The 128,359-nt window shown below is 44.2% G+C and overlaps 8 protein-coding genes across 13 annotated transcripts; 2 read left to right on the forward strand and 6 right to left on the reverse strand.

The window, feature by feature from the left end:
• Positions 1-6,311: 6,311 nt before the first annotated feature.
• LOC137665161 (placenta-specific gene 8 protein-like) lies at positions 6,312-7,237 on the reverse strand. Its single transcript, XM_068403994.1, has 3 exons — positions 7,132-7,237; positions 6,763-6,887; positions 6,312-6,419 (listed from the first exon to the last, which is right to left on the reverse strand). Exons 1-3 carry the CDS (start codon positions 7,235-7,237, stop codon positions 6,312-6,314), a joined length of 339 nt encoding a protein of 112 aa, XP_068260095.1.
• Positions 7,238-13,166: 5,929 nt separating this feature from the next.
• On the reverse strand, positions 13,167-17,108 carry LOC137665128 (placenta-specific gene 8 protein-like). Of its 2 annotated transcripts, XM_068403943.1 has the most exons (5): positions 17,028-17,108; positions 15,085-15,213; positions 14,745-14,869; positions 13,562-13,665; positions 13,167-13,299 (listed from the first exon to the last, which is right to left on the reverse strand). In XM_068403943.1, coding segments are annotated over exons 2-5 (345 nt in total). In that variant the 5' UTR covers positions 15,200-15,213; positions 17,028-17,108; the 3' UTR covers positions 13,167-13,298. The 2 variants fall into 2 exon arrangements, with proteins under 2 accessions (XP_068260044.1, XP_068260043.1); XM_068403942.1 differs by lacking the exon at positions 13,167-13,299 and having other exon boundaries at positions 13,558-13,665.
• Positions 17,109-25,109: 8,001 nt separating this feature from the next.
• Positions 25,110-36,461, reverse strand: COQ2 (coenzyme Q2, polyprenyltransferase). Its single transcript, XM_068403361.1, has 7 exons — positions 36,248-36,461; positions 35,752-35,918; positions 31,878-31,999; positions 31,562-31,647; positions 30,520-30,653; positions 29,882-30,070; positions 25,110-27,164 (listed from the first exon to the last, which is right to left on the reverse strand). Exons 1-7 carry the CDS (start codon positions 36,459-36,461, stop codon positions 27,051-27,053), a joined length of 1,026 nt encoding a protein of 341 aa, XP_068259462.1. The 3' UTR covers positions 25,110-27,050.
• A 3,731-nt stretch (positions 36,462-40,192) lies between these two features.
• On the reverse strand, positions 40,193-54,525 carry HPSE (heparanase). Its single transcript, XM_068403753.1, has 12 exons — positions 54,356-54,525; positions 52,480-52,625; positions 50,965-51,090; positions 50,027-50,200; positions 49,394-49,565; positions 48,720-48,767; positions 46,554-46,647; positions 45,802-45,908; positions 45,111-45,225; positions 43,125-43,243; positions 42,824-42,970; positions 40,193-42,123 (listed from the first exon to the last, which is right to left on the reverse strand). The coding sequence occupies exons 1-12, from the start codon at positions 54,523-54,525 to the stop codon at positions 41,964-41,966; spliced, it is 1,578 nt and encodes a 525-aa protein (XP_068259854.1). The 3' UTR covers positions 40,193-41,963.
• A 6,929-nt stretch (positions 54,526-61,454) lies between these two features.
• Positions 61,455-81,780, reverse strand: HELQ (helicase, POLQ like). Of its 4 annotated transcripts, none has more exons than XM_068403393.1 (18): positions 81,488-81,780; positions 80,876-81,080; positions 79,823-80,001; positions 79,123-79,323; positions 78,018-78,090; positions 77,437-77,534; positions 76,734-76,832; positions 75,881-76,026; positions 74,757-74,996; positions 73,805-73,946; positions 73,403-73,507; positions 72,662-72,878; positions 71,692-71,849; positions 69,710-69,808; positions 69,251-69,424; positions 68,513-68,626; positions 66,409-66,543; positions 61,455-61,631 (listed from the first exon to the last, which is right to left on the reverse strand). In XM_068403393.1, the coding sequence occupies exons 1-18, from the start codon at positions 81,638-81,640 to the stop codon at positions 61,545-61,547; spliced, it is 2,625 nt and encodes an 874-aa protein (XP_068259494.1). In that variant the 5' UTR covers positions 81,641-81,780; the 3' UTR covers positions 61,455-61,544. The 4 variants fall into 4 exon arrangements, with proteins under 4 accessions (XP_068259494.1, XP_068259490.1, XP_068259491.1 ...); XM_068403389.1 differs by having other exon boundaries at positions 80,342-81,080; XM_068403390.1 differs by lacking the exon at positions 68,513-68,626 and having other exon boundaries at positions 80,342-81,080.
• Positions 81,781-81,935: 155 nt separating this feature from the next.
• Positions 81,936-84,316, forward strand: MRPS18C (mitochondrial ribosomal protein S18C). The gene is made up of 6 exons (XM_068403767.1): positions 81,936-82,003; positions 82,146-82,207; positions 83,163-83,246; positions 83,682-83,739; positions 84,062-84,121; positions 84,197-84,316. Exons 1-6 carry the CDS (start codon positions 81,967-81,969, stop codon positions 84,271-84,273), a joined length of 378 nt encoding a protein of 125 aa, XP_068259868.1. The 5' UTR covers positions 81,936-81,966; the 3' UTR covers positions 84,274-84,316.
• On the reverse strand, positions 84,101-91,978 carry ABRAXAS1 (abraxas 1, BRCA1 A complex subunit). The gene is made up of 9 exons (XM_068403765.1): positions 91,892-91,978; positions 91,086-91,176; positions 89,714-89,750; positions 88,160-88,226; positions 87,372-87,565; positions 86,600-86,719; positions 86,195-86,279; positions 85,587-85,695; positions 84,101-85,426 (listed from the first exon to the last, which is right to left on the reverse strand). Exons 1-9 carry the CDS (start codon positions 91,976-91,978, stop codon positions 85,002-85,004), a joined length of 1,215 nt encoding a protein of 404 aa, XP_068259866.1. The 3' UTR covers positions 84,101-85,001.
• A 10,693-nt stretch (positions 91,979-102,671) lies between these two features.
• Positions 102,672-120,458, forward strand: LOC137664654 (glycerol-3-phosphate acyltransferase 3-like). Of its 2 annotated transcripts, none has more exons than XM_068402939.1 (12): positions 102,672-102,827; positions 109,829-109,901; positions 111,495-111,783; positions 112,936-113,010; positions 113,677-113,766; positions 114,687-114,780; positions 115,052-115,167; positions 116,608-116,663; positions 117,013-117,098; positions 117,881-118,009; positions 119,144-119,223; positions 119,692-120,458. In XM_068402939.1, exons 1-12 carry the CDS (start codon positions 102,672-102,674, stop codon positions 119,804-119,806), a joined length of 1,359 nt encoding a protein of 452 aa, XP_068259040.1. In that variant the 3' UTR covers positions 119,807-120,458. The 2 variants fall into 2 exon arrangements, with proteins under 2 accessions (XP_068259040.1, XP_068259042.1); XM_068402941.1 differs by having other exon boundaries at positions 111,513-111,783.
• The last annotated feature ends 7,901 nt before the right edge of the window (positions 120,459-128,359 follow it).

The raw sequence follows: 128,359 nt of genomic DNA on the forward strand, positions 1-128,359 counted from the left end.
GTGAAAGTGCTCAAAACTTTCCTCACCCCTGGCATGGCAAGAGGAGTAACAGTACCTCCACTTGCCGAGGCAATGTGTTTGCTGGATGTTTGGTCTATACCAAGGGGTGGAGCGTGACTCTTCACTCAGCTCCTGCTCAGATTTTGGCTAACCCAGCTCATGCCAAGGCCTGATGTGTGCTGGGAGCTGTATCACTAGATCAACACAAGAGCACCACATAGGCAGGACAGGTGGCAAGAAAAAGCTGAAGGGCCGTTATGCAGCCATTATCACCTGCAAATTGCTGTCTCTGGCAGCCAGTATCTTTTGTCTGGCAGTTTCCCCAGAATCCACTAACTTACAGAAATGGTACAGACCAAACCTCCAAGCTGGAGGGTATAAAACATGAGTTTATCCCAAAAAGCTTTTGAAGTGGATCCAACAGCAGCTGGATGCAGGGGATGCCCGCACCATGATGGATGAGCACTCTCGCTATTATCTAGGTAGCTAATTTCTTTCTTTTGCTCATAGGTGCACAATATTAAGAGTTATGGGTTGTAAGTTATGAAACCTTATGACTTGAATGGTGAATAAGTAAGTCATGTGACAGACTATTCTGGTGAAAAGGGGATTGAGTCCCTGTTTGTCGTATTTCTCAATGAGCTCATGAAATAAAGTTTAAATCAGAGAGTACATTGTCCTGTAAATTTGAGAGATCAACATGGAGCGTGACAGGGGGGTGGGGAGTGGGAGAGAGAGGCCAAAGAAAGGAAAGGAAGATGCCAGGGTGGAAAATTGCCTTTGATACGGGCTGCAGGCAGGTCGCAGTATTTTGGTGGTGCTGCGGTGTATTTCTGGAGGTATAAGAAGTGGAGCTGGGTGGTATTGCAGTGTCCCTGTGGTTCTTTTACAGTCCGAATTTGGTGGTATTGCCGTGCCCGAGAGGAGTTTTACAGGCAGGGTACGGTGGTACCGCAGCGTCGCTGTGAAGGATTTACGGTAGGTGGTGTCCGGTGGTATGCCAGCGTCCCTGGGGAGGGTTTGCAGTCAGGGTTTGGTGGTACTGCGGTGTCTCTGGGGATGTGGTACGGTCAGGCCTTGGTGGTGCTGCAGCGTCGCAGTGGAGGTTTCACGCCCAAGGCCGGGGATGTTTCAGTGCCGCCGGAGGTGCCACCGCCGGCGGCAGCTGCACACGTACCAGCGACACGCAACGGAACTCAGTGCTGCCCCTCCAATCCGCTTCCGGTGGAAACCCCGCCCCCTCGCAGCAGCCGCAGCGGCCATTGGCTATGAAGTCAGTCCGTTTTTCCTATGCTCTGCTCTCATTGGCTGGCAGCACCGGCCGTGCCTTCCAGTTTACCCACAAGTGACCTGGGAGGCCCAACCCCCTTCCGGGGTGTCGCCATTTTGTTTTGGCTGCCCGTTGATGCCTGGGCGCCGCCATTTTGTGCCGGGCGGCTGACTTTCTGATACGGCCGCACCGCGACGCCATCTTTGGACAGCGTGATCCCCATCAGCTCTGTGATTGGCTGCGTGCCCCCCTTTGACCCGGAAGTGCTCAGCTATAGGGCTGTGCGCATCTGTTTACCGCAAGTACTGCGTGTGCGTATTGTATGAGTAGAAACACGGAAATATAGATATAGCTTGGGGATAAAAATATAGATTAGGTAAATATGTAATATACGGATATATAACAACTGTAGCTGCATGCAGTATGTGGCAGCAGGATACCCCGAGAGCGGGCCCTGCTGCAGCACAGGGGCAGCGGCACGGCACAGCAGGGGCGCTGCCGTTCCCGCCGCTCGGGGCGCGGGCCCGCTCCCACCGGCTGTGTGTCGGCGTCCCCGGCTGTGTGTCAGCGTCCCCGGCAGCCGCCGGTGCCAGACGGCGGGTGTGCAGAGGTGCCCCGCGTCCCCCGCGGCAGAGGCTGTTCCTGGCTGGGACAGGTGGTGTCCCCGCCCCGTCGCCTTCGCTGCCACCCGGCCTGCTGCCGCCTCGCTGAGGCCGGGGACAGCTGTCAAACTGCTGTCACAGCCACCATGGTGGAGGGTCTGGAGAACAAGTCTGATGACGAGCGGCTGAGGGAACTGGGGTTGTTTAGCCTGGAGAAAAGGAGGCTGAGGGCAGACCTTATCACTGTCTACAAGTACCTGAAAGGAGGTTGTAGTGAGGTGGGTGTTGGTCTCTTCTCCCAGGTAACAAGTGATAGGATGAGAGGAAATGGCCTCAAGCTGCACCAGGGGAGGTTTAGACTAGATATCAGGAAAAATTTCTTCACTGAAAGGGTTGTCAAGCAGTGGAACAGGCTGCCAGGGAAGTGGTTGAGTCACCATCCCTGGAGGGCTTTAAAAGATGAGTAGACATGGTGCTCAGGGACATGGTTTAGTGGTGGACTTCATAGTGTTAGGGTAACAGTTGGACTTGATGATCTTAAAGGTCCTTTCCAACCAAAGCGATTCTATGAGTCTATGGGACGGGCTGGCCCAGGGTGGCGGAGGGTGAGGCCACCTGCCACGGGGCACTGTGGTGCTCTACCCATGGCTGGCTTCCCCACTCCTGCCCCCACTGACAGCACCTCACACACACAGTTGGAAAACAAAAGTGCAGTGCAGGGTTTTCAGCCCCCATAACAGAGACTAAAAGTGCTGCATTTCTGGGGCTCAAAACCAGAGCAGGAGTCCTGCATTTCTGAAGCTCAAAAAATCAGCTAAGTCCTGTGTTTGCAGAGCATGAAAAGAGAGATGTAGTCCTGTGGTTTTGGGGCTCAGAAAAAAAACTTAAGTGCTGTGTTTTAGGGAATGAAAATGCAAACCAAAAGTCCCGCATTTTCACTGCTTGAAAACAAGAGACTATGCTGTGGTTTTGGACCTAGAAAATAATTTCAGGGGGGCTAGTTTGGGGTCTCAAAAGCAGAGGCAGAGCCCTGTGTTTCTGAAGCTCAGAACTAAGTCCTGTGTTTTCAGAGATTGGCCTTTGTTTTTCAGGCTGGAAAACAGAGACTAAAAGTCCTGTGTTTTTGGGGGCTGAAACAGAGGACACGTGCCGCATTTCTGAAGCTCAGAAAAAGACTAAGTAGTGTGTTTGGGGGGCTTGGACGTTTAGTTGGCAGTTTTCAGCCCCCCAAAATGGAGGCTTGGGGGGGACTTTGGGCAGGTGGGGGTATATAGGATGGCACTGGGGACAAGGCAGGCAGACAGGGGGGTGGGCAGGGTGCATGGACCCTCACCAGAGGTGGGGGTCTAGTTGTGTTGTTCTCCGAAGTTAGGGAGGCTGGCATGCACCAAGCTGAACTCAAAAGGTGCTTTTTTAATCCAACTCTTTATTCAAGGTTTGTACAACCACTGGTATAGTTATTAAGAATATTTAGACAAGGTACAATTATAGCAGTTAGTATTCAATTTATGACAATGATGGATTCACGACCTTGCGAAAAGCCCAGACTGCTTTAATTAGCTTTTAACGAGAAGAAGCAGTTGTTAAGCCAGAGTTGTAATGAGGCAGAGCTTCAGTTAGCCCGTAACAAGAAGGAGCTTCTACAATCCAGAGCTGGAAGCAGCAGGAACATCTCTTCTCCAGCATGGGCAGTAGCTGGAGCTAAAATAACTCAGGGCTTCAAATAACCTGAGCTGGAACATCCACTGTCTGAAGCTGAAATTATGTGAATTTCCCCAGCAGGGCCAGCCCTGCACCCAGAAACTGCCCCCAGAGAAGGGGGAAACCTGCCCGGGGCAGCTCCCTGTGGCACTTGGCACCAGGCAACCCAGGGGGAGGCACCCGTGGACCCTCACAGTGACACCCCATGCGGTGCCGCAGATCTCTGGCCATCCCACACAGCCCCCAGCACAGCCCAGGGACGGGCACCACAGCCTCCAGCAACGCTTGGAGTGCTCTCAGGCCACAGCAGCAACGACCAACACTGCCACCCACAGTGGGGTTTTTCATGAGCAACAGCCACACACAGCCCCAGTGCGCTCTACCCTGCTGGGCTCTGCCACGGGCACAGCACCACCCACCACCTGCCCCTGTGGCACAGCACCTCTCCTGCAGCATGACCCTGAGACCCCTGTTCCCCGGCCAGCAGCCAGAGCCCACCAGTCCACAGCTCAGCCGTGATGGCGTGGGTGGGTGCAGGGCTGTTTGGCTGCTGCTTTGGGCACTCACTGCACATCAGCTGCAGCTCCTGTGTCCCCTGACGCTCCTCAGACAAGTTGGGCACTGATGCCCCTCACCCAGGCTCGGGGCTGGCTGCTCCTGGCTCCTTGCGGCACCACCGCGGCATTGCCTGCTCAGACAAGAGCCCCCTGAGGGCTCTGGTCCCTGCAAGGGTCAGAAATCTGGTCCCTGGTCCGAATGGCTTGGCCTTTGTGGGTGTCAGGGGAGAAACGGCCCTGGAGAAGAGACCCCATGAGCAGGGGTGGGCAAAGCGACAGGATCCCGGCAGCCCCTGCCAGGATGGGCCAAGGGGGAGAAAGGCCACAAGCAGGAATGACTGTCAGGGGATCCCATAACAACTGTCGTGGTGGGAGGGGAGAGGGGGGTAGGGAGGCTGCAGGAGCCCCATGCTGGGGACACAGGGTTCACCTGTCACTGGAAAGCAGGAACCCCAGCACTCATGGCTGGGTGGCTTTGAAGACCTTGACCCTGGGCACTCAGCTCATCCATGAGCTCCTGGAGCAGCAGGGTTGTTGCTGAACCCACCACACCAAACCATGCAGCCGCCTGTGCCACGGAGGAAGGCTCAGTGCCTGGTAGGCTGCTCTGTGCTCTGGTGGGCTGTGGGGTGATGGGGATTTGGGACCAGCAGCTGGAGCAAGCAGAGGTGACCCAGCACACCTGTGGGCCATGCACAGACCAGCACAGTGACATCTGTCCCCGCAGCAGATACACACACACACTTGTCAGCTCCCAGCTGAGGCTGTCACTGTGCCACAACCCCCTTCTCCTGCTTCTCTGTGCACATGCATTTCGAGTGTGCAAATGCACGTGTACGCGCTGTCAGCAGGAGCACACCCTCACCCCCTCACATCAGGGATGCGACGGTGCTGTGGCCACCATGGAAAATGCAAGGGAGTTGCAGCAGGGAAAATGATGGGGAGGGAGAAGGTGTTTTTGAATAAAACCCACTCCTGTTCTGAAGGTGCCAGGACAGAAGCACAGACATGCCAGAGACTGAGGGCCCCGTGCAGCCCCAACCCACTGCCCACTCTGGGCAAAAAGCACTTTTTCCTGTTCAAAGCAACAAAACTTAGACCCCTCTGAGCCGGTGCTCGGCAGCTGCAGAGCAACCCCAGCCCCAGAGTTACCTTGTCCCTATTCTTCACCATGGCAGGTAATGGATAAACCCCTGCACTCCCAAGCCCCAGCAAGGTGCAGATTGTCCTGGCTCTTCCACCACAGCATATAACACCCAACACCCACAGCTGTTGGGATCTCACCCCACAGAGAAGCAACTCCTACGCAATGGGCTCCTAATAAGGTTTGTGCAGAGGAAGCCGAGTGGGACTGTGATCCCCACACTGTCACCATCACTCCTCCACCGCCGCCTTCTGTGTCTCGGTGCTGGGGACGGTCCAGGCAGAAACAGGGATGGGTTCAGTGCTCTCGGGCCTCTCCAAGCACAGGGTGATGCTGTCACCAGATGTGCATGCTGTGGTGTCCACAGAGGAGACGCTGAGCTGTCCGCAGCAGGCTTGGCTTTTGTTTTATTTTATTTTATCTTCTCACTGAACTTTGTGGTCTGGCCTGATGCCAGCGTGGGTCTGCAAGAGAAAGTCTCCTTTATCTGAAAACCTCAGCTGTGCTCTGACCGCACGGCATACGAAAGTACAACACTGTCCGCTGATGCTGCAGGAGGACACAGAAATAAATAACACCACACAGGCAGGAAGGCAAAGTGCTGTTTATTGCTGGTGTTACCCAGCAAAGGGGGAATCAACCACAACCAAGGCAAATCCCCCGCAGTGTGTTTCCCAAGGGCCAGGGCAGCGGCGACTCCTGCCCGCAGCAGCTCCACAGGGTGCAGCGAGGACGGCAGCATCTGCAACAAGATGGGAGAGGAGGGTCAGGAGCAGGGCTGTGCCTTGCCACACCATGTGGGTGTGTATGTGCCCCAGTCCTGCCTCACTGGACTCTGGTGATGGGCCCTGAGCAGATCCCTTGTCCTGCAAGAGGCTCCCAGCAACATTTTGCTGTGGGACAGGTCACCCTTGTCACCCGACCATTGCTGTTTTGGCACCACAGCAACCCTGTGTCTTAAGTGGAAAGGGAGACTTTGGGAACCTGCTAGGCTCTGTGCAGCAGTGACTTTATAAATGAGCTCCAGCATGCCCATCTTACCAGAATATGCCCTGCTCCTTCCGCCGGTTGATGTCTCTCTTCAGTTGGCAGAGCGAGCACACAGGGCAGCACATGGTGGTGAAGTAGTCACCCACAAGGGAGCCCTGCGGAGCAAGGGACATTGTATGAACAACCCCTTCCCACGTCAGCTTTTAAGTCTTCCTATTTTTCATCAGCAGCATGCCTGCAGTTCACCCCTGGCCCCGCAGCATGCTGCCGCTCGTGCCCAGTGAGGATTGGGATGAGGCGGTGTGCAATGGGATTACCCTTGGCTCACGGCAGGGATGCACAGGTGTCCCTGGCTCCCTGCCTGTGGGGCTACCCATGCAACTCCCCACTGCTGCCCTTCCCCTTGGGCACCCCTTTCTCCTTCCCTGAGCCTGCATCCCAGCACCCAGCTTGTGGCTGCTGCTGCCAGTGGGGCAGGATTTGCTGTCAGTCACTGACCGGGATATTGTATTTGGTGCGGTAGAGCGTCCTCATGGCCATGCTGGTGCCGCACATGCAGCACTCATTCATGTCCGCAGCCACTTGGCACCCCAGGCAGGTGGTGCAGAAGGTTCCGCAAAGACCTGCAGGACAGCGAGAAACAGGCTTGGCCGAGACATGCAAAAAAAGAGGAAAGGCGGGGGGGGAGAAGTGGCCAGGGATGTGGCCGTGGGAGCCATGGCTCTTGATCTCAGGTGAGAGCTGCTCTGCTGCTGGTACCCCCAAAAGTGGGGTTTGCAGCAGGGGCAAAGCCGTGGAAGGAGCAGGGAAAACACCGGAAACACATCGTGAGCCAACACCAGGAATGAGGGGTACGTATGTACTCACACACGCCGAAGTCAGAGCAGCAGTCCAGCAGCCCCGTCTGCCACTCGCCTGGTCGTGGGGCAGTCGAAAACTGGGGCTGGACCGTGATCACTTGGTGAGTAGCCATTGCCAGCGCGGGGTCAGGTCCCTCCAGGCAGTTTGTGGTCTGGAAGGAAAAAGCCATCAGAGAAAGATGCCGCAGGTGTTTCTGAAGTGGGTGTCTTGCACAGGCTGCTGACTTCAAAGACGGAGAGGGCAGCACAGGTCCCTGATGGGTCCCCACTGCCAGGGCACCACCACCCCCACCACAAAGTGGGGGGCACAGCTCTGCCAGGAGCTGCCGCTGTCCTTTGCGGGAAAGCCCTCCCCAAAACCAGCCCCCCACCAAAGGCAGCAACACCTCATCCCCCGGCCTGTGCAAGTAAAATGCCTCTGTAAAAACAGAGGTCCTTCTGCTTCAGAGCCTCCGTGCTTCAACATGTCAATCCTGCCTTCTCATGCCCAGTTCATTTTTCATCATTATCTGCTTAAAATTGTATTGTTTTTTTATGTTTGCAGTGTCCCAAAGCTACTACAGGTCGGTCCTAGCTTTCCCAAGCTCTCAGCGGTCACCTTAATCTTTGTTTTGTTCCCTGAGCATCTCAGCCTGTTTGCCTCCCCCTCCCCCTCTCCCTCTCTCTTCCTTCTTCACCTGCTTTCTTAGCAGGTTTCAAGGCAGTGGATTTTCCTTGTCCTTCTCCATCACCCTAAGCCCAGTCACCAGTTCCCATCCCTCCTCCACTTGCCTGTCTGTCCTCCTCTTCCTTAGTTCCTTGGGGCCACCATGATCCGTGGAGCCCCACTCCTGTGCATCCTTCCCCAGCAAGGGGCTATATCCTCTGAGAGCAGCAGAGCTCCTGCTTTTCAGCACCACACCAAACACACCTGAACCATGTTATGACTCCACCTGCACCTCCATCTCCACCTCTGCATGTGGCCCCTTCCCTCCCCGATGCCCTTTGCAAGGCACAGCACCATCCTCTGCCCTTCTCACTTCAGCTTTGGAGCTTTAATTTAAAAAAAAAAAAAAGAAAAATAGAGGATGGTCCCATAGGAAGTCCCATACAGACACACTCCCTGCCCTGTGCCCAAGCTCTGCACTGCTCTGCCAAGCAGCATGGGGATGAGATGCAAAGGCTCCTGTGCTCCTACAAGGGCTCTCTCCTGCTCCCAATGTGCAAACCACACATCCTCAGCAGAGAAATCAGCAGCAGGAAAACAGCTTAAGCTTTGGACCCTGTAATCGCCAGCTGCTGCTCCTTTGCCTGGGAGTGGTCCCATGGCAGCTCCCTGGGGAGGTCCTCTCCAGCCACCACATCCCTGCACAGCCCACAGGCATTTCTGCAGTGGGCATTACAGGTGTTCAACAGAGCACCTTCGGACACTTCGTGTCCTGCCTGCCCCTGCCCAGCTTTGACACGTTTGTCCTGCCTGCGCAGGCAGCACCGCTGCCTGTCGGGGTGACGGCTGGGGGTGACGGCCGAGTAGCCCTCCCCTCCCTGCCCTTGTATGACAAGGGAGCACCTGAGTTTCGGGATGCTGGGAGGAGCAGAAAGAAAAATGGGGGAAGCATTTACATTTTGAAGTAAGGGATGATGGCATTAATCCCTGTAAGTTCTGTTAAAACACTATAAAGGGAGTGGGATTATTTTCACAGTAGAACTACACATCTAGACAGATTTTAAGTATTAAATGCAAGTCTCCGGGAATAAATACATTACTATGCCCAGCACACAGCTGATGCCATCGAGTTCACTCTCTGCTGCTGACCCGGGAGACGTACAGGCTGTGGCAACTGCATTCGTATTGACTATTGCCAACAGGCAGCAAAGGGGTTCTGCCGTTCTGCCGGCAGCTCCTTCCTGCAGCACCCCATCATTTACCGGCTGGCCTGGACACGCCTCTGCTGTCAGACACAGCCTGTTGCCATATGGCCGACCCTTGTCCCCTGGTAGTACACGGAGAGGAAAAGGGATGTTGAATTACGCCATGAGAGGGAGGAAAGCTTGTAAAAAGTCTCCAAGTGATTCGCTCATGACTTTTTGCAGCTTTCCACAGGCAGCAGAAGCGTGGCTGGGCTGACCCTATCTGAGACACAGGTATCTGCTCCCATTAGGTGACGAGTGGCCTTTAAGGGTGAACCGCCAGCCTGCGGGATCGCCTCAGTCACTGGCCCCCATCGAGGGTTAAAAGACAAGGGCGTTTTCCTGCTGCTGCTGAACAGGGCTGTTGCTGCTGTGCCCTCTCAGGGGCAAGTCACCCGGCTGTCCGCAGGGACCTCTGGAGCGAGCGCAGGCAGCCCCACCACCCACGGGTGCAGCAAGGGCCACGGCACCCATCGGCCCTCACCAGGCACCTCCTGCCCTGGCCAGCTGTCCCTGCTTGCTCATGCACGAGGCCCCAGCTCATTCCCACCACGTCTGCGGCCGATGTAACACCTCATGGCACGACAAAATGGCAGCCTCCGTGAGGAGCCTGGGCAGGGGATGATTTAAGAAGCAGCAGGAGCCAGGAGGGGCAGGGGAGTGGACAGACCACAGATGGGCTGTGCAGTGGGGACACCAGGCAGGGACAGCACGGGGGTCCCAGGCAGGGACAGGGGTGCCCAGCAGCAGGCAGGGACCGCAGGGAGAAACGCGCGCGGGAGCAGCAGCAGGAGAAGGTTTAGGGGCAGGACCACACCAGCCTCCGGTGCCGAAGGGGGTGCTCCCCCGCTGCCAGATAATGAGACTAACAGCAGCGCGTGGCGAAAAGGCAGCCGTGCGGTGCTCACTGCCACATACACACCGTGCCCTTCGCGGACAGGGCTGACCACCGACTTTCCCTTCCTCTCCCCAAGTACAAACCCACCACGTCCCTGCGTGGACGGAGGCTGCGGTGCAGAGTGGGCAGCGGCCTGGAGACACCTCGGCTGCGTGCCCCTCTCGGGAGAGGTGGCCCAGGCCCAGCACACCCAGCACATCACCCCAGGCGCCCCCAAATCTACAGCTCCATGGCACCTCCAGCGGCACTGGCATGGCCGGCAGGAACAGAACGGATCCTGAGGTGCACACAGCCACATTTCACTGATGACCAAGGTCATAAAGCAGCATTTTGTCATATATACACACATGTATATGTGCACAAAGAAACAATAAAGTGCAAAAGCTGCTGTCCTTTACCTCTGCTGCCCATTTCTGCCCAGATGCCCATCAGCACCACCCGGCACACGCTGCTTTAGCTCTGAAGCAGTTTTCCAGGTAGAAAACCTCACCTCTTTTTCCACCCCTTCCCCAGCAACACTGCTTCAGCCACGAGTGTTTTCAATAGTTTTGTAGCGCAGTTTTGTATCGCTGAAGCTAAGCCAAGCCATAAAGCCATACGTACCTGCTGCGCCGCCCTTGTTCCTGTAGATGTGTGTCCTTTTCCTGGTTCCCATCCTTTATATGCTCTGGGTGCTCCCTGGAGAACGACCTCTGCTCCCTCTGACTAACAGACCAGGCAACAGTTGTGGAGTAACTACCGGGGGGCAACTTACTGAAACTAATTATTGGAGGCACACTTATTGAGAGTAAAGTTATACCCACATCTTATAGAACTAAGAAAGCATCTAGGGTGGGATGTGGTTGGCATGTACCGTGATGGCTCCCCAGGCAACCTGGCCTGCATTCTTAGATGTTCACACACCAAGGGAGCCTGGAGTGCTAACTCTGAGAGAACAGAGGGTGGAATGCTGTGGAGATAACTGTGCCCAGGCTCTGTGTAAATGAGGCAGGTACGGGAACTCCATGGTACCTTGTAGCTGATAAATCACATCGCTATTGTCAAACAAGAAATTATACCCCGTTCCACCCAGAACACTGGTTGCTGAGCCAGCAATTGTGGCAAAATCATGTCCTATGGATGAACTTTTCTCATTATAATCTTGTTGTAATACCAAAACACACCTCCATCCCAAAAGCTACCTGCCTCCCTCTACCCCTGAGCATAGTCTCTTAATTTTTCATAGTCTATACCTTTAAAATCAAAGCGAGAAAATTTTGCACCGGTCAATAATAAAGGTATGTGTGACTAGAGTCACTCAAGCTTCACCTACACCTAGAAAATAGTATAAAATGCCTTTAAGAAAGAGGCAAGGGGGGGAAGATACCATCGCTAAAAAGTCAGGGAGACATCACTACGGACTTCTGGGAGCAGTTGACAGGCTGAACCTCTCTTCCCCACCCATAGGGATGCCTTTGGGTAAGATTTGTACACTTGGTTATACCAGGTGCTTCCCCAGGAAACCTAGAAATCAAGCTTGTATTTGTAATCGTATTAGTAGCGCTATATCCTGCAACATATATGTGTTCATAGGTACCTAAGTGTGCTTTGCAGACAGCGCATTCATCACCAGCAATCTAAAAGAATCTGTAGCTGTTGCTTAAATAAATCACCTTAATTGGGGAACTGGTTGGAAGGATTTTATTTCGGTGGACACGCCCAGATTGATGGCATAATCTGGAACCATGTTAGTTCATCAACCGCGACTGGGCCCCGCTCTGTGAGTGCATCCGGACCTGTGTTAGTTCAACATATCAGCTGTTGAACGCGGCCAGACTGATAGTGCCGATTTTGGCCTATTTCAGCCAGAATTTAAGGTGTCAAATCAGGCATCACTCAGAGGCTAAGCTCAGCCCCCAGCCCCTCTAGTACCTGAGGACAAGCTGGAACGCAATGGGGTTTAGCTTCTGCCAAATTAGCCCTCTTAAACGCGACACCAGCTCAGGTGCTGCTGTGCAGCTTCCCCGCTGAAGGCAGCCGGCTGCGAGCTCGGTGCTGCTTCTGCCAGGCTCCTGCTGCCCCCCCTTGCCTTTCCCCACACCAGGACCCCGCAGGATCACAGCTCCCATGGGAACACCACTGTCGGTAAGGGATTTCAGAGAAGGCCAGTTTGCATTCAGGCTCCTGCGCTTCTTTAACCCATCTGGTGCTGGGGGTGCAGTGCCTTTCCTTCACTGAGCCTGAGCGTCAGCAAGAACTGACTGTAACTCCACTGGGTGACACAGGCACTGCCTGGTGGTACAGCTATGAAATCATACCATACTGTGCTGGGATGAGGTGGCAGCGTAGTATTTCTTCTCTCCCTCTCTCCAAATTCCTGGCCTTTACCTCTCTCAGGCTAAAAATGCAGTTTTCTCTGTTTCCAGGGATCATCCACAGGACTGTCTGGGCCATCTGGGGTTTAGGCAGGTGGGAGTGCTGCAACACAGACCCAACCCACAGCACTGACAGAGCCTCTACCTGCCCTTTATGAAGGTGAAGGCAGAAGGGAAAAAAGATATCATATCTTCCTTAGAGAGTGAAGCTGAGGGAGATTTTGTAGGGATCAAAAGTCCTTTAGCATGACTCCAAGAGTGGTGGAGAGAGGGTGGATGTAACCTCTGCCCTTTGGACAGATAACGTATGACTAACAGCCCAGCGCAGGCAGGCGTCCTCTGCCTGGCCATGGCTGAGAGGCGGCAGGGCTTGCCCATGGAGAGGACTTGGCCAACCCATGACCCAACCAAGTTTTTAATCGCAGGCGGGTGGGAATTCATGCTCAGGGTCTGTAGGGGAGCATGTCTCTGCATCGCAGGAGGTGGGCTGGTGCCAGGCAGCCAAAAATCCCCATGGCTTTACGTTCAGAAAGGTGGGACTGGCCAGCAGCCCCAGATGGCCAACCAGGCCACCACAGCAGGGACAACTCAGCACTCGGTGGCCTTCAGCCATCACCTGCCTGCCAGAAGCCCCAGCTCTGCCCTGGGGCAGAAGTCACTTTTCCAAATTTTACAGCTTGGATGAGCAACGACAATTCCTCCCGATGCATTAAACAACCTTTCTAAAAGCTGAGTGAATAACAAAATACTAGTGAAAATCTTTCTCTGCAATGGGCACGGGGAAGTCTCAGCCGCACCAGGGACTGCTGAGACGGATGGACGGAGCGGGAGAAGGATGGGTGCTCTCGGGCAGTGCAAGAGTGACACATGTACAGGCAGGAAGGCAAACTCTGCTGTTTATTCATGGTGTTACTCAGGGAAGGGGGAATCAACCGTAATCAAGGCAAACCCCCATGGTGCATTTCCCAAGGGCCAGGGCAGCGGCGACTCCTGCCCGCAGCAGCTCCACAGGGTGCAGCGAGGACAGCAGCATCTGCAATGGGACAGGAGAGGAGGGTCAGGGAGTGAGGCTGTGCCTCACCACAATGTGTTTTCCCCAGTCCTTCCCCCCCGGTCCTGCATGACATTCCCAGCAACATTTTGCTGCAGGACAGGTCATTCTTGTCACCTGTCCGTGGCCATTTCCCCACTGCAGCAACCCTGTGTCTTATGTCAGGCATTGGCAGGAGAGACTCCAGGAAGCAACTTGGCTGTATGCAGCGGCTTTAAAACCAGCACCAGCACACCCATCTTACCAGAATATGCCCAGCTCCCTCCTCCGGTTGATGTCTCTCTTAATTTGGCAAACAGAGCACATGAGGCAGCACGTGGTGACACAGAAGTCAGAGCAAATGGACCCCTGTTAGGAAGAAATTGGTTAGGGACATAGGCTTCCCAAAAGCCACGTTTTGGCCAAGAAAAACTTAATCACATTCCACTTTGTGTGCCCTTTTTTTCCTGTCTGGCTGGAGCACCCTGAGTAGCAGACACTAAAAACTGGGGCTGGCGAATCCCCAACACTATGGAAAGGAATCACAGAATCAACTAAGTTGGAAGAGACCTCTGGGATCTTCGAGTCCACCTTTGACCTAACACCACTGTGTCAACTAGACCATGGCACTAAGTCCACATCCAGTCTTCTCTTAAACACCTCCAGGGATGGTGACCCCACCACGTCCCTGGGTAGCCCATTCCAATGCCTAATAACCCCTTCTGTGAATAAATTTTTCCTAATGTTTAACCTGAACCTCCTCTGGCAGAGCTTGAGGCTGTGTCCTCTAGTCCTGTCACTAGTTGCCTGGTAGAAGGAGGGAGCCTTCTCTGCAAGCTGCAGATAGCTACTTATGTTTTGGCTTCTGAGGTTAAGACTGAGGGGGGAAATGCACACAGAAAGAGAGAATTTGTGCAAACTGGACTTGGGCCCCCACGGTTGGCACTGGGGATGACACTAACCCGTGGTGGGAAGAAACCATTTCACATATGTACTGTATGCAAATGCCCACCTTTCTCCCTCATCTGGTTAGGGATGTTTATCTGTGTAACCAACTTAATCTATTCTTTAGTCTGCCCACAACTATCTCAAACCTTTCCTGCCTTTCAAAGATTGGGGATGGCATGGGGAAGCACCAGCCGAGGCTTTGCGAGCTACTGTGGTTGGCAGCAGCTGAAGACACAACACGTGCCCCCGGTGAAGGGTGCTGGGAAGGAGCTATGTCTGATTAACGTGCGTAGTTGGACACCAGCCCAGGGATCAGCTTGGCCGAGGGCATCCCAACTCCTGTGCTGTGCTCCCAGAATTGTGCAGGATACAAAAGTGAAAAAAAGGGCAAGAGGGGAGTGCTGCCACCCCTTGCTCATCCCTGATGTGCAGAGAGAGGCCTTGGGGGCACCTCATCTTTCAGCCTCGCAGCACGGTGAGGGGGCGGGTTAACTACTGACCGAGATGTTGTATCTGGTGCGGTAGAGGGTCCTCATGGCCACGCTGGTCCCACACAGGCAGCACTCGTTCATGTCCCCGGCCACTTGGCAGGCAAGGCAGGGGAAGCAGAACATCCCGCAGCAGCCTGGCAAGGGGGAGAAAGGCAGCGGTGGGTGAGGCTCTGCCCGCCCAGCACCACCGGCATTGGAGGAGGAACTGGGAGGACCAGGCTACATGTCTGTAGCTATCGCACCACCGACCCGAGTGGCCGGGGCAAGAAACATGTCCTGAGAGGGCGTGGGACCGACCGCAGCACGTCACTGCTGACGGCTGAGAGACGGGACCACCCGAGGCACTTACAGACGCTGCAGTCGGTGCAGCAGTCCATCAGCCCTGTCTGCCACATGCTCCTCGCAGCACTGGGCATGATCATGCTGTACTGCGGCTGCACCGTCACGACGGATGGGGTGGCCATTCTGAGTTGCTCTTCTGAAAGAGACAGGAGGGGAACAGGACAGTTAGTGAAAAAACTGTGGTCGGTCTGATCCCCCAACCGAGCTGGTCACCATCGCTCTTCAGCAGGTGGCCTTTCGCCCAGCTCCCTTGCTGCTGCTGGAGGTGATGAAGTGTAACCATATCTTATCTGCATTTGTGTCTTTTCAACATTATTGCATATTCTGCCATTTTATCCAGCCTTCAAAATAGCACCAGGCCATTGACGTTCCCCACTGCACACCAGAAAGGCTTCACTAGTGCCTAGATGCAGTTCACCGATTTCCCTTGTGCCAAGCAGGGCTGGGCAGTGATCCCAGGCTAAAGCCAGTGACTCGGGCATTTTGGTTCTTGAACTCGGCATATTTTACACAAGATTGTTTTGGCAAGGGTACAAAGCATGCGGGAGGCAGCTGGGGTCTTGCATTTCCTCCTAATGAAGCTGGGCTCCGTGCAAGAGAGATACTGTAGAAAACGAGTATCTCCATTTTTTTGTTGTAGAGAGCCAGAAAGGCAGAAACTCAATGCTATGTCCCAAGTCTGAACCCCCAGTCCTTGCCTTCCTGCAGTTAAGCAAGTAAACCTTGAAAATCAGGAAACCTCAGGTCTAAAAAAAAAAACCACAAAAATTCTCTGTGCTCCTATTCTCCCAGCCAAGAAAAAGACAGCACAAAACATTCTCAGATAACCATTAAAAGCAAGTTTTGCCCTGAGGTCAAGTTCTTCCAGTTATGCACAAATAGAGGAAAGTGGAAGAAAAAAAAAAACAAACCACAGATAAACTGCCTGCTTGCATCTGTTGAGCCTTTTTGTTACAAATTGGTGTTGTGGGGTTGGTTTTTGTTTTTTTTTTCCTTCTTGGAAATAGCAGCTTGGCAAAGGCAGAACCGTGCTGCTGGGTGGTTGGTCAGATGCCTCCCCACGTAGCTCCTGAGCTCAGCAGCTAGAATAGAAACTGAAACGAAGCGGGTGATGCTGAGCGGGCGGAGGGGGGGGCACCCTCCCTTTCCACCCTCTGGGGCAACACATGCTCCTCCAGAAAGCCCACTCCTGGCTTCACCCGGCAGCACGCTCCAGCCTTCGAGCCCAGTGTGAATGCAGCCAGAGGCACTATCAGGTACATGTCCAGAGGGAAACCGTGAGGGTGCGTTGCCTCCGGCGCTTCCCTCTGCCGACCCACAGTGATACTACCAACACGTGGTAAATCTCTACTTTCTACACCTTTACAAATGCACAGTATTCTGTACACAGGCATCATGCACATACTTTCTTCTCTCTTAGCTGCAAACATTAATGAAGAGATCGCAACATTCAGATGCTCTCATCACCAATAGCACACCCCATGGAAAAGGACAGCAAACAGGGAGACCAGGCAGCAACATATAAAAGCAACTGACATCCCAGCTTCTGGCAAGGCAGCAGCTACATCCAGCACATCCTCAGAGCCTACCAGAAAACACATACAGCTAAGCAGCCTTGCTAAGAGAAATTCAGGCTTGAGCATCCATGCAGACAAGAGAGAGCCCAGTTTAAACTGAGAGAGAAAATTACCAGCCAGATTCCTTTAACACAGTTATACAAGTATGGTAGCAGGAGAAAGTAGCAAAAAGTAACCTCTCTGTAATTCAGCTTTTGTGCATAGATTTTTAAAAACCACCCCCCTTCCCAGAGTAGGATTTGCCATATATTTTGCTTTAAATTATGTGCTGAGCAGGAAAAACAAACAAACAAAAATCTCTACTTTTGCACTATTATCCCACTCTTCCCAAGCTAATAAGTTTTTACTATTTCCATGCTTTAAGAGAACCAACCTTCTGGCGAGCAGCCTCTGTCAGTGCAGGCTTCCTTGCTGGCCGGGGTCCTGTGCAGAGAAGCTCTGGGGAAGATGAAACTAGGCTTTCTCACTCCTGGAGGCTCTTATTGGCGGCCAGCAGTGAGCAAACATAATGGTGGGAGGTAACTAGGGGGGAGGTCAGGAGCTGTGCCCTGTTGGTACAACTACAGCCTCACCACATGTGCAAATAAGCACAACTTTTTTTTTTTCCCTTTTCCCAGAATTAAATCACAGACTGCTGTTCATCTTTTTAAAAAATGGTAGCATGCATATTGCCTTATTCCCTTAAGTCTGTGTACGTGTGGTTGTTGTTTGGGGGAGAACAGCTCTGAATGATGTGTATTTGTTGGGATAGACATTTTTCCAACATTTTTCCCCAAAGAAAAAGCATACTTCTCAGATCTCAGACCAGACGAAATGAGGAGCACCTCAGGGTGCTTCACTCTGAGCTTTTCCCTTTCCTCAAGGAAAAGGCTTCGGACAAAGGGGTTGTGCAGATCTGCTTGCTTTCACAGCCAGGGTTGGGCGACAGCGAGTGGGCAGCGTGGCGGTGAAAGGGGCCGTGGCAGAGGCTCCTGGGTGGCCAAAACATCCCTGCGGCACCCAGAACAGCCCCCGCCCCAGCCCACTGACGCAGGGACAAAACAGGACGCTCTCAGTCAAAGCCAGAGACAGCTAAACCGCTGTGTGTGTGTGGGGGGGGTGCTCCCTGCGGGTCATCACCCTGTGCCATGAGGCTGTGATGGGGGGAAGCCCCAGCCCCGACTGTCCTTCTCCACTTCCATTCAGCCCCAGATGAGGAGGCAGCAAGACGCAATGCTACCTTTGCTTTTAATCCTCTCCTCTATCTGCAGCAAGTGTGTTCCCTGCTCCTTCTTAGGGATGCGTTTGGGTTTTCATTTCTGAATTAGTAAATACACCCCACGTGGAGGCTTTCTGTAAAAATTAGGCTGATTCCCCAAGTGCTTGTCACAAGCCACATAGCCTGGCTATTGTAAAATTAACTGAGTTCTCACCTCACCATCCATTTCCCTCTATGAGATACTAATATTTACTATTTCTTCACTAACAAGCCCCAAATATATGAGCACTTCTATTTAATATTTAACCGCTCACGCCCTGTGCAAGTCACTGACAGTTTTGGATGCACTTCCACATTTCGTAGAGAAGCTGTGACACCAGGACAGTGGTTGTTGTTTCCCAGCGTGATGCACAGAGTGTGCAGAGAGCACAGAGCGGGTCTGAGCAGCTGCTTGCCCAGGAGCAACACAAGTTCAAAGCATTCCATGTGAAGTGCTGATGGCACATTCCCCTTCTCTCTCGCCATTGACAAGAAGGAGGGAAAGAGAAATTTGGGTTAAACTGCAATTTACCGTCTTTGTCAACAGGCTGGGATTTACGGTGCATTAAGTGGAGCCTTTTACCACTAGTGTTGCTGAGGTAACAGGGAGCCATGACCTGAAATGCTCCCCTTGGCTTCCAACAGCTCCAAAGTTCAACTGCGGCTGACCCTGTGTTGTGATGGGGCTGCCTGGCAGACCCCTGGCTGGATCATACATATGTTTGTTTTTTTTTTTTCAAAAACATTGCAAGAGGCCGCAGGAATTGAGGTTTGCAAAAAGTTGTAGTTCAGCAGAGGCTTTCTAGAAGGGGGGATACCTGACATCCCACCAGCTGGCTAGACTAGGCTCATGCAAAGTGCCAGCTAGCCTAGGAGTCTGCCAGTGGCGGGGAAAGAGGAAGCTGAAATGCATGGTTGGTATGGGAGATAACATTAAAAAATAAAGCTCATCAGCAACTTTTTAAGGATTTTAACAGTGTGTCCTTTATTCAGAGCTGGGGTGACACTGACTGAGCAACCAGGCCCTCCAAGTGCTTTTCTTGCAGAAAAGCAGCCCACTTCTGCCTGCAATCCTCGTGCATTGAAGTGTAACTGCCCTTTGTCACCCTGAGAAAACATCACCATAAACACCTGTCCTGGTTTCATTGGAATTTGGTTTCAGTTTGTGACCAGCCATGGTAATCAAGACCCTTAGCAGTTAAATCCAGGGCAGCTGACCTAGGCTGGCCCACAGGTGTATTCTATGTCATTGACATCAAGCTCACTATAAAAGAGATTGTGGTTTTTCCTGCTCCCTTTGCCCTCTCTTCCTGCTCCCTCTTTATTGTTGTGATTCCTGGAGCAACTTGCCAGTGATCTGTGGATAAGTATATTTTGTCTGTTTTGTGTTGTCATTTATATTGATTTTCTTAATTTCATTAAATCTGATTAACTTCATCCTACAAGTCTCCCTCCTTTTCGCAATTCCCTTCCTCATTTGGGGAAGGGACATTGGGTGAGAGGAAAAACTGCTATTGTTTAGCCCTGGGTGTGGGCTAAACAAAGACAACACCTGCCTCAGCTCATTCCCTTCACCCAGCATTTAAGTCAGACAAAAAAAAAAAATGTATCCTGGGCTGCATCAAAAGCAGCGTGGCCAGCAGGTTGAGGGAGGTGATTCAGGTCCTCTACTCTGCTCTTGTGAGATCCCACCTGGAGTACTGCATCCAACTCTGGAGTTTTCAATACAGAAAAGACGTGGATCTGTTGGAGCAAGTCCAGAGGAGAGACACAAAAATGATCATAGGTGTTTCATCCATGGAACTAGACGATCTTTAAGGTCCCTTCCAACCCAAAACTATTCTATAATGCTATGAAGAGGCAGAGTAACCTCACTGTTTCAACAGCGTTTTGTTTCAGACATGAAGAAGGGCTTCTGCATCTGAAACTTTGTTTTTTTTTTTTCCAGATGTCTCAGCTGGTTCAATGGAAGACCACCTCTCCCCCAAACCTTGCCTCCTTCCCACAGCTTGGAAGGACTCAGGTGAAAGGAAAATCCCCACAACTATAAAAGCTGGAGGAGAAAGGAGCTGAGCAAGTGTTAGGGAAACTTTCACAGCCCTTAGAAATATGGCTAAGGGTCAGGTTCACATCTCACCAAAACTGCAGTTGGTACAAGGAGAGAGCTGGTCCCTGCCCACGCCTGCATGCCCCTCATCCCTCCCATGCCAGGGACACTGCACATGGTGGAGTGGTTCCACTCAGCTGGCTGATCAGACAGAAAATGGGGCTGGGGCTATGGCTGGGGGGTGCACTGCCACCTGGGCAAGCTGCCCAAGCCCCTCGTGCTGCAGACACCCAAACACAAGGTCAAGTGCACAGTGGGTTGCTCACGGCAGCTGTAGCATGTTAGACCCAAAGGAAAGTAGTAGGAGAGTGGTTTCACATCCACCTGTGGTTGCATGCTGGCTCGGGTGAAGGTTTGTCACAAGATGCTTCACGCAGCCTGGCTGAACTTCTGCTTCCTGCGCTTGTCATCTGTTATGGCTCACCATCCTTTCAGCGGTGCCACTCTTCCTCTGGGTCACTCAGATTTGCAGGACAATGCCCCCTGGGAATCAAATTGCATCTCAGGAGCTCACAGGTAAAAAAAAATGAGGTAAAAATCAACAATGAAATCAATCCCCTTGTAACAGACTAGTCCAACTCGTTAATTTTGTAATCTGCTACCTCATGAATTCCCTGACACACAAATTCACTGACTCGCACCCGTGCACAAGCAGAAGAGCTATCAGAGAGTGTGAGTGCAGGTCCTCCTGTCCCCATCCCTGTCCCCACGCAGCAGTGGGAAGCAGGAAAACATCAGCAGTCCGGCTGCTCTTGGGCCGGCTCTGAAGGCTTTTTCGGGTAAGCTGGCTGGTGTCTACCTTCCAGCTTGGATGTGTGCTCTGTGCCATTTCTATGGCCTCCCAAGGGTTTTATCCCAAGCCACCAGCTGCTGCCACCATGCTGCAGGGGATGATGGTCCTTACCTTCTCCCATCCCTTGTGTCCGGCATACATGATGCCCTCACTTTAACCTGTCAGCACTGCTCCCAGCGTACATGAGGAGCGGTGCGTTATCCCAACACCTGAGCAGGAGCTGAGTGAGCGGCCACACGTGATGCATCACGAAGTTAATCCAACGTTAACCAAGGTATTGACAGAATGACATCCAACACACTTTGCAACTGAATTTGATGTGTGACAAGTACTTTTTGAATGTATTGATGTTACTTGGTAGAATAAGGTGTACTGCTGATTAAAAAGGGCCTTTACTACTTAATAACAAAGATGCTTTTTAAGACAGATGGGAGAAGGCAATCTGAGAAAAAGCTGGATTGGAAAAGATGATGTGCAAGAGGGGGAAGCTGTGCAGCTCTGCATCTGCTGCATGCATGTGACCACAAGTCCTCTTCAGAGGAGAGCTTTGCTCACCTTCAGTTTGATAGCAGTGTCATTTCTCCCCTCCGTGTGCATGTGATGCCTCTTGTGTATGACAGGATTTCTTCTGCATGATTTCATCCGCCTGGTACCCAACACGCTCACCTTGATAGCTTCTCATGGTAGCTCCCTATGTGTTTAACCTCCAGTTTTCTGAAGTACCTTCTGGCTTACCTTGGTGTAAATAAATCAGCACTGAGCAGCTTGAACTCTTGAAGGCAACTTTTTGGTCCCCCCCTGCATTGCCACTGATTTCTTGAGCCAGGCCTGAAGACAGCAGATAACAACAGTTGCCACCTTTGCACCCGCTCTATAGCGGATGGCTTCCTTGTATGGTTGTCCCAAGATCTCAGAGGACCCCTGACAGCACAGTAGCTCATGACTGGGTTGAGAGACATGTGAAGGGGTGAAAGGACACTCTGCCCATCCTACCCAGCATATGAGAAAAACCAGGGGACTGAAAGGACACTCTGCCCATCCTACCCAGCATATGAGAAAAACCAGGCGACTGGTCCCCGGGTTGTGCTGGTGGCAGGCCAGCTGTGGAGAGCACCCTTGCCAGATAAGACCCAACAAGGGTGAACCTGCGGGTGCCAGAGCCCTGCTTGGGGTTGAGCAATCAGGGTCTTTATCACCTGTCACCTGGAAGAGGAGGTATGCACTACAACACCAGACCTTCAGCCTGTCATTTAACCTGCTGAGAGCAACCTCAGCCTCAACAGCTTCACGGACAACCTGTGCTTACACAGCCTTGGCTTTCTGCCCTGGATCTTCCCACCAAGCAGGAAGGAGACAGACCTCCCCAGCTCCTCTGACAGGTACGGTCAGCGCGACACCTGTTCCAGTGACCTGTAAAATCTTTCATTTATTGCATTACTGCATCCACTGTGTGATGTCATGCACGTGGAATTTGAGGGCAGGAAAAAAGCATCATGCCAACACTAAGCAAATAAATTCTTTAAGGTCCCTTCCAACCCATGCTTAAATAAAGTGCAACAGTAATGCAGGTATTGCCAAAAAACAGTTTATGGTGTACATAAAGTTCATGCTTTCCTTCATTTTTCTCTCATGTACTTTTATTTCCATTTGTGTTTTTCCTGAAAAAGTGGTTAATAGCATGACAACGTTTGGGGAAAAATAAGCTCTGATGAAGCTGGAAAATCAAACAGATATTTGGCCATGCTATAGCATGACAGCCAACACAAAATGCACACAGGTCTTTCTACTAAGCAGCCACTTAACACTGTTAAAGTTTCTCCTCAAAACAGTCCCCTCATGCTATGCATGTGCTGTTCCCGTAGGGTGAACTTGGAGATAAAATTATTTATTTCCCTTCGATGTACTTTTCATTCAGAGCTGAACAATACTTTGATGCCAGTCCAGGAAAAAAAACAAGGAACTGTGGAATGGGCTGCTTTCCCCCCTCGGCCTCACAGCTTGTTACAGGCTTGGTTCTGTTCTTCATGCAGTTAAAGCAACATATTTTATATTAGATATTTCTCCTTGTTACTCTAGCTGTCATAGCCAAGAAGCTCTGCAGTGTGAAGGAATTGTGTTCTGCTGGTGTAAACATTCAGGAGTGGGTTTTGTTTGTGTTTTTTTTTTTTCATTAGGGCAGGGACTTCCACTCACTCTTCCAGAAATTAAAGCTGTATTTTTAAAAGATTTGAACTTGGCATTTGAACACTGGTTTTTGTTGTTGGTTTCTGTTTTGTTTTTTAAATTGTATTAGACCTCTTCCTGCTTAGATGAGACAAAACATGCGTGTACAGCTGCCTGGCTGGGGGTAGCGGGGTGGTGTTTTTTAACCACCACCATCCAAGAAAAGAATAGTGCTGTAAAACCAACAAGGGTTTTTGCACTTTCCTTTATAACTCTGGCACTGTATCTAGCACACACTGTGTTAAAATTTGCTCTGGCCTTCTGCCTCTGTCACAACCTACAGGGAGGCACTGCAGGAGACTCACCTCTCCAGTATGCCAGGAGCCTTCAGCTAAACATCACGGCTGGTTAACATCCACATTTTTTCTTGTCAGCTTTGCTTTGAAGCTTAAAGGGATCGTCTCTCCTGGTATTTGCACTGTGATGCCTACTAATGGCCCTTTCCTGCTTTTGCCAAAAGGAAAACACAAAGCAGCACCCAGAAAATAGATTCTCCTGCTTCTGTTTACCACACCAGTCCTTCATCACAAAGGTTGTGCTTTCAGTGTCTTCCTTCAATACTGGCTAACCACAATGCCGTGCTCGTACAGGTGATGGGTTACCTTAATTTTCAGCTGGCTTTTCAATGACTTCAGCCCACAGGACGCTCCGATCTCTCCACATGCTGACACACCTTTCTGACTTTGAGTCGAGCCACATTTTCATTCCCACGTTATGCTACCAGTGGCTGGTGCTATGCCTGACCTACTGACCTGGTGACCCCAGCAGCCAGACTGCCTTCCAGCCATACTGGCTGTCCCATGTCCTCTGGCCCATGCTGTTTGCATATCACGGTTCCTGAGCTAGGTGCCTGCAGCATACACTTTCCTGAAATTACAGGGAGGAAAAAATCTGACCCCCGTGCACTAATGATACCATATTTACCAAGAAATACACAAATAGCAAAATCCAGGCACAATTCGCCTTGGATGACCCTATGGCTGGTCCCTCCCCCTGGCCAAAGGTGAGTGTGAAAGCTCCCGTGTGCCACTGTCCCAAGCGGGCTTCTGAGTGAAGGATCCAGCCCCACCACGAAGGGCTGCTGATGCCTTGGCAACCTCTCCCCGTATCCCTACAGGAGCTAGCACCCCTACGTACGTACGGCTACTCCTGGACAAAGAGCTGGTGTTGCTTTGATACACCTTTCTACAAAGTACAATGGGAGCACACAAAGGCAAGCATTTGTGTTGCTTAAAGAGTCTTCTGTTTCGCTGAGCAACTGCCAGCATTTCATGTTTGCTTTTGCAAGGCACATTTGACCTTCCTGCTGTCTCCAAAAGTATTTGATATCTATCTCAACATCCTGTGGAAGAACATTTGGAAAAGGAAGGGGAAGAGAAATGCAACACTTGACACTGGAGGAGACGCTTCCAGAGGACACTGTTTATTTGTGCAAAAGCACACTAGCTAATAATGAAGTTGCTGCTTAGAGATGGGTGTATTTGAGAAATTTTTAACAGACAGTGGAAAGTGTCTTCGTGAAGATTTGGAATAGAATAGCTAGGGAATGGAAGGAGAAGAGAAGATACGCACATATACCTGCCAGCAGACACAAACAGGGTTTTAGCCAGGATGTAGTTCTGCCTTTGTCTCTTTTGCACTTACAAAGTTATTTCTTATTTCTGTGTATTAATCATAAAATGCTCACGCAAATAACACTCTCAGTATTATAGCCTAAAACCTAAACCTTTCTTAATTTTTCAGTCAATGAACCTAAAAGCTATGGCTTATCTTTGTAAAATGCATTTCGAGATTAATTTGGAAAACCCCCACAGAAAACACGCAATGATTTTCAAGTTGAAGACACAAGAACTGTTTTGATACTTGAATTTTTACTCTATTTAGCTACACCTTCTTCTTGCTCTCATTACAAGGCAACACTTGCTTGTGACAAGTTGTCATTGGATAAAGGACACCAGTAGGTTCAAAGGCACTACAAAATGTGAGTTCTTCCCAAATCTAAGCTACTTAAAGACACTTTTAAAAAGGATTAAGAACTTTTGCCACAACCTCTCTAAGGTAATATTACAAGCATTAAGAAACTGATCCATACTAATTACAACAAAAGACTTTTTTATTACTAGTAAATGCCTTATAAACAAAGTTCAACACGAAGTTGGATGCATCCAGTTCTCCCTCTACAAAATGCAACTTTGTCATGTAATTGTTCAGAACTTATTATTAATTTTTAAACTGCTTTTCTTCAACTTCATACTTCCTCCACCCCAAAATTATAACCCCTATTTAAGAATTTCTGTGTAAGGACCAAGGAGGCCCTAAAAGCAGTTATACTTCCTAACATTTTCACATATTTCTATCCTATATGCAGTCAGGCTGAAAAATCTACTCTAATTTGCTCAAAATATATTTGACATTACTTGTTCAAACAGTCAAAGAGAAAACTTTACAAGGTGTACATTAAAAAGAAGAAGCATTCAGAACCCACAGAACTCTGTTCCAGCACCAAAAAGGATCTTCTGTGACCAGAGCCATTGACTCATTTCTCATTTCCATGCAACAGGAACTTCTTTGCCTGTTCACCATCATCGGTAATGCAAACCACAGTTAGCAAACCCTGAACACGTGGCTCTGGACTGCGATGTCTCTCAGATGTATCGGTTTAAACAACCTTAAAATATGATACCCATCTTCAGAGCTAGAGCAGTAGGCAGCCTTATTTTTGGTGCGACTGCACGCACAGTTGTGCCTCACCACTCAAGGAGCAGAGTAGACATCAGGAAAGGTTATTGGAATTCCATAATGAGTTTGGCAACCAAACGCTCTGCATCACCAAACCATGGCTCCGTACGCAGGCATACGCAAAGCCACCGGGGGACAAAAGCGCGCTGGCTTGCCTGCCAGTATGTAAACTGAGGTAAACTCCACCGTATAATTTTCCTAGAACAGCTGTGTCCATTGCTTCTTTCACAGAAGTTAATTCCAGGACACGTTGAACACCATGAGTCAAAGAAAAGGTTAACTACCATGCATATCATGTAACTGAGAGAGCATAAACCAGTTGAAAGCATGAATGGTTTGGAGCAATGCAATTGTTAGCCTGCAGTTGCTGTTTTTATTGTTAACAGGAATCCTCCCATAAACAAGTTCTTCCTGTAAGACTACAAGTAAATCCAGCAGGCATAAGGCAAAACAAATAGAATTAAAAACTAAAAATAAAAAAATGAGCATCACTTTGCATGATGAATTTGTAGCTCAGGGTCAACCACCAGTCATACACACCTGGCAATAGCTCTGGGCTGTTCTGTTTTTTTGTTTTAAGTCAGTAGTCTGTGTTCAAATCACTCTTGATAAACGAGCTCAGCTCACTCTGTGCAGGCAACTTTGCAGGAGCCTGTTCTTTTCATGTGAAAAGCAATTCTTTTCACTGCCAGCAATTACAGCAAGAGCAAAACATAATTTTACATACTTCTCTATTGACTCCTTATTCTGGACCTCACACACTCACAGAATCCTGACTGCTTCTAGACACCTCAGGATAAAAATTCGTATTGCAATTCTTCCACGCAACAAGCTCCAACTCAAACTGAAAATTATTCATGTAATAAATCAGAATACCAAACATGTACAGACAGATTTTATTTACATCCTGAAATCACTTTGCATTTTCCCATGTGCTGTCACTAAGAGACATCTGTTTCATATAAAATCTTGGGCTCACAGTTTTCAGAGCTTGACAGAAGTTCGCTTGTACTACACAGGACCAGCAGAGCAGCTTCACTTCTTGAAGCTTCCATGGAGGTTGAAGTCATTTAAGGATAATCAAAACTTACATTGTAGGGTAATCTCATTTGCATGTTTTTAGAAACAAGAATGTTTTCACCAGCTTTTATAAATAAACAGTATAAAGCAGCTATAGTTATGTTAAAAGTGTCTTCCTTCTTACAGGACTTACATTTTAGCAGGACTAAAACATCAGTATTTACAATAATTTCAACTACCTGTTTTCTATAGGCTCTTCTACATTTTTTGAGTCTTTTCATTTCCACAGATTTCCAAGCACAATCCCTGTGAAGAGCAGAACTCCTACAGTACGATTTGAAGCAAATTTCTTCCAACAGTCTTCAGGTTTATCTATGTCCAAAGTGTAAATCTGCAAAAGCACAGTATAACATTCTAGCATTATTATTCTACAGACTCATAAACATTTGACACATCACAAAAAGACACAAAAAGGTCTGTAACTTCAAAAACTGAACCTCAAATTCTGAAGTCTACCCTTACCTCCACAATAAACAGGAATACTTACAAAGGATTTTTTGCATAACTCGCATCTATGTTTACTTGACAGGTTTATTCAACACACGGCAGAAAAGTCAAAGATTACATATGAACACAATTCCCGGACTCACTCACAACAAAGGACCGTATAAACAGTCTGGATACTGGTGTGTCTGGTTTGATATTTAAAAATGTAAAAATATCTGGGCATGTAAGTCAGTCTTTTTGAGATTTTCCTCAGTAGGTAGCCACCTAATTCTTCCATGGGAACTTTAAATAAAAATAAAAACTCCCAAAACCTGCCTGCACCTTTAAATTTCTGCTGCAAGGTGTTGCTCTGTGTTCCAACAGAGACAAGGCACTGGAGAGCCAGCAGTGAACCAGGCTAACCCTAATGCACAGGAAGGTGCCTGGCCCTGCCTAGTCACACAGGGCTAGTTTAGTCCAGTTGCTCTTAGCCATGTGCATTCAACTCTCTTGCAAAAAAGAACCAGGACACCTGCAACAACAGCCAGAAGCAAGGTTTGCCCAGCTTGGCAGCTGTCTGCTTTGAGTCACAACTAAAGGGGAAAAAAAAACATCAGACTGCAGCAAGAGCAAAGTTACTGAAAAATATTCCCAGAAACAAAACTTGGTGCAGAAGTCTTGAGAAGGATGACAAGAGGAAATGTTAAGCAAAACAAACGAAAAGTTTCATAGGCAAGTACCCCCCAAAACCTCAAACCTTGCAATTCAGCCTCTGAAGAAGTCAAAACAGAAGGTATCCGACTAAAAGAAGTGAAACCTTCCCAGGGAAACTTGTTCCTCTGCCATTTGCAGTTGTACAGAGGTGACAGGGCTGGGCTCTGATTAAATAACCTGAAGCTTCTAAGACGTGATTTTATCCACACCCTTGAAAACCTGTCAGCCCCTCAAACACAGGCAACTGAAAACACTGAACTGAAAAATAAAACCCAACAGCAGCCAAGCCGCGAGATATACCTTCAGAAATGCAAAGCAAATAGATGTTATTTTTCTATCAATCAGTGAAATTCTTGAATGGGATGGAAGTTTGACATCTTCATGACCCAAATTCCTCTGTCTCGGGCACAAATTCAATGAATTAAGGAAAACGTACCCCTCATGCAGCTTACTCGGCTTTCTAAACTCAGTTAGTTAAGCACACGTTCAGAAATCTTGAAGAAGAAGATAAGCATGAGAATGTTGAGGCAGAACTAATATTAAAATAATCACTCAAAAAGAAGCTGCTCTGGTACACAGAACAATGCTGCTCTTGTGACTTTGACAATCTACACAATCGTTGTGCACTCTTCACCACTTACATTCAATAGGTCTGCGTTCTCACTCATAAAACCCTCCCTGCAGGAAAGTAATTTCCATTTGTGCCACAACTACAATGTAAGGCCTCTCTGACAATTCAAACTGTAAATGATTATGCAGAGGAACGAGGTATTCCTTCCCTCATAGATTTCCAAGCACAACTGCTATGAAAAGCAGTAGCTGACAAGTACCAGACTACATCATCACAAGAATTCTCTTACTCAGAGGTATGTTTAATATCCATCACCTGCGTGAATTCCCTCCATTGAAGTGTAACGTAAGTCTAATGTGCTTCAAAAAGTTTCATGTTAACCACAGACTTAACTTCTCAGACTGTCGATGGATTTACTACTTGCAACACACAAACCTCTTTGCTATCACTTACCTATCAGTTAATTTTCATAGACTGACTTGTCACTACAAGACTGGGCAACACAGTTGTTAGGATTGAGAAAGAACAGGGTAACAAGATCCTATCCGCTTCCTTTACTGACAAAGCTGATTTCTTTCTTTCTGTTATTCATTAAAATTTCTGAACTAATACAACTACAAGACTGAACTGGATTGTTCTCTGCTATAAAAAGAACTGTGAATGAGAACTGTCAATTACCATAAAATGGTAATATTAACATCTGCTACAGGTGGTAGTGAAAAAGCCACAGAAAATTTTGTTATACTGTCAGATCGCAGACTGAAGCTCCAGTACAGAATAATTATTTCAATGTAAAATTCACCATCTCTGAGACAGAACATGCAACACTCATTGTCATATAGCTACTGTACAGCATGTTATAAAAAAAAAGCCTGCATGTGTCCTTGATACTGTAGACCATATAATCTTTTAAAGTAAGTGAACAATCATATACATCAACTGCAGTCTCAGATCATATATGCCAGCCGTAGCAGGAGCTGTATCAGAATAGTAAAAACTGCACAGTCTTGCAGGATATTGAGGTGGATCTAGCTGCAGCTGCTACTGGAAGTGAGAAAAAAACTGTTCCCTTGAGATCCCAGCTTAATGCAAGGCAGTTCTTTTGGTTAGGAACACATTGAAAACCAGTGCTCTACAGTCTGTGGACCACTGGACATGTCTTCAAACAAAAGGTCTGCAAAAGGTACTTAAGAGAAGCAAGCTTATTGTCAGAAGACTTCAGTTCTCTTTACAGGAATTGTTTTTTTTTTAGGTAGCTGGTGAATTGATGGGGGCTGAAAAGCACTCTGATTTCTTATCAAGAACTTATGGAAAAAGTACAAATAAATCCATCAAACCTGGTGCACTAGGTGAGCCCCTATGGCAGCCACAGCTGAGTAATATGGGAATGTCTGGTTACAATTCATTCCTGCTATGCACAAACTCAGGAGCATTGCAAGGCTGAAGCCACTGAGCCACTGCTTCGTATCCTCCTTGAACTGTAACGCCGTAGACTTTACACCAATAATGATGTCGTCCCTCTTATCCTAGAATGAAAGGATGAATTAGCAAAAAATCCACAATCCAACTGCCATTTCACAAGGAAAATAAGAAGGGGGGCCTTGCTTAAGTTTCCAACGCTTCTCATTAGGAAGCCCATTTAAGTGCATTTGTAGGTCACTACATTAAAATTTAAATGAGAAGGTTGGTCCTTAGAGCTGCTTTGGCAGCCAAGAGCTAATACCAACATCAAAGTTATTTACACGATGTAAATGCACAAGCACGCAAAGTGCGTTATACTTCCAGCTTTCTACCTGACATGTAAAACATTTGCAAACAGCAATAAGAGGTGAAGGGGCTGGGGTTCGTTTGGTGCTGTTTTAGCTCAGCTGAAGGTGAAGAACTGCAACAGGTTAGTACTGCTGTTTGACAACAAAGTTGTAAATTAAACACACAAACATACACAGATATCTAAAACTTCCCACTGTTACTCCACCTGATGTGCGTAAATAGTATCGTATACCAGCGTCCACATTACTCCAGCAAAGTACAAGGGCAAACACACAGACCACTCACATGACCCTCTGATGGCAGACCAGCCAAGAAGGGCTCCCCAATTAAATGTAAGTCCTAAAAACACAAAGAGAGTAAAAAAAAGAAAAAAATGTTACAAGATTGCCAGGAGCAATCTAAATTACATGTATAGGATTAAACATTATTTGTTCGAACGTATATCATATCAGCAGCTTTTTGTACAATACTGGCATGTCTATTTTTCTACCACTTATTTTCAGGCAGGTCTAAATACAAGTAATTTGACATTAAATAGTCTGGACATCCAAGGAGAAATACGCATAGCCACATATTTTTCCCCGATTTTGACTTCATCAGCAAAGGGAAACGTTTGCACAGAACTATTCTAGCGTACTCAACAATGGGTCTAAAGTTAAAACGCTTAGATGTCATTATAACTGACTGCAAAAGAGTGCACAGCAGCCAACTACGGTACTTCAAGGCTTCAGCCTTGACAGTTTTGTTGAATGACAATTTTGGTTGAAAAAGCTGAAGGCAGCTGGAATGTGAAGGCCAAGATATAAAGATATGTTTTAGTAGCTCAACCTGAAATACAAGAACCATCAGTTTCTGCACAGGAGTTATTTTAGAGGCTGAAGACTGAAATGCAGGAACAAATGCATGTTTAAGAAAGGTTTTGATATAACCTCTAAACTAAAGCTGATTCTCAAATGACAAATTTTATTTTCCCCCCTCTCTTCCCCCCTCCCCTTTCTCCCTCCCCTCACTCTGTCAAAATAAGGAACTGATTTTTAACAAAAAAAACCCAAACCCAAACATCAACTCTTATATGTGTTATAAATTGTTTAAGAAGCTTCTGGCACAACAGAACTTTATCTATAAGGTATTTTTATTTCAGTATAAAGTTATAAAAAAATTGGATTGCTGAAGTTCAATTACTAATTTGTAAAACATCTCAAAAACAACATCTGTATAAAAAAATAGTACAAATATTTCCAGCTCACCCAAAACTAACTGTGGCCAATATGTTATTCTCTTCATCAGAGGGTAGGTGATCACAAGAGACAAAGAGGCTGCTCCCAGAATGATACTGTAAAAGGTACCAAGAGGTTTATTGTTTGCCAGTCTGAAGATCACAAGATACAGTGCAGCATTACAAGAGCTGTACACAGTACTGAACTAATTCTTTTATTTTCAAATACAATTCCATGACCAATAACCTCCTCCCTCTGCCCCAACACCTTTCCTGCTGAAAATCTCTGTGCTTAACTCTGGACCCAGAATCAAATTTTGAAAAACAAAAGATAACTTCTACGTCACCTGTAGTAATTCAGACACAGAAGCACACAAAGCGCCAAGCTAAGCTGTCCCCCAAGAAAAACAAAGGACCGGAAAGTGGGGATATCTCCAGCTGCCAGGGGCCTACTTGCTGTCCTCACAACCTAAAAATGGAAAGAATAATGTTAATACCAAATCCAACATAAGGCATTCCAACGTATCTTAAAACTAAAAGTCACACCATTGGCATATAAGCAGAAAAATAAACAGAAACAGGTTACAGAATGTATGAGATGGGGTTCCTTCAACGATACAGACCCAGCATATCAACATGGACATGAGCTGTATTTCTAAGCACCAGTGCTTATAATAGAAGCACACAGGCTTTAAAAACCAGAGCAGAAATAAACTGCCACTTGTGTGCAATGAGGGTGATTAGAAACACTGTAGACATCTTGTATACGAATTTTATTACCTTAGGGAAAAAAAAAATCAGACTTAAAAAGTTGTGAGCTAACTATCCCAATTGTGAGCAGCACTTCTGTGCTTAAACACTTTAAATTACCATGTGAAATATCATAAAGATGCAGGGCTCCTCTAGCACACATAACCTAGATAACCTCCTTAATAACCGCGAAAGGACAATTACTTTAATCCTAGTCAGGATATAATGGAGTTCAGAAACTCTGTCTGGAACAAGAAATCATACAAGGCAAACTGAAGGAAGAAACAAATATCAGAAAAAAGTTAAACTGAAATGTGTGGTGAGTTACTGTCCAAAGGTGACCACTGCCAAAAGAAAAAAAAAAAAGACAAAAGTTTTTGCATGTTGATGAAAATGGTGTAAAGTCTATTCAAAGAGGTTCGAAAGCCAACTTTTTACAGAACACTACGTATGTACAGAGTGTTATGCATATGCTTTATTTATGTGAATTTAAATAAACTCTTTTAGTTTGTTCTCCCCCTCCCAATCAGGTTATGTTAGACACGAAATACTGCTTTTGTAGTTTAAACATGCACTTAATATATTTGTGACCAATTCCATTGCATATCATAAACAAACATGGGATGCTTCATTCAAAGAAAATAAAACATGTACCAAATAATCAGTAACATAAAATCTAAAACCCCAAACCACCATCACCAACACAAGCCAACATCCTGCTATTGACCCAGCCTCTGTCGCACTTGTTTTGAAGGTATCATTTTAAGGTATGTAAGAAAGAGCTGTGATGGGCATTTTTAAAACTTTACATCTAACCACATCACATTAATGCATAAATGAATTAATTCTATTGAAAATTCCATCTTACTAACCACACAGCCCACCCTGACAAATATTTTTAGCATATGTAGTTGTTAATAACCTCCAAACCCTAAAGCACCCAAAGCTGCCACAAAACCTCTACTGGTTCACTGCCTTCCCAACAGCACAAATACAACAGTGCTGTAAGAAGAACTTCACATATCGGATTGGCTTTTGGCAGTGCCGAAACCCAAAATCAGAGGAACAATATAGGAACAGAAAACAGGACAAGCTAACAGTGACGCATCACCAGGATACCCTCCTCCAAGCCTGCACCTGGGCACAGTTCAACATCCGATACTGGGCACTGCCTTTTGCTTATTTCCCTCTTCTGAACAAAAGGGAGATCAAAAATACAACATAATAGAAAAGGATTAGCTCAGGGTTGGGCATGATACTCTTAACAGCCATTCTCATTAAGAAATTAACAATACTCAAGGAAATCCTACTCCTAAAAATTTAAAAAAAAAAAAAAAGTTGTTCTTGGGTAGATCATAACTAGCAAGTGTAGCAAAAAAGTGTTATTTATTTTGTTCTGTCATGCAAAACAAAGTTGAAAAATAAACTTATTCAAGTACTACCTAGAGCTGACAACAACATATATTTTATCCTACTCAGAGGTAAGTAGTCTCGAAGACTTATGACAGTCCTAGACAGAGAAATGTTATACAAAATACAATGATTTCTACTATTTTAGGAGGAAAGGTAAACAAATAATTGCATGCATCTCAGATAGAAACACAGAGGAATTTCTGATCCTGAAGCCCTATGCCTGCACTCAGCAAGGAATCACCGGTGATGTTGGAGATGAGCAGACATGTACTTGGTTAATTAACCAGCAGTTCATAGAATCATAGAATCGTTTTCGTTGGAAAGGACCTTTAAGATCATCGAGTCCAACCATTAACCCAGCACTGCAAAGTCCACCACTAAACAATATCCCTAAGCACCACGTCTACTCATCTTTTAAATACCTCCAGGGATGGTGACTCCACCACTTCCCTGGGCAGCCTGTTCCACTGGCTGGTAACCCTTTCAGTGAAGAAATTTTTCCTGATATCGAATCTAAACATCCCCTGGCGCAACTTGAGGCTGTTTCCTCTCATCCTATCACTTGTAACCTGGGAAAAGAGATCGACACTCACCTCGCTACAACCTCCTTTCAGGTAGTTGTAGAGAGCAATGAGGTCTCCCCTCAGCCTCCTTTTCTCCAGGCTAAACAACCCCAGTTCCCTCAGCCGCTCGTCATCAGACTTGTGCTCTAGACCCTTCACCAGCTTTGCTGCCCTCCTCTGGACTCGCTCCAGCACCTCAATGTCTTTCATGTAGGAAGGGGCTCAAAACTGAACACAGTGTCCGAGATGTGGCCTCACCAGTGCCGAGTACAGGGGGACGATCACTTCCCTAGTCACAGAATCACAGAATCAATCAGGTTGGAAGAGACCTCTGGGATCATCAAGTCCAACCGTTGCCCTGACACCACCCTGTCAACTAGACCATGGCACTAAGTGCCATGTCCAGTCTTTTCTTAAACACATCCAGAGATGGTGACTCCACCACTTCCCTGGGCAGCCTGTTCCAATGTCTAATGACCCTTTCTGAGAAGAAATGCTTCCTAATGTCCAACCTGAACCTCCCCTGGCGCAGCTTGAGGCTGTGTCCTCTTGTGCTATCGCTAGTTGCCTGGAAGAAGAGGCCGACTCCCACTTCACTACAACCTCCCTTCAGGTAGTTGTAGACTGCAATAAGGTCACCTCTGAGCCTCCTCTTCTCCAGGCTAACCCCAGCTCCCTCAGCCGTTCCTCGTAGGTCAGACCCTCCAGACCCTTCACCAGCTTGGTCGCCCTCCTCTGGACTCACTCCAACACCTCAACATCTTTCCTGAAGTGCGGGGCCCAGAACTGGACACATTATTCAAGGTGCGGCCTCACCAGTGCCGAGTACAGAGGGACGATCACTTCCCTAGACCGGCTGACTACACTATTCCTAATAGAGGCCAGGATGCCATTGGCCTTCTTGGCCACCTGGGCACACTGCTGGCTCATGTTTAGCCGGCTGTCGATCAGCACCCCCAGGTCTCTTTCCGCCGGACCGCTTTCTAACCACTCTTCCCCCAGCCTGTAGAGCTGCATGGGGTTGTTGTGGCCAAAGTGTAAGACCCGGCACTTGTTCTTTTTGAACCTCATGCCATTGGTCTCGGCCCATCTATCTAACCTGTCCAGATCCCTCTGTAGGGCCTTCCTACCCTCCAGTAGATCGACACTCCCACCCAGCTTGGTGTCATCTGCAAATTCACTGAGGGTGCACTCAATCCCTACGTCTAGATCATCTATAAAGATATTGAACAGCACTGGCCCCAGAACTGAGCCCTGGGGAACACCATTAGTGACCAGCCGCCAGTTGGACTTTGTCCCATTCACCACCACTCTCTGGGCTCGGCCATCCAGCCAGTTTTTAACCCATCGAAGAGTCCAATGCTGGCCACATTAGTCCTGCTGGCCACACTAGTGCTGATATAAGCCAGGATGCTGTTGGCATTCTTGGCCACCTGGGCACACTGCTGGCTCGTATTCAGCCTAGGTCTTTGCAAGCCCACAGGGACTTTTCTACCTTTCTGTCATAGTCGCGATCCCACATGTCGTTGATGGTGCAGCCGGCTCCGCGCATGAGCACCGCTCCCACGCCGAACAGAGACAGCATGTGCCAGTCCGGGAGGCAGCCCGGCTCGGCCGCCAAGCCGATGCTCCAGGTGCATGGCAGGTACAGCAGCCACGTCCCTGAGGGAAGACAAAACTCGCGGGTGGGGTGAGGGGGAAAACGAGGAGTGGGGGGTCACGGGGAGAGACGGCAGCTCGCTGCCAGCAGACACGCGCTTCTTCGGCAAAACCCCCTGCCCGAAGCCAGGGCGGGGTGCTACGGCCACCGGCGCAGGGCCCCCCGCACCCTCCCCGGCCGCCCGTCGGGCCCCGGCATCAGCTGCGGCCGCCGATCCTCAGCGCCCGCCGCAGCCCCACGCGTCGCCGTGGCCACCGCGCCCCCGAGGCTGCCGCGCCCCCAAAACTGCGGCCCCGCCCCCAAGGCTGCGGCCCCGCCCCGCCCCGCTCACCGGTGGGCTGGTGCAGCCGCATGAGGCGCAGGTAGGGCTGCAGCGGGCCCGGCGCAGCGCGCACCAGCTCGGCCGCCGAAAAGCTGAGCGGCCGCGGGGGTGCCGGCGGGGCGGAGGGGCGGTGCAGCGGCGGGGCGGTGGCGGCGGCGAGGGGCAGGCGGGCGGCGCGGAGGCCGGGGGCGCCCCGGCAGAGCTGCGCTAGGACCGCCGCCATCTTGCCGCCGCGCTTCCGGCGTGGCAGTGCACGCGGCGCCGCGCATGCGCAGCGCCCCCGTCCTCGGCGTCTGAGGTAGCGGGGCCGGGACCGGGCGTCCCCGCCTCCGGGTCCCCGGGGTGGGCATCGCCGCCCCTCGCCCGGGTGGCCTGTGCCGCCTGGTGCCTCGCTCCGGGAATCGAAACTGCGGGCCAGGCCCGGCGGAGCCCGCCCCGGCGGCGCCGAAGCAGCCATTTCCCCGTAGGCCGCGGGGCCCAGCAGGTATCAGCAGGAATCGGTCTGCCGTGGCCCTGGCACGGGTACGGAGGACGGCGGCCAAGTCTCCCGGCACGGGGTGTGAGGGAGGCTGGACCCGGCTTCGAGCAATGAATACTGACTGAGCACCCGAGGGGGATCGGTGGCAAAACAAAAGGATGCGCAGACTCGGTAACTTCTGTAACGTTTAGTTGCTGTACCTCAGCACCTCACGAGAAGCATGTGTGCTGCTTTGACTACTAAATTCCTTCAAAGTCTTCCATGCTATTTGTTGAAATCCCATAGGTGATTGTATATCATCAAGCATATCAAGACGTATGTGTTCATGCGTCAGTATACGTCTCCTCCCAAACTTTTCCAGCCTGCAGTTAGTAAAAATTTCTGATTTCATATATGGCCTTTGGATCTCTGTCATCATTCACTCAGTTCTCCCACCATCTTATATGAGTTATTGCATAACAGGGGAGGGAGGGGAGCTTCGGACAGAGCCATAAAAACTGGTTTGTGTGCGTCTTCATTTAGCTCACACCCAGGGCTAAACAATAACCAGTTGCTCTGTCACCCAGTGACCCCTCCCCAGCCGAGAAAGGGAATTGGGAAAAGGAGGGAGACTCCTGGGTTGAAATTGAAACAGATTTAATAAATTAAGAAAACCAATATCTATACTAATGCTAATACAAAATACACAAAGTTGCCCTTAGCCTATATAGTGGTGGCAAGACCCTCCAGGGGTAGGAACCATTGAAAAGAAAAGAGAAGAGCAAGAGAGGAAAGAGGAAGGCCATCCCTAGCAAACTTCCCCATTTATAGTGAACGTGGCATTTATGGTATGGAATACACCTGTGGGCCAGCCTGGGTCGGCTGCCCTGGCTTTCACTCCTCCTAGCTTTAGCACCCGGCTAACTCAAAACTGCTAACAGCCTTGATCACCACGGAAACCTGCATACCATGGCTGGCCATGAACTAAAACAAAATGTAATAGAAAATTGATTCTATGATTTTATCTCAGTGAAACCAGGACAGCATGGCATGGTTTCACTGATAAAATGTCCCCAGATTTGCTGCTGAAAGATTTCTTGGAGAATTCAGTGTCCCTGTATTGTATAACTTCTGTCTCATTCCACATTTCCTTTGGCTTGAACGACTGACACGCTGACAAAAACCAAGGGAAACCATTTTGAACTTTTAATTTCCCAAAATATTGACTACCAGGAGGAAGTAAAAAAACCCAGTGTGTTGGAGAAGTGACTTTCACGTTTTTCCGTTCACTGTTTTGATAAGCAGTACTCCACAGCAGTAAAACAATTTGCACAGGACCATAAAAGAAACAGTTGCTCAACTCTGATGAAGTTTTCACTAATTTGCTTTTTTTATGACCTTGGCTCTGGTTCATGCTGATGAGGTTAGTCATCATGGGCTTTATTCATGTACAGACCAGTGCCCAAGGCATGTTTGAACAGTGCTTCCTGGAGTCCCAGCAAGGTGTACCCACAGCCTTTCTGCCTGCTGTGTCCATAGCAACTCCAATACTCCAGATTTTCACCTGACAGGTGCTCCTGTGCAGACACCGTGGGCAGGGGTTTATTTTATGTGTGATGTGGTGAGCAAACCCTGGGCCATCTGCAGAAAATTTTTAAGGAGCTCATGAACGTAAAGGAGAAAAGCAAACTTACTGTCACTAGATTTATGTTCATTATAAGGTGGCCTGGCCCCTCTCTGAAGAATAGGGGTGTGCTAGGGAATAGCACATTTCAGACTTTGAAAAATCACCGAAACCTATTAAGGTCCTACTGTCTTGTTTGACTCAAATCTAAATTGATGGTCAAATTGACTATGTGTCATGGTTTAAAGCTGGGCTGGCTGTTAAATGGATGGCAGAGGCTCTGTATTAACCTTTTCCTTTCCAGAAGGGGGAAGTAACAGAGAAAAGGGAGTGAGACTTACAGGTTGGAAAGTTAAAACTGTAACAATAACAAAAAGAGTATTATAATAATAATGGAAATAATTAAATATATACAAATTATACAAAACCAAGATCGTGCTCCCCCAATGGCACCGACACTGCAACGCAGGCTCCGGGAAGTCCTGGACTGGACTCTGTGGCATAGAAGAACTGGATTCAGGAACGCACGGATTAGGATTGAAGGCAGGAGAAAAACAGGCAGAGTCCTCTTTGGACACCAGCCATAGAAGGAGAGAGAGCGACCCTCGTGATCCCTCAGCTTTAAACTGAAAATGATGTGTATGGGACGGAGTACTTTGCTGGTCAATTTTGGGTCACCTGTCCTGTCCTCTCCTCCCTGCAAGTGTGACCATTTTACACCTTTTTACTTGTGGACCATAAGAAATTTAGCAGTGACCTTGGTTTCTATAGGAGTAAGTATAAGCAAGAGCCTTTCTGTATACCATTTCTACCATTACCTAAGTAATAACTATAAACTTAAAGCATTATTAATTCTAGAAGCAGATAATGTCTGAAAAACATGTGGATAACTTCAGAAAGTGCAGTTACTTAGAAGAAACTTAACTGAAAGGAAGAATCACTGAAAGGAAAATTAGTTCTGTCCTAGTCCAAACCAGGACTCTAATCCAAGCTCCTGAGTTAAAAATGCAAAAGTAAATTGGAATGTGTGTGAGATAGAGTCAGTGTTCCTGGTTTCAGATAAGTATGTTTGTGTACATGTATATATATATATATATTGACATACAAGGTTTAGAACATTCACAGAGGAAAAAAAAGTCCTTAAGATAAGGTGTCCACAGGGCAGGCGTTGCTGTTGCAGACAGGTCCTGCGAGGGCAACGTTCACCTCTGGTTCTGACTACCTGTCTTGGTGTGCTGGGATCCAGTGTCTCATTTCCTACACTCCTCTCTCTCCTGCTTTGTTTGTACAGAGCTAACAGTAGCTACCAGCTTAATATACAACACTCTGTAAAGAGAAGTCATCTGAGTGTGTGTAGAGCTTTTTAAGTTGAAAGCAGTTATATGAGCTGCAAATCATACCTCTTGCCACCCCGCCCTATGAAGAACCAGGCCGTGTACTCAGAGGAGAAGACATGGCTGGGAGGTGAAGCCAGAGCAGCTATCATTTGCATGCCTGGACATCCCTGTACTCCTCCTAGTAGTTCCTGTGTGCCCGTCGTCATCCCATGTATTGTGTCTGAGTCAGACAGTGGGGTGGAGGGCTTCTGAACTGGTGGCCAACTACAATTGAAACACACCAACCTGGGTATGCTTTCTTTTGTTTTCATTTACTTGGTTACTCTTGTTGGGAATCATACAAAGCACAGATGATCTATGACCAAAACAAATGTAGGCAGTTTCGTGGTATCAGCATGCCAAAAAGGAGTGTTAAAAAAAAAGGAAGATTGCCAAAAGCTGGTATAAATCACTTTAATTAAAATCTTCAAATATAAAAGTTACAAGCATTGGAATAAACAAATCTATTAGAAAAGTTCTAAAAAGAAGCTACCAGGCAAACTATAACTTTAATGTCTTAGTTTCAACTTATATTATTATTATTATATATTAACTCTATGTTGACTGTATGTAAGACTTTCCACTCCATTTTACGCTCTCTTTACTTCTTTTATTGAACTTGAACAATGTAAACAAACTTAGCCTTCCTTATTCTCATTTCTGATCTGTATTACCCCCTATATATAACCCTTCACAGAATGCATCTGCACTGTGGATGCAAACACTCCTTTGACACACTGAACTTAAATATAACCTTTTTATTGTGCAATTTTTCATCACAGCTTCAAAAGTACATCTGGTTTTAAAGTCCTCTCATTAAAAAAGTTCCCTCCCCCCCAGCTGCGTTGAAACTCCGTGTAGCTGGTAACATCCTTTTAAAGCTTAAAAAGGGAAATTCAGTGGTGTGGTGGTGGTGTTTGCCCCTGCTGTGCTAAAAATGTCGTAAGGCGTTGACAGTAGGATGGGTTATATATCTTCAAGAAAAGGAGATGCAAATAAACACATGTGGGAGACCACTGTATTCTCCGAGGCGTTTCGCTACCCTGCGGACCGTCAGCCTGCGCACCAGAGGAAAGCAGCTGGCAGCACACCGAACCGCAGCAGGCTGTGCATGGTGAAGGCACGGCCGGGGAGAAAAGCCACCGCCAACATAGTTTTCTGGCCAAAATGGCTGTTTCCCCAGCTAGAGGGATGTCGCCCTGGCCGGGCAGGTTTGTCTCCAGGATGCTCTAAGGCCACTGATGTCCCTCTGATGATCGAAGGGTGGGTGGTTTGCTCAGTCTCTTTACTCTCCCATTTCCTTGAGGACAGAAGAGACCTGGGCAAGTTAGAGAGCGCGTAAAGCAGAGCTTCACCTGCAGACAGGTTCAGGGAAGTCCTTTCCAGCTTAACCGCCTGCAGGGTGATGAAGGTTGAGGAGTCGTGAGCCCTTGCTGTGCAGCCCACTGACCATAGAGAGTTTGTCGGGGTGCTGGTGATCTCCTCTCCTTTCTTCCCCGGGGATGAAGTGTGTTAGGGCAGAGGTAGACCATCCTGCAGGAGCAGCCTGCATTTTGTGTTCAAAAACTCACCTTTGGAAAGCACGTGGCCACAGCTCCATCTTGTGACTGAACTCTCCTGGCTTGGGAAAAACATGCGGTGCTGCCCCAGCTCCCGTGGAGGACCTGGTTTCTCAGCAAGGTGTTTTTCCCTGCAGGCACCCTCACCTCGGTCTGCTTTGCGTGTCCCCACTTACCACCCCGAGATGCCCTCAGCAACCACAAACCCTCCTCGGGCTTCCCAACATGGTGCAGGCAAAATCCCAGCTGTACAGCTAGAAGAAAAACCCTGCTCATCCCTTCTGAAGGCAAGCTTTTGAAGGAAATGCTTTAAGAGCTCTGCTTGCAGAAAAGAGAGGGAGAAGGGAGGTTTCAGTTCCTGGCTGGCAGAGCCCCAAGCGCAGCGTGAGAAGCTGATGCAGCTCCACGTGTGTCGTGGAGAAGGGCCCCGTGCTCGAGCGCAGTGACCTGGGCTGGACCAAGAGCAAAACCAGCCCCCGCCTGGGATTGCTCTACCTGGATAATTCTCCTGGGAGCTTAAGGAGCATCTTTCACGTACAAATTACCCAGCAGGATGTCATATCTTTCCCAGCCCACAGATCATACGGGTGCCGCCATATTTGCATCCCTTACTAGAATTAAATCTCATGGTAGAAACATGAATTTCTAGGATCAAACTTCCCTACTAGCCAAGTGCTTTACATTTATCCTGCGCGTGTGTATTAACCCTTTAAATGCAAGCAATAGCTTTGGCGTTTTTGATAACATAAAAGCCATAAGAGAAGGCCGGGAGGCTGAGGACGCTGCCGGGCCCAAGGGGTTTTTCAATAAGCTCTGGCAGGGTTTTGTCATCCACCATCCGTAGCACCCGGCCGTTCAGCTCAATAGACCTGGGGAGAGACAGAGAGACTGTTTGGGCAGCTGTGCTCTGTTTGCCATCGAGCACAAACAGCTCTGGACCTGAGTATAAACATAAACTGAGCACAAAGCCAAACTAAACTTCCCTCGAGGGATTACGTGTTGCACTCCCTCTGCAAGGCCTCCTTTAGAGTTGTAGCACAAGTTGAAAAGTATGTGTTTCTTACTCTCCTAGTGAGGTTTGACAGCAAAACAGGCTTCAAAAAGTACAAATTTTAACTGTTTTTTCTCCTGCAAATATTAATATGTCTTCTATGCCCACAGAGCAGACCCTTCCCATGCTGATGCATTAGCGGTAACAACAAAAGAAACCATACAAAGCCTGAACACGTTGCTGTAAATCAGGAGCCAGAACTTGGGAAAGCCATATACCTGTTCTCATGCAAAAGAAAAAGGACATCAGCAGCTGGTCCAGAGCCCTGAAGCGTGCTAGGAAAAGGCTTCCTGATTAACATCAAAGAAGTGTCTTCGTACCTTAGCAAGCTTTCAGCAGCCTGATTTTAGGAGATCTGATTTAACAGAAGTCAGACCTTACTGAAAAAAAAGAACCAGGTGACAGAATAATAACCTCTTCCCTGCCCCACTTTGCAAATTGAACATGGTGAGGTTTTAGAGGCCATCTGACTCTACTCACAATCCTTTCTACAGAGACAGGAGGAATTGCACGCTTACCTGGAAAGTATATTTTCTTTGCCATGAGGCAGTAAGAGGTACTGATCCACGTGCTTGCTCAATAAGTAATTCGGTAGCTGCAAGTGTTGGGTAATGTTGTAGAGGTTTAAAGCAAACAGTGTCACGTCCCCTTCTCTGTACTTTGGGCTGCAAGGCAAGAAAAAGTGATGGTGTGGATCAGGCGAGAAAGAGGTTTCACAAAAGTAACGTGCATCCTTGTGCTGTCCCAGATTGCTTTTGTTGGCCTGGGGGTGGCCGCGGGCTCAGTTTCTGGGATCTTTTGCCCTTTCTGGAGGCTTACTGGAGGGTGTTCGTGCAGTGGAGGTAGACACGGAGCTTCCTCTCATCGGCTCCTGCCAGGCTGACCTGCAGCACCTTCGTACCCACCAGCTTCTTGTAGAGCAGCGAGAGCCAGTAGTCCTGGGAGGCACAAAAACAAAGGTCACCACTTGTGTACATGCCAGGTACTCCACATGGTGCTCAACGCAACGTTCATTTTGCTGGTAATTTCAGGGTTTTTTTCCCCATAATGTTTTGCTTTACCAAGTTTTTCACTGTATCTATTTAAATTCCCACAAGCAGCGCAGCTGAAGAGGAAACCTTGCCTCCAAGCTGCAGAGCAGCTGTGTTCACAAGGTACCTTAGAGTCATTTTCCCCTTTATATGCAAATCTCGGAGCTCTTTCTGTGGGGGAGAGACTGTTTGCATTTTGGAAATGCCCTTCTGCAGGGTACAGAGCACCTCAGGGCTGAACCCGCGGTGCATGAGCTGCCTTTCCAGCAGAAAAGCTTGTGCCCAATCCACAGACGCAACACTGGGAAGAAGCTCCCAACAACTTTTATACCTTTCACTAACATTGTGATTTTTGAACAGGACTCAGGATTAATTTCTGAATGCCAGTCAAGAGTAAATCCTCTGACACCCCAGGATGGTGCCCGAGAGCAGGGTGACGCCCAGTGCAGACTCATTTTTTCCAGGTCTGCTTTTTCATGCATCTTGACCGCTACTTTCCCCCTATGAAGTCCGTGACCGTACCAAAGAGAGCGCGTGGTCTGCACAGACCTGTTTTGGGACTAGGAGGCCGCAAGGCAGGCTGCATTTGGCAGCATTGCTTCTTGGAACGCAGCCCCAGAGCAGGAAACACTCCAGGTGGCATGTTTCAGAGAGCTTCTCCCAGCTCATCTGTCTGTCTTTGAGGTTTTCCTAGAAGGAAAACTGTCGTGTTTCTCTCCTGACTCACCACAAACCCAGAGAAGTGACTTTTCCTATCAATCAGCCTGCATGCTCAGCCCCTCTGCAAGGAGGTGCAGCCTTCTGACACTGCTGTGCTTCTTCATTTCCATGCTAACTAAAACTGATGGACCTGGGTTTGGATTTCCCTGCCTCTAAAGCATTATTATCTTGATTAGCATCTGTACTGACTGTAGGTGAGGAACAAGGCACATCCTTTCAGTCCAATTTAAATCTGTTTTAAATGAGGGAATAAAAAGCCCAAAGCATCAAGCCTGACAACACAGCCCCTAGCATAGGGACCAGCTGAACAGGCAGGACAGCAAAACCCCATATGCCAGGTTTCCTCTCAGATGGTCTCTCTGAGCCTGTGAAAAGCACAACTTGTAGCAGAAATATGAGAAGAAATCTAAAAAGAAAGATGCTGTCCTCTCACCCCAAGGTAAGTGCTACTAGCACAAAGAAACACGCTGTACGTGCAAGAACAACGTATAGTTCAAATAATGATGTTTCATCACAGCAGAGTATTATTTCCTAATAAATCCAACCATACTAAATGCATGTTTTAATTTAATTATCCTTCAACCACTACTGAAGGCTGAATATGCTCATGACCCAAGAAATGCTTGAGTCTTCATGTTGGTTTGGTTTTCACTTGGGATATAATTTATTATAATAGCTCATATCACTTCTGTTTAAAACATACTTATCACTCAGCTGAGGAGTACTCAAACCAAAACAGTCCATCCACAAAAGCCTTGTGAACTCCAGAAGTGTCTGTATACAAATCAGAGCATCATGTCCCAGAAATCAGTCTCTCCTGTGCTGAAGACTAGCTGCATCCCTGCAGCTGCAGTAAATACCTTGTATCTATATAATACACAAACCCCTAATGAAACATGAGCTAACTTTAGGTGCAAGGATAACTGCAACTATCCTACAAAATCTGTCACTATCTTGCGTTGTTAAAATAGCTGACTTGTCTCTCCACATCCAGTGTGGCCTGTGGAGAAATACACGCAGCAGTCAGATGGTGTTAGCGGGGTTGCATCCATACCGGCAAAGGTTCAAAGTTGGCATCCACCAGGTGATAGGTCCCTGCCCCGAAGAAAACCTGTCTCATCACCACGTCAATCCCATGCCTGGCTGAAAGCCCGAGTTTGTCCAACCACCTGCCAAAAAATTAGGCAAACAACATGCAGATGAAATTGCTGACCTCAACTGTACACCGTTGCCCCTCTCCAACCAGCTCGGGAAGTAGGAGAGCAAGAGTTAGAATCATAGAATCGTTTTGGTTGGAAAGGACCTTTAAGATCATCGATTCCAACCGTTAACCCAGCACTGCCAAATCCACCAACTAAACCATGTCCCTAAGCACCACATCTACTCGTCTTTTAAATACCTCCAGGGATGGTGACTCCAACACTTCCCCGGGCAGCCTGTTCCACTGGCATGATACTGAGTTAAGGCATGATACTGACTTCCTTAAAATCACACAACTAATTTCAATTTCAAGTCTTGCATTGATTACCTTAAAAAATAATTTCAGACCACCTCTGGAGGTCTGAGTTGGTGGGAACACTTGCTCCACTCCTCTGTTTGCAGGCGGTAGAAAACAGGAGCAGCAGCACCCCTTGCCTGTGCTCCTTGGGAAGCCCGAGGGAGATGTTCCTCCCATGGGGCATGTACACAACCCCCCTCAGCTGGTACAATGTGTAATTTCCCCACACCTATGACATGGTACTCACATAAAGCCAGCAACATAAGTGTTCGACAGCCTGGGAGCGCCCCCTCCATAGGCAGAGCTCGTCTCTCCTAGCCAGACCTTCTTGTCAGGCACGGTCCCACCAACAATCTGGCCAGTGTGGCGTAGGGAAGAAGAGAGAGACAACAGTTAAGTTTTTTGGCTACTGAAATAATGGGCAATCAAAACTTTGTGCTTTAGCCAAATGCCTACGTACAATGTTTGCATTTAAGAGATAACACCAACTGAGGCAGGATGTCAGAGAAATTTTGATCAAAAGGACTAGAAGCAGATTTATTCCCGCCTCTCCTTCAAAAAATCATGTCTACACGTGTAGAATGAGGCAAACATCACTAAAACCCAGGTCCTGTAAGTCTTCTCGTGTTGAGCAGTGGTATACTCTAAGTTATACTGTTCTCAGGATCTCAAAATACAAAGAAATCGGGGGGGGGGGGGGGGGGGGGGAGAGGGCAGGGGGGAAGGATATGACCATAAATTACACCCCTGAATAATGACTACACTGATAAATGAGAATGGTGTAGGTTTGTAATGTATCTGGCACCATGCTTGCTGCATGGCAAACTATTGGAGCTCATCTATTATTAGTATTGTTAATTTTTTTTTAATTTACAGTGACAGCAGCACCCAAACTTTGAGGATCCCTGTTTATTGCTAGTGAGAAATTGTACTTTATTGCGAATTCTCTGCTAACCCCCTGGAAACTGAACATGGGAATGATTGAACAGGATAAGGCACCTCCAGGACTTCGTGTACAGCTGTGGCAAAGGTATCCAACACTTTAGGGCTCAAGAAATCCTCCCTTGTTGCACTTCGTCCGTTCACATAGTAACTAGAAATGGGAAAAAAACACACCACAGCCAAAATTAAGGAAAAATACCACCACTGGTACAAAACACTACTGAAAGTACTCAGTTGCATGATACATTTATCCACAGCACTATTTTTCTCTCCAGTTCTTTTTCCTTTTTTGTTTTCCAAATGTATAGGTATGTTTGTATTTAAGGGACTATCAAGTATAATTACCTCGATGGAGGAAGGATATCACAGCAATTTTGATCAACACAAGTAGTAGAGATTTTTTTGCGTCTACTCATTTAGAATGAGGAAAACATTGCTGAATAAGAGCCAGCTTCTGTAAATATTCTGTTGCTGAGGAATCTGACACTCCTATGTGATTACTTGCTTTACTGTATCAAGTTATATATTAAAAAATCAGATCTCAGCCTCTGTCCCTCTGTTGGAGAATTCTGGCCATCTGGAGGGGAACGGGATGGAGGCATCCCTACGGGATGAAGATCACCATCCACCATGAGCAGAAGAGCTTTTAAGTCTGGTTTGTCTGAATAAAGAACAGGAAATTGGGATCCCTGTGGTTTTTGCATTTTATCATGCTGTCACTCAGTCCTACCAGAAGTAGCTGAAGTCTTCCAGACACAAGAGGAAGCTAAAACCTGATAATCCTAAATTAGTAAAGAAAATAATGCATGCCCATTTAAAGCAAAGGCAGCCACAGGGCAAGAACAGTCCAGGAAGGGTGAGGACAAGTTTTATGCCTTGCTAGCAGCTCAAAATACGTAGAGAAGTCATATATGTATGTGTGCATGTGTGTGTGTGTATATATATATATATATATATATATATAAAAATAAAAAAGTATGTGCATCTTTTCCCACTGTTACCTGACTGCTGCATGTCACCATGCCGCATTCAACTCTGGAAAGAAAACCACCTTCACATGGAAATCACTTTCAAACATGGAGTTCATGGCAGGTGCCCTGGGGCCAACTTACCCCGCTGCCCACCTGAGCACTTTAAAACTGCGTCTCTGAGCCATGGCACAAGATCGAAGGGCTGGGACTGTGCCGGTGGGTGCTGTTTGCACTGTGGGTGGGATCTGAGGGCAAGTTACCCACACAGAGCCAGAACTGACTTGGGGAGCAAGTGTAAGGGAGCAGAAGAAGATGCTAGCACTTCTCTATGGGTAAGGGTCAGCCAGACCTGCAGGGTTTTTCCGCTTATATCAAGCAGACACAAATAGAGAAGAAAGCATGTACACACCAGCTAACAAGGCTTCTGGTGCATTTTTTACAAGGAGTTGGGTGCATTTGCCAGCAGGGTCACCAGTGAGTCCCTGAATTTGCTTTTAGGGAGAAAGCTTTCACTCCAGCAGATCCAGCCTTTCTAATGCCAAGGAGAGCACAAATGTCAGGGGTACTGACTCTGTTTCAAAGCCCAGCCACCCACCTTGTGCTAAAAACCTTCTGCTCTTGCAGAAGTTCCACAGAGGCACCTCTGCCAATTAAGTCCGAGCTACCTTCTTTTCCTTTTATACGACACCTCCTTCTTCCCATAGGGAAGTGCATTTTATTTGCAAGGGTTGACAGCTTGGAGCTTTGAGTCAACCAGGACTGCTGCTCAGATCTCATCAGCTTTTGGTACATGTTGAAACACAATGTGTGCAAAAAAGGCTCAACCGCTGCAGAAATTCTCCTCACGCGGGGGAAGAGCTATGACCTACCCCCTCGCACTCTTCTGAGAGATAAAACTGCCATGCCCTCTTTTTCTCCACATCCCGCTTCTGTTTTTCTCAGTGCACATATTCAGCAAGCAAAATGACCATCTTGCACACGTTGCATTCCCTGCTGCTGTGCCAACATTACAAACCCCAGCCACTACTTTTGGGTCTCTGCACCAAGCAGCCTCTTTGGAGACCTTCTACGTTTCTATAACGCGCTCCCTCAATTCATCTCTTATTCTGAGCAGAGAAGTTTGCAGAGAGGCACCCAAGGAACTGCTGAAAGGAGTGTTTCACCCCCTCCTTCCTGCTGAGATGTTCAAATCAACATTTTACAAAGAAAACGATGATAAGTGGAGTGATGATGGTATCCGACTGGTACTTACTGGTGCCACGTGACAGAGTCGATCACCTTCCCTCCTGATTTCAGGAAGCTGCAACCAGAGAGGATGCGGTGGAAAGCAGGGGGTTAGCGGGTACCGGTGACAGGTCATGGCCCCCCACGAGTGAGCTGCCACACACATCCCTCCCCTCTTCCCCCAGCTGGCAGCAGTGATGGTGAACTGCTTTGGCGACACACTTGTGACTGCTTTTAAAGGGGCTTTGGGCAGCCGGGCTGCCTCAGCGGGTTGCTGCGAGGATGAATTAATGCTTGCGTAACACACGGAGATTTCTAGGGTGAAAGCCCTTGTTAACACAGCACTAGAGCCAGTGCTCGGTTGAAAGGTGTGCGGATCACTGAAGTACTGCTAGCATCTTAGTTTCAACTGGCTGAGTATTTAAGCCTTGAGCTCATGCATGCAGGTAAGATTTCAGTCATCCCCAGTCAAGGACAAAATAATTCCATGTTTCTAATTTAAGGAAAAATGCAGGAAATTAGTTCTTAAATAGACTGGATGTATCCATTTGTACATCCTTACTATTGATTTGGAGCAAAAAAAAAAATCCTTAAAACCTTGCCCAGATGCCTCCTCGTGTGGCCTGCATCTGGGCGCAGATGAGCCACTGCTACCCGCACCTGCCCACCCCGGGGGGTGCTGTCGGAGCCCCACACCCCTACCTTCTCAGCAGTTTCTGCGTGTGTTTTCGGGGTTGCCCGACGTCTGGACCATAGAGCTTTGCGTGACGATAGAGGGTATAGTTACTCAGAAGTTGGCGTAAGTGAATAAAATCTTGTCCCAGCTGGAAGCCGTCGATGTAGACACCAGATTTCTTCCTGAAGCTATTGGGCTCTGGAGAAGACATGTACACATCAGCACCGTGCTGTAGTTTCGGGGCACAAAATAGGGTTGCTCGTTCCACGTGGGGAGTACCAACCCCCTATGGTTTCATGTGATCTGGCAAGGTACAGGTGAGATATCTGAAGGCAACGAGTATGAAACCGAAAGCCCAGGTGACGCAGCATGCTGCTCTCCAACACTCTGTCCCAGCCAGTCCCCATAGGTGACATCCTGCACCTTGCAAGGCATCATCTCAGGGACTTGGTAGAAGCAGCAAAATCATCTCAATTTGCTCATTCATTGGGCCTTCTATGAAATCCCTCCTCACAAATTGACCTTAATGTTTCCCAATAAAACATACCCTTGCCTTTATGGGCCATCATCCAAACCATCCAAAATTAACAGCTCATACCCTGCAGTGGTACCTTTCCAGGTGACCGCTGGCCTAGCCCACAAGCAGGCTTCACACTTACCATTCCCAAGCTCCCAGGAGATGTTGTACCTCCGTGAGGCACAGTAGTCCAGCAGCGTCTGGGCATTTGAGCTGTCCCACTGCAAGCCATCTTTCCGCAGCAAGGCGTTGAGCCCAAAGATCAGGTGAAACCCTGAGCAGTTTGCAAAGCCGTAGAGAATATCCAGTGTATTTCCTGCATGGAGGAGAAAGGAGGGATGTTTATCTAAAGGTTATGGCGTGCTAGTTGAGCTCCAGCCAAGCGACAATCTTTACTGCCTGTATTTAATTAGCTGCAGATGTGCCAAGCTCTCCCAGCTGGACAAAAGAGCCCAGACCTTACTACACACCATCCTGCCAAGTGTTGAGACCCTCCCAACTCCTGCAGCAACTGAATGCTATTAAATATGAGGAGGCAGACAGAAGAAAAAGATTAGAAATATTTCACCCACTTAGAAAAATATTCATTTTCAGTGGTTTCAGCTCCTAACAAGAAGCTCCTCCTAAGAAGAGAAGGCTCCGGGGAGACCTTATAGCAGCTTTCCGGTACCTGAAGTGGACCAACAGGAAAGCGGGAGAGGGGCTTTTCACAAGGGCATGTAGTGACAGAGCGAGGGGGAATGGTTTTAAACTGAAAGAGGGTAGATTTAGATTAGATATTAGGAAGAAATTCTTTCTTGTGAGGGTGGTGAGACACTGGAACAGGTTGCCCAGAGAAGTTGTGGATGCCCCCTCCCTGGCAGTGTTTAAGGCCAGGTTGGATGAGGCTTTGAGCAACCTGGTCTAGTGGAAGGTGTCCCTGGCTGTGGCAGGGGAGTTGGAACTCGATGATCTTTAAGGTCCCTTCCAACCCAAACCATTCTATGATTCTATGAACAGCCTACGACCCTTTTATCACAGGGCAGAGATTTGCAGCCCCCTGGTTATAAACCCTAGCAGAAAAATCCATCAATGTCTTACTTGTAATGGTGGTGTTTTTGTGCTTTTTCCGGTTATCCTCTGCAAGAATCAGCTTCTCCTGGCTGGGCCACTGGGCCAGCAGCAGCTTCTCAATGGCAGCGAACACAGGCCTTGAGCCACAAGCCTCTGTAGGGCAGAAGAAGGTTGATAGCAATTAAGTCCACATCTTCATGGCCAGGGTCCAGCACACAAAGGGCTGTGTCCCTCAGAAGGAAGCACAGCTGCTTGGCACCAGGTTGAGAGCCAGCCATGTGCTTCTGTGAAACGCACCCCTACTTTCACAGTGTTAGCTGCATAGAAAAGAGGGCCGGCTTGATGCATAAATGTGTATTTTATATATGATGTATATTTCCCAATTTAAGGTGATGGAGATGTGGGGGTGGGAAAAGACTGAGCTGTGCTTCTGGAGGCTGGTATCGTGGCAGTCACACCCCAATAAACTATTTTAGCTGCAGCACTATCCGGAAACCCTTGTTCCAGCGAGCTGACAAAGCGCGGGCTGCGGTGCCTGAGGAGCAGATAAAGCCACCTCGGCGTGCAGCGGTACGGCAGGGCTCATGGCCAGCCTTGCTGTGGGCAGATATGGGGCAATGCTTCCTGTGCTGCCTGTCTCGTGCAGGGGGAAAGCGCTGACTGCCCTGCACGGCTCCAATGGCAATGTCCACAGGAGTCATAAGACACATTTTCTTCAAAGCTCATGTTTTTTCTCAGCATGCAAAGCAGGAACAAGACATAACCAGAGAGGAAGGCATGAGCTGGAGTCACAGTTACCCAGAGAAGAGGTAGCCACTCAAAGTGGTATGGGGGGGAGAAAAGTACCACTCAAGTTCAAAACAGAGCATCACCGGTTCTACAGTGATGTACAATTGCACTGTTGTGCTACGTACCACAGGAATAGATGGGAATTTTTTCATCTGAAACACCGCTAGAAGGGTTTCTGTGCTTTTGCTAAGTTTAAAGAGGAAATGGACTTTAACGCAGTGGGAAACCTCATGCACCGGGACCGAGCTCGAGCAGTTGGCAGTAGTCTGGTGGGTTTGCACTTGCCCTGTCAAACTGACAGGAGGGCAAGGCTACACCCTCAGCCTAGCTCTGGCTTTGGCCAAGATAGAGAAAATGGACACTCTGTTCTCATCAGATTACTTCTTCCATCTGTTACTTAATTTTCATAATGAAACCATAACTTTTGAGCTGACCTTGACTGCCTCCCAGGCAGCGGGGGAGCTCCTAAGACTGCTGCAGGGAGCACGGGGTGGCAAAGGGAGAGTCCCAGCAGATGTCAGGGTGGACATGAAGTCCCCCGCACCCTTCTCCCCTTTCCCACAGATGGCACAGCTCCTCCTACAGACCGTGCTGAAGGTCCACGGATCTCCTCTCCATGGAGGAGAGCAGCGCTGAACCCATGGAGGACCCCCAGCACTGCCACCATGCCCTTGTGGCATCCTCAGCCTACATCAAAGCCACCCCCTAAACCCAAGATGGTTTCAAGTCTAACACACTGATGCCCATTTTTACCTTGCTGGGCCTGAAGTTCCCAGAGGATTTTTTCTTCCGAAGTTGAATCCTTGTTGGGATCAAAGATGAGAAAATCTGTCTCGGTGCCGCCGAACCTCAGGAAGCCTGGGGACAGGGCTGTCGCCAGGGCACGCAGTTTGGGATTGCTGAGGACAGGACGTCAAGGAACAGAAGAAACACTATATTCATACAGACTATGACTTCGGTGTGGAGGCTAAACATGGCAAGTGCTCAGAGGGACGCGCTACAGTAGTTGACCTCGGGCTACCCAGTAGCCTCAGGGCACTCCTGACCCCTCACTGGACCTGCGGCCCAGCCCTCTGCACTGCGTAACAGAGACGCCTCTGGCCAAGTGGGCCAGGAGAGCGTCAGCAAGGCAGTGAGGGGGACATGCGCCCCAGGGAACACACTCACAGACAGGGAGTCAAATCCTGGGGGCAAAGTAAGGGAATACTTCAAAACAGGTATTTTTTTGTCCTAAGCATCCTTCTGCCCTATATTTTTTTGGTTTTGTTTATACAACAACACAGTCCTGTGAGAAGGTGGGCATAAAACTGACTTTATCCCATCAGTCCCAATTTCCATCAACGCCAGCCAAAGCATACCCTTTTGTACCCAAGTTAGATAAAAAGAGTCCACACTGGGACAAGCATTAGCTTTAGCGAAGCGGGTTTATAAAATAACATAAGCTCTGCCTCCGTGACTTGCACACACCCCACGCAGGATGTGCGGCACCAACACCCGGCCTTCACTGGGGGAAACCGCGAGGCATCGGAGGATGCCGGGAACACAAGTACTATCTCCTCTGTGGTGACACACAGCAGATTAGAGGCCACCAAGTACTTCCTGCTCCTCGGGGCGGCGGGACTGGCCCCAAACTGAACCCGGAGGTGTGTGGTTGGGGCTGGAGGTTGGAGACCTGAGCACTTTCCAATAAAGCTGGTGTCACCTTTCTCCCCACCTTGGTGAGGAGGAAAAGTGGTGGGAGGAGGGAAATCAGGACTGGAGAAATACCGTGGGGCTTAAAAATGGGATCAGACGGATGAAAAGGAAAGAATTGAGATAGCTTCCAAAAAAGGTAGAATCAATTGAGTACAAAAACCAGAGCAAAAGCAGGGAAGAAGGGGTAAGAGAGAAGTCAGAGCCAAAAGGACAGGCAGGGACCACCATCACCCGGCAGTGAAGAGGTGTTCAGCGTTACCCAAGGGCGGGGAAAGGGCTTCATTTTTAGGATCTCTCGATTCAGTTTTGATGGTGACAGACCTTCCTCAGCATTTGACTTTACATTGATAGTGCCCCGGCAAATGTTTGTGAAGCTGCCGGAGGACTCGGATGATTTTTATCTCGCAGAGTGCCAGGGCTGCAGCCCCCGGCCCCACCGCGCCTAACCCCAATGCTCGGCAGTTTCCTTCTCCTTTTTTTTTTTTTGTTTCTGCTCGCAAAGCAGCTCCTCTCCTAAGTTTATCCCGGTGCTGCTTCCAGCGAGTCCAGCGGAGCTGCGCTGCCCTCCATCCTCCCAGCCCCGCCGCCCGTTCCCCGAGCCCGAGCGGAACGGCGCAGCTCGCACCGCCGGCAGGTACCGGCACCGGCACCGTCTTGCTGCCCCGCGAGGGGGGAATTACGGAACCCCGAAGCAGAGGGGATCCAGCAGCCTCCCCCAGCCGCAGCTCCAGGGATGGGGGTCCCCTTGTCCCCCGCCCCCAGCTCGCTCCCCTGCCCCTCCAGAGCTCGCCGGGCAACACGGCCTTTGCCGGCTCTCCGCCGGGGTCCCCTCCCCGTGGCCGCGGCCCTCTCCCCCCGGCTCCGGGAGCCCCTCTCCCGCCCCTCCCCGGGGCCCTTGCATGTGTTGTGTAAAACCATGAGGGATGAGGCTCACCTGAGCAAGGCGACATAGCGCGGGTCCCGGGCCAGGCTGGCGTCCAGGGTGAGGGAGAGGAAGGCTGGGCTCACCTCCCCGCGGGGGCTGCCCCGCAGCCCCACCCGCAGCACCGCCCCCCGCCGCCCCTCCGCCAGCGCCAACAGCAGCGGCAGCAGCAGCGGCAGCATCCTCCGCTCCCGGCCCGCCGCGCCGCCGCCGGCACCACCCCCGCGGAGGGCGGGCACGGCCCAGGTTCGGGGGTGCAGCCCCGCGCTCCCCGCCGGGAAGGACAGGGGGGTCGTGAGCAGCCAGCGCCGAGACCCTCCTTTGCCCTCTGAAAGGGGCTTCGGGCTGCAATAGCATCCCTGGCGTGCAGCCCTGCTCTTGGAGCCTCAGCCGCTCTGTGGGGTCTTGGATCAGCGCTAATCATAGGATGGTTTGGGTTGGAAGGGACCTTAAAGATCATCGAGTTCCAACCCCCCTGCCACGAGCAGGGACACCTTCCACTAGACCAGGCTGCTCAAAGCCCCATCCAACCTGGCCTTGAACACTGCCAGGGAGGGGGCATCCACAACTTCTCTGGGCAACCTGTTCCAGTGTCTCACTACCCTCACAGTAAAGAATTTCTTCCTAATATCTAATCTAAATCTACCCTCTTTCAGTTTAAAACCATTCCCCCTCACCCTGTCACTACATGCCCTTGTGAAAAGCCCCTCTCCAGCTTTTCCTGTAGGCTGCTATAAGGTCTCCCCAGAGCCTTCTCTTCTCCAGGCTGAAGAGTCCCAACTCTCTCAGCCTGTCTTCATAGGAGAGGTGCTCCAGCCCTCTGATCATCTTCGTGGCCCTCCTCTGGACTCGCTCCAACAGCTCCAAGTCCTTATGTTGGGGGCCCCAGAGCTGAATGCAGTTCTCCAGGTGGGGTCTCACGAGAGCGGAGTAGAGGGGCAGAATCACCTCCCTCGACCTGCTGGCCACGCTGCTTTTGATGCAACCCAGGATATGGTTGGCTTTCTGGACTGCAAGTGCCCATTGCCGGCTTGTGTTGAGCTTCTCATCAACCATCACCTCCAAGTCCTTGTCAGGGCTGCTCTCAATCCATTCTCCACCCAGCCTGTATTTATGCTTGGGATTGCTAAAACACCTGGAGCCCAGGATTACCCTCCCAACAGCCTCAACCGTTACAAAATAAACCTGGGTTTCGAGCTGGTTCCTCACCTGCTCAGACCTTTCCAGTATCGAAGCACACTGCAGCCGACCAGCCAACTTCTACAGCTTTCCACCATGCCTGTGTGACCCTGGGCAGCTGCATGCAAAAACAGCCGGCTGGAAAATCGCTGTACACTGAACACTGCTACCACTGCTGCTTGAGAGATGAAATGTCAGCCCGACATCCCAGCCATGGGCCTCCACTACGGGAAACCGAGTCACAGCAGCATGCAGCGAGCCTGCCGCTTCAGGCTGAAACCCACCTTTCCCATGCTGTGACACCATTAAGGTATTTCTTAATTCCAGCCAACATGCAACATGGAATTGCTGTTACAAAAAAGACTCAAGCACACTCCAGTCTGCTCCCCAGGTGCTCCCTGCAGAGTCCAGCCTGTGCTGAAACTCCTTCTTTGGCAACAGCTAGCCCGGCCAGCGAGCCCTGTCAGGAAAAAGCCAGCTGCAGCCACAGGGTAGGTATTGCTTAATAAGCACACTATTGAAACATCTGCAGAGCTTTTAAACTATTACACTTAACATCACCATTACGTTTCCCATCTGCACCAGTTTTCTGAAACATACACGTTTCTTACTAAGTTTGTTTTCAAAATGGTCATCTGCTGGAACACACTGCAAATCAGCCCTTATCTGTGACGTTATTTGGGTGCAGTGCTTCCCACGCTCACCGAAGTTGGGGCACTAATCGGTGCAGCTCAAGCGCTCGCCTGCCTGGCCCTTCCTGTTCCCGCTTGCTCTACATTTTTGTAGTATTAAGTAACTCGACACCAAAACAAGAAGAACTAGACCAAATTAACCCTGTTTTTGATAAACACATTCGTGGCTTTGCCAGAGAGGAAACATCAGTGACACTCCTGACTGTCTCAGTATCTTAGTCAGGGTAAGGCTTCCCGTTTTGGGGATACACCACCAATTATATGCCTACACCCACAGGAAGGGCTGGGGCAACTATCTACCAGAGGAATAATTCATCTATCTATCAGCAGATGATTGGAGCACCACACAAACTACCCAGCCCCACGAGTGAACCAAGGATCTAAGAATGCAGCTCAGCATATGACAAATCATTGCCAGAAAACAGATTAAGGTCATTACTACTGGTACAGGAAATGTTAATTGCTGTTAGGTGAGATGCAGCCTGTGCACAATTTTTTTTCTGTTGGAATTCACTACTTACCCCTTATTTTCCTGAATGTGCTTCTTTCGAGAATGGTACTTTGAGTCACTTGCCACTGCACTGTATTTCTCACAGCAGAGGCACAAGATAAGTATTTCAAATGGTCAATGCTATGTTTTGGATTCAGTCGCTGTGTGCAGATGTGGGTACAAAAGGTCTAGCATGTATTTTTCTTTTAGCAGCCAGCAAAACCTTGTAGCTGGAAAAGAATGCCTTCCAGCATTACTACTTGGAAGAGCCACAGGTATTAAACGAGAACTGGGAGCTTTTGCCTGGGCATTTTTCACATTGTGTTCTACTCATTTTTAAATATTGCAAAGTAAGGGAGATCAATACAGAGGTATTTGAACTCTCATGGAAATTTTGGACAGAATATGAGTGATGCCCTGTGAGCTACAAGAACCAGGACTAGGCTTAAACCCACTTGCGTGTTGTTTGAAGCCAGCTCCGTATCAGCACGCCATCCTGCTTCCTCACCCCACAGAAAGCCTAGCCCCTGCCTGGTGGTATTCAAATGCTTTGGTCACGCGGCTCCTATCAGGCAGTTCTGCTTCTCCCATGCCAGTGATGTTGTTAGCAGACACACTGTGCCGACTAAGTTTTTACAATTAGGAAGAACTAAAAATAAAACTTTCCAAGAATTTCAACTGTCCAACAGTGGAAGGGCCACACTATCACTAACAGTGACCCCAGCGCTGTTCCTGGGCAAGAATCAAGAACTGATGCACAGGTAAAACACTAATATATATATTAAGGGGACTCAGAAGGAAAGAGTTATCCATACAAAAGGCAAGTAATTGTTGTGACACAGCAGTGTTTGGGCAGATGAACAGAACTGACCTTTGTCAGAGTAGCACTTAATCTATGGCTATATAAGGCTATATAAGAAGCCTCAAGAAGGCTATATCTAGGGCTGTGTAAGAAACCTCAAGAAGATGAAACTAAGACAAAGCTGATACCAAGAAAACCTGGAAACTGTAAAAACAGAGATGCCTATCAAGGTGTTTTTGTAAGCTGTCCTTACTCCCTGCCCCCAAATCCCCAGCCAGACCCTGTCCTGACACAGCACACAGCTCTCAGCACTCCCAGCTGGTTTTATTTCTGAACCCAGCTGGATACGAGACTCTCAGATGGCACACACACTGTTTATTCAGAGATGGAAATGACACTTCAGGTCTAGTTTTTAGCAGTCTTATTCAAAGTGCACACAGCTATATAGATATTATTAAAAGGCTTCATTTCCACCAGTCGGCAGCTGACAAATTCAGGTACTGCAGGAGCTGCTGAGCTCCAGCACCCCAAACAGACCACCGCAAAATCCCTCAGCCTCCCTCTTAATCAAAACGTAAAGCTTTTAAGTAGTAATATTTGGCTTTCATTGCAACTGATATTCAGTGCTGGACCACCATACCGAAAGAGCTGAAATGAAGCTCTAAAAGGAAGGACAAAGCGAGAGGTGCCGAGGCAGGACTGGCTCACATGGAAGCAGCTTTCCAGAACACGGGAACACAATAGGTCTCATTCACACAATGAAAATTAACAGCTAAACGTTAACCTAAGCCTGACCCTCTTACCAGTCCTTCCAGAGAGACAGTTTTCAGTAAGTTTTGTACAGGGATTCCTGAAAGCACAGAATTATGGACTTGGGGGAAGGAAGGGAAGGGAATCGCACAAACACAGGAACTGGTCCACCCGGGCAAGTTGGGAAGCGGAGTGAATAGGCATAAAGACGAAGAAATATGCACCGAGTTTTTCGGTCAGAATGCTTATTTTGCACCAGTTGCAACCCGAAGAGACTTACACACACCTAATTTACTGCACATTTTGAAGAAACTGGCAGGAACATCCTATAAAGCATATTTTTACAACCTACCTTCGCTTTGAAGCATCTATCATTATTTCACATAGATAAGCTAATCATTGTTGCATCTTTTCCTTTAACACAGGCTTTATGGTATAAATGTCCCATGGAACCAAGTGAGAAATCTTTGCCTTCTAAAACATCCTGAACCCACCCTTAGCACAAGCTTTCCCATAGCACTCACCAAACCCATGTATATCCATTCTGACACCTGCACATTACACTGCATTTTATGAGCCCCGTACTGTACTTGACATTGAAGCACCTCAGCATCATCCAGCAGCACAAAAATACTGTGACCAGCATCTGTTGGATACTTTTTTTCCCCTCTCCCATCTCCACCCAGTGGAAAAGCCCAGGTAAGCAAGCTTTCTGTGAAGAACATTTAATCATACATTAATATATACTGTAGAAAGAAAAAGCAATGTGAAAGATGGGTATCAAGCCTTGCTTGATAAGTTTGATTTCAGAAAAATAAGTGACATATAGCAAAGCTTTAGTGCAAATCACGGCAGTTTCATTCATTTCTCTTCTGATGTTATCAAAGGTCACAGAAAAAACCTTGGGGGAGTTGCCCTCATCCACCTGGCAAAGCACAGCCTCTATAAACAGAGATGACAAATGTCAACCTCATTTTCTTTCCAGGCCAGCTTCACACAGACCTGAAACCACTCGCTTGTTTCAAACCAGCTTTTGCTACCATTTGCAAAGGGGCTCCAACATTTGTAGGGAATACTTGACTTCATTCCTAAACATGCATCTCATCAAAACCTCACCTTGCAACAGTTTAGCGACCCAACAATGGTCAGCTGCCAGAAATAATCTTTCCTGCTGTTCCTCTCTACAATATAAAAATTAAAATGTACACTTTTTTTTTTGAATTAGCATACAACTACCATGGAAAGTATTGTGACAGAGGTTAATGGCCCATTAACTACTCCTGTAAGCAATTAATGGATTATTTCCACAACATCAGTTACTGCAATAACTCAGTACTCAGAGTTCATAATTTTACAGTAATTTGCTCTGCTTTTTTCCCCAAAAATCCATGTAAGACTGTTTCAAACTTTGGAGGAACATCATCAAGCACCAATAAATCTTTAGAGCAACTGGTTAGGCCTCAAATGCATCACTAAAGTTTTCCTACATGCATGCTACATCAACTGCTTAGAGATGTACTCACGTTTATGCTGAAGTGAGCATCACCTGTCTCTGAAGATAATGCAAATAAACCAACAGAGAATTCCATATTATCTATCATTTGGTCAAAAATATATCTCAATTAAAAGGGCAAGGCATTGAGACAGACTTAGATAACCTCAAGTCATGGCAAAGATTGTTTCTGCACATAAGGGCCAATTATACCTTATTGTTAGAGCCAACTTAACATGTTGGACTTGATGATCTTAAACATCTTTTGCAATTAAGGCAATTCTATGTTCTATGTTCTCATGTTTCCAACATCATTTGCGCCTTAGGCACTTACATATCAGTAACAGGATTCTCCTGCGGGCGCTGCATCTAGCAGTGGAAATGAATCATGCTGCCTCTGAAAAGTGCTGGTTTTAAATTCTTGACCTGGTTTAATACGGAATGCACTCAAATATTTCACTTATCCAAACTTTGTAAGCCACTACAAAGTACCATAATTGTGGTCTTAGAGGCATATTCTGCTAAATGATGGCTTATAAAGAATTTATTCAATTGCTACCTACGATTTCTCTAATGCAACAACAAAACGAGCAGTAAAATACCAGCCTCTTCATCAGTTTTTCACCATAACCCCTTTCAGTCAAGTGTTCAACGTCTTAACAACCCCACCGGATTTAAAAACATTCCTGTTTATCTCTAGAATCCCAGCACAATTAACCTAAGTTGAATAAAAAAAAGACAGTTTAATTAAGGTTAATCTTACTTTTCTATTACTGAGAAGGGACACCTGATTTTGCATAGACATGCCGTATTTAAGTGTGTCAGTATACTGGCTACCATGATTTAACCCAAGCAGTCTGTCACAGCTTTCAAGTATTTTTTAATGTGCAGTGCTCTAACATTGTCACGTACTACACATCAGCTTTGAAAAGGAGTTTACTGTATCACAACTGAAGACGTTTCAGGCATCTTCAAAACAACCTTCACAAAGCCTGACTTTTCGCTGGGGCAAATCTGGTTCAGACACCTTTAAAAATCCTAACTAGGGTGACTGACACATGCCCATGGAGTCTCAGAACTTGGATAGGGCCTTCTCAAAAATCAGTTCTTCAAGCCTTCATCTTTATTAATCTTCATGTTTAAGCAAGAAATTTAAAAACATTCAAAAAAAGTGTAAACTTTCTGTTTGGAAGACTGCTATAGAAACACCCTGAAAGAACTGTCTCTCAGGGGATTGCCAGAGACTGAATACAAATTTGATACTCTCATCTTTTAACAAGGCTTAAACTAGGCATCATTTACAATTTCTTACACAACTCTGGGACAACTTCTTTGTTATGAACTGCAACTCTTCCTCTCCCTTCCATTAGCTACACCTAGAGTACAGAGATTCCTGCAACTAGGAATTTTGGAGTAGCTCACTCAAGCATATGTCCTAAAAGGAATATCCAAAGTAAAGGCATTGTTTAAGTTAGCTATGAACTGAAAGCTCTAGGTAGAAGTACACACTAGCCAGTTAGTCCAGTCCTCAAAGCACTCCTAGGGCTATGTCTAAAACCAGGAATGAATTAAGATCACATCTTTTGATTCTAGTCTATTGCTCAAGAAGTTCATAGTGAAAACCTTCAAATGAAGTCAACTTTCCGAGAAGCATTTTGAACTCAGAACTCACACAAGACTGAGGTATACAAAAGACATTAAATATTTATTATAATTACAGCAACTTTACACAGGAAAGTTACAAATTTTAAAACATCCCAATTTTCGGATTCATGATTTTTCTTCATGACAGTTGGTCAGTAGGTCCCTGGGATATCTGTAGGCACCTTTAAGAGTTCTTCAACTTCTTCTTGCAAAGCCTCAGCTTTTTCACTCAGCAGCATCTATAATGGAAAAAATATTAGGAAATAAATACAAGCATTAGCTATAACTGTTAGACAGGTTAAAACACCAATGTTTTCAAAGTTGCATCTGGTCTGTAAAAAAACTGTTGCTGCTGCTCACAGGACCACAGTACCTTTGCCCCAAAGGACTAACATTTTCACAAATACTACTACCAACATTTTTTTACTGTTTATTGTATACCCATATGAAAAACACTAACACAAAAATTCATACAGTACACAGCTGGTTTTCTCAGTTCTGTCATCACATAATACACAAAATTTAACAGAACAAACAGTTTTGTCTAGAACTGTTAACAAGAATATTTTTGACCTTAAACATTTATTTTCCATGTTGAAATAAACATTTGTAAGTTGTGCCTGACAGGCTGCCAATTTCTTGCCTTACACAAAATTTCTTACTACAGCATTTTACATCAGACATATAGGACCCCCAATATTAGCAACTGTTTCACAGAATCACAGAATGTTAGGGATTGGAAGGGACCTCGAAAGATCATCTAGTCCAATCCCCCTGCCGGAGCAGGATTGCCTAGACCATATCACACAGGAACACGTCCAGGCAGGTTTTGAATGTCTCCAGAGAAGGAGACTCCACAACCTCTCTGGGCAGCCTGTGCCAGTGTTCGGTCACCCTCACCGTAAAGAAGTTTTTCCTCATATTTATGTGGAACCTCCTGTGTTCCAGCTTGCACCCGTTGCCCCTTGTCCTGTCAAGGGATGGCACTGAGAAGAGCCTGGCTCCATCCTCATGGCACTTGCCCTTTACATGTTTATAAACATTAATGAGGTCACCCCTCAGTCTCCTCTTCTCCAAGCTAAAGAGACCCAGCTCCCTCAGCCTCTCCTCATAAGGGAGATGTTCCACTCCCTTAATCATCTTCGTGGCTCTGCGCTGGACTCTCTCTAGCAGTTCCCTGTCCTTCTTGAACTGAGGGGCCCAGAACTGGACACAATATTCCAGATGCGGCCTCACCAGGGCACAGTAGAGGGGGAGGAGAACCTCTCTCGACCTGCTAACCACACCCCTTCTAATACACCCCAGGATGCCATTGGCCTTCTTGGCCACAAGGGCACACTGCTGGCTCATGGTCATCCTGCTGTCCACTAGGACCCCCAGGTCCCTTTCCCCTACGCTGCTCTCCAACAGGTCTGTCCCCAACTTGTACTGGTACATGGGGTTGTTCTTGCCCAGATGCAGGACTCTACACTTGCCCTTGTTATATTTCATTAAATTTCTCCCACCCAACTCTCCAGCCTGTCCAGGTCTCTCTGAATGGCTGCGCAGCCTTCCCGTGTGTCAGCCACTCCTCCCAGTTTTGCGTCATCAGCGAACTTGCTGACAGTGCACTCTATTCCCTCATCCAAGTCATTAATGAATATATTGAATAGTACTGGTCCCAGTACCGACCCTTGCGGGACTCCGCTAGACACAGGCCTCCAACTGGACTCTGTCCCATTGACCACCACTCTCTGGCTTCTTTCCTTCAGCCAGTTCACAATCCACCTCACTACCCAATCATCCAGACCACACTTCCTCAGTTTAGCTGCGAGGATGCTGTGGGAGACCGTGTCAAACGCTTTACTGAAATCGAGATAGACCACATCCACAGCTTTACCATCATCTATCCACCGGGTTACGTCCTCATAAAAGGCTATCAAGTTGGTTGAGCATGACTTCCCCTTGGTGAAGCCATGTTGAGTGCCCCTAATGATCCCCCTATCCTTGATGTGCCTAGAGACAGCACCAAGGACAAGTTGTTCCATCACCTTTCCGGGGATGGAGGTGAGGCTGACCAGTCTGTAGTTACCCGGGTCCTCCTTCTTGCCCTTTTTAAAGACTGGAGTGACATCCGCTTTCCTCCAGTCCTCAGGCACCTCTCCCGTTGCCCACGACTTAGCAAAGATGATGGAGTGGCCTAGCAATGACTTCCGCCAGCAACCTCAGCACCCGCGGGTGCATCCCATCAGGGCCCATGGATTTATGGACGTCCAGATTGCTTAATTGGTCCCTGACCCAGCCCTCATCTACCAAGACAGACTCCTCCTCTATCCTGACTTCTTCTGGGGCCTCAGGGGCCCGGGGCTCCTCAGGACAGCCTCCAGCAGTATAAACAGAGACAAAGAAGGCATTCAGTAACTCCGCCTTCTTTTTATCCTCTGTCTCCAGGGCCCCCACCTCATTCATCAGTGGGCCTACATTGCCTCTAGTGTTGGTTTTACCTGCAATGTATTTGAAGAAGCCCTTTCTGTTGTCCTTGACATCTCTTGCAAGGTTTAATTCCAAGGAGGCCTTAGCTTTCCTAATTGCCTCCCTACACCCTCTGACAACAGACTTATATTCCTCCCAAGTGGCCAGCCCCTCCTTCCATGATCTGTACACCCTCTTCTTCCACTTGAGTTTGCCCAGCAGTTCCCTGTTTAACCATGCAGGTCTCCTGGTACCCTTCCTTGACTTCCTACCTGCTGGGATGCTCTGATCTTGAGCTCGGAAGAAGCAGTCCTTGAATGCTAACCAACTATCTTGAGCCCCCTTACTTTCTAGTACCCTGTCCCATGGGATTTCCCCTAGCAATTGCTTGAAAAGGCCAAAGTTGGCCCTACTGAAGTCCAGGGTTGTGATTTTGCTAGCTATTCTGTTCCTGCCACATGAGATCCTGAACTCTACCATCTCATGGTCACTACAACCAAGGCTGCCCTCAACCTTCACCTCTTCAACCAGACCCTCCTTGTTAGTGAGAACAAGATCCAGCAGCGCTCCTCTCCTAGTTGGCTCATCCACCATTTGCATCAGAAAGTTATCATCAATGCACTGGAGGAACCTCCTGGACTGAGGATGGCTGGCTGAGTAGGCCTCCCAGCAAATATCAGGGTAGTTGAAATCCCCCACAACAACCAGGCCCTGTAATTGCGAGACTGCTCTCAGCTGCCTGTAGAAGGCCTCATCACCCTCCTCATCCTGATCCAGGCCTGTAATAGACACCCACAACAGTATCACCCCTGCCAGCCTGCCCCTTAATTCGCACCCACAAATTCTCAACTCGCTCCTGATCCGCCCCTGGACAGAACTCAATACATTCTAGCTGCTCACTCACATAAAGAGCAACTCCACCACCTCTCCTTAGTGGCCTGTCTTTCCTGAACAGGACATAGCCATCCATGACCACATTCCAGTCATGCGAGGTGTCCCACCAAGTCTCTGTAATTGCCACTAGATCATAGCCCCCCCGACCGAACATGGATTTCCAACTCCTCCTGTTTATTCCCCATGCTGCGTGCATTGGTGTACAGGCATTTCAGGGAGCGAGCTGAGCACACCGATTTCACCCCAGGGGGATGGGAGGCCTCCTGGTCTGCCTCAACACTAGAGTGTTGCCCCAGTGGTGCAAGCCCAGCTACTACCCCATCCCCCTTCGAATCTAGTTTAAAATTCTCCAAATGAGCCCTGCTAATTCCTGTCCCAGAACCCTTTTGCCCCTACGACATAAACCTTTCCCACGTATTACCGTCACACCTGGTGTCTACTACCCTGAGCTGTTTGTTGCTGGCAGTTACCGTGTAACAGTCCTCCAGTAGCATGTGTAGCATAACACATGCAAGCACTCAGAAGAGTGTTTCTCTAACTTCCCAGTTAGAGAAAACTCCATCAGTTTAATATCTCAGCATGAGTAAGCTAGGCTGCTGGATTTGGCACTTATGTGAGATGAGGAATCTGCATATATCCCTTTGTTTTGGCTCATACAGCAGCAAAAAAAGCAGTAAGGAGCCTGCAACAACATTAAATGGCCAAGACCTTTTAAGCACATAAACATCAAAGTTAGTACTTTTACTCCATGGGAATATACAAACCAAGACTTTGTTATTGACTGCATCATTTGTACATTAACTACCTATTTGTTTATTCCCAGCATTCCCTTACTTTACCACAAGCTTGCTATTTTAGCAGAATCAAACATGAAGCTGATGCCATTGCAACAGCAGATGATTAAGGGAGACTGAGGAGAGAAAATACTACCACATGGTAAACAAAATACTTGTGTATTTTTTGTTTAGGCACAACTCAGTGTTTGTTACAGATCCCTTCCCTTGGATTATTTATGTGTGCCTAAGGCACTAAAGCATGCCTTAGAGGCAGATATTAAGTGAAGGCCCTTCTCATGATGCATATTCAAAATGGAAACAATTAGAAAGGAAAGAATAACAAGGCATAACAAAAGCAACCTAAATAGGTGAGGTTAACCCTATACCTTGTTGGTTTCCATTTCTACAGTCCTGAAAATCCTGTTCTTTTATCACAACTACCACTAGAATTTCTGTAAGGTAAGTCCTGAGGTACTGGCAGAATCGAGCATTTTAAGTTATGACTCAGCAAGGAGATCAAGGTGGTCATTTAATTCCCTCATTTCATCAGACAAGCTGTCAAACATTTTTGCCCTTTGCTTCCCCTGTGAAAAAGAGCACCACTTTCCACTATCCTGTATAGAACAAATTGTTTTAAGAAAAGTTTAAGTTTGCCTCATTCAGGAGCATGAAGGTCAGCAACTGCTCAATTAATTACTCTTAACCATCTTAGATAAATGATATTGTCAAGAAAATATTTCAATATATTCTTAATACAGATCAGTATTTGTATCACAAATAGCCACTAATGCCTTTACTAGTAAAGTGAATCCTTCACTTTTAATGTCATTCAAACATCCACTTTTGACATACTGAAGTTCTGAGGCAGGTTTTTATAACTTTGTTTCTAACTTACCTTTGCAGATGAAACTATTTGTTTGGCTTGACGTCGTGACAAGTGCTCAATCATCTTGACCAGAGTTTCTGGATTTGCATTAGCCAAGTGTGCTAAAGTTTTGTACCCTGCATTATAAAGCTGTTTTGCTCGTGCCTGCAAGTCCAAAATTGTGTTAGATTATTAGAACGGGCAGTAAGAATTACCATTAAGTGCCAATCTCTGCACCAACCTCAAACATTTCATCTTTGCATATCAATCCAATTCTCTTTATCTTTCTAAGAACATGAATACTCACTGAGAATCTTTACTCCCCAAAAATACAGCTTTACCCCTAAGATTTACCTCCCCATAACCTTACCCAGCTCTTAGGAACCCATTTGTCATTATTTTCTCTGAGCCTAGATGATACTGACTCTGCCATCCTCTTTTGTTACCATGTTTTCTGCATTCGCTGTCACTGACAGGAATGACTGTCTCACATTCTTTGGAGGTGTCCAAGTGAAAGGGAGGGATGATTTTATCTTTTTTTTTTTTCCACAGAATTTTCACATAAAGCTTTCACAAAATTCCAGAAAAGACTATACTTTCAGGTAAGGTAGCCAAGCAGTATTTGCTTAACAGAGGGTCTCTGGGCAAAGACTTCTTTTGCAAAACAAATACTGCTAGCACGTTACAAAGTTTAAATTAAAATGCATTTCTACACTAGTAGTGGAGGGTAATTTAGTACACCCAATGCTTTAGTATCCTGAGCTATGAAATGATACAAATTTAATGAACAAGTGTTACACCTCCAAACATTTGGTCAATTACCTTTTGTTTTTTTCCCCTTGCCTCTTTTAAAGACAACAAGGAATAGAAAGACATTTATTTGATGACATATGTGGGGTTTTTAGCATCCAACACGTAAGAGCTGACAATATATTCTCTTCCTCCATGGTAACAGGACTATGCATGTTCATCGATGTGAAGCAGGTGTCATTAATTTCACCAAAAATAACCACTAATTGCCAACAGATATTTTCCATGCTCTATTTGGCTGTTATATGCACAGTATGACAGATGACACAGAATCTTTCCCCACTAATGACTTAAATCTCACAGAAAGGTTGTAGATTGCTCTCTGAAAACTGTGCAAGTAAATGTGCAGAAAATAATTTTCCCTTTCACTACAGTAACTTTAAGATTGATTTTATCCTTTCCTCCACAGAAATCTAAGCAAATCACATCTGTTCAAGATGACAGTCTACCCGCTACTATCAGCTCTCCATATAGTTTTAACCCCAGTGCAGAAGTACCTTGGTGACTGCAATACTTTTGAAGAGCCATCTTTAAAATAAAACTTCAGCAGAATCATGCTGTCCAGACTGTTTTTGCCCTTACACAGAAATGCTCCCATAGGAAGTGAGCCATGAAAAAAAAACTATTTACCTTTTGCATCCAATTCAGAAAATTTGATACATACAAAAAAACCCATTAGGCTCTAGGTCTTCATCACTGTTTAGCTTCTCAGAATAAAACCTCACTGCCACTAAATTCAACGGTTTGCTGACAAACTGATTCTACAATAGGCTGGACAGGCAAGTCAGATCATTTTACAAAGATGTCCACTGATTACTTACAACCTTGCACTGAAGCCCAAAAAGATTTTCTACTTTAATAGGAGTCTTTGATTCAGAGGCCGGTTAATTTTATTTAAAATACATGCAACACTGCAAGTGATCATAAAAGCCTAAGTTCCCAATAGGACTTCACATATTTCTGTGAAGATCTTAACTAAATATGTAAAATTCTTATTCCTCTTTACTCCCAGGAACTGAAGAATCCTCACCACAGAAGAAACCTGGACTGTTTTCCAGCTGAGTATACAGCTAAATTATTGTCCAAATACAGCATTTTCCCTGTTGCTGTGGTAGCAGCCAGAAGAAAAACATTATTGGCTCCAGCTCACATTTCTTCAACAGACCACTTTTTCCCCAGCCTCCAGGGCTGTTGTGGGATATCTGCACTATGCCAAATTCTCAATAAAAAACTAGCTTGGTCTTCCAGATATACTTGAAAGGCACAGTAACATTTAGCATATAAGTTTACACTGAAAAAATCTCACAAAGCCAGGTTTACCAACCTCTAGAACCCCTGCTACCTCCATCAGGGGGATGAGTTCTGTCTTAACACAGTATGTCAACTGCTTGGTAAGTTCTGTCAGCAAGGCTTTATAAACCCAGAATTCTTCCAATTCCTGCAGAGACAAAGCTCACTAAAAATGAGATCCTAAATTCTGTATTTGGGGGGTATGACTGATAAGAGCTCTCCTGCAGCAACAAGCATATATTTGGCTTTTAGACAGGGGAAGCACTATTATTTCTAGTTATCCTTTCAGTTAGTTGCAGAGTTGTATTCAGCACTCTTCAGCTGAACGTCCCAAAGTTGGGGCAGTTCTGAAGGATAAGCAATAGAGGAAAGGATTATAGAGGAAGAATAGAGGAAGGATTTCAATAGAGGAAAAAACCAAGAGAACAAGCCAAGCCAGATGTTTTCCTGAGATGACATTCCACAACCAGATTGCCTTATTTCCAAGAGAAAGATAAAATTGGCAATCATTTCACCAACAGCACCGACACTGTACAGTTTGTATATTTTCACATTCTCAGTGCATAAAGCTTACTTTTAGTATAAGAAATATCACTGTACAAGCATGCTTTTCTGAATAGGAGAAATAATTTTTAACAGGAAAGGCAAAAAAATAGTTTTGCACAGGAAAAGTGAAATGCAACACCTATGTTCAGTTCTAATGTAACAGAACAAAACTCCAGATTTTGCAAAACCAGTCCTGAAGAATTTATTGGAATTCATTTAACACTACCTCACAGAAATGTAGAACACAGGAGGCGAATGAGGCAGCAGAATTAAGGAGATTTTGCACATATCCTCGGGACATATTAAATTTCTCTGAAACGCTCCATATATTGGTCTCTTTCAGTAGGGTATAAAGGACAAATGACAGGTAGAGCCTGTTTACCACAGCACTGTCCATGTTCTAGGAATAAAGCAAGTTAGAATTCAGAGCCAATATCACATTCAAGATATTCTGTTAGTGCTACGAGGAAATTCTTTTCATCTCTACTCCTTCACATCTTTAAAACATGTCTACGTTATACCCAAAGACATTAAAAAAATTAAGAAAACCAATCAATGAAGTTAATAGAACCTTAATAAGTAGAACAGTAATAAAGAACACTAGCAGAAAAATAATTTAGAATTTGTAAATTATCAAAAGAAATGACTGAACTGTCATCTTAGGTATGAGAAATCTCCAGCCTACCTTTCTGATGGCTTGACCAGAAGCCTTTTTTGTAATAAAGCTTTCAGGTACTCCCACAATATCCGCTACTTTTTGCTCTGCTGCACTTAGCTGGTTGAACTAAAATAAGATTGACTACAGTCAAGATTATTTATTAACAACTCATTAAAAGTTACAAGTGTTACATATCAGAAGAGCTGCAAACAATGTGAATATGCTCTATTTAGCTGTAAAAAAACTAACTCACATCAAATTTGTACAATACCGATACCACCTGCAGACAGATAAATTGTTTTCCCTTTTCCTCTGTGAATGACAAGCTTTCATTCTTCTTCATCTCGAACTCCACTGGTTTGGAAATACATTTACACATGTGTTAGCCTGGAGAAAAGGAGGCTGAGGGGAGACCTTATTGCTCTCTACAACTACGTGAAAGGAGGTTGTAGCGGGGTGGGGGTCAGCCTCTTCTCCCAGGCAACTAGTGACAGGACTAGAGGGCATAGCCTCAAGCTGCGCCAGGGGAGGTTCAGGTTGGATATCAGGAAGAATTTCTTCACAGAAAGGGTTATTAGGCATTGGAATGGGCTGCCCAGGGAGGTGGTGGAGTCACCATCCCTGGAGGTGTTTAAGAAAAGACTGGATGTGGCACTTAGTGCCATGGCCTAGTTGACACAGTGGTGTCAGGTCAAAGGTTGGACTCTATGATCCCAGGGGTCTCTTCCAACCTAGTTGATTCTGTGTGATTCTGTGTGATTCTGTGTGATTCTGTGTGATTCTGTGTGATTCTGTGTGATTCTGTGTTCTGCTGATAGACTTCTGGTGTCCATACATATGAAGTTTTTATTTTTATAAACGTATAGCCTATTCTAGTATTACAGCATCACTTTTCTCACATCTCTTGGTAAAAACGTCTACTTGTATATTTAAGATTCAAGATGAACAGGTTAAAAATCCTGCAGAACTAACTCATTTCTAAGTGCTTAAATATTTTTTCCAAGAAATGTAATCAAGATTAAAGTATCTCCTGGATTTAATGTCTTCCCCAAATGGTGATCAAAGACTGTTCTCCAAGTTTAACAATTGCTCTGCAGACTCCAGGACAGTTTGATAAAGAATTTTCACATATTTAGTTCTCTTAATATTACAGAAAACAGAAGTCTATTACTCAAAGTGAAACAATGTTTTTCAATATCCCTCTATAGCAGTCACTAGACTAGTACTATAGTCACTAGACAGTCGGATCTGCAGCTTCTTTGCCTACTTGTTTGAATTGTCTGTAACTGTCCATCTCTGAATGCCACATTTTAACAAAATTAAATACATTTTAGTGCTATCCCTAGTATACAACACCTTACAGAAAAGGGAGTGGTTGAATTATGGGTGGATCTTACAGAGTGTGCAAGACTAGGATAAGAGCTGTGCTGCTAAGGCTGACATAAGCATAGTAGTCCATAGGAGGGTATTGGTCACAGCGTAACAGTTGTGATCATGGCTGGAGTTAAGCATTAGACTCAGATATCAAAGATTAATACCTAACATTCTCCACTGGATTTTGCTCCCTAAACTACAGATTAAATGAGCAAACATCAGAAGGTAAATATGGCTCTTGATTAATTTGATAGTGGTTTTCTTGTAAGACTACAATAATGTGGTTACATATAACTAGTTTATAGGAAAGTCTTGTTTAAGATTAACCAGACTCTGGTGATAGCAAGGCTAGCACCAAGTTTAGAGTCAGGATTTGGAGACTGGCAACTCAAGAGACCTGTTTCATGCCGCTGTTTCCCCCATACAGGGTCAAATATACATGCAAAAGAGAACTTTGGTTTTTATGCAATACGGGAAAGCACTTCTGCCCTGTGCCTGAAAATAAAATAGCACATCATAACTTTTCATCAAATCGTTACCCCACTATCTACATTTCCTATGTGTATAAACTTACCTAAAGTTTAATAAGCAGGATTACTATATGCCCCAATGCATGTTTGCTAGTAAATTCTCACCTGTCTCAAGTATATCATCCAATCTGGGCTACAGTTAGAAGTCATATCATATGGAGTTGCCAGATACAGAAGATGAAGATTGCTCTCAAGAATCAGCCCTTCCAAACCTTTCTTCAATTCTCTGTAAAGAAGATTGCAGTATGCCAAGTCTATAGACCCTATAATAAGCACACAATGTATTGCAATTTTAAACAGGCATACAGAGTTAAGTGTAATAGATTTTAACATAAAGTCAATATTCCCTTTGTCTTCCACAAAAGCTTGTAATGCCATCTAAAGTGAACAGAAATAACTGTAACCTGAATAATTGCTCTAACCTAACACGAGCAGTGAAATGGAACTGAGGAAAGGCAGTCACCTATTGCCATGTATGTCCATTCTCTCTGTGGTTTTGGAGTGTTTGTCAAGTGCCCTGGCTTTAATAAAAACCTGGAACAATCTCATAGATTGAAGGAATCTTTCAGAGGTTTGTCGTATTCCAATTGTGTTCTATATCCCATATCTTTACACTATGACAGGAAAACAGAACTTCCTGATACAGTCCCTTCTTTATTACAATCGGTCTATGCATCATATGCTTCCTTTGCCTCTTAAGCTTCCCTCTAGGTCAAGGAATCCCCCTGTTCACAATACCTGTTCATAACTGAATTATAAAATGAGGTTGTGAGCCATTTTGATTACAATCACTAAATCAAATCTTTAAAATAATTTTTTTTAGCATACAGTTCTGGTTTTACTCCCATTGTGACCAATGTTATTACACCCCATTCCCATCATGTTCAGTCATACGCTACTTGTTCATTCCCATTTTCAGTCCAGCACATCATTTAGTAATCAAAACTGTCTCTCTACAACTTATTTTTCATTGCAGTTTCAGACTGAAGATGGGAAAACATATCAAACTGAGATAAGGCTGAGATGAAAGGGTTTGTTGAAATAAAGATTACAACAGGAATAAAAAAAGTCTTACCTTTATATGTAGCTTTACCCAATGGTGTGATTGTTAGTGTACATTTGGAATTGTGGTCCTCAGATATTCTTCGTTTTAGAAGTCCTTTTTCTATTAGATTTTCTAGCCCATCTTTAATTATCTCCGAGAGGCTCTTCTCTTTAAAGAGCAGGTGCTGCTGAACACTCAGCAATGTACTGCACATAAAACTGTTGACTTCCTCATGGGTAACTGCTATCTGCAACAGTTTTGCAAGTGATTAGTGTGTTTAAAGGTGTCATTTCATATAACACATTTCATAATCTGTAAGAAAAAAATGTACTGAATAGACAAGCAGTTTGATATCCTTGTTATTGTGTTTCAACAGAAATACATAACAAATAAAACGATAGACAGTCTACGATGGATCTATAGGACTGCTTTCTACCTGTTCTATTATTCTAGTTACTGCACCATGTTAATTTGTCTCACAGTTTCTATTTGTATTTTGAATCAAGTATCAGAAATGTAAATATTAATAATGTAATGCATCATAATGTAGATATAATTGACTTTTACACATAAGGAAATTGTCATGTTACATTATTACTTGATAACTGAGTTAAATAAAAAGACTAATCTTTGTCCTTATCTGATTAGAAGCTGTTCTGAACTCGTAGCCAATCTGTTTAAAAAGTCTGTTTTTTCTATAGAATCAACAGATAAGATTTTCTTTCCATTCTCAAGCACTTAAGTTACTCACAGAGAAGAGTTAACTGATACCTTCAGTCCAACCAAAGATAACAAGCAGCTCTGCATTCCCTTGGTCAACTCCAGCAGAAGATTGCTGTAACAGTTCTCCAAAGGACTGTTAACTAAATCCTGAACCTAAAAAAAGCAAGAAATGTATTAGTTCAGGGAAAATATTTATGCATTAGTTTTACACTTTTCAAAATACTGATACGCGTGATTCAGCTTATAAAGAAAATAAGTGAGACATCTAATGTTTACAGTTCACAACTGAAAACAAACCACATAAAGGTAAGTTATAAGTATTATTATACAAGTCAAATACTTGCAACATTAAGAAGTGAACAAAAATGAAGCTAGGCAGCTCAGTTCCTCTTGTTTATCCCGCCAGCTTAACCCAACAATTTAAATTACCAACAGCTTTGTAAAAATTACCAAGTGTTTGTCTTTTTCTTGCACTATGAGAATACTTTCTCCAGCACTGTCAATACCAGCTCGACCAGCTCTGCCAATCATTTGTTTATACTGGTTCTTCTTCAGGAAGTCACTAGCAACATAAGGAGCTCTTAGAATAACCCTGTAAATTAATTTATGCTTTATATTAAAATTACTAAAGCAGCAATAAAATTTTTTACAAATGCATTCTTTATATATGCCCCTTGCTCAGTAACTAATAAAAATCAAATGCCCCTGTTTGAACACATGTGTAAATCAACCAGGAAAACATTAACGGTTTAAGGTTTATTGAATGATAAGTCATGTTTATTATGTTTTGCAGAACATTTGCAGAACATAAGCAACACTGACCATACATCAGTTATGCTAGAAAGACAACACTTGGCCGTAGGAAGTTTTCTTCTCCCCTCAGATGCATTACTCCATACTTGCATGCACACAAAACTGAATTCTTAGCAAACAATCTTCAGTCATACAGAGTATGGCAGCCATACAATCAGCACTTGTATAAGAAAAGATAACACATATTTGTGTTAAAACATATTCAAACTGCATCTCCTTTGAAAGGATTTATTTTACAATTTAAACACTGTTCTTAGGACAATATCTAAAGAAACCACCATGAATTCCTTATTCTTCTGGATAACATTACTAAAATACTGAAGCATTTCCTCAATTTATTAAAATTTCCTTAATCCATTTAGATAATTGCTCTTCAGCTATGCATACTGAGGGACTCGCTACTGATTCACGCTTCCTACATTAACACTTTGCAGTCTTGTGTCCCGAGTTGAACACAAAATTCCTTACGCTTCCAATTTGCTAGTAAAAGCAGAAACATACTTTAAATAATACCAATATTTCCAACTTAAAGTAATTTTTTTACAAAGCAAAAATCAATGGCAAAATGAAATGTGTTTCAGTTACTAACCTTCTAGCTGGCAGGTTGACTCCAGCAGCTAAAGTAGCTGTGCAAGCAAGCAGACACAGGACACCTGTGGAATATGCTTCCTCTATACTTCTTCTTTCATCATTTGTAAGGCCACTATGGTGATAGGCAATACCAAAAGGGATTGTTTGCTTCAGAACAGGACAGACACTTCCATTTCCAATATTCTTTAGGTTCTTGATGAGATCTTGTTTCTCTTTCTCCCTGTGAGCTCTAAAGTCTCTTGGAAGAAAAAAAGCATTTCTTTAGACTTTGATCAATCACTAACTACTTAAAAAAAGACATGCTTACTCTCTATTTCTGTTCATTATCCGTTCCTCTAACATCTAGGTTGAAGCAGTTATTTCAAACTTTAAAATAACAATACACAGGAGACTGATTAAGTTGCAATAGAACTCTTTTCTTGTTTGTAAGCACAGGTACAGAAGGGATCAAATAGTGACTGGATGTGGGCATTGAGTGCACTGAAGAAAGGAAATAGGGCCAGTATCGGCTTGTAGTGAAGATTATAGGTACATCAAAAATGGTTTCAATTTTGATAGCAAGGAAGGTTTTTTTTATTTTAAATTTTATGTAGGAAGAAATTATATTAACTTTGCTAGACCGTTATGAGTTGATCAAATCACGTTTAAATGAATCCAAACGTAAGTCTTACTTTCTTTTCTTTATTAACAAAGCCTAGTTTAGATTTCACAACTTACATTCACAAAGTAGCTGTGGAACAGAGATAATCAACTGACTAGTAACATACATGACCAAATACCGGGCTACGGAGACAATGTTTGTTTTCTAAGCTTGCAGAGACCAATGCCAAAGGGACACAAGGTTACTTAGTATGCTTTTCCTTTTTTCTCTGGTTGTTCTCTAATAACCATTTTTTCAACTAGTTTGTTTAAAAATAAGATTTTTTTTTTTTTTGGTAAGACATTTGTTTAATGAGCCTTGAGCAGTTTGCTATCATTTATGCAGTTAGCAACTTTACATGATTCCATATTCAAAGTATTTACTTCCGATCACCAGGGAATGTCACTTCTAAACTAGTGAAGATAAATCCTAAGTTCCGATCAATTATTCCATATATAATTAAAAAATAATTACAAACTTACTTCTTGAGATACTTGCACACCATTGAAGCCACATTTTCACAGTTCTTTTTAGTGGGACAAAAGATTAGGCAGGAATATTTAGGAATAACTTCAGTAACCAGCGCAATGATGTGGTCAGGATCTGCTTTCTCCAGATTACTAGAATACTATCATAAACACAGATTGACAAAGATTTAAATTTAGAAATTAAGTCAAGGTTTGTTCTCAACCTTCACTAGAATATTCCCGTTTGCTTTAACGTGACATAATTACAAAAATATATAGGATAAGCTTTTCTCCCAATCCTTCACTTGAAAGAGTTTATTAACACTTCTAGCTTGAACTGAGGGATACATGGATGTAAATCAAATGCTTTGCTTTTTCCCCCTTAATACTTCAATTTCTTTTAGCGACACCATAGTGATGTTAATTGTGCTACTGGCAGTCTACCATAACACACATGTTTCTTTTTAAAGGTTGAAATGAATCACAACAAGGCAGTAATGAGCCAACAAAAACCAAAAAAGGTGTCTTCTTTTAGTATTGTCTAAGAGTGATCAATTGTTGAGAAAATCTACCCCAAAACATAAAGCACTGGGTATCTGGAATACTCAAACCCATTGTTCTTCACACATCAAAATACTGAAGAAACCTCTGCCTTAAAGACCAGTAAAGGAGTGAAAATCAGGTTAAGCATTCAGTATTTTAAAGGCCTTTTTTCTCCCCAAAGCCTACCATTTTATCTCTCACAGATATTACAAGTGAACTATCAGGTTTAAGTAATTTCTTTGGTAAAAGCTCTGTAAACTAATCAGTGTAAAATAATACATTTCATAACTATAGTTCAAAGAAACTATAAGCACTTCAGTTTTACCTTGAAATTAAGGAGACGTGAAAAAGTAAAGCCATTTTCTGTTTTGCTGTCAACTGCATAAATGGTGTCTCGTATCTTTACGTATTCCTTTAATTCTACCTAGGGAGATATAAGCCATAAACAGAAACTTTCATTAAATTACCAAGTCTTCTCTAAGGATTAAAGCGATTACTGATGCACAGCTGTGTTTTTTCTAAGCATCACATTTCATATACATACTTGCATGCACACGAGCACACATTCCACCCCATCAAGAATTTATTTAAAAGTGAATTGTTTTAATTATTTGCCTTGAGAAAGTGTCTAATTATAATAAATATGACAAATATGGTATCCCATGAACTATCTATAAACCATTGTCATGACAGCATTCAGGTACCAGTAGTCCAGATTCTAGTTATATCAAATTAAGTATAATGAATTACCACAGTAGCTGTAATTTAGAAACTGGTTTAGTTAAAATGACACAAATGGCTCAACGCAACAATATAAAGGTACTGGCATTTGTGCATTTACAAGTGCCTAGTGCTATTTACTGTATTGGTGCAATTGCAAGCAGTAGCAGGCATTATATTACATTACACAGTAAAATCAAGCACAAAAGCTGTGATATGACATTAAATAAATAAGTTGCTAAACAGATATGATATGATTTTAAAGCCAAATATCTTCTTTACTAGTTTATGGTATCTTGTATACAGACCGGTCTAAAATTATTAGTGTAGTACTCCGCTTGCAGGAACTTCTGCAGGTCTCCAACATTATTTAAAGTTGCACTCATTCCAATGATTTGCGTGTTTTCTGTAAAACAGAAGTTGAGATGAATTTATTGCCATGTTCACAATTTTTAAGACTTCTGCTCACTGTTTAATTCATAAGCCTGCTTCTTCATCGTTAGTCTTTTTTAAATGCCAAAGTAACAGGTTTGAAGGGGGATACAGCTAAGAAATATTACCCGAGACATAAACATAAAAAAGGAATCCTTCTCTATAGAAGCTTTTAATTGGAATGGCTAAGGGGCTCCTACGAAGAAATGGAAGACATTTTACAATACTCAGGATTTCTCAGAGAAGAAGTATCAAAAAAGCTTCAAAAACCCTCAGACCATCATTACAGGGTCAATTGACCAACACTTAAATGAGTAAACACTGTTAATGCATGGAGTCATGCCATATTTTTAAAAAGCGGCCAGAACACCACAAATCCTGAAAGCAAAAGTATGACTTCTCTCTAGAGATGCCATCACTACAATATTTTAATAACTTAACTGCAGCCATGACTTACTACTAGTGTAAAGAATTTTCGCAAGAGTAATTTCCAGTGTTGCTCCACGACTTCCCTCACCAAGCATATGCAACTGTGCACAGAAGGGAAAAAGAAAATGCAAGAATATTACTGAGTTAAGAGTATTTCTATAAAACCCCCAATTATGTAGTCCTGAACAAATATTACAGAAATGTCTTTGTTGGACTTCCTCATGATATCCTCTGGCAAATTTTGACTCCTTCCAGAAGTATAGCCCCACTGCAACAACATTTAAGAACCACAGAAAAACAGACCCAAGAGCAAATGTAGACAAGATTTGCCTGCCATTTAACTAGACCATAACTGACACAAACAGTTAACTCCTGACAGCAAAGTCAGTGGGGAGATCTTCTTATTCACCAGCCTAAAGCACTTCTAAACAAACAGTGTTTTACGCAACCCTTACAGTGGAAGTTAATATAAAAAATTTTCTAGCAGCCAGCTACTACCAGAGAAAGTAGAAGTTAAATCTTAAGCTGCCTTCTGTTTAGAAGCTACTGTGTTAAAGTAAGGTCAGTCAGCCTGAAGCACTCCATGAATTAAACATCTCTGTTAGAGATTACACATGTAATTTAACCTCCCAATCGACCCTTAGTAGCACAACTCAGCCACACCACTAAAAAGCAGAATAACAGGCAATTCTCACAGTCAGATGTTACTTAATTTTTTTTTTTATGTTTCATTTAGTCATTATTAATACCAGACACAATCTTATGGTTTGCAGTTCTGGGATTCATAAAATACATTCCATATGATTAAAATGACTTATGTTTTTTCTAATCTATTAGAGGTGTCTAATTGACAAGTAGTTACTAAGTAATTCACCATCAACCATTAACACAGTAGATCTCTCAATACATAATCTATTGTCCTGATACAGCAACAAATGCTTCAGTTAAAGAAAAATAACTTTCAATATTATGGAATTATGTACCAATGCAGAAAAAAGTTAAGCAGCAATAATTTCATGATAAACACTCAAAGCAAAAACAAGTAATGAAAAAAAACTGTTCTTTGCTACTAATTGTGTATTATAAATATAAAAAATTGCATATTATAAATCTGAGTAAATCTTGTAGCATACCTCATCTACTACAACCAGACCGAGGTCATCAATTCTTTCTGTTTCAATTAAGGAATTTACTAGAGCATGTCCTTTTTCTATAGTAGCAATATAAAGAGACTTTTTCTTTCTCCTCTTGATTGGTGGAAATCTTCCTTTACTTCCTGCGTATTCTTCAACCAGGAAACCTAATTCTATCCCAAAACTCGATAAACCCCTAACCTGTTAACAAAAATCAATTAGAACAAACTCATGTTCATTTTGGATTTCAGAGCTGCCTCAAGAACTCAACATACACATAACCAAGCCACACCACAATCAACTGTTTAAATTAGTGAAAACATTAGCTGACTACCCTTTTCCAACTGCAAAGCTGAAGTCTTTACAAATATTATCAAGCTTGGTTTTTATTTCAAGACCATTTGTTTAGCAAGTTAGGCAGTACAGATCTAAGACTACAGAACTATACATAACATTGCAAAAAGCTAGTATTTCAAAATTCAACACACTTTAATTTATAACTCAGCACCTTCCCTTCATAATTTAAGTCTGTTTTATTACGAAATTACTGACCCTCAGAGCAGCATTTAACAGAGAAGTCACTCGCTTCCCACCATATATTTATGAAAATCATGAAGTTTGCTAAAATTAGTGTTAAAACCAGCCAAGTAACAAGGCATATCAGAAAAGATAAGCAGTATCAGAAACACTGTATCCAGACCTTTTCTTGGACAATGGCAACATATGGCAGGATCATCAGAACATCTTTCTGCCTGCAGAGTAATTCTTGGAGAATTATTATTTCAGCTACAAGTGTTTTTCCACCACTGGTTGGCAATGAGTATATTAAATTCTTCCTTTGCTGTAGAGATTCTAACATTAAGCAATCATGCTGCCATTCTGCAAGATTAAAAAGAATTATTAGCAACCCCCAGGGGCACATTAATCAATATCAAAATGCCTGTATTTCATACAAAATACTTTAAGCCTAGTTTTTGAGAGTTTTTCTTCAATAAACCACTAAAAGCTTTTAGTGATCAAGCCTTCAAAAGTACACTATAAGCCATACCAACCTTTCCCATCCATCTAAAAAATGAAAAACACTTAAAACAAAACAACCACTTTCCAATATGGCTTACATTAAATATTACCTTAACTTAAATATTTTTACACTGTAATAGGTTAAACAGGCAACACTTCACTAGCAATTTTTTTTTCAACAAACCATTAGTTATATTACCATAAAGTGTTTCAATCCCTCGAAATTGTCTGAATAGCTCTTTAACTTTGCTAGGTAATCCATAAAAAGGGCCTATATCAACAGAAGATGATTCAATAGTTTTCTTAGCAACACAAATCTCTTCAGATAAAACAGCTTCTTTAAGCTGCTTGGTCTTAGAGACCTGCAGAGTCTGGGCTTTGGCATTTCCAGTCATAGCACTTTTCAGATGATCTTTTAGACTCTCAGTTTTAAGTAAATCACACTTAGAGTCTGAGGAAAAGTCAGCAGGTTTGTTCCTGTGTTCAGCATCAGGACAAAAAGATGATGGACTCCTGATTTTGTCTGAGGAAGAATTCACACATTTATTCCTCCTTTCTGAGACTAGAGATATTCTAGAACCAGAAGAAAGTTCATCCATTTTCTCAAAATACAAAAGTTGTGATGATGGCAAGTCATCTAAAATAGATTCAGTTGATTCTTGATTGCTATCCACCGGCTCATTTTCATTCATTTGGAAAGCATCATCTTTGTCAGTTTTAAGGACAACCATACTTTCTGAAGTAGAAAAATGATCTTGTTTTTTCTGGTGAATTCCTGACTGAGGATTCCAAAGTATGATGTGTTCAGCTGCTTTAATATCCATATTTTTATCCTGCAGGTATTTGTGCTCCATATCATCAACTTGAGCTAGCAAAGAATCATTTCCACAAAAGCTGTCATAGTCGCCAAACATATCTTCTTCACTATCATTACTACACTGTAAAAACATAACAATGAGTATTAATACTCAAAAGTAACAGCAAAGAAGGCAGCATAACTTGTACAGCACGCGCATCAGGTGCAAGTCATTTAAGTCTTCCTCAACAAGAAAGTTAAGTGTTTTTCTGACGTTGTGAGGAAAACCTAGCTTGACTCCTAAAGGAGACGTGTTTTAACTCAGTGAAACTTGACCTACAAGTAGACATGATGCCTACGTAGCCGTGACGGTTTTTGTTAAAGCTAGTTTAAGCCAAAACGCATCCCCTCACACAAAGGCCCTCCCCGACCAGGCTCACTCAGGCTCGGCCTGGGCCAAGCCACCCTCCCAGATGGAGTCACCTCCCACCTCCCTGCCCAGCCAGAGGAGCCTGCCCGCCCGCCCGCCCGCACCCCACCACCCCGTACCGGGGTCTCGGTCGGGGGCCCCTCGCCACCAGAGCTCGGTCTCTTGCGAGCCACCGGCGAGCAGACGGCGCTCGGCTGCGCCGAGGCCCGGCTCCGCTTGCGGACAGAGCTGGGTCGGCTCTTCCTCCGCACCGCGAGGCCGGGCTCAGCCATCACGGCCGTGCCGGGGAGCTGGGAAGGGAGGAATCAGCCTCTGCCCTAAGACCGGGGCAGGGCATGGCGAGGGGCGGCCGAACCGCCATGAGGAGACCGCGGCTCCACCGGCGCCCCGCCTCAGCCGCCACCAGCGTCACTTCCATCCACAAGCTACTGAAATACAGGGACCGCCACTGAGCGGCGGCCAATCGCGTGCCTCAGGTAGGGCAGGCCGCGACCCCATTGGCCAGCGGATCGCATTTGTGCCGGTGAGGGAGCCCGCGCCGCGAAGGAATGGTGTATGGGTGGAAGTGGCGTTGTTTGTGGGCGGTGCGGAGGACAATATGGCGGCGAGGGGGCCGTGGCGGAGGCTGGTGCCCGGTGCGTTTCTGTTGCGTTCCTCTTCTCTCTCTCTCGGGCGAGGCGGCCGCGCCCGGGCGGTGGTGGCCGTAGCGGTGCGGGGGGCGTTCGTTCGTGCGGCCGGGCTCTCCCGCCGTTAACCCTGTCGCTCTTTCCCTTGCAGCGGCGCTGTGGGAGCGGCCGCGCCGCCTGCAGCACGAGCGGCAGCCCGGCCGGGCCGACCAGGTGAGGCCCCTGCACGCTGCCCGCGGTGAGCTGCCTCCTCCCTGCCCGTGCTCGGGCCGCTGCCACCCGCACCGGGAGGGCTCTGGTCAGACAGCGGGGGTGTCTGAAAACGCGTTGGTTTGGTCTGTGGGTAGCTCGGGCTCCTGAAAAACCTGCATTCGACTGGTGGGCGCGTTACAGAGCGGGAACCCAGCGCTGAGGGAAGTCACTTTAAGGTGCCATTGATCTACAGGCCCATGTCTTAACTGTGGTCACCTAAACCGGCTGTCTCGGTAACTCGAATTGCAGCAAAACCTTTGGTGGTGTTAATTTCATGTAGACAGCCGAGAAAGAGACTTAAGAGAATGCACTAGGTGTGGTTGTAATGTCATAAAAATGTGTTGTCCAGTACCAGCAGAAACTTATAAAAATATTCTTTCTCTACCCAAATCTAATGCCTGCAAAAATGGAATTTCTCCTTTCACTTGTATCTTGCAAGGATTTGGTGCTGGGTGTGTTCTGAAGCTTAAGGAACCTTTCAGGATTGGGGAGGTATTTGGCAATCTCTGTGTTTAAAGGGTGTGCGCAGACAGGAGCTCCCTCAGGCCATTTGCTTTGAAATTATTTTCAAAAAATCTTGTGATTTACCAGACAGAACTACCTTACTACCAGCTTCTGTAGATATTGCCTTCTAAGTAAAGGGTGTGAGCACTATCTTATTGCTTGCTTTAATTGACTTGTTACATTGTCATTATTATGAAGATATAAAAGGCTGTGTAGCTGTGAGAAGTCTTTTAGATTGTTAAGTAACAATCAATGTATTAAGAGAAATCAGAGGTAAGTTATTGGAAAACTTCAGTCATGCACTAAATACCTCTTTTTGCTTTCAAGGCATGTTTTGCCCAAAGGATAAAAATAACAAACATTCCTTATTTTCTTGTGCAGCTTACAGATGTTAATAATTCTCTAATTTCAGCCCATACAAATGGAGAACCCCTATAAAGAGCCTCCTAAAAAATGTGTCTTATGTGGAATAAATGTGGACTACAAGAATGTGCAGGTGAGTTGGAAAATTCCTGTCCTTAGATGAAGGTAACTGGTTTACTGTTTTAAAGTATGTGTGTCTGGGAAGGCCCCAAGGATAAAAAATGAAAAATTCATTCATATGTGTAGGGGGCTTAAAACTTAGAGTAAGAATGTGTGCAGATATGGGTCAAATAATGTATTTGTGATACGCTGTTCAATCTACTAATCCTATGTCTAGGTGTTACAGCTTTGTTATTTACCAAATAGAGTCCTCAATTCTAATTCCACTTAAATGTTTTGGCATATAAAATACTGTTTAACTGCAAGCTGTACTTTTTCTTGTCTCCAGGTAGAACTGAGTTTTGTAAAACAGATGAAAAAATGAAAAATACAATGCAAGTAGTAAAATAAACTAAAGCTCTCTAAAAAATGTTCTTAAACTGACTTTGGATTTCTTCATTTTAAGTAGCTTCTTTCCCAGTTTGTGTCTCCGCATACTGGCTGCATTTATGGCAGGCATATAACAGGTATGTAAAGTATTAAATCATTTACTGGTTAATATTAATGTTCTTGGGAGTCTTAAGGAACTGTATATCAACTATCTTTCCAAAAGTAACTACTACCAACTCTATACATTTTGTAGTAGTATTCCTCTGACTTAGTAGCCTTCATCAAGGAATGAAAATTTCCCTTAATTATATGAATTTTGTATTTAAGAGTATAAGCACACGTGTCTTTCTAGGAAGACTTAGACAAAGCTAGAGGGAATTGTCAGTAATATCCCTCTCCACCTTTAAACTAATGGTTTGGTTATTGATTTAAGAGACTGAAAATGATTCATCTCTTTAGGCTTGTGCAACAAGAAGCAGAAGGAAATTACAAAAGCTATTAAAAGAGCACATGTATTTGGTAAGTATGGTTATGCTTTTGAGTTTTGTAAGTCAAGTCTACTTTTCTATTAAGAAAACCTCCATCTTTTTACAGGATTTATGCCAGTTATGTTTAAGAACCCATCATTTCTCACAGACCCCAAGATATGTAATGTCAAGTATCCAGAGTGATATACTGTAAAGAAATAATCAATAAAACTACTTTTCATGTTTATATACTTATTTACTGGAAATGTGGCTGGCTAGCATAATGTGTCACTGACTGAAGGGTGGGTGTCAGTTGCTTTTTTTATGAAGTGTCAAGTCTCTAAAATTTATTGTCTGAAGGAAGTATGAAAGATGAAAGCCATAATAGAAATTGGCAGCTGTATGGACCACTTCCTCTGCTCACAGGTCTTATTAAAGTTCAGGTGGCTATTTTTCCCTTGCTGGATTGGAAGTGGTGGGGGGGGAATAAGTACTGGATACTTAAGGATAAATTATTTAAATTTTGGCAGTTCATGTAGGCTGCTAATTCTGTTAAGCATGTTACCTGTGTTCATCTGATGCTCCCTGCTTCAGCTGAGGGAAGGGTAGTACTGCTTCTTCAGCAGCAGCTTGAAGTTGCATTACTTTGAGGCAGTATGTGACATGGTTATATGACCACTAACATCCTGTTAGTATAGTTTTTAAACCCTGAGAGAGAATACAGATCTAACTCTGGAAGGCAAAATGAGGGAATGTCATCTGGACTTGTCTCTATGCCAAACAGGATTCATGCACTGGAAAAAAAACCCCTCTATGTTTTGCAAAAATGCACTACATTATTTTCATCCTTGCAGTGCTTTAAAGTGATCTGTCACTTGAATATGCTGGCAGTAGCTTTTGGTGCAAAGTCATCTGGACAAATCATTAACAGATCAGAAAGTAGGAGAGTGTGGGTATTCATTTGTGTCTCTTTTTTCAAACACATCCTCATCTGTTTCAGTGCTACTCAGTGTAAGCTTCCTTTCCTGGTCACTGTCCTTTTGGTCTTGAAGCAATTTTTGGTGAAGCTGCAGCGATCTGGATTTCTTGAATGACTTTGATCCTGTTGTGGTCCCTCTGACTTTACGCTTGGTTAGGTGTCTTGTTTCAGCTTCAGTGAAGTCTCTTTCCTCTACCATGAGAGTCAGTTTGTCCATGACATTAATATTATGGTCAATGTTACAGCAGTTCTTGGATATGTGTTGGCCTTTGAAGGAAACAATACATGTCTGAAGTCCAGAATTGGGGAAGAATGTTTGCAGTGCCTGACAAAGGAGAACATTCTCCTTTGGCTCTCCTGGGTAGTCTGTGTCTTCCCCTGGAGAAAAAAAAAAAAGCAAGCTAGAGTTGCAGTCCCTCTTACGCACTTCTACCACTAATGTTTTGGCTGCCTCAGGTTCAGAACTGTTTTGTGCTTCTGCCAATTGAATCAGCTTTGGAAGTCCTAATAAGACTGGCATTACATTTCTTTAACTTACCTGAACAACTTTGTTGCTTTTTCCTCTTTATTTCTTCTTTTAATTGGCTCACCTCTGCTAAGAGTTTCTCTACAGATCGTTCACTGACTTCTACTCTAGAGCATATTTTCTGCAAGGAAAAGAGCATTTGATGGAATTAACAGTATTCACAGAAGCTGACTTTAACTTTGTTGCAAAATCCTTAAAGGTACTCATGATTTTAAGTTGGACACAAAGTAGTAAAAAGCTGAAGTAATGAGCTTGAAGTGGATTTCAGAGATAACTTAAACCTTGTGCTGAATGAGGGGCAAGATGTTTTATTTGTTCCCATCTAAGCAAAGGAGATCTAACAAACTACAGATAGCACTCTCTTAAAATAATCCTTGTGAGACTTTATCAGTGGACTTGAGCATTTATCAGTGTACTTTTGATCAAATGGAAACTTACGTCTTCAACTTTGAGAACTTAGTGTACAGCTACTAATAGTAAATGCAATTCCCTGAGCTTTCAATATGCCCCTTCAAGACACAGCTCTGTTTGTCATTTAGTGCGAGATGGTGTACCCTTTGCTTGACTTGGTTTTGTAGTACTGCGGGAAGTAACTCTATCAGCAAGTATACCTGACTTACCTTCAATTCCTCCTGCAACGTGGCATACATCTCATTTATCTTTTGAACCTCTTGTAAGGATCCATCTTCATAAAAAAATTCTGACCTGTGGACCAAGAATGTAATTGTATAATTACAAGTTAATGATTCCAGTGCTTACTTAGTAGGAGCTATAATGAATAAAGAAGCATTTTGAGCTTCAATGCTAGGTGTCTATGTTGACACAGCTGCTCTCATGGCAAAGTGTGGGCCTGAACTAATTTCCAAGTACCATGGAAAGGTAAATAATTTCAGGAAATAGGTCAAAAAGTGAGCAGGGTATGGCAATACATTTGCAAAGGCACTTTATTTATCTTTCTATAAAAGTATTTTATACTTAGCTGTAGCTTTCAGTTAAGATATCAGTAAATATGGCATATATTGTACCTGTGTTGTCTTACTGCTCTCACAAAACCAGAAGATACGCAGGAACCAGACACTGTTCTGTAACCTTGCTGTTCTGCCATACCCAAGTTGGTAACTACCAAAGGAACTTTCTGGAAAAGACTTAAAAAGCAGAAGTACGAAAACATGATTTATTAACATCAAAAGGCCTCTCTGATAGTTAAAGGTTCTTGACCATTAAGCATCCCAGATGGAGGTTTACAGTATAGTTAGTTCTTGCTAAACATACTACATCACACATAAGTGACTACTTATGGCTAAAGGCAAACTGAAAGAGCAACAAGGCTCTGAGCAATGTCTCTCTTTTTCCTGTTTGAGTATGAGTCACACAATAATCCAATACTTGCTTGTTAAGCCTAGCCTGTGGGCAGCATGTCTCTGAAGATAACTGAAAGTTACCAGCAACTTAAATATTTCAATGTTAGGTAAAGATGAACACCATGCATAATTGAAGTCTTATACACAAAAACAAATTGATCAAGAACAGCTTATGTGCATAAATGAACTGTCTGCCTTCCTGTTGACACTGGCACTACAGATAGTTACGAAGGCAAATCCCTGAACAGAAATCCAGGATGAGATTTCAACTGGGCTCTAGCAATATAAGGAACAATCTTATTTAATGTGTAAGTTTCAAGGGTAAAATAAACAGTGTTACCAATAATTCACTTGCAACAAAGAAAAAAAAACCCGTTACAAGTTATAGCACATGCTGAGCTACTGCGTTATTACAACCAGAGAACAAACAAATTACCCTTCTTGTGGCCGATGTAAGGCGTGTTCCAGTCTGTAAGTAGAGCAACTTTCTGTCATCACACTAGAGGTTAATAAAAGGAATACAAGGCCCTGATTTGATAGGTGTGACTGTAAATTCTTATGAAGAAGTCTTTCCCGGAATGTCATGGTCTGGTCTGTGTTACGTCTGAATTTGTACCATCCTATTACACTCTGTGGGCAGAAGAAAATTCATTATTACTGTTGAATCATGCTGTCCCTGGGTGTCATATTGAAGCAAGTTACAGGATTCAGTACAAAGTCACAAATCTGAATTATTTGGTGATGTGTACGTATTCAAGCAGTTAGTTAACTTAAAACATCTAAGCCTAATTCCAGTGTGACAACTTCTCTCCTTCAAAGCCACTTGTTGAACTGGCCTGTTTTCTGAGCTTGTGCTCAAGCTGAAACACTGCAAACTTGGTTCTGCTATTTTGCTGTTTGTCTCTTTCCAGCTTCTACTTTCCCCTTGTGAAACTTTCTTCTGTGGAGAAGTCAAACTATTGAACTGTTCACTTAGAAAATGTGTAAGAAAAAAATAAAGGTGTGACATATATGTAGGCAAACACTAGTCAAAAATAACCTAAACTGTTCTTTCAGGGGGAAAAGATGATGCAGCTGCCTTGACCAGCACTGTGAGGGACTAGATACAAGATTTAAAAAAAGAGGAGAAAATAAAAAAGCTTGATACAAGATGTATCCACATCACAACAGCCCCCAAAATCTGAGTGAGATCCTTGGTATGGTTTAGATTTGAAAATAAAATACCTTCTTACAGCCTGATAGTATTTTCTTCAGAGCAGGTTCATTCAGTTCTCCTGCAGAATTATAAAAGCTAGAAGAAAATTAGGACAATTAGAGGAAAAAAAACCGCTAGAAATAATTATTCCTTAGTCTGGCAATCATCTCACTTTACTAGCTTTTTTCCCCCCAGTAAGAATAAAGATATGCTGACACAGCTTCTCTGCTAGGAGAGTGCGGTTAATTTCATTACTCAAATAGCTATGTAGGTGGTCTTGTAACAGCCCAGATGCTGTTCTGGCATCAGTGCTACTGGGACACAAGTTAAAGGTAGCATCTATGTTCTCTCAACTACAAAATAGTCATGTTAAGAATAGTTAGCATTAGCAGCTTCCTTAGCATCAGCAGCTAAATTTGCTGAAGCCTTAGGCCACAAGCTGTGAACTTTCACCTAGATATGTTGAACTTTTTACCTAATCAAGTAAAAGGAGGCCCCAGAGCTGGTTCAAGATGGAAGATAAGGAAGCTACAGCCATCAGCTGGAAACTGCAACCTTAGAGATAAGAAGAAAAATGGCCCACCTAGACATAAAGAAGGGACCCAATGAAGAACAGGAAGACCCCAGACCCTAATACTACTATTGGTCTAAACTGTCACATGAGGGGTGGGAGGCTTTGATTGTAAGGGTATAATTACAGGGATTTCTTTGTGCAGGGTTCCTCTACAGAGGCACCCAACTCAAACTGTATCTACTGCTGTCCCACTTAATTAAATTACTTTATAAGACTTTGTACTAGAGACTGCTTTGGGAAACCTAGGGTCAAACCGGAGGGTAAGAGAAGGACTCAAGAGTGAGAATGTATATGTGAAAGGAGTCGAAAGGGGCACTCGTCAGCTCACTGGAGTTGCCCGCTGAGAAGGGACTCTGGTCCTAGCAGGAAAGACTCGGATGGTGTGTGTGCGACTCCTAGGATGGTGTGTATGTGCTCAAGTAACTACTCCCTTAACAGTAAGATGCCTTCAATTTGATTATGAAATGCCTTTCTAGTAACATCTGGGTTTATTAATTTTCAGAAAGATTTGAGAAGGAAACTGTGTTGTGATTCTCCCCTTACAGGGGTGTAAACCTGCACAGCTGTGTTCCCATCTGTGTAGTCTTTGAAACTACTGCTGCCATGGGACTAACAAGTGTTTCTTTTTCTGACCCACTTAGAAACCAATGGCTGATATTACCTTTTCATTTCTTTCTTTTTTTTGAGGATGAGGGGTTGGGATGTATGCTTTTAGAAAAGCAATGATTTTTTTTCAGTATGTTGACATTATTCTGTAGTTTATATGGTATCCTAGCTCACCAGAAGGTGCAGTATTTCTATATACATAAAGAAACACCAAAAAAGGACATGAAGAACCTAAATAGGAATAACATAAGGTATTTTGCATTTGTAATTCAAAGGGGTTGATATGACTACTGTAGTTACAGCCAGGTGATTTTCTCAGTAATATAATACAACTTTAAGTCTCGGAGAGTTCAAGTTAAGGTTAATTTTAACTTTTTCATATCTGTTTACTTAAGAATCTTACCTAAACAACTGGTAGCATGGAATATGCTTCTGTATATCTGGAAAGAGAAGGTAGTATTACTCTGGGTTTATCAGTTCAAGATGTATATTCTTCTGTATGCTATGATGAGAATTAAACTGGTAAAAGAACCAAAAAAGAATTCTACATAATATAATTTCTTAAAATCAAATGCATTAACATCTAATTAAATAAGGCTAAGAAAGGAAATATTTTTTAAAAAATCTAATTTTTCAAATGTAAAGGGAACTACTTATATAAACTGTATTTTTTTATACATTTTTCTATTTTGTCAAGTGAAAAATCAAATCGGGTACTTTATTTTTCCTTCTGTTCTGTCAAGTACAGGAGTAGTATGTAATATGAAAGATTTCACTTGAGTTACTCTGCAGCAAGGCATAGATGCTGGTAGTAAGAATGATGAGACTGGAGAACAGAAACGCATAGGGTAGATGATAACTGGTGGTAGGTGATCTAATGGCATTCTAAATCCTTTTCTTTACCCAAATACCCACTACTTTCATATTCTCAAGTTAACTAAAAAAAACCCCAAACTTTGGAGCAACTAACTCTGCCTATGAAAATGTCATGACGAGACTGGGAAACTTGATCAATGCTACCACAAAAACTTCTCCACATTTTTGGTTCAGCTATGAGACTCAGTGGTGGAGGAAAGCCTTACACCTTAATTGTAAACTATAGTAAAACTAGAAAATGGGGTGCAATTTCTCCCTACCATATTTTCAGGAAGATTGGAAAGAAGGTACATACTGTATTACCTTGTTCTCTTTCTTTTCGTATAACTGCATTTTAAAGAAAATTAAATGCGTGTTTTTGTTAAGGGCTAGTATAAAATGCACATCCACTCCAACTCCATGAAGACTATAAAGAAAAATACATTTGGCATCTGCTCAATGAAATATGTAAATAGTTTGCAACCTTCACACATAGTATTTTATAAGCTCCAAATTAGGTAATAGGTGCTAACACATTACCATTCACATCACTGAAATAGGCCGTTTTTCCAGGGCAACTGTAGTCCAGGACAGTTTGTGATGTGGCCAAGACAAAGCAGCAGCCCTAAATTACCTTTAATGTGACAAGATACTTGCCAAAGTGGAGCTATTCAAGGAACTAAGAATTAGTATTTCTATTAAATTATTGTATTTTCTACAGTAAAATTGTAGAATTTTTTTTTAGCAATTAAAATGCTACAAAATAACCCTTCCATGTGGGTTTTTTTTATGTCAACGTGGACCCCAGGATCTAGCAGCTTTGATCTTGCTGTAAGGTGTTGACTGCCCTCATTCAACACTGTAAGCAGTCATATGTTGCCTGAAACCAAGTGCAGTATTAAAAATGTGGACAGACTAACCGATTGTATAAACAACTTCAACATCATCCATTTGTGAGTCAGTAATGCTGTTCTTGGCTTCACCTTTCACATCTCCAAGGAGAAAACCTTCCTTTATAGGGGGAGAGAAAAAAAAAGTTCACATTAACAGTAGTAATTCACTGGACTTTCTAATATTAACAGCGTAAACGCTGTCTTCAGGAGAGGAAAAAAGCAGTCAAAATGAACTGTTTTTTTTTAAAACAGCATAGGTTCTCACTCATTTTTCAGTACCTGCCTATATTCAAGGCAGGGCAGGGGGGGTTGGAATGTATACTCAGCTGTTCTCCACTCCTCATGTTTCCATTCACAAGCAAACAGTTTGTGGCTCTACAGGTGACCCCACCTCCAAGGCTGAGGCCAGGCGGCCTGACCAGCATTTCAGTCAGTCCTTGGCAGACACGGCGCCGCTGCTGCCACGCCAGGCGTTCGGTGGCCCACACCTCCTCGTTTTAAAAGGAAAAAACCCACAATTTCAAGCAGCCTCTATTGCAGCAGGGTGCTGCGTGGAGGGGACACACCGTGTTCCAGCACGGCGTGCAGCGAGACCCTGGGTGGCCGTGGGGCCCTCCCGGGAGCGGGGCCTGCGGCGGGACGCAGCGCGCCCTCCACGCGGGGCCGGGGAGGCCCGGCGGCGGGCTCCGCCATGGCGGCGGCGAGCTGCCCGCGCGACCCACGGCCGCCCCTCCCTCCTGCGCTTCCCCGCCCGCCGGCCCGCCAAGTCCTCCCCCAGCTCCGTCCCAGCCCCTCCCGCCCCTCCCGGCGGCGGCGGGGCCCGGGGCACCCACCGTGTCCGAGTCGGTGCTGAGGTGCTGGAAGGCGAGGGCGCCGAAGACGAAGCCCGAGAGCAGTGCCGACGTGCTCTCGCCCTCCATGCCCCCGACAATGGCGGGCCGCGCCGCGGCGGCGGGAGCCCCCAGCGGCCGCCGGCGGCAGGGCAGGGCCCGGTCGGACACACGCCGTCTCGTGTGGGAGCGGCGGGGAAGGGAGAGCGCGTGCGGGGCCGGGCAATGGCCTGTCCCGGGCCGCCCCGCGGCGGGGCGCGGGCTCTCCCCCGCCGCCCGCCCTCCCCGCACCGCCTCAGGCCTCACCTCCTCCGCACCCGCTTCAATCCTCCCTCGCTCTCCCGGCCTCTTCCCGCCTCCTGCCCGGCGAGGCTCCCTGCAGAAATGGCCCTTTCGGTTTGCCTGAAGTGGTGTCATTCTTCAGTCTAAGTTCCTGTTCTGTTTTTACCCTTCAGGTGAAACAACGCTCCGATTTGGGAAGGCTGTGTAGTCCCCCCGTGTCTCACGGGTGGCTTCTGGAGTGAAAAACTGCAGGTGCAGCAGCAAGGGCAAGTTGAGGTGTCCTGGCCTCAGTGATACCTGCCAGTCACCTGCCTGCAAGCTCCGGGACCCGACATAGCTCCAGGCCAAAAGTCAGGATATGTGCTTCTAGAAGCCCCTTATTAATCTGTACTAAGAGCTTTAGTAAAGCATCAAAACAGCATTTAAACCAAGCTGCCCGGCCCACATCATCCAGCTGGGAGTGTGGGTGGAGCCGGCTGTATTGATGTCTTCCGAGTGGGAGGATTGTGTCATGCCAGCCTGCAATATGAAAAGGCATGGCGCTGGCTGAGCTCCTACCTCTGACAAGGTTGTATCTTTTGAAAAACAACATGCAGCTGTGAGTATGTCTGGAGGTGCACTGTACTGTTAGGATGGTGGTGAGAATTTTCTGAGTTAATAACCTAATAAATTGTGATAAGGAAGTAATAAAATGATAATGCTAAACAATGATCTGACAGCAGTAAATTGTACTACTCCTTCCTAAGATGTAGACTGAGTTTGCAGAATGTGTTTTGTCTTTTTTCAGTAGTCACATTTTACTTATTTTTAATATTTGTAGTGACGTGTTTTTTCACATTCTAGCAGATGTTCCTGACCATATCAGCCAGAAGAAAGCTCTAGAAAAAAAAAAATCAGGAAGTGAGACTTAACAGTGACAGTGTTCTTTGAAATGTGATCAGAGATCCAGTCTACAGGCCACAGGAGTTTTTCCCCTTCGCTTCAGGGGAGCAAATGTTTGATTTCATCTCTCACCAGGACTACAGGTAAGCATGTTCTTCACCTTAGGCATTCATTTCCTGAATCTTGAAATAGGATGTGTGCTCCTGTGGTCTTTCAAGAGGTGTTTCCACGATTTTGGGGTGTCACACATGTATTTTTAAGTTGCATACAAAATTAATCTTTTTAGTGCGATTTCTTTTCCCTTAAAACTTGTTGGCAAGATTTAGAAGGAGAATGGTTAGTTCTGGCATATTTACATTTAAATAAAACTCCTTAAGTAATTATTATTTAAAATATATGTGAATGGTGTCAATATTTAGAAGAGGAAAATCATTGTGATTTTTACCTGTTGTCACAGTGGAGAGGGGGACCAGATAAGACTTTTATTTCTCAACACACTCATAGATGATCTAGGTCTCTGACTAAGGCTGTGACAAGTCTCCAGATGATACAGAATGATTGACAAGATTAATGGGAAGAGCTAGTGCACATTTTTGCAGTGCAGGCCACGTGGCATTAAACTAATGGGTAATAAGTACAACGCAACTGAAGTGATACATTGCAACAAATGACTCCATTATGGACCCATTGCCATGGTGGAGGCAACGAGAGCAGGTGGATATGGCCAGCTTGCATAACTGTTAGTGGAGAGAATTATGAAAGCGGACATGAATGATGACATCTTTCAGAAATTGCCCCAAAGGACCCTGTGCGTGATTGCAGTCACTCCTAAGCCAGAGCTGTGAGAAAATTTTATGCATTTAATCAATGCAATGAATGTTGCATTGACAAGTTACTCTATTGCATCCAGCATTGATGATACGCAAACCATATACAAGATTTATATTGGCAAGGTATAAGGTACGTATTGACTGTCATGTAATGCCTACACATCTGATGGGTATCTATACATTGCTGAGGCAAACAAATGTAGTCAGAACATGTAGTACTTTCCACCTCTGTGGTATGAAGACACAAGCCTGTTGTAAACTACAGGATTTGATAAATAAGGTTCTGTAATTGTTGCATTTATCTTGTGTGGAAACAATAATGCTTGTGTGGTCAGAGCTAAATGTGTTAGTCATCCTAATGAGTGATACAGTACTTAAATATACTTCTTCAATGTTTTCATAATTCAACTGTTGGTGGCCAAAGATAAACCATAAATAGCACAATCTTACTGTGGTCAGATATAAACACAGATCTGTTTAGTGGTGTAGATGGGATCCGTGCAGACCTAAAGAGCAGCATAGATCAGTTAGAGTATGAATGCAGAGGAATCGATATTTGCACTTTAGTGCATGAAGACAGTGTGGTTTCCATAAATAAATATTGCACCTGACATTGCTTATCATGCAATAAGTGATCTTTAAGGTTATTCTGGCCTTTTGGAGGATGTTTCACAAGTGAGGCATGAACCTCACTCTTGATAAAAATCTAAACAAAACTGCCAGAGATTATTTCACCCTCAAGTAGCAATCAGGTGAGGAGTTTGCTGAATGTGAGGTGGGAACATTGAGAAGATATAAGCAAAACCCAAAAGGGCCTTTTTTTGTTATAGCTGGTAAAAGTTTAATTGAAGAAGAGGTATGAGTAGTTTTCATGTGTGAGTACACACATCAGAATTACTGGAGTGAAGAATGCCCTGGTTAGTCCTGTTTGAAAGATTTTCTTATCCTGCAAAACATAATTGCAGTTATCCCTGCATGTTAAGACATTCTGGGAAATCAACCCAGGTTTGCTCTCTTGACTTTGTGTCACTGACTTACAGGGCTTTTCTAAGTAGATCAGTCTGGTTTGCTGTCTTTGTAGCATGGCAAAACTTGCATAGAAATACCAGAGAGCCCTACAACTGGAGTCAGAGGAACAAGTTTAGCAATAATAACACCTTCATGTGCCTAATGACAATGCTAGGGTGTAGTTCTAGATGTAAGCAGCTTTTGATCATGTTGCAGCTCAAAACAGGTAAGCAATATACCCTGTATATTTACTGTAAAAAAGATCAATTAATGGAAGATTGACCATGATTGATAGTCATGGAGCCTACTGTCATTTTCCTCAGGTAGAAATATCTCTTTGTTAACCTGTAGGATATGTATTAGTTCAACATTTGAAGCACCACCTGGCTGAAGTTGATGTGTCAGTGCTCTTTTGGAACAGTATCTGCTAGGGACATAGGATGTTCTGGTAGTCTGATAAGAAAGACATTGCAAGAAAGGCACGCCGGTATTGGCTGCAAACTCTTCTCTATGACATCCCTCCAGGCATCTTTTGGAGTCACTGGAATAGTTAGTATTGGTCAGGAAGGAGGCATACCTGGAAAGAGTGGTTCCTAAAATTTCTGTGTGATTCCTTCTCTTTAGAGGCTATGCTGAGTGTTCTTTCTAGTCCGTGTCTGCAGTAGGTACTGTATCAGAAGGAAGGCAAAACCATAGTGGTGTTATTTGAAAGCTGTGATATCCTATTGCAGTTTTTATCTGCTTGCAGTGTATATGCACCTGCTTGAAAGATGACTGCTGTATTGCCACTCCTGTGCAGCAAAAGGCTGTTTATACCTGATTTAAGCCTTTCATATAAGGCACTACAGATAGGCAAAGGTCAGTGCTGTGTTTGCTTCTCCTTGCAGTGAAAAAATAAATGGGTCATAATTCTGGTTCCCTCAGACAATTGCAAAACATTGCCTAATAATAAGAAATTAGTAGAATGATCTCAAAGATTGAGAACCAAGAGTAGGCAACTAACACCCACTCCATCTCCTTCTCATTTCCCTAGGAGACCAGGAATATCTTCATTGTTTCAAGTGAATTTCTTATGCTTGCATGTGTCAATTTGAGATTTGTTAAATTAAAGAGAGCTTTGCTCTTGAATTCCTCCTGTGTCACCAGCATCCCTTTCTTCTAAATTGGATTTCATTCTTCCAAATGAACAGAGAATTTTGCACATTGTCATGCAACTTTTTCTGACATATAGGGTACTTCATCATAAAGAAGTGCTTGTAGTTATTTAGTAAAAATTCATCAGCTGTTATTTACTGGACCTTGCAAATGAGTGAAGCTGCATTCTGTTGCTGCATGTTTATTTGAATTATTTGCAATACCTTCACACTTCTGGATAAAGTATCTCTTCCAGCTTCATAATGGGCATGATTGCAGTAGGCTGGCTATTGGTAAGAGGGATAAATGTGAGAAGGGCAGAGGAATGACATGCAGAAACTCTGTTTAATCAGTGGATGGCCGAGGAATTTTGTGTAGCCCCATCACACTATGAGTTATTCAGCTCAGTGTTGGATGCATGGCTATTCATACTGGAGTTTGACAAACATGTACATTTCAGTGGTTCTTTTGAAATAATAAAAAAAAATCAGTGATTGTGATGGGCGTGTAATAAGCTATGCCAACTTTCTGACTAGTAAATAGGAAGCTGTGTTATGAATTGTCTGGAGAAATAAAGAATTTCCTTCTTCTTCACATCATGAGCAAGTGCATCACCTTCATACAGGGCAGAAATACAATTCAAGTCTACTTAGCAATTCTATAGCAATCCCGAGTGCTTTGGAATTAAGAAGTAGACCTGCTTTGACTACCACGTCTCAGTTGTTTCCATACTCATGATCCCAAGAGCAGAAAGATGCTTTTGGCAGAAAATTAACCACGACTGAATTCCTTGCTCATGATTGGACCAATTCAGTACTCAAGCTCATTCTTTAGTGCTTTTTGGGACAATTTTCCATTGCATTAGAATTTTTATTCCATACTGTTAATAGGTAGACATCGAAGCTGTTCTTGATTTTGGTGTTGCTCCTAGTTTGGGTGGTTTTGTTGTTTGGTTTTTGGTTTATTTTTACCCTTCAAACATGTGACATTGAAGGTTTGCAATAGGACAGTAAGAACACTGAAATGTTTTGCATGATTTCAGGAGGTACAAAGCGGATAAAGCAAAGAATAAAGATAAGGACACCTGGCCATATGGATCTTGTAGTGCCTTTGGGCTAGATAATTTGACTACCTCAGTAGAGACGCTACTAGCAACTCTTCCTCTTCTTTCACTTTATGTGGGAATACCATCCCTACAGCCTCCCCTTTCACAACCCTGCAAGGGGCTGGGCCTCCCGTGCTGGCCCATGAATTCAAGGTGGTGCTTTCACCGCAGTGGGTTGTTGCAGTGCTGTGTGTCCAGGAGCAAACTGAGTGGAATGGGTGTAGTAATTGTCTTTTGCTGTGTGGCAAACATGACACATTGGGTGAAAAGCAATAGACTGCCGAAGCCTCTCTATTTTATTTGTTCCCCCTCCAAACCTGTTCTGCTTTTTTGGGGATATGCCTGTGATAGCTGTCTCATCAGTCCCCAGAAAACCTCAGATGTCTTGGGCTGAGTGGTTTGCCAGGGAAAATTATAGCTGACAAAGCGCTGCAGTCCCATCATTCAGCATGATGGAGGGGTTCACTTCTCTCTGTTTTTTTAGAAGGTGGCAGGGAAGAATTACAGTGTCTGTCTGTGTTCCTGGTATGGCAGGGAATATGACTTTGTAAGGGCTAGACAGGCAGTGCAAATGATAAGGTCTTGCAGGACAGAAAACAATTCTTCCTCATTCAGGAGAGGAAACCTCTTCTTCCTCCCCCCAGAGTAGGGAAGTCTGTCTTTCCCTCTTTCTTTTTAAGAAATTATTCCATTTTTGTGTGCCTAGGCTTATTGCTGAGGCATCCCATTAAAAGAGTCACCACACCTTCCTGTTACTTCCTAGTGTGCTATCAATACTTCATTTGGCCCACCTTTTCTGCCTCAAATCAGGTCCCAGAAACTACCTCCACCCTTCCACCCACAAAGTTTTTAGCACACAGGCAATGTGCATACCGATCCTCTGTGCTAAGGCTGAAGGTAGCTATGCAGAAATGTGCCAGAGGATCAACACATGCTCATCCGGCTCTCTGCCATATGCCACCCTAGGGAACGCGTGTTAATAGGGCAAGCCATTTGAGGAAGAGACCAGAAATGAGAACGTAAGTAATGGTAACTAAATAGAAATGGGCGAGCATTACCTGGTCTCCTTCTATGACCAAGTGACCCTCTTAGTAGATGAGGGCAGGGCTGTGGATGTAGTCTATCTAGACTTCAGTAAGGCATTCGACACTGTCTCCCACAGCATCCTCCTGGACAAACTGGCTGCCCAGGGCTTGGATGGGTGGATTCTTCAATGGGTTAAAAACTGGCTGGATGGCCAAGCCCAGAGAGTGGTGGTGAATGGGGCAAAGTCCAACTGGCAGTGTTCCCCAGGGCTCAGTTCTGGGGCCGGTGCTGTTCAATATCTTTATAGATGATCTAGACGTAGGGATTGAGTGCACCCTCAGTGAATTTGCAGGTGACACCAAGCTGGGTGGGAGTGTCGATCTGCTGGAGGGTAGGAAGGCCCTACAGAGGGATCTGGACAGTTTAGATAGATGGGCCGAGACCAGCGGCATGAGGTTCAAAAAGAACAAGTGCCGCGTCTTACACTTTGGCCACAACAACCCCATGCAGTGCTACAGGCTGGGGGAAGAGTGGTTAGAAAGCGGTCCGGCGGAAAGAGACCTGGGGGTGCTGATCGACAGCCGGCTAAACATGAGCCAGCAGTGTGCCCAGGTGGCCAAGAAGGCCAATGGCATACTGGCCTCTATTAGGAATAGTGTAGCCAGCCGGTCTAGGGAAGTGATCGTCCCTCTGTACTCGGCACTAGCAAGGCCGCACCTTGAATACTGTGTCCAGTTCTGGGCCCCGCACTTCAGGAAAGATGTTGAGGTGTTGGAGTGAGTCCAGAGGAGGGCAACCAAGCCGGTGAAGGGTCTGGAGGGTCTGACCTACGAGGAACGGCTGAGGGAGCTGGGGTTGTTTAGCCTGGAGAAGAGGAGGCTCAGAGGTGACCTTATTGCAGTCTACACCTACATGAAGGGAGGTTGTAGTGAAGTGGGAGTTGGCCTCTTCTCCCGGGCAACTAGCGATAGGACAAGAGGACACAGCCTCAAGCTTCGCCAGGGGAGGTTCAGGTTGGACATCAGGAAGAATTTCTTTTCAGAAAGGGTTATTAGACATTGGAATGGGCTGCCCAGGGAGGTGGTGGAGTCACCATCTCTGGATGTGTTTAAGAAAAGACTGGACATGGCACTTAGTGCCATGGTCTAGTTGACAGGGTGGTGTCAGGGCAACGGTTGGACTCGATGATCCCTGAGGTCTCTTCCAACCTGGTTGATTCTGTGATTCTGTGATTCTGAGCAAAGATGTTTTACAAACAGTGAAACATTGTTCCTAGAGAAGCCTAGAACTAGAGCCTTTTGGTGAGGCAGGTGAGAAATAGTGGGTAATGGTGTGCGTGGCAGCAGCAGTGTAGTGAGAGTGTGGGGCTTGAGGCTGCCACCGAGAGAAAGAGCAATGGGAAGGCAGAAACAATTAAAAACCAAACCAGCGAGGTTTTGCAGTAAACACAGAAGGCTCAGAAAGAAGTCAGCAAGTGGAGAGAAGGTAAAGCAGGTAAGTAATGAAAAGAAGATGCAAAAGAAAAGTTAGATTGCTGAAGAAGATGCGATATAGTTACAAAGACCTGAGGGATCGCATTCAGCATTAAATCTGAAGATAAAAAAGCTACTCGACTTATTACAGGGCACAAGAAGCATGTCGTGGTATCACGTGAGCTTGCAACATGTCAAAAAGGCTTGTAACATGTCTTTGATGCTGTCTCCCACAGCATTCTCCTGGATAAGCTGGCAGCCCATGGCTTGGACAGGTGCACTCTTTGCTGGGTTAAGAACTGGTTGGATGGCTGCACCCAGGGAGTGGTGGTGAACAGTACTGCATCCAGTTGGTGGCCAGTCACTAGTGGTGCCCCCCAGGGCTCAGTACTGGGCCCAGTCTTGTTTAATATCTTTATTCATGGTCTGGATGAGGGTATCGAGTGCACCCTCAGTAAATTCGTGGATGACACTAAATTGGGTAGGAGTGTTGATCTGCCTGAGGGTAGGAAGGCTCTGTAGAGGGATCTGGACAGGTTAAATAGATGGGCCGAGACCAATGGTATGAAGTTCAACAAGGCCAAGAGCTGGGTTCTACACTTTGGCCATAACAACCCCATATAGCGCTACAGGCTGGGGGAAGAGTGGTTGGAAAGCGGTCCGGTGGAAAAGGACCTGGGCGTATTAGCAGACAGCCGGCTGAACGTGAGCCAGCAGTGTGCCCAGGTGGCCAAGAAGGCCAACAGCATCCAGGCTTGTATCAGGAATATTGTGGCCAGCAGGACTACGGAAGTAATTGTCCCCTTTTACTCGTCATGGTGAGGCTGCATCTCGAGTACTATGTCCAGTTCTGGGCCCCTCACTTCAAGAAAGACATTGAGGTTCTGGAGCAAGTCCAGAGAAGGACAACCAAGCTGGTGAAGGGTGTGTAGAGGGGTATGTCCTATGAGGAGCGGCTGAGGGAACTGGGATTGTTTAGACTGGAGAAAAGGAGGCTGAGGGGAGACCTTATTGCTGAAATTACCTGAATTACCTGAAAGGAGGTTGTAGTGGGGTGGCGGTCAGTCTCTTCTCCCAGGCAACTAGCGACAGGACTAGAGGACACAGCCTCAAGCTGCACCAGGGGAGGTTCAGATTAGACATTAGGAAAAATTTCTTCACAGAAAGGGTTATTAGGCATTGGAATGGGCTACCCAGGGACGTGGTGGGGTCACCATCCCCGGAGGTGTTGGACTCGATGATCCCAGAGGTCTCTTCCAAGCTAGTCAATTCTGTGATTCTGTGAAAAGCCTGCTTGTTGGTGCCTGTGTGCATGGTATAAACTGGAGGACTTAATGGTGGTGCAGCCTACTCCGATATCTGCGCTTCTTCTGCTGACTGGAGAGTATTGGGTGCACTTTCTACAGAAGATCTTTGGATCTGCTTTCATTTCTAAGGAATCCAGTTTCCATGTGCCAGGGCTGCTCCACAACACAAACCAAACTATGGTATATGGGGATGGGGTTATTTTAGAAGGACAGCCCCAGCTTTAGACAAACATGCTAATGTAAGCATGTGCAAAGGAAAGATCTTTTGTGGACCAGTGTATCACTATCTTGGAAGTTATGCCCTAAATGCTCATTCCACCAAGGTTAGTTAATTTATTCTGTGATAAGGTTGTAAATGAGCAGCTGATGGGCTCCTCTTAGGTTCTAGAGATACAGTTATTCACCTTTGTTTCTTCTGTGATGCATACAAAAAGGCAGAAGAGTGTTCAGTGTAAGGGGATGAACTGGGTCTTTCCTAAAAAATACTGAATTAAATTACTGGCATTTGATAGGATAGAATGAGAACCTGCTTATCTATTGTATGTAAATTCTGTTGTTAAATGGATGCAAAGGTAGGTGACTTGTTACTTCACCACAGCGCATTTTGTAACCCTGTAATACAATTTGGCTGATTCCTTGCAGAGCAGTGGAGGGAGCAGGTTTTATTGCATTGTTGATTCCTGCCTGCTGAAATTTGCTTCTCCATTTCACAGGTGTTATTACAAATTAAAATAAAAAAGTCTGACTTGTACCACAGGCTTCAGTTTGGTTCCTCTGGTCAAGTACCAAAACAGAATCACAGAATCACAGAATGGTTAAGGGTTGGAAGGGACCTTTGGAGATCATCTAGTCCAACCCCCTGCCAAAGCAGGTTCACCTAGAGCATGTTGCACAGGGTTGCATCCAGGCAGGTTTTGAATATCTCCAGAGGAGACTCCACAACCTCCCTGGGCAGCCTGTTCCAGTGCTCTGCCACCCTCAAAGTAAAGAAGTTTTTCCTCATATTCAGATGGAACTTCCCATGTTTCAGCTTGTGCCCATTGCCCCTTGTCCTCTCACTAGGCACCACTGAGAAGAGCCTGGTCCCCTCCTCTTGACACCCACCCCTAAGGTATTTGTAAGTGTTGATAAGATCCCCTCTCAGTCTTCTCTTCTCCAAGCCGAACAGACCCAGATCTCTCAGCCTCTCCTCATAAGAAAGGAGAGGCAGTCATTTCACCATGAAATAGCAAGTCTGACCAAGTAAGTCACTAACTTGAGCAAATGTCAGTTGGAACAGTGCTTCATGTGTATTAAATGAGTTTTAGAAGAGAAGACTTTAGGCAGTCTGAAAACCACACCTACTTGGTTCTGTATTGTAGTTTATTGGTGGGATGTCATATGAAAACTAGTTGACACATTGACAAGTTCCCTTGTTGGCAGCATCTTATTACCTAACATATATTATTACTTGTCATGGTTTTTCTTTCTTCTCCCCTGTATTATATCTGGTGAGTAAACACTTATCAATGAAAAAGAAGTGGGTGGAGTTAGGGCGGGACAAGAGGTAGAAGTTACATTATCATTGAGAGCTTCTGTGAGGCTTCAGAGGGCAGCAGCCTTCTCCTAGAGATAGCTTTGGCTCTTAGAATGTGTAACTTCTATTTGCCTCTGTCTCTTGAAGCTTGCTGGATTTGCCACTACAGATGAGTATATATTCTCAGAAAGGCAGCGGGTTGGCATTTTCAAGGAGCAAGTATGGAGGAAAACAGAGAGGGCTACGGCCTTGCAGAGAGCAAGGTTTTGTATATCGGGATGATTTTGTTTGTGGTGTTAGTTTTGTTGCCTTCGATGTTTAGAGTGTCATTGGGGATTTCTCATTTCTATGTGAAAATTGTAATAAAAATGTTAGAGGTAAGTTGAGAATTGGCTTATAAAGGTACATGTTTACTACAGGACATGTTTAATAAAAAAATAAAAATCTGTACATTTGATATAGATGCCATAAAAGTCAGCAGAAATAATTCCATTAACTTGGATGTCTTGTTTGCACCTTTAACTTACACGATAGTTTTTTTGAATGGCGTCTTTAATGATAATTAGTTATGTGCTGGTTTATAATCTGGTACCAGTTTGAGGTTTTCTTGGGTTAAAGTAGAGATTTCATGATATATTGCTTTTAGTTTAAGCTGGTTAGAATACTTCATGCTATACTCGTGACAAGTCAAATATAAATATAAAGATGTATTAGTTTATGGGAGTTGGTACGTAACAATAACATGTATTTTAGATGTACAGAAGTTTCAATGATTTTATTGGATTACTTTAATTACATAATATTAATGAGTACAGTTCTAGGTAAGAATACGGACTGTGTGTGTTTGCTTCTTCCACTTATAGATCTGGGGGATCCAGCAGTCACAAATTCTGTTGTACGAGACTTGAGGAATCCATGCAATCGTCTAAAAGTGTAATTCTTCTAGAAATGAACAGGTCATGGCTAAGATCCTGATTCAGCTGGTATCAGTAAAAGTTTTCTGGGGCCTTTAATAAGCCAGAGTTGCATTTAATTCTTCAAGTCTGGCTTTTCATATCCATCAGTGGCCAAACGTAGGTGCTGTGAATTCATCATGTTGAACAGTGAGTGAAGCATTTCCATTTTCCAGTAGATTAACTTTATCTTTCTAGCATAAACCTGCTCTCATTAGTACACTTTCTTCTTGTGGCAGAAGACTTGTTACTAGTGTTGTTACTATTACTAAGCTGTTAGAGCCATCTACTTGTGCAGTAGAACATATCTGTAACAATGTGATACAGTTAATATCATGACCATCTTACCTTGCCAATTCTGTTTTATTTTATTTCTGTTGTATAATTCAGCTCTCTTTTTCTCTCTCTCTCTCTTTTTCTCTTACTGATTAAGAGCTCTTGGGCAGGGACTGTCTTAGCTGTATAAACATCATTTAGCATAGGGAACATGTCTGCAAACTTTAGGAGTTACTTGTTTTTTCAGATACTGATGTCAATGGGAAATGACTGCTTGCAGTTGACTATATATAATATTGGCTTTTATATGTGATACTTTTTTTATCGGCCAGTGGTATGCTAATACAATTCTTACTGGTGTCCTGAGTAGGAGGCTTGTGGCACTTGTATGTGGAATTGATTTTACCAGGCTCTCTCATATCAAACACAAAACTGAGGAGGTCTTTGGACAGCTTTGCTGCAGTTGGCAGACATTAAAATAATTTCTGTATTTTTTTCCCCTGTGCATTTCCCAATTTTGAAGGCCATTTGACCCACTCAATGGGTGCTTAATATAAGAAGGCACTTCTCTTTGGAAAAGCATGTTACATGTTCTTCTTTCCAGAGTTTTTGTAATAGGTTATGAGTATGATAATTCTGTGTTCACAATGTGGAGGATTAATTTATCAAAAAAGAAGTAATTAATTTAATTGTTATGCAATCAGATACAGCCTTTTATGTCTAGTTCCCCATTGCTGCAGCAGCTAGTAACAGGAAAAGCACAGCTCCATGTACTGCAGTTCAAGCTGGCTTGTTTTGTTCTTTAGTTGGAAGTTCTTCCCTAACTGTTCTGTGGGCAAAAAAGGAGTTTTCTCCATTTTCATCTTATGATTAATTTCAGCTGTTTTCTTTGAAGTATTGTTCAAATGCTTCTCATTGTGCCAAAAGAGTAGCTAAGAGCTATCTTGGTGGGAAGTGGGAGGGAGAGAGAATGGAGGGAATGTCAGGTTCCCTTTGCTTGCGCTGTGGCCCACTTGGCTCTTCAGAAGTAAGGGTAGGGCTGGAAAATGCTGGGGGCTAAAGCTTGTGTATGCAATTGCTGGGCCTCTTCTGGGAGTCCTGGGGCTCATTCACCAGAATGTGGCTAAAATTGCTGACTGGGATACAGTTAGCTTTAAAGCAGGCTTATATGCGCCCTTCGTTCAAAAGATGAACAACTTGACGTTGACAGCCTAGTGAAGTGTTGACTTGTTTCTAGCTGTGGCATTACCTACCTGAGATCTTGCAAATGGGGTAATGCACAAAGACCATTCGTGGTTCTTGTTGCTAGCCTGAATGGTGAAATAGGATGCTTTACTGGATAGCTATGCTGAAAATGCTAAGAGCAGATGCTTAGTCATATATTAGCACACTACTGACTATGTGGCAGGAATATCCGCACTCTAGGAAGTACGAAAAATGGTTGATGTTTCACCAAAAATCTAACCTTGAGCACTATGACTGGATTTTCCATTGTGTTGCATTTGATTTAGTCTGTTATGTAGACCAGCAAAATTAACAGAAAACTTCTCACCTGAGAACACTTGAATATAAAGCAAATATAGCTTCTTACAGCTTTAAATGACTACTCAAATTGGGAGGCAGAGGGAAAACATGTTTTATTTTCCTCCATGTTTTTGTCATTTTGAGAAAAATAAGAGTAGAGACTGAAATCAAGGATTTTAAAGTCAAAAGATTTTTTCTTTCAAAGTTGTGTTTTTAAAGAAAGCACATCTGTAGCCCTTTCTGAATTTGCTGGGAGCTCTAGGTGTTTTAGGATAAAGCCCAAGTTTGCAGATCTATTACGAACCAATGAATAATCGTGGTATATTGTGAGATAAGACATTCTGATTTCCTGACTACACTGAACTGTTTTAGCAGTGTGAACTGTGACTGAAACAAATGGGCAACATGTAATCTATGTATGGAAAGAATTTGTACCCTTTGCTGCTTCTCCATCAAGGAATCTAGATGCTTGTTTTTTAGAAACAAAACAACCCTTTTTACAAAACCAAGATTCAAGATTTGAAAACTTGTGGGGGTGTTTGTTTTGTTTATGGGTTTTTTGGTTTTGTGAGTTTTTTGGTTTTGGTGGTGGTGGTATTTATTTTTTTGAAGACATATGGATAGTATAATAGTAAGAGATTTCCAAGACAGTAATTTCTCAGTTGCATAACTGTCAGCCCATAATGACTATTATTGCTACCCATTTATCCTTAAAATATTTCTGGAAATTATAAAGATTCATATTGTTTGGTTTCTAATAAGGTTATTCTTCCCCATATGCTTGTAAGCTTTTTACTTGTGAAATAATGTGTTTTCTCTAAGCTTTGTATTTGCTTGTCTGTAATGGGGCTTGGTGGAAATGACGATACTAGCAAAGCTGTGCTAGGGACATTATTTCAGCTCTTTAGTGTGTCAGCTGCAAAAGAAAATGCATTTGCTTGAATGAAATCTACACCATGCTCTTGCAGTCCTGTGGAGAGTCAAATAAACATGTTAAATAGCTGTAACTCCATTTGCCAAGAAACTTGAGGAATTTTCCGAGATCAGAGCTTCTATATAAAATTGGAGTATTGTTGTTTCTTGAGAAATACTCATGTAGGAAAGACATCAGCCAGCTAATAATTGTGGATAGTCTTAGAATTGATATCTCACTTGCACATTGAGGTGGTTAATACACTGTAAGCTCCCACTGGAGTATGGGCAGGTGTTGCAGACACTTAAGCTACTGGAAGAAGCTCACTGCTATGCTTTGAAATACATCATTATCCTGAGCTAACCACTACATCAAAAAAAAAAAGAAATGATACTCGTGCTTTTATCCCAAACAAATGTTTGGGGCCCTTCTCAACCTATTTCATCTGCCCTCACTAGAGCAGACAGGAGATTTGTGAGTGCTTTTCACCATCCAATTGTGGACAGTCACTGCTTGCACATCCTCTCAGACATGCAGTATAATACTCAGATAATTTAATCTGTGTTCTTGTTTGGGATGTGAAAGGGGAAATGGGGCCTGGCAGAAAGGACTGTTGGATGGAAAGGTCTTAAGTGCTTGATCTTAGATGGTGATTTTAGCTTGCACTGAAAACCTACGGACCTTCTCTTTGTAATTCTATTGGAAGAATTTACATGGAGTAATGAAGAAAGTAATTAATATAATGAAGTATTAGGCACCCTTATTTTGTTCAGAATGTAATTATAGGGAGCCTCAAACAAATGGGCTGTTGGAGTTAAGCTGTCAAGTCTTCAGTATTCCAGATGGGATTGCCTGCTGGATGATTGTACTCCTCGTGTACTCATCACTTCAGAAATGGGAGGGAGGAAAGCACAGCACCTGCATTCTCATTCTGTCAGCGAACTTAGGAATGAAGTTGCTCCATTTAACACTTAAATTCTGTGTTAGTTGCAACATCTGTGTTTTTGTAAGGTATTTACAACATCCTTTCATTACTGTTTTGCAACAAAGACCAGCATGACAGCTCTGTCTCAATACTCTGCAAAACAAACGTGATCATAAAGCCTTATTTCATATTTTAAAAACACATTAACTATACAGATGCCATTGAATGCAAAAGAACATAGAAACTACTCTGCTGGGTCAGTCCAGAGTTTGACCCAGACAGGTAGCCTGGTTTTGACAGGCGTCAACTCAATTGCTTGATGAAAAGCCTAAGAGCTGTGTGATTGTATGGATGTATTTCAAGGAATACCCTCCCAGCTGCTTGTTGCGTCAGCCTCCAAGCCGATTCATGAGTTAGGAGAGTTTTGTGTTCCATGATGATTTTCTTCCATGTTTTTATGTAACTGGTCCTATTTTAGTTGATCTCTGGCAATATGTCCTGGATGATGAACTCCACAACTTTACTGTGCTTTGTGGAAATACATTACCTTTTTCTTGCTCATATGCCCTGCCCAACACTTTCATATGATGCTCCCAAGTTCTTGTATTAGAAGAGAAAATGGATAACTGTTCCTTATGCACCTGCTCTGTGCTGGTCCAGACTTTGTAGACCTCTGTCATACACTATCTCAGCCAGCTCTTTTCCAAGCTAACAAACCCCGTGTAATCATTCACCTATTGAAAGCTCTTCCTCATCTGCCTTGTCCTCTGCCTTTGTAGCGTTGGCTGACTATTTAATTACAGGCTGACAGTTTTGTCCCGCTGTTTCTCTGTGCTATGAGGCACAAGGTAATAGCCTGACACGACTTTGTACTTTACTAGTCAACTTTATAAATTTTTGTTTGGTTTTGACTTGTCTTGCTCAATTGAATTAGTTAACATATTTTTGTGAGTCAGCTTGGGCAGTTATTATCACCCTTTTTCTACCTGGGATAGCCAGCCTCCTTGAGGTATTCCAAATCGTACAAGACAGTATGACCAAGCACGTTTCTGGCAGTGCTTGCCAACTGGCAGGTGCATGTTCCTGTAGGAGGACCATGATGGGTAAGATAAGGGTGGTAGACAGGAAAGCAGAGAGTAAGGCAAAGGGCTTTGTTTGCCAAACTAGCTGATTTTTGTTTTTTCCTCCCTCATGCCATACAACTATCCTAAAGGATATTGGGGAAGGGGTGAGGACAAGCAGTACGTTATAAAGAGGTTAAGTTTGCCACATGTCTGCCTTTACTCTCTTTTGCAACGTTCTTGTTCCTGTGCCATATATTCTTTCATTTCTCAGTGTGTAGGCTGCTGTTTTCATGACATTCCCTGGCTCCCCATTTCTGAATAACTCTCCATGTATTGCAAAAGATTGAGACAGATGATGTACCAGTTTAGTTTTCCTAGGGAATAACTGAAAATTATAGACAAGGTGAAGGTCTGTGGTTTTTTTTTTTCATGGTCTTATAACAGATGGTTTCGATGGAGTTTAAAATATCACATCACTGCCCATTCTGCTTTCTCTTTTTTCTTTTCTTTTAAGATGGCTGGTAAAGAAAGTCAACTAAGTGTAACTAAAATATTGTAATGATGCCGTGATAAAGTGTCCCTTTTTTGTTATTGACTTAAACTTCAATAGCTAGAGAAGGAGTTGGTAGAGAGCATGCAAAACTTAAGGACAGCAAAATGCTAGTTGATGTTGTTGGCACATGCAACACGTAATGTGGTGAAGACTGTTTGAGATCAAGCTTAGTGGTGACTTAAATGGCTGCGCGTGTCAGTAAGAGGGAAATAAACTATTTAACAAGAGTTTATCCTGAAGCAGAAGGATGTATCCTTTTCTGTTGTAGGTGGGAAGCCTTAATAGCAGGTGAGGACATAAGTTGAGTGGGTCATTGATTCCTTAATAATGAGTAGAGCCTACATGCAAGCATCCTGTGTCCTTTGTTAGGGCAGATATCTTGACGTGAATATAGGAAGATCCAGTCCTCAAAGGAGCTACTATTTATATGTTTATATATGTATGATGAAACCATTCAAAAACATGAAAACTTCAAAAATTAGGCATATTGGTATATTTGATTTTGCTAATGGAGGAGTTTTATGCTGCTGTGCACAGGGAGGAGAAACTTCGTTTAGCTCAAAAAGGTAAAGACAGGGAAGGGTGAAAGCTCATTACCAAAACTACTGCTTCCAAAATATTATGGATATGAAATGGTCCCTCCTCTGTCTTCTTTTAACAAAAATTGCATGAATGCCCTAAAGCTGATGTAATCTCTTATTATTTAAAATCCATTTTAGATCTATTTTTTCCGTCATGTCTCTAACGTCAGTGATAGTATTTTGCATCATTCTGTTGCCTGAAGCTAAGCGGGGAAGAGAGTTTTGGACCCATGGACCTCATAGAATCTCTTAGGTAGCTCAGTAATCTGTGGGGGTTTTAAGGAGTTTTTGTTTGTTTAAAAAACAAACAAAACCAAAGCAACAAAAGGTCCCAGGAATAAAACAACTGCCTGTGTCCTGAAAAGAAGTTTGAGCCAAGCTGGTTTTCCTGACAATGGCAAAAGGTAATCTATGTAACAAATGAAACAGGAGGCATGCAGGATAGCCTTCAGGCTGAATTTGAAAAGTGAAAATCTAAGACCTGGCTTCAATAAAAGAAGCTCAGACAGTTCACCTGAGGTGATTACAGAATGCCTGGAAATGACAAAATGAAATCCATCAACATCTACTTTTCTTGTTTTGGGAACAGTGGGCCACCCTGCAGATTGAGGAGGCGGTAACAAAGCAGAAGGCGCTGGCACTTGAAAATTTAATCTCCACTGGTAAGATTTCTGAATGAAGGTGACACAGCACTATTTGTTTTGTAAAAAGGAAACTATTTTAATATCTTATCTAGAAAAGTGTAAACAGAAACATAAATTGCATCTGATGTTAAGTAAGAAAACTGGAATGGCCAAAATGGAGTTTGATGGGAAATAACTGCTGAAGTTACAAACCTACAAGAGAGGCCTTAAATATGTTATAAACAAGATAATCTGTGAATGATTGAGTCTTCTGAATAAAAGGTATTAGAGACTAGTGTGGGTAGAGAAAGACATTGCTGATTGATAAATATTTGGGAAGGTGTCCCTGTTTTCATGAGTACTTTGTACTTTCTGATTCCATCAGCGCTCTCTTTACAAGATTAGGAGGAATGAGTATTCTTTGCCCTTGACGTTGCTATGTATGGATTCTCTCTTGCTTCTTGTAACTCCTTAGCATGCAAAAAGCCAGGGTCTCTCAAGTAAAAGAGCTACACTGTCCCACAGATCACAGTTACAATTTGTACTCTTCCCTAGGCATGGGGATAAAACGTGCGAGAGTAATTTTTTTTTCTCTTCCCAACTATTTTTCCTTTCTTCTTTGATCAAAGGGGACTGGGTTAAGTTCTCATAGTAATCCTTTTCCTTGTAGTGCTATTTTTAGTCATTAGTCACGTAGACTGTTTGGTTTGTCAGCTAATGAATTTCAGGTCTGATGATTTCCTGGATGTTGAACATTTGACTGAAGTGCAGCTGGAGGAAAGTTTTGTGATTCTGATCAGGGGATAGTATGTTGATTAAGATAAATTAAATGTATTTTGTATAATGCATATTTAATGTCATCCAATACCTGCCCCCCCCCCCCCAAAATAAAAAAAAGGCAAACAAAAAAGCCAAGTGTTAGCTGGTATGAATCAATACAATTTTAGTCACTGTAACCAGCCAGATAAGAATCTGGTCTCAGAGTGACCTCAGCAAACAACACTGAGGCTTACTGTGTGGCTATCCTATGAGGTGTAATTTTGCAGATATGGAGCATGAATATGTTGTCACTCTTCCTGCACAATGCTTCTGTGTTACACTATGTATATCTTGGGGAAAAAAAATAGACACTCTGAAGTTTCTTGGTAGTGAAGTGACTCTTAAAGGAGAAGTGATGGGGGAAGAGAGAAGGCTCTGAGAAAAAATACCAAAGGAAGGTGTTTGTTACAGCTGGGAAAAAGTAAAACTAATCAACAGCAGCAAGAACAACTATACAAACGCTGCCTGAATTTGAGCCAAGGCACCAGAAGGGGTCTGCAGTCTTGGCAGTGCACTGTTGACATTTATAGGTGTGTGTACCTATGTTGTTTGGTAAATGATAATGAAGTGGATGTTGTGCTCAAGGTTTTATTTGCGGCTTGCTCTGAATGCTTTTCTCCTTTCTTCAACAATTTAGTGGTGTTATATGGCATAGGATTTGAGAAGTAACTCGTGGAACTAAATGCCAGTAAGTAAATGAGGCATAACAATGCAATTATGGTGCTTGGAGTAGGAGGAGAGCTATTTCTAAAAAGCACGTGTATTTTATTCTTTTTGAAATCCATATTGTCCATTCCACTGTGTGGAAGGCAGACTCATTTCCTCATGCAGGGATCATCCAGAGAGAGAAAACCTCCATGGAAGAGGAGATTGCCGGCCAGCGCCGAGGACGCTTCAGCCTTGCTGATGTTATGTACTTCTCCAAGAAGGGGTGTGAGGCAGTTGTAGAAGATGAAGTCACTCAACGGTTCTCCTCTGAGGAGCTGGTATCCTGGAATCTCCTCAGCAGAACCAACGCCAACTTGCACCATGTCAGCTGGCAACTGAGCGTTGTGTGGGTCATTGGGATCCTAATTCGGTATTGTCTCCTGTTGCCTTTTCGGTGAGCCAGATGTAATTTGCTGAGATCAGTTTTTCATAGTACTTTTTACAAAAGATGTGAAATAACGTGCTATCGACTAGTGCAGAAAGGAGAACCAGGTGTGTCTTTGTTTTCCAAGATGCCACCGAAACTCAAATATCCCCAAAAGAAAAAAAAAAAGGTGCTGAAGATGTACATTTCTCATGTTCCATATGTTTTATTAATAATTAATTTGTTTTTAAAGCCCGGAAAAACTTTATAGAAATTATCTGGAGCTCTTTTTGTTATGTAAAGTAACAACTGTTTCAACTGAAAGGATCAGTCTCTACCTGTCTGAATTAGAGACAGGGAGACTGAACACTTGGGATTTGAAGCAGAGCCAATGTTCTGGGGGCACAGGGCTGGATGGGAAAAAGAGACATCCACTTGGAATGCATTACATTTTCAGACTTTTTAACTTTTCTTTTAAGCAAAACCAGCCTTTTATCATGTTGACCAAACAGCCACAAATATTCCTGAGTTCTTGTAAAGAGCAGGAGCTTTTAAAATTTCTTATTCCTTTGATGGGAGGACAGTATATTCAAAACATAGCTGCAGTGCATAGAGGGATTTCATACCAGTCAATCACATAGCAGAGCACATATGCCTGTCTGTAAACTTAGATATGCAGCTTAAGACGACAATATTTATGTAGAAATGGCTTCAATATTTGTTTTGCTTAGCCATTAGTAACCAACGACGTTTAATTTTCATGATTATGTAGTAGCTTACTGCTTGGGGTGGAAATACATACTGAAATTTCTGCATAGGTCTTTAAAAATGAAATGATGCGTCCCTTTTGGCACTGAGAAATCTCACCTGCGTTAAAGAATACTAGCCACTACTTGCTGTCCTCTTTGAACACGATGGCTTCTTTACCGTATGATAGCTTCAGATTGAGGCGTGGTGCTTTTTGCCAGGCAACACAGGGTTTTGTACTCAGTGCAGGATTAATTGAGTGAAAATGTGTTCATGTTATCCTGTTGGCCTTAACTGGTTTGTATTGCTAGTTAGATACTATTAGTGGTGGAGGGAAGCATTGTGAAATGGATCAAAGGGTTAAATAGAAGATTTTCTTGCTTGCTCTTCCAGTTTTGCTTTTTAGCATTTAATTAAGATTATTTTACTTCGTAGTGTCTGCTTGGCTGTTTTCAGCATCTTCTTGATGGTCTTGGCCACTACAGTAGTAGGACAGTTTCCAAATGGCAGGTAGGTGTTTGCTGAGGGCTCTTTCCATTTCTTTTTTTATTTCTTTAAGGATTTGAATTAGTGTGTTGGAATATAGATCTGCCTGAGTCTGGAGGATGAATGTGGACTATTGTGGGGTGATTTTTTTTCTCTACTTTGAACTGTGAGAGAGAGTATGGCAATGGCATCTGAAAGTGGACATGCAGTGTAAGCCAGGTAGATACTGATGGAAGCGTGTCTTAGAATGAAAAATAAATAGTATACTCTACTTGAGCCAGAATAGGGCAACTAAATCATCTGTCCTGAGCAATGCCACGTTAATACTGTGAGATAGTTATGTCCTGTCAGTGCAAAAAAACCTCAAATGTGATTCACCAGCTAAATATAAAAATATTTGAATGAGTCAATACCAGCTGCTTCCAGAGGAAAATCTATAAAACAAAACCCTGACTATTATCTTCTCTGTTTTGAATCTGGTGGGTTTAGAATAGATTACAGTAGAAGAATGGACCAAGAGTATCTTTGATACCCAATAAGTTGCTCCTGCATGGCATTATTAGTGCAATTGAATCTTAGTGTGGTTTTTGTAATAACAGCTATTTGGAATACTTTGGAGAGTTTACATTACATTGTTTTATGAGTGACTGCATAGAACTGGAAAAGTATGTATGGCTTCATTTTTTTTAGAGTTAAATGCTGGCTGAGCAACCAGGTTCAGCTGATATGTGCCACATTAGGTGTCCGATCCGTGAGTGGTCTTGTTCTTTTCCACAACAGGTGAGTGGTGCCACCCTGCTCTTGTTGGTTTGGTATTGATTTCTTACATTGATTTCTCAATGTCTCAAGTTTTAGAGCAGGATTCTTATTTCATTACTGCACAGATACTATGATGGTGCAATTTGATCCATTAAGTTGTTTAGATCATCTAGACTCTGTCAAGATGTTTGCATGCCCTGCTGTGTTTTCTGTTGTGTGTTGGCAGGGTATGTGAAGGTGCAGTAGTACTGTGTTCTTGATTGAATATACACTTAGACATTTTTCTCAATGTTTGCCATGAACGTGTTATAATCACACGCAAGAATGTTGCCATAAAATGTTTGACTGTTCTATTAGCCGGTTTGTTTGGTAACTGATTCTTCACCCTCTCTCCTAAAGTAAGTTATGGATGGTATTTCAGTAAGCTTTTGTAGTATCTTGCTTGCTTAGTGGTAGAGATTTATGTAATGGGGGCTCCTGAAATTTTTTTTTGTTTGTGCTTTAGAAAAGAAGCAAAATCATGCTCTAGTGTCTTTGCTTTTAGAGTTTTAGTGTCTGAGTAGTCTTTGATATATACCTCTATGAATGGTAATGTATGCAGCTAAAATGCCCACTCCAGTGAAGTCTTGCATTCTCAGCTAAAAGGAAACTGGTTTTGGTGAAATGCCAAAACTACTGAAATGTGAAGGGACTCTTGAGAGTATGCTTACCTGCTGTAATATACTGCCAGAAGTTTTAACGTATATCATAGTAATATTAGTATTTTAAAATATTTTGTGTTCTTCTACTTTCTGTGGATCTGCAGATGAGCTGTATGCCTGAAATGCTTTTGTCACTGAGAGTCTCAATTGTGGATGTATGCTCACTGAATGGGTCACCTGATGGGGCCTGTAGGCTGGAGAATAAACATTAAGTAATTTCTTTTATGGTTGTCACTGCAGGGAAAACAGACCGCAGGAAGGAGGCATCTGTGTAACCAACCACACATCTCCTTTGGATGTTCTCATCCTGGCCAGTGATAGATGCTATTCCTTGGTAAGAATGAGAGAGTCAGTAAATATTTGTAATGTAGATGTAGTGTTGGGTAAGAGGATAAACTTACCGGTAGAAAGAGTGGGATTTGGTAGCATTTAAACTCACGTTCAGGACTGCAAAATAATAGACAGAGGCCGGTGTGTGCACACTTTTGACCAAGAGATTGGTATCCTTTGTGAACGAGCTTAGAAACTGATGCATCTGTATTCAGAATTTTATCACTTAAGTGTGTGCGTGTTTGCATAGTAACCAGTTTCTTTTGGGCTTGCAGGTTGGCCAAGCACACGGAGGGCTTCTGGGGCTTATTCAAAAATCTTGCATGCAAACCAGTGAGCATGTTGTGTTTGAACGCTCAGAAATGAAAGACCGTCATCTGGTGAGGAAAAAGTAAGGTAATGAGGTGTTTGCTTAATTGTCCCATCAGGTCTAGTAGTTGTGAGGTCCAAGCGTGAGTTGAGACTGTTGTCACCCTGCATCTCTCTTTGGTGGGCAGCTGTAGGTTGTCATCACTGTAAGGTTTGGAACTGCTCCATCAATGAAGGTGCAGGGTGTAGCAATTATCTACTGAACTTTTGATCGTTTGCCCTGTAACCTCTGGGAATTTCCACATTGCCACAATTGCCCTGCCTGCCACAGGCAGGAGCCTGCTCATTCAGTTTTGAGGTTAATGATTTGGGATGTCAGGACAGAAATCGGAGTTCTGTCAGCACATCTGCTTCCCAGATCATGCCTTGCCCTGATACATTTTTGATCAGCTCTGAGCATCAAAGCTGGCTATACCTTCTGTGAGTACAGGATAAAGGGAGGCTGAGCATAGTGCAAAAAAAAAACCAAACCAAACCAAACCCCAAAAAAGACCAAGGTACCACCTAGCTGCTAGAAGCTAGAAGAGCATCCTGGAGAAGTGTAATATGTTTACTTACCATCTATACTGCTCTCCAGGCCTGCAGTATTGATTCTTGGCAGAGACAGCATGTTGTTGGACTTTAAGGACATGAATGGGATTGACTCAGTATGGCAGTTCTTATATTCTCAGGTGTTTACAGAGACTGTTCTTAGTCATCCTAAATCTTCATGAAATAGGGTTTCAATGCAGCTAACATTAAGTGAGTGTCTATGATAGTTTATCCTTAGAAAAATGGAGAAGGTCCCCCAATGCTGGATCATTCTCTCCTTTTTTTGATATCTGATATTTTGTTTTTGTTCTTTAATGCAGACTGGAGAGGAAGTGCACACTCTTGAATCATAGGAAAGACAGGTGTCTCTGAAAACAGCAGATGTTGTGTGTCAGTAATCTGCTTAGTGGTAATACATTTGTTTTTTAAGTGATGCAGCAAATGTAGTAAAATAGTGGCCTATCTCTTAACTCCATGCAGAGAATCATTAGATGCATATAAAACTGATGTTATGAACCTAGAAGGCATGAAAACTTGAAATATGGACTATACTTCAGTCAAAAGAAAAGTTTTACTGTGTTCGTAGCTGGAACCTGTCAAAGATAAATGGGAAGCAATTTTTACTTCCCATGTAAAATGCTTCAAGTACCCGCCATTCTCTGGCTTCGTGTCAATTGGGTTAAAATGATGAAATAAAATGGTGAAATAAAACTGTATACAGTTTTGTAGAAAATCTACTTTTGCAATTAGCAAGAACCTCTGAGATAAAGGCCTGAAACTAGCACGCATCCTGGCTGAGGCTACTGACTGGCAAAGGGCAATTGGTTAAACGCTTTTCTTGTCCTATGTAAGAGGTAACGGATGTTTAGATTCTTGGCCAAATACAAATATGAGTCTTCTATGAAAATGAAATTTTATTTTCTTTCCACAGAATTAGAGAACACATTGCAAATAAGGCCAAATTACCCATTTTAATTTTCCCGGAAGGTAGGAAACTACTATATTGATTTTATTGCTCTCCTCACTGCTTGCCACCGAGTGCAGTTTATTATACCCAGTCTTTACAAGTGAGGTGTTTGTTTTTAGTCTGTAGAATTAATTAGCTCTTGTGAGATATTAAAAGTCAGATTCTAATATTTTGTAACAGTTTTATGACAGTCTGTTTGCTTTAGCGTATAGCGTAACTGAAGAGAGGACAAGCTCTGGGATCATGTTTCAGAACTAAAGCTTACTTTCTCCTTTAGCAACTTAAGTCTTCTTAAGACACTTCAGGATTAATTTGCTGGTACTTTTCTTAGAGTGGATTAGACTCTTAATCTGTTTTAATTCTGGCCAGGTACCTGCACAAACAACACATCAGTAATGATGTTTAAGAAGGGAAGCTTTGAGGTAGGAGGGACTATCCATCCAGTAGCAATCAAGGTAATGTATCTGCAGTTTTCCGAACATGGAAGGATTATTTGCAGAAGCTTCTCATGTCAGAGAAGCTGTTCATGTGTAAACCTTAAAAAGGGGCTTGTTCTGTGTGAATAAGGTACTGAACAGGCCCTGAGAAAACATAATCTTTTCACGGTGCGCAGTGTCTTGCAGTTCAGTGCAGTATGGAAGGTGTTTCACTGAGTGTCTTTACAACTGGATGAGAGCAACCTGAAAAGTGCAATTGCTATGCTGTGTGTTCAGTTCTGTCTGCTCTTTCTGTCCTAGTGCTCCTGCCTCTTGTGTGTTCTGGGGATGAAAGCACTTTTCTTGGCACTTCCAAGGCTTTCTGAGTAGCTTTAGCCAAGTCACCCTAGCTCTAGATATGTTAGTTACTTTTTCTGGAACTATAATGTTGCCTAATCTTATTGAAATTGTTAAAACTGATGTGAGCATTTTAAAGAAAACCTTTGTAGTCAGCATATCTGAAGGTGACAAGTCTTTACATTTTGAGTAGATCTATCTGGTTATAGTTGAGATGTGTTTCAATGGGTCTGTCACAGTTTGGGGTCCTGCATTGCTTGTAAAGGTTAATCACTGTAAACTTGTAAGAAATATTGAAATGTGGAGCTTTACTCTGAACTTACTGCTGCTTTTAGGAGGTGTGATTAGATTTGCCCCTGATCTAATAAGTTGAATTGTGACTTCGTGGCCTAAAAAGAGCAGTTTACGTAATTTAAACTAAGATAGCAGATCATGCCATTTCAGTTATTCTTCTTGTCTTCCAGTACGACCCCCGCTTTGGAGATGTGTTCTGGAACAGCACAAAGCATTCCGTGATGACCTATGCTTTTAATCTGCTGACCAGCTGGGCTGTTGTCTGTAACGTGTGGTACCTGCCTCCAATGGTCATAGAGGTACTTATGCTTTCATATGTTTTGAAAATGCTTGTAAAACGTTGATGGGGAGGAAGTCTGCATTAGTATGCACAACGTGTTGGCGTTACGTTTGTGAATCTTTATTGACAACTTAATGGACAAAGGCCAGAAAGCAACACTATAGTCTTAAAATTAAGTGAGCAGGGATTTATGTGGGTTAGTTATCTTCAAGTAAAAACTACTCTTGCAGAGATTCAGACATTTCTGCACCATGCTCTCTATTGCTCCCAAACAGCTTCTTTACTTGTGTGTAGCTGCCTTGCTTTCCTCTGCTCCCAGGGACTAGAAGAGATGTTAAAATGTGGTTTTATGCTGCAGGAGTCCTGGCCCTCAGCCTGGCACAGACCTCCCTTTTTTACTCCAGGAGTGATATATAGATTCAGGCCTTCTCTTCACTCCATATTGGGGTGCTTCTGCATTCCGTGTCTCTCCTCTACTCCATCTGCACAGCTTCCTCCCACCTCCTTGTTTCTCAGCCCTGCAGAATATCCAGCTAATCCTTTGCCCAGCAGCTTCACCCCACAACTTGGCACAGCCTCTTAGCCCACTGCCCCTGGATACCGACCTGATGCTGACAAAGTGATTGAGGCATTTGCTCCATCAATGCCTCAGTTTGGTACTGCTTACCCCGGTCCTTGCTCAGCCCTAGTCTTGGCAGGGAAGCTGTACCTTCAGTCCTCTGCAGTTTGGGCAAACAGACTCTTGTGAACTCACAGTAATTCACTGATCCTGAATGCGCCAGGCCCCAACCCTGTTCAAGGTATCCCATCTCCTCCAAGGTGATCCTGTCAGTGTGTTTCCAGCTTCAGACTGATACTGAAGTACTGGGAGCAGATGCATCCTCTGCTCTGGCCAGACCTGTGACCTCAGGCTCTATGTGGTTTGAGATTGCCCCAGAAACCACAGAGCCTCACACTCAGTTCTTTTTGGCACCGAATGGTGGCAAACCCCGCAGCGTTCCCCAGGACCAGCTGGAACTGCCCTGCAGGCCACATTTGGTTCATGGGACTGGCATAAACCCAAGCACCTGCTGTCTGACAAAAAGTATCTCTTTAAGTGAGACATAGAGCAAATTTTTAAGTTGCAAAGCAAATAATTAATATACTTTTTCAGGAAGAAGAAGACGCTGTTCACTTTGCCAACAGAGTCAAAGCTGTCATTGCTGCTCAGGGAGGAATGTCTGTGCTTCCTTGGTAAGAAGCAACACCTCTGAGGTTGAGTTTAAAGCATATTTAGGTGTTCTGTATTCTGAAATGTTAGCCTGGAATCTTCTAAAACTTCTTCCAGATGTGCTTTGCTTGGGCTGTAGTCCACCATCCTTACTGACTCTGAGTCAGAAAATACTACTTTATTCCTTGAGCAGTTCCACTAGAAGAAATAGACTAATATAGTATAAAAAGAGAAATGGAGCTGACAGGTGGATCTAGCCAGCAGGTAGTATTTGGTGAAAATCGATTATTTGCCTGTTAAATGCTGTATTAAAGGAAAGGCATTGTTTGTGTTGTGTGGTAAGTATTGCCAGAACAGATCATTTAGCATTGTATTGCAAAAGCCAGCATTTAGGGTGAAAACTGCTTTGGCTACATAATCTAAATACTGTAACGTTTTTTTGCCTTGACCCTGAAGTGAGCTCAATGCTGTTTCTTTTCTGTATCTTTCAGGGATGGGGGACTGAAAAGGAAAAAGGTCAAAGAATGTTTCAAGGAAGAGCAACAGAAAAAATATTGCCAGATAGTAATAGAAAATGGATCTGTGGGAAACAGAAATGTTTGTTAAATGTTATTTATTTTATCTCATTTTTCCATGACTTATCTCCACCAGAAAACAGGCTACTTTTTATACTAAACAGGACATATTTTCCTTTTGCTCTGTAAGGTGTTTTCCATATGACACAGCAGGGAAACCATGAAGAGATAATATTTTGTATTAAACTGGGATATCATTTTATAAATAGGAAGATTTACAATTAGTAAAAATTAGTAGAATTCTCTCTGATGTTGAGTGAGAAGAATCTGCAATAAAATTACTTAGGTTCATTAAAACACCATTTTTTTACATCTTTGAGTTTCCCTGAAGACTTAAATGGTAACTTCTTAACTCTGTAAAACACCTCTGTACACCTAGCCTCTATCAGTGACTTGGACTAGCAGTTTTCCTGTGAGCCACAGTCACTGTGTTGCTGCAGAGATAGATCTCCTGATGTCAGAAGACATTAAGCAGATCACCAAAATGCATTTTCTGAATTGCAAGTTGGAGAGAAAGTGTTGGATGTTGGAGGGAAAGAGGCAGTCGCTGACTTTCTCCTCCATGTCACAAGACCATGGATGGCAACATAGGAAGTTTTCCAGGGTCCCGCTGACAAACAGCGGAACAGTGTCCAGGGCAGCACGTCCCTGATGCCTGGGTGTGTGATGATAAATTAGTCGCAGCGAAGGACAATGTTGTAGAAAAATATATTGTATTTTTAAATTATATTGTGTCTTCTGATTTTGCTATATCCCTTTCAGTGTCTATTTGTATGCATTACACAAATTAAAGAAAACCAATGATGTGACCTCCATAATCCTCTTGTAATTATTTCTGGATAGCCACCTGTTTGTGTTATCACTTGATGTGAAGGCTACTGATTTGCTCTCTGACAAGCCCACGCTCCAGAAATAAATAGAGCAAGTGCCCTTAAGGAATCTGAGATGGAAATATTTATGTCAGCTATAGTATTTCTTTGTATAAAATACTTGCTGTCCAGTTAAGTAGCTCCTACATGGACGAATCTGGCTTCTTTAATGATCTGAATGTTACTAATGAAGCACACAGATTCTTTTGCCCAAGTTGCTTTAAGACAGATGAGTTGGTAAGAACGGGTAATAAGGTTTACGTGACAGCAGCCCATTGACTGAGGTCTCAGCAGAGATGGAGGACCTGTCGTGATGAGCACAAATAGTTAATGGTTGGACTCGATGATCCCAGAGGTCTCTTCCAACCTGGTTGATTCTGTGATTCTGTGAAATACACCCTGCAGAAAGATACGTGCACAGATACAACACTGCCCAGCCCTGGAAAGCCTAGAAAAAAAATATTCAGGGAGGGCCTAACAGAGGTGATAACTGTCCTGAGGCTGCATGACATGGAAGTAGCACAGAACTGAGCTCTCCTCTTCTGTGGCCTGGAGTATCATCCCTGGGTTCAGTTGCTACAAGTATGTGAATCCTCTTGGTGGATCAGTCAATACAAATTCTGGTGTCATAGGTAAGCAATAGGAAAAACTGTCCCTTTAAAAAGCTAGTAGCCACCCAGGTAGGGTGAGTACTAACAGTATGTCTACAGAGGAAAATTGCTTCAGGCTCTCCTATTGTGAAAGAGGTCTGCTTGCTCCCCAGCTGTTAGTAGTAAGCTGTGCTTCCATGTCTGTTGAAGCTGTTGATTTAGTTTCTCAGTATAAAAATCTGAAGAAACGTGACAGACTATCCTGATAACTGTTAAATCTCTTCAGTGTGCCAGACTTCAAAATTGTGAGTTTTTCTCTTTTGTGTGACTGATGTCTGAGAGTTGCTAACAGAGACTGCAGTTGTATGCAAGGGTTTAAGACAAGTGTTGGGAGCATCCTTCCCACACCACTGTGTGCTTTCTTCTTGCTCAGAGGTAAAAGGGAAGACGGAACAGGCAAAAAGAGGGGCCAGAGACAGCAAAAGATGGGGAGATAAAGAACAACTGTTGGAACAGAAATTTTATCATTTGGGCTCTACTTCTATAAGACGTTAGGAGATGATGTGCCTTTTTTCCTGTCCGGCAACACTTCCCCAGCTTGCCAAGAGAAGAAGAGCCCTTGGATGCATGATCCTCATTATGGTTATGACTCCAAGTCTTGTAAAAGCATAGCTCAGATCTCTGAATGTATGAGTATTACATGTCACCTGTTGAGCTGTGGGAGGAATGCTGAGGTTGTCTAATTTTCTCTGCCATTTTTGGCTGTCTTGACAAAAGAAGCTAAGAACTCTGTGAAGTAGGTACTTACATATAGAATAGGGAAATTTAAAGCAGCTGATGAACCCAAGAACTTGTCAATGACAAGACTGAGGTGTGCTTTGTTAGGTGCTGGTAAAAATGCCAACCTGACTTGAAACAGAGACTACTTTGTCTTGCCCTGCTTTGAAGAAATGATTCTGATTTTTGGTGGTGCTTTCTTTATCTACCTTCCATCTCCCCCTTTCCTTTTGCTTGATATTCTGTATTTCATTTGCATTTATCTGCAGTGGCCTTGGCAATTGCTTTTAACAGAAGTTATATACTGCCCTTAGAGGTCTGAGGTTGTGGAGGAATTGTTTGTTTTCCAAAAGGACACCACAGATAAGTGTATCTTCCTCCTCCAGCAGGAGGGCGTGATACCAGTAAAAAGAACGTGTTCTCATGATAACACATGAGTGGGAAGCTGGTAAACTGCAGCTTATTTTTCACAAAGAACTCACACTTGTGTTACTCCTCCTCTTTTCTTATCTTCCCCTGGTCTTGCAGGAACCAGGCTTCTAAACTGAGCTCCTTTTTTACTCTGTACCTTCACAGGATCAATGTAGCACGGTCTCATGCTAATTTGTGCCAACTGGTAGGCTTAGATGGAAGAGAAGGAATATTTCAGTGGATCAGGCACTCAAAAAAAACCCCAAACCTTTAAAAAAATCTGTCAGTGTAAGTAATGCTTTTTCTTTTTCCTTTTTTATTTGCTAGCTGTGCAAGCTACTCAGACAAGATGTATCATCATCTTGGAGAAGCCTGTGTCTCTGACTTCCTCAAAAGCACAAACTTCCTCTATTGTTTACCATTTAATGTATTTGCCCTTCAGCTCCTTACCTAATGAGCCTTGCACTTTTAATTGACGGGGTGGCCTCTTCTCCAAATAAAATATGAGAGCTTTCTGATACAGCTAATCAGTGTAGGGAAGACCTCCATTTTAAAACATAGCCTTGCTTGGTAATTTGATGCTGCTGGCTAATACCTATGTATGAAGCATCTAAGTGACGCTAACTGTTGCTGTGGTACTAATGTGTCATGGCAAAGAAACTGAAACAAACCAAAGCAGTCCTAGGTGCATTCATCCTGAACTTCTGAGATGCCTAAGACAGTGAGCCGTGAGTTGAAAATAAAGGTATGTTGGAACGAGTGAATAAAATCAGGCCCTCTCGCTATGTGGGTGAGTCAGGGAGTCAAAATAGCTGCTTGTGCTAACTTTTGAAGACATCACTGTTTGATCAGCTGTGTGGATGGAAAACCAGATGTATTTAATAAACTCCACCTTTAGGTCCTTAATAAAACTCACGCAGGATGCCCAAGGTGCAGTGCAGAATCTTTGTGCACAGCATGGGTCCAGGACCTTAAGGCACTTGGGTGCTATCCTGCTTCTACACTGGGCCAAAGGCTGGAGCCGTGTCCCCTATATTTAGAGTCCCCAAGCCTTGAATAACTAAGGGCAACTCTCAGAATCCCATAAAGGCTGGGTCCCTGTGTCTAATGTGCCTCTCCTTCCTCAGGCAGGCTTCCAAAACCAGAGCTTGAGAAGGAGTCCTCTGAAAGCATCTTTTTGGATGTTTGTATTACTATTACCTAAATTTTCCTTGGTTGGGAGTAGAACTTGTAAAGACGATTTATGCTTTGACTCCTTTAAACTAAATGTGCCAACTGAAATAGCTTCAGCATCTGGCTCATATTTCTGGGTTTTCATCTCTGGACCAAGAAGAGGTTATTTGGACATTACCACTATTCATGTTCAAAGTATATTGTGCTGCTCTGCTAAAAGGGTCAAGTAACCTGAAACAGGCTGTAACTATGCAGCATTAAAGCAGTGTGAGTTTCTGTGTAAATGACCGCCATTGCCTTAATGTATTTGAGCCAGTTTTTTAGACAGGTTCTCTAGATTTCCCGGGCCTCCAAGGACTTATGTGACTCAAATATAAGTTGGGACCAAAAGGTTTGAGGTCTCTTTTTATATATATATAAATATACATATCTTTGTGTGGGTATATATATATACACACACAGACACACACTTTGTATGTACATATAAGGGATGCCCGAGTGCCTATTATCTATCGATCAGGAGCATAGCATGGACATGAGAAACATGAGTTAATTATAACAATAGAAACGTTATGGATTATTAGAAAACTTAGTGACCTCTTGTACTCTGTGAGAACTGAATTGGAGTTTGCTAAAACATCTAATAATCTTTCACTGTAATGTACCTGCATGTTAAGACTGACTGATGTAGCTGGAGTCCTTTATTCTCTTGACTCCAAATGTCTTTTTCTATAGCTGTGTCTTATCTTTGGGAACATCTGAAATGCTCTTCTCTCTCCGACTTTTGCTGACCTGCTCTACGTTATTGGGAGACATCTCTTTTTTCTGACTTGCTGTTGTTTTAAGATGTGTTCCAGTAATTAGACAGCCGTGTATTATAAGAACTGTGCAAAGGATGACATCTAGTGGCACCTACCTAGTGGCAGCACACTCCCCCTTGCACAGCCTTCTCAATGTTTCATTTAATGCAGAGTTGCCCTAAATTCCAGTGAATGAGCTTGTTATTTCACCTACCTTTCCAGGAAACCGTGAAAACATAGAAATAACTCGGCATACCCCAAACACAGGATCTTTGATGATGAGTCATGGTGTACTTACCAGCAAAGCTTGTGCTTCTTCTAAGTTTCAGCAGTCTGTGTTGTGTGGGGTTTCTCCAGGCCATCCCTTCCCTGTGACAAACCAAAATCAGAAATACTTCTCAGGAGTGGGTCTAACCCTGAGCTTTTATTTGTATTTTAAAATTCAGTAGAGGCAGCAAGCCTGTGATGTTCCTGAAGGCAGTCCGACACTTGCTTTTGCTGTGATGAGTTTCTTCAGTACCTTGATACTCTTTGCTCCTGATCTGGGACTGGGGACACTTCCAGAAGAAAACATGTTTTCAGAATAATAAGGGAGATGTTCTGAACTTGTTTTCTACCAGCACGCGTTTCCTTGAGCTGCAGTGAGAACAGTGAGCAGTTAGTACCGAATTCAATAACCCAGCATTTTACTCAAACTCTTCCTTGTGCAGCCTGCCCTGAATGAGAGAAGGGAAAGCAGTCTGGGCAGCTCTTCAGATGGTGTTTTTCTTTTTTTTTGCCAATGGAGACAGATCATAGATGCGTTACACACTCCACAGGATGGGATGTCTGGGTTTTCTAGCCTCTCTCCAGGATTTGCTTTTGGAAATGTTTATGCTGAGGTGAAATACCTGTCGCTCAGGCTCTTTTGAGCGTGTTTACCAGCTGTGGTGCTGACTGTGGAAATGACCTGTGAGGAGTTCACAGGTTTATTTGGTTTTGGAAAAGTAGGCTTAGAAGTTAGTGGACATAGGGTAGAGACAAAGGCCTTCCTGGCTCTTTGCTTTTTTATTGTTGTTGTACAGACAGGAAGGACCTTAGCTTTGTAGCCATTTCTCCCCTCCCCTCCTCCTCCTCCTATATTTATTATTCTATTTAATGATGGCTCCTCAATTAGTGTACCAGACTCCTTTGTGAGCAGGGTTCATCGTGATCAATTGTCATCAAGGCTAGCGCTTAGTACATCCAATCAATGATGTTCTATATAATGGCTGTGGTATTGACTGATTTCTAATTTTACAGTATGCTGAGCCCTGTTGAACTCTTTTAATATGATAATTGCTTTACTAATCAGTAGGCATGATTTGTGTGCAATCGTGGATTATTGACATCAGTTGATATCCCTTGGTATTTGTATTTGACTACGCAAAGGATGCATGTGGTGAAACACATTTAGTATATATATGGTGGATATTAAGTAGAATAATATTGGGTAAAATACTATATCCTTGCATATTGGACTTTTAAGAAATAGGTTATTAGACAATTTAGAAATGTATATTTCTTTTTATATGGGATAGCTATTAAATACTACCTTTTAAGTTTATACAGACATGTATTAAACAGCTTATTTTGTAACTATGTCCTAAGCATTAATTCATTGATAGATTAAATACTGTGTTTATCTTTTTTTTAAAAAAAAATGCTCGTCATATATGGCTACAGGCAGTCTCCTTTACTCATGTAATTTGTAACTTTACGTAAGATATAAGTATGTACACACGCTAAATAAAATAAACTGTATGTTCTACTTCAAATAACCACTCTGTCTTGTGTTTTATTAATATAATTTTATAAAATACACCTACAAGGGATTATAAGCAGAGATATCTATATAAAAAATACATTTATGTCAGATTTGAGCTGAGGCTGATTTCTATCCAGATGCTGTCTTACACATTTGGGATTTTGAGTTATTCTTTGCATGTTGCACCCTCACCCTTTGCATTGTACGTGTGAGACAGGAATCTGGTGGGTGCATCAAGTGCATACATTACACTGCACAGTCTGCTTCATGTGTCAAACGGGGACAGGGCGCTCTTGCTGTGGGACCAGGAGGTGGCAGCGCTGTACGCGTGTCTAACACTGCTACAAGGTCTAGAACCTTGTTAATGCTCTTTTGGGAAGTACAAGCCTTAATATCACTTAAGAAAAAAAAAAAAGATGAAAAAGTAAGTTAATTTACTGGACATCAGTGTAATTTGTCCTTAAAAAACTGGCATGAACATAAAAGTACAGTATCATTTTAGGTGGTAATTTTGTTATAGTGGAAGCTTAAGTAATTAACGAGATCATGAAGTTCTGGAGTAATACATATATTTTTTTTCTTCACCATTTCTCCTCTCCATGTGCAGTAGAAAGCCAGACTGCCAGGCGTCTGGTCATGGTGGACGGTAGGAGGTGCCATCCTTGTGGCATGCTCCTTGTGTTGATGCTGCAGATTCTCACATGTCTGCTGGGTTGTCTGTTGGTAGCATTTTTGCTCTGAAGATGGTGTTTGCATCTCCTCCTATGCTTGATGCACAGAATTGCTCAGATACTCACAAAACCCCTTCCACATTAACAGAGTGGTGAAGGTTTCTAGGTGGTTTGGTCAGTTGAGCACAGACGCTTTTAAGGTCACCAAGGGAAGACCATTGCTGAATTGACTTCTGATGCTCCTCTCCTGCTACAGAACCAAGCTTTAAGTATGCACTTAAATATTTTGTTGTATAAAGGCCAGCATATTTAGCAGCTTGCAGGAACAAGCACTGAGACGTCTCACTGAAAAATGTGCAAATGTATTGCTTGCTGGAAAGGTCTCAAGGTCCTGTTTTGAAGACTAACTAACTGATTCAGCTGTTACGCTCCAAGTGATAAAATCCTGCTGTAGATGGGAGGCCAAATGATGACAAAGCCTGTGCTTAGGGTATCCAAATGAAAAGCGCCGGATTCTGAACACCTGGAACCATTTGCCCCTGGGATTTATTGATATGACCATTGCATTAGAGATGATCCCTCTCCTCCCTCTTCCCCCTCCAGCATTAAAGACTCAGTTTCTCACCGAGTCACCTCAGCATAGGCACCTCTAAGACACTCAAGGTTGCATGGAACACGTGTGCACTTCCTGTGGCCTGCAGTTGTCTCCACTGCAGTGTGTTTCCTGTTAGCTGTTCTAGCTAGAATCCCCTCCATTTCTGCTTGTTTCTGCTAATGTCCTTCTCCGGTGTTCACATTTTCCCACTCGTTGTAAGGAGAAAGTAAGCTTGAGGCTTTCAATGGGGTTTTAATTGTAGCTGGATTGCTGAAGCCCTAGAAACCTAAATTTCTAAATTATGGAAGTTAAAATTTTTGAGGTGGTGCACAGCTGGGCACTGGTTTTATGAGGTGCACAGTGCTTATGAGCCCTTGTCCTTGCTGGAGACAATGCACTTCAGGTTGGACATTAGGAAGAATTTCTTTTCAGAAAGGGTTATTAGACATTGGAATGGGCTGCCCAGGGAGGTGGTGGAGTCACCATCTCTGGATGTGTTTAAGAAAAACTGGACATGGCACTTAGTGCCATGGTCTAGTTGACAGGGTGGTGTCAGGGCAACGGTTGGACTCGATGATGCCAGAGGTCTCTTCCAACCTGGTTGATTCTGTGATTCTGTGATTCTGTGATACATGCTGCTAGGCTTAAAGGGTACATAGAAGCCATGCTACTTGTATTTATTTTCTGTGTAATAACTGGAGGTCTCTGACAGCAGAAGGTAAAATTCCACTTAGGTTCCCAGATAAAAAGTGAAACTGAAAACACCTGACTCCTTGTATAAAGGGTATCAATTTTTACAGCAAGTTATAGCAAATACAGTGGTGGAGAGAAAGCATGACCTGCCTGCAGCCAGAAGACAGATGAGAGAGAGTGCAGCATTCCCCCGAGCGGTTTGCTGGCTGCCTGCCATTC

This window comes from Nyctibius grandis, chromosome 6, assembly GCF_013368605.1.
Source record: "Nyctibius grandis isolate bNycGra1 chromosome 6, bNycGra1.pri, whole genome shotgun sequence".
NCBI classification, from domain to species: domain Eukaryota; kingdom Metazoa; phylum Chordata; class Aves; order Nyctibiiformes; family Nyctibiidae; genus Nyctibius; species Nyctibius grandis.

What these genes read in the sequence shown, in the direction of transcription:
- LOC137664654 (XM_068402939.1), top strand. Translation starts at nt 102,672, where the DNA reads ATGGAGGAAAACAGAGAGGGCTACGGCCTTGCAGAGAGCAAGGTTTTG. An exon ending in GGACAGTTTCCAAATGGCAG is followed by an intron (nt 113,011 to 113,676) that starts GTAGGTGTTTGC and finishes CATTTTTTTTAG; the next exon opens with AGTTAAATGCTGGCTGAGCA. An exon ending in TGCCTCCAATGGTCATAGAG is followed by an intron (nt 118,010 to 119,143) that starts GTACTTATGCTT and finishes ATACTTTTTCAG; the next exon opens with GAAGAAGAAGACGCTGTTCA.
- MRPS18C (XM_068403767.1), top strand. Translation starts at nt 81,967, where the DNA reads ATGGCGGCGAGGGGGCCGTGGCGGAGGCTGGTGCCCG. An exon ending in GTGGCGGAGGCTGGTGCCCG is followed by an intron (nt 82,004 to 82,145) that starts GTGCGTTTCTGT and finishes TTTCCCTTGCAG; the next exon opens with CGGCGCTGTGGGAGCGGCCG. An exon ending in TTATGGCAGGCATATAACAG is followed by an intron (nt 83,740 to 84,061) that starts GTATGTAAAGTA and finishes TCATCTCTTTAG; the next exon opens with GCTTGTGCAACAAGAAGCAG.
- LOC137665128 (XM_068403942.1), bottom strand. Translation starts at nt 15,199, where the DNA reads ATGGCCACCCCATCCGTCGTGACGGTGCAGCCGCAGTACAGCATGATC. An exon ending in CTGCACCGACTGCAGCGTCT is followed by an intron (nt 14,870 to 15,084) that starts GTAAGTGCCTCG and finishes CCCCCTTGCCAG; the next exon opens with GCTGCTGCGGGATGTTCTGC. An exon ending in GCACCAGATACAACATCTCG is followed by an intron (nt 13,666 to 14,744) that starts GTCAGTAGTTAA and finishes TCTTCCTAACAG; the next exon opens with GGGTCCATTTGCTCTGACTT.
- HELQ (XM_068403389.1), bottom strand. Translation starts at nt 81,640, where the DNA reads ATGGCTGAGCCCGGCCTCGCGGTGCGGAGGAAGAGCCGACCCAGCTCT. An exon ending in GTCTGGTTGTAGTAGATGAG is followed by an intron (nt 78,091 to 79,122) that starts GTATGCTACAAG and finishes TTCTGTGCACAG; the next exon opens with TTGCATATGCTTGGTGAGGG. An exon ending in GTGTGCAAGTATCTCAAGAA is followed by an intron (nt 74,997 to 75,880) that starts GTAAGTTTGTAA and finishes TTTTCTTCCAAG; the next exon opens with AGACTTTAGAGCTCACAGGG.
- LOC137665161 (XM_068403994.1), bottom strand. Translation starts at nt 7,237, where the DNA reads ATGGCTACTCACCAAGTGATCACGGTCCAGCCCCAGTTTTCGACTGCC. An exon ending in CTGCTCTGACTTCGGCGTGT is followed by an intron (nt 6,888 to 7,131) that starts GTGAGTACATAC and finishes GCTGTCCTGCAG; the next exon opens with GTCTTTGCGGAACCTTCTGC. An exon ending in GCACCAAATACAATATCCCG is followed by an intron (nt 6,420 to 6,762) that starts GTCAGTGACTGA and finishes CTTGCTCCGCAG; the next exon opens with GGCTCCCTTGTGGGTGACTA.
- COQ2 (XM_068403361.1), bottom strand. Translation starts at nt 36,461, where the DNA reads ATGGCGGCGGTCCTAGCGCAGCTCTGCCGGGGCGCCCCCGGCCTCCGC. An exon ending in CTGTGTCTGAATTACTACAG is followed by an intron (nt 31,648 to 31,877) that starts GTGACGTAGAAG and finishes TACCTTTTACAG; the next exon opens with TATCATTCTGGGAGCAGCCT. An exon ending in TTGGCCACAGTTAGTTTTGG is followed by an intron (nt 30,654 to 31,561) that starts GTGAGCTGGAAA and finishes TTGTGTTTTTAG; the next exon opens with GACTTACATTTAATTGGGGA.
- ABRAXAS1 (XM_068403765.1), bottom strand. Translation starts at nt 91,978, where the DNA reads ATGGAGGGCGAGAGCACGTCGGCACTGCTCTCGGGCTTCGTCTTCGGC. An exon ending in TCAGCACCGACTCGGACACG is followed by an intron (nt 91,177 to 91,891) that starts GTGGGTGCCCCG and finishes CCCCCTATAAAG; the next exon opens with GAAGGTTTTCTCCTTGGAGA. An exon ending in AGAGCAGTAAGACAACACAG is followed by an intron (nt 86,280 to 86,599) that starts GTACAATATATG and finishes CTTGGTCCACAG; the next exon opens with GTCAGAATTTTTTTATGAAG.
- HPSE (XM_068403753.1), bottom strand. Translation starts at nt 54,525, where the DNA reads ATGCTGCCGCTGCTGCTGCCGCTGCTGTTGGCGCTGGCGGAGGGGCGG. An exon ending in ACGCAGAAACTGCTGAGAAG is followed by an intron (nt 48,768 to 49,393) that starts GTAGGGGTGTGG and finishes CTCTGGTTGCAG; the next exon opens with CTTCCTGAAATCAGGAGGGA. An exon ending in ACTTATGTTGCTGGCTTTAT is followed by an intron (nt 45,226 to 45,801) that starts GTGAGTACCATG and finishes ATTTTTTGGCAG; the next exon opens with GTGGTTGGACAAACTCGGGC.